This window comes from Bos taurus, chromosome 8 (assembly GCF_002263795.3).
Source record: "Bos taurus isolate L1 Dominette 01449 registration number 42190680 breed Hereford chromosome 8, ARS-UCD2.0, whole genome shotgun sequence".
In the NCBI taxonomy this organism is placed as follows: domain Eukaryota; kingdom Metazoa; phylum Chordata; class Mammalia; order Artiodactyla; family Bovidae; genus Bos; species Bos taurus.
The window spans coordinates 13,595,669-13,739,847 of NC_037335.1; the positions used below are offsets into that span (position 1 = coordinate 13,595,669).

The 144,179-nt window shown below is 37.4% G+C and overlaps 1 long non-coding RNA gene across 1 annotated transcript; it reads left to right on the forward strand.

Moving 5' to 3' along the window:
* The first annotated feature begins 38,102 nt into the window (after window positions 1-38,102).
* LOC132346039 (uncharacterized) lies at window positions 38,103-85,993 on the forward strand. Its single transcript, XR_009495759.1, has 3 exons — window positions 38,103-38,210; window positions 50,219-50,411; window positions 85,622-85,993. It is a non-coding gene; the product is annotated as an uncharacterized lncRNA (long non-coding RNA).
* Window positions 85,994-144,179: the final 58,186 nt, after the last annotated feature.

The following is a 144,179-nucleotide window of genomic DNA, read 5'->3' on the forward strand; positions in this document are numbered from 1 at the left end:
ATGAGACTGAACTAAGAATCAATAACTGAAATATAGCTGGAAAATGCTAAACTATTTGGAAATTATGCAGTAGACTTAAAATTGACACAGGGTCAATGGAGTCTTACATGGAGTTTAAAGATAGACTAAATGAAAATAGATTAAATGAAAATAGACTAAATGAAAATAGAACTTAAAACTTTTGAGATGCAGTGGAAACAGTTCTTAGGTAAATATGTATAATGTGAAACACATAAATTGGAAAATTAGGAAAATTTGAAATCACTAAACTAAGCTAATTGTCTACTTCTGCCTATATTCCTAGAGCCTAGAAGACAGTCTATCATACAAATGACTAAAGTAATCACAGTGGCAGTGAGATACTGTTTTTTTGTTTTTAAATTTTTTTTTTTAATTTGTGTAAGAAAATTTTATGTATGTTATTGAAGTGTAGTTGATTTACAGTGTTGTTTTAATTTCTACATGGAAAAATGATTCAGTTATAATATGTATGTATTCTTTTTCTTATTCCTTTCCATTATTATTTATCACAGGGTATTGTATTTATGATTTCATTTACATTTGGAATCTAAAATATGACACAATTTAACTTGAAACAGAACCGCAGACGTGGAGAACAGACTTGTGGTTTCCAAAGGTAGAGGGGAAGGATGGACTGGGAGCTCGAGGCTAGCAAATGCCAACTATTATACGTAGAATAGATAAACAATAAAGTCCAATTGTATAGGACAAGATACTATTTTAATCACCTGTAATAACCTTATGGCAGATAACATTGAGTCTTAAAGGAAATATACTTACTTGGAAGTGCTTTGGTTTGCCTCAAAGTTTAAATGAAGTGCATGACACTTACATAATCTACGAGTGAACCTCTCTATTGAAGGATATAATTTTATTCAACCCTTTTCAGTATTCACTGTTTTAATAATACTGAGTTAATATTGTAAATGACACAATTTGGTCTATTTAGCATTATTTTATTTTATATTTTATTTATAGATAAATTTCTTCCTTACTTTCATAAGAGCTTTGTTACTGTTTTACTTTTTCCCTTTCCCAGCTTCAATTTGCATTTAGAATGCTTGTTGCAAAAATACACAGGTTGAAATTTTGCAAGATACATCAAGTGCTTCAATAGATTGAAAATATGAGGCCTATAGGGAAGCAGCAGAAGCTCCTCCTAATATAAAGCTCTAGTTATGATCCTGTTGTGAAATCCAATCTATTATATATGAGGGGTGCAAAAAGATATTAACTGATCAACAAAGTCCTGTTGAATATTGTCCTTGATTTTTAACTTTGGTGCATGATCTAGTGATCTATAAGATTGGTGCAGTTCAAGATCCTAGGTCCCCACCCTTGGCCGACCAGGCTTTAATTATAAAGAGATAAAATAATGATGTATACTGCTGCTGCTGCTAAGTCGCTTCAGTCGTGTCCGACTCTGTGCGACCCCATAGATGGCAGCCCACCAGGCTCCCCCGTCCCTGGAATTCTCCAGGCAAGAACACTGGAGTGGGTTGCCATTTCCTTCTCCAATGCACAAAAGTGAAAAGTGAAAGTGAAGTCGCTCAGTTGTGTCCGACTCTTTGCGACCCCATGGACTGCAGCCTACCAGGCTCCTCCGCCCATGGGATTTTCTAGGCAAGAGTACTGGAGTAGGGTGCCATTGCCTTCTCCGAATGATGTATACTACCCTAGGCTTTATTTTTCTATCTTCCATAACCTTCCTCAAATAAGTTCCATAGATCAAAGAAGTATATCTAATTCTATTTGTTGTCATAAAAATACTATCCTAAGTGGTTAATCCGTCATGGCTTCTTATCCACAGTATTAGTTTGGAAGAATCCAAACTAAAAAGGAAAAACTCAGATAGCTGCACTAGAAGAGTTATAATATCTGTCTCCTTTCAGAATTTTTGTTTTTAAAATCAAGGATGATACATTCTTGTTTAAAAGATTTAAGCTATGTCAATTAAAAAAGTTAAATTTCTCCTCTCTCAGCCTATGCAATTTTACCCTTCATTCAGAGACAATGTAACACTTACCAGTCTGGTTTGTATAATTGATGATTTTTTGCTGTGCATTCTTCTTTATATTTATGCATGCTTGTTAGAAAGAAAGTAAAGTCGCTCAGCTGTGTCCAACTCTGTAGCCTGGCTGGCTCCTCTGTCCATGGGATCTTCCAGGCAAGAATACTGGAGAGCATTACCATTTCCTTCTCCAGGCAATCTTCCTGACCCAGGGATCGAACCTGGGTCTCTCACACTGCAGGCAGGCTCTTTACTGTCTGAGCCACAAGGAAGCCCAGATATTGTATCTATTTCATGTCTATTCAGTTATTTAAATAGATATAAGTTATTCAATGCAAAGGAAGTGATAGAATATGTTTCACCATTTCTATAACCCACTTAATAGATGTGTAAGCTTCTATCATAGCTTACACAGACACACACATACACATATGCAAATGCTTCCAAATTTTGTGTAAGGTTTCCATTTGCTGGAATTGCTAAACCATATTGTGATTTATATTAATGATTACAAGTGTAATCTTAGTTGCTCAGTTGTGTCCAACTCTTTGCGACCCTGTGGACTGTAGCCAGCCAGGCTCCTCTGTCCATAGAATTCTCCAGGCAAGAAAACTGGAGTGGGTGACCATTTCCTTCTCCAAATAATGACAAAGATTGCATTAAATTTATGCTTTAATTTAGATAAAATCTGTCTTTAGAATTATATTATCTCATCCAGACAAAGTTTTGTTTCTTCATGAATTCTCTTTCATGTCTTACAGAACATTTTTATTAATTTTCTTATAAATATCTTACACATTTATTTGTAGCTTAATACAAAATATTTTAAAAATATGTTGGCAAGAGAGGTTTCTCATGTGCTGATTTTATGGATGTTTTAGTATTATCATAAGTGAAGTTGATAATTGATATACTTTAAAAATTATTGCCAATATTATTTTAGCCAGAAAAATATTTTTCTTTCTGTTTTTTTTTATCTTTTGATAATATAAAATTGGTGAATATACATAGTTTAGGAATTTTCAGGAGAGGAAGAAAGGGAATATAGTTACTTGAAATCTCCATTTCTTTTAAAAAAGGATTTTGAGGAAGACACCTCAAGTGTTATTTATTTAAATAGTAAACTCTCTGAGGTGCCTGAAGCACAGTGGGTGGAAGATAATGTTTCATAATAAATTAAAAGAATGATTAAATAAATGATGATTAAATTAATTACTAATAACTGGATATTTCTACCAAACTATATTAATTGGTTTCTGTAGCTAAGATTATCTGTTTTCCCACAAACAATCTGCTCTGTCTTACTTCTAGGTACCATGGTTAAACTTTATTTCTGAGTTTTTCTGCTCGTTATATAGAGCTATGTAACTAATTTAGCCTAAGATGAAGTAGAGCATAGGCCCCTAGCCTATTGGTCTGACATCTTCATTCCTTCTCCCATTTTCATTTCCTAAACAAAGTAGAAATCCCGCCTGAAACATGCAGTACCTTTAGGTGCTGACATGGCTACAAGATGTTAGTTTATCCAAGACTACCATTATCTTCCCACTGGATTACTGCCTCCATAGCAACCTTTTGTGACTATGTATACTTCATACAGTCTACCATTCATACAATAATGGCTAGCACCATCTATTTATAGTTTTGTATTTGATTTGGTTTTAGTCAGGTTTATTGAGGTTTAATTTCCATATGATAGAATTCACTATTTTGGATGTAAATTTATATAGATTGTGATATATTATATAATCATATAACTACCATTACAGTCAAGATAGAAGGTATTTCTGTCATTCCCCAAATTCTCCCTTTTGCCCCCTTATTATCAATTTCCACATTCACAATTTCCCTCCGTGCTGGGCAAATATTGATCTATATTTTATCCCCATAGTTTTATCCTTTTCCAAACTATTACCTAAAAGGAATTATATACTATACATTCTTTTTGAGTTTGGCATTTTCACTTACCACAGTGTTTTTCAGATTCATTTATAATAGCTCCTTTCTTAATCACTGAATGAAATTCAAGCTTTTTGATACATCACAGCTTGATATTTTATGTATATATATTTACAGTTAGTATATAGGCATACCTTAGAGATATTGTGGATTCAGTTTCATACTACCGCAGATTCAGACTCACCACAATAAGGTGAGTATTGCAGTAAAGCAGGTCACTTGAGTTGTTTATTTCCCAGTGCATATAAAATTTATGCTTACAGTATACTGTAGTCTCTTAAATGTGCAATAGCGTATGTCTAAGAAATAATGTAAATGCCTTAAAGTACTTTATTGCTAAAAAAATGCTAACAAAACTTTAAAAAAGAAATATACAATACTTGCCAAGCACAATTAACTGAAGTGCAATCAAATGACTTATGCCTATGTAATTTTGGTGGCTTGATCATTGACATGAAATGTGTGTGTATACACACACACACATATATATACACATACATACATAGGGAGATATATATATATATATATATATATATGTAGGGATATATATGTACATATATATGTGTGTGTTTGTGAATATATATGTAGGGCTTCCCATGGCTCAGATGGTAAAGAATTTGCCTGCAATGCAGGAGACCAGGGTTCAATCCCTAGGTCAGCAAGATCCCCTGGAAAAGGGAATCGCTGCCCATTCCAGGATTCTTACCTGGAGAGTCCCATGGACAGAGGAACCTGGTGGGCTACAGTCTGTGTGATCTCATAAGAGTCCCTTATGACTGTGCAACTAACACTTTCACTTTACCTTCATATACATGTACACACATATACAATTTATTTATATTTTAGGAGCTTTAAAAATAGCAAAAATACAATTTTTATAGTTTGTTTTAATCAGAGACTCAAAAGTAGCTTAATTGAATGACTTTGCATCAGAATATATCCTGAGATTGCAGGCAAGGTGTCATCTGAAGACTCAGCTTGAGGGGGAATCTGCTTACAAACAAATTCATGTGCTGTTTGGCAATGTTCAGTTCCTTGCGGGTTGATAGACTCAATATTCAGTTTTTCACTGACTCTTGGCCAGAATCCTCCTTCAGTTCCTTGCCAAGGACAACTCTTTAGAGGGCAGATCAGAACACGGCAGCTGACTTCCTGAAGATGTGCAAGAGAGCAAAATAGAGAAAACATGCAAGATTGAAGCCACATTCCTCTTATAACTTTATTTCAGTGTGACATCCAATTACTCCTGCTAGCTACTATACATTAGAAATGAATCAATGAGTTCATCCCAAATTCAAGAGGAAGAGATTATACAAGAGCATGAATACAAATTGGGAAACATCAGGGAGCATTTTAAAGGCTGCCTATGTATTTTAATTATACCTTGGTATTTTAATTATTGTTTACATAGTATATCATTTTCTATCCTTCTACCATTAACTATACAGATCTTCATAATAAAAGTTAGCATCTTGAAGAACAGCATAGAGTTGGGTCTTACTTTTGCCCAGTTTGAGTAATGGAAATACAAATCTTTTTGAGTTATTTAAATTCATCCATTAAAAGGGTTCAGAAAAGTATACCTAATAAGATAGCTTAATAATAACACATACACAATTAATATGAATATGCAAACTCTGGCACTGCCTGAGATTGATCCCTCTCTCCAAAATAATATGGAATGATTGAGCACATGTGAAATCATACAGTGAAATACTTTGTTAGAGCTGATCATGATGGAATGCAGGTTGTTATGTGATGAGCAGTATTGAGATGGATGGAATTTTAATACTGGCAGTGCATGGAATACACGTATTTTTCCATGAGCATGGGCCCGTTGTCACCCTTTGTTTGCTGTGAAGTGAGTTTGTTGATCAGAAGCAGTGCTGTGTGGAATAATGTAATGGTGGTTAAGTCGTTGTGTAATTCCATGGATGGTATAGCTTTGGCAGAGGCAGTCTATGCAGGGAAGCCAAATCTTTGTCCAGAGTAAGTGTCTATTTCAGTAAGAACAAAACAGAACATTGCTTTCCAGGATAGAAATGATTCAGTGTTATCAACCTGCCACCACCCTGGAAAATGGTACCGTATTGGGGACTCAGTATAGGACACGCCTGTTGGCAGATTGGGCAAAAGCAGTGATTATAGCCAGGTAGACCTTGGTATGTGGAATTCCTTGTTGCTGAGCCCATACATAGCCTCCACACCCGCAGTGATTATAGCCAGGTAGACCTTGGTATGTGGAATTCCTTGTTGCTGAGCCCATACATAGCCTCCACACCTGCCATCGTGGTCTCTTTATTCATGAACCCATTAGGCACGGACAGAGGTGACTGGGAAAAGAGGCTGACTCATATCCACAAAATGGGGTATCTTGCCTGTTGATAATTAAAATCCACCACTGCTGAGGTCACCCTTTGATGAACATTCACATGGAATACTGCTATGACTTTGTTAAATTAGCATTGTTAAGTGGAGCACAGGCTGCCTAATGGTGAGCCATGGTTCAACAACAGAATACAAGAGAAACTGAAATAGAGAAGCTTATTACTTTCAGGTCCTGGAAGAAGTACACAGCACACCTCAGGGAGCCACAAGGGGAGGTCAAGGCAGTTTGCAGAGGCAGGATCTGGGGCACATGCGTTTATCAAGGCCCATGGGTGAAGTGCTTTGCGATTCCCAGGCTAGGGACAGATTTAAAACCAAAGAGTGGGTTTTATTTATTAATAAAATAATAAATAAAGTGGGATTATGTGTTAATACCCATAATAGCCTTATCTAATGGTTATATAAGGCATACAGATGCTGGGAAGCAGAGAAAACTGTTGGTCACAAGGCTATTAGGGAGGTCATATCAGAAACTTATATAATTCTGTAGACCAGTATCTAGGGTGTGCACTTGCATAAGGGAGCTAGTGTCAGGTTAAAGTCCCTGTAAGTCATTTGGCCAAACAAAATGTTTGTTGAGGCAGCAGTACAGTGGAGTAACATAGCTAAACTCTCGAAAGACACAGTACCTTCACAAGAAACTCTCTTCACAGTACCTACGGGTACTTCACAGTACCTTCACATATTAGCCTATTCAGAAAAGTCTCTCCACATACTTCTTCCCTCATTCCGTCTTCTTCCCTTCTTCATACCTCTTCCGTCATTTCATCAGTGTTCCAACTTTGTTCCTTCCAAGTCTCTAACCCTCCAGCCAAATCATTGGCCATGGCCCATTCATTGTTTTTTTTTTTTTTTTTTTTTAAATTTTATTTTATTTTTAAACTTTACATAATTGTATTAGTTTTGCCAAATATCAAAATGAATCTGGGGAGGAGCCAAGATGGCGGAGGAGTAGGACGGGGAGAACACTTTCTCCCCAACAAATTCATCAAAAGAGCATTTAAACGTCGAGTAAATTCCACAAAACAACTACTGAATGCCGGCAGAGGACATCAGGCACCCAGAAAAGCAACCCAAGTCTTCGAAAGGAGGTAGGAAAAAATATAAAAGACAAAAAAAGAGACAAAAGAGGGAAGGACGGAGCTCTGTCCCGGGAAGGGAGTCTTAAAAAGAGAGAAGTTTCCAAACACCAGGAAACCTACTCACTGCCGAATCTGTGCCGAGCTTTGGAAGCTCGGAGGAGGGTTCAGGATGGGGAACACATGTATACATGTGGTGGATTCATTTTGATATTTGGCAAAACTAATACAATTATGTAAAGTTTAAAAGTTAAATAAAATTAAAAAAACAAAAAACAAAAAACAAAATGAATCCGCCACAGGTATACATGTGTTCCCCATCCTGAACCCTCCTCCCTCCTCCCTCCCCATACCATCCCTCTGGGTCGTCCCAGTGCACCAGCCCCAAGCGTCCAGTATCGTGCATCGAACCTGGACTGGCATCTCGTTTCATACATGATATTTTACAGGTTTCAATGCCATTCTCCCAAATCTTCCCACCCTCTCCCTCTCCCACAGAGTCCATAAGACTGTTCTATACATCACTGTCTCTTTTGCTGTCTCGTACACAGGGTTATTGTTACCATCTTTCTAAATTCCATATATATGCGTTAGTATACTGTATTGGTGTTTTTCCTTCTGGCTTACTTCACTCTGTATAATAGGCTCCAGTTTCATCCACCTCTTTAGAACTGATTCAAATGTATTCTTTTTAATGGCTGAGTAATACTCCATTGTGTATACGTACCACTGCTTTCTTATCCATTCATCTGCTGATGGACATCTAGGTTGCTTCCATGTCCTGGCTATTATAAACAGTGCTGCGGTGAACATTGGGGTACACGTGTCTCTTTCCCTTCTGGTTTCCTCAGTGTGTATGCCCAGCAGTGGGATTGCTGGATCATAAGGCAGTTCTATTTCCAGTTTTTTAAGGAATCTCCACACTGTTCTCCATAGTGGCTGTACTAGTTTGCATTCCCACCAACAGTGTAAGAGAGTTCCCTTTTCTCCACACCCTCTCCAGCATTTATTATTTGTAGACTTTTGGATTGCAGCCATTCTGACTGGTGTGAAATGGTACCTCATAGTGGTTTTGATTTGCATTTCTCTGATAATGAGTGATGTTGAGCATCTTTTCATGTGTTTGTTAGCCATCTGTATGTCTTCTTTGGAGAAATGTCTGTTTAGTTCTTTGGCCCATTTTTTGATTGGGTCATTTATTTTTCTGGAGTTGAGCTGTAGGAGTTGCTTGTATATTTTTGAGATTAGTTGTTTGTCAGTTGCTTCATTTGCTATTATTTTCTCCCATTCTGAAGGCTGTCTTTTCACCTTGCTAATAGTTTCCTTTGATGTGCAGAAGCTTTTAAGGTTAATTAGGTCCCATTTGTTTATTTTTGCTTTTATTTCCAATATTCTGGGAGGTGGGTCATAGAGGATCTTGCTGTGATGTATGTCAGAGAGTGTTTTGCCTATGTTCTCCTCTAGGAGTTTTATAGTTTCTGGTCTTACGTTTAGATCTTTAATCCATTTTGAGTTTATTTTTGTGTATGGTGTTAGAAAGTGTTCTAGTTTCATTCTTTTACAAGTGGTTGACCAGATTTCCCAGCACTACTTGTTAAAGAGATTGTCTTTAATCCATTGTATATTCTTGCCTCCTTTGTCAAAGATAAGGTGTCCATATGTGTGTGGATTTATCTCTGGGCTTTCTATTTTGTTCCATTGATCTATATTTCTGTCTTTGTGCCAGTACCATACTGTCTTGATAACTGTGGCTTTGTAGTAGAGCCTGAAGTCAGGTAGGTTGATTCCTCCAGTTCCATTCTTCTTTCTCAGGATCGCTTTGGCTATTCGAGGTTTTTTGTATTTCCATACAAATTGTGAAATTATTTGTTCTAGCTCTGTGAAGAATACTGTTGGTAGCTTGATAGGGATTGCATTGAATCTATAAATTGCTTTGGGTAGTATACTCATTTTCACTATATTGATTCTTCCAATCCATGAACATGGTATATTTCTCCATCTATTAGTGTCCTCTTTGATTTCTTTCACCAGTGTTTTATAGTTTTCTATATACAGGTCTTTAGTTTCTTTAGGTAGATATATTCCTAAGTATTTTATTCTTTCCGTTGCAATGGTGAATGGAATTGTTTCCTTAATTTCTCTTTCTGTTTTCTCATTATTACTGTATAGGAATGCAAGGGATTTCTGTGTGTTGATTTTATATCCTGCAACTTTACTATAGTCATTGATTAGCTCTAGTAATTTTCCACCATTCATTGTTATCTACTTGCACATCTGACCATTTTTTCTTCCAAGCAAAATCAACAACCAAGTGCACTGCTGGAAGTTCTCACTGGAAGAATTTCCTCTACCAGTGTCCCTCAGGGATGCCCTGGAAAGGGACTGGAGTGATGCAGTTATTCTCTTTCAAGAGTTGCCTGAATATCACGCAGAACCATCTTTAAACCAGACCGCAGTCTTTTATTCTCTGTTAACTGATAGTGAGTGAATTCACATGAGACAGTAGGTACAGGATGGGAGGGAAGTTGCAGTTTAGCAAGATTGGAGACCCACAGACATTCAATATACTTTTCATGTAACTGACTTATGCCTTCAGGGCTGGCTTGGGCTCGATTATTTGAGGATAATAAAATGTTGTACACACCCAGCTTTAAGGTTTGCTGGGTCAAGTGACACCCAGTGTATGATGGGATTCTCAGGTTGCATGGTACCTAGGTGGCACATGGTGAAGTGTTAGTTTCCACTGAGGCCCAGGAGTAAGCCAAGAATTGTTTCTCAAAATGAAAATAGTTATCTGCAGAGGGCAACAGGGCCTTGCTCCAAAATTCTAAGGGCCTTAGCTGTGATTCACCAATAGGGTTTTTCAGAAGACTCCAGATAGCATCTCTCTGCCCCTGACACTTGAGCATTGTTTAATCTGCTGGATCATGTAGCCTAAGCATCAGAGTAGCTTGCACAGCTACCAAGACCTGTTGCAGAGGCCTCTTGTCTTGGGCCTCATTTAAAACTAACAACTTTTCAGTTCACTCAAAATATATTACCTCCAATCCAGAGTCACTAGGCCTCTGTTTCGGTGGTGGAAGTGGCCGGATGCAAAAATTGACCCTTTTCCTTAGAAAGCATGTCTCAACATGCCTCAAACTCTTGAAGTAAAAACTTCCAACCCCCAGCTTTTTGTGAAATCTATTTCCCACCAACTGACATGAAAATGTCTTGCCAATGAGTCTAGAATATTGCTGCTGCTTGCTCACTAGGTCCAGTCTGCATAATGCCATCAACGTAATAGACTAGTGTGATTTCTTGTGAAAGGAAAAGATGATGATCATGATTCCTGCAAACGAAATGATGACTAGAGAGTTGATATAACTCTGAGGTAGGACAAAGAAGGTATATACCTGCTCTTGCCAGCTGAAAGCAAACTGTTTCCGGTGGTCTTTATTGACAGATATAGAGTGAACTGCACATGTAATCAGTATTTGCATCAGCTGGTGGTGGTGTTCAGATGCTAAGTGATGTCTGACTCTTTGTGACCACATGGACTGCAGCATCCTAGGGTCCCTTGTCCTTCACTGTCTCCTAGAGTTTCCTCAAATTCATGTCCATTGAGTCAGTGATGCTGTCTAACCATCTCTTCCTGTGCTGCCTCCTCCTTTGTTTGCCTTTGGTCTTTCCCAGCATAAAGGTCTTTTTCTTTTCACATCAGGTGGCCAAAGTATCAGAGTTTCAGCTTTAGCATAAGTCCTTACAATGAATATTCAGGGTTGATTTCCTTTAGGATTGACTGGTTTGATTTCCTTGAAGTCCAGGGAACTCTCAAGAGTCTTCTCCAGCCATGCAATTTGAAAGCATCAATTCTTCAGTCCTCAGCTTTCTTTATGATCCAACTCTCATTGGTACATGACTACTAGAAAAGCTGTAGCTTTGACTATATGGGCCTTTGTTGGTAAAGTGATGTCTCTGCTTTTTAAAGTACTGTCTAGTTTTGCCATAGCTTTCCTTCCAAGGAGCAGGCATCTTTTAATTTCATTGTTCCACCTCTCAGCTTGGTTGTAGCAGGTACCAGGTGTTAATCTGCTTGAAAGGGAAACATCTGATGATGCAGCTGCAGTTGTAGTTACCACCTGCCTAAGCTTCTGATAATCCACTATCATTCTTCAAGAGCCATCTATCTTCTGCAGAGGCCACATAAGTAGGTGGGATGGAGATGTGATGGGAATCACAACCCCTGTATCTTTCACATCACTGATTGTGGCATTAATCTCTGTAATCTCTCCAGGGGGGAAAAATTATCCCTTTTGGTTTTCTATACTCCTAGATAGATGCAGTTTTTGTGGCTTCCACTTGGCCTTTCTTACAGTGGTAGTTCTCACTCCACAGATCAGGGAACCTATATGGGAATTTTGCCAACCATAATGTATGTATATTCCAATTATGCATTCACAACTGGGTAAATAATGAAAGGGTCAGTTTGATGATCTACTGGCTCCACTATGAGATAGACCTAAGCTAAAATTCCATTGATCACTGACCTCCATGAGCACCCACTCTGACTGGTGAACCAGAGTAATATGTTGGATCTCCTGGAATCAGTGTCAGGTCAGAGTCAGTGTCTGGTAGTCCCTGAAGGTTTGATTATTTCCTTTCTCCAGTGCATGGTGAAAGGCTATAGGTATCTTTGGGAAAAGCTGAAATATTAACAGTGTGCATTTCTGTCAGTATACTGGGATTCTTTCTCAAAGGGATTCAGCCTCCCTTTCATTCAGGGTGTTCTGGGTCTGCACACTGGTTCAATACTGGGAATTCGATTAAGGTATTCTGCCTCTCTCTTTTTTTTTTTTATAATTCAAGTTAGCCTTAATATAGGACTTTTATGCTTATACATATCAAGTGAGAATGGAATAGGCTTCCTCTCTGTTTCAGTTCTAGGAACACCTTGATCTACTAACCAACACCATGGTTCTGTATAAATCAGACAATTCGAATTGCTCCTTTGGCTCTGCTGTCCATTATGGTAGACATACCCACCTTTCCTTTGGTGACTGAATCCTGAGACTTGACCCCTGCCACCCCAGAACACATTACTCCCACTGCCTTTCAGTTTCTCAGTTGAGTGGCTGCAAATACTGCTGTAAGGTCTGGCCTACAGAGAAGAGAAATCATAGAACTCCTGCAGGATGATGTAGCTTCCCTCACAAATATGTTTTTCATGGTGTTGATGAAATATATCTTCTGACCCTTTCAGTCTAGGTGAGCAAGTCTTTTCTTTTTTTTTCTGTCAATTATATCTCAGTTTTTTTTAAATTTTATTTTATTTTTAAACTTTACATAATTGTATTAGTTTTGCCAAATATCAAAATGAATCCGCCACAGGTATACATGTGTTCCCCATCCTGAACCCTCCTCCCTCCTCCCTCCCCATACCATTGCTCTGGGTCGTCCCAGTGCACTAGCCCCAAACATCCAGTATCGTGCATCGAACCTGGACTGGCAACTCATTTCTTACATGATATTTTACATGTTTCAATGTCATTCTCCCAAATCTTCCCACCCTCTCCCTCTCCCACAGAGTCCATAAGACTGTTCTATACATCAGTGTCTCTTTTGCTGTCTCGTACACTGGGTTATTGTTACCATCTTTCTAAATTCCATGTATATGCGTTAGTATACTGTATTGATGTTTTTCCTTCTGGCTTACTTCACTCTGTATAATAGGCTCCAGTTTCATCCACCTCATTAGAACTGATTCAAATGTATTCTTTTTAATGGCTGAGTAATACTCCATTGTGTATATGTACCACTGCTTTCTTATCCATTCATCTGCTGATGGACATCTAGGTTGCTTCCATGTCCTGGCTATTATAAACAGTGCTGCGATGAACATTGGGGTACACGTGTCTCTTTCCCTTCTGGTTTCCTCAGTGTGTATGCCCAACAGTGGGATTGCTGGATCATAAGGCAAGTCTTAAATGACAAGTGCACTCTAAAACATTCCATCTTCCTAAGTCTTGAATCCTCTCATATACAATAAAACAAGGTAGCTCCAGTATTTACAACTCACTCACTGTGAACCAGCTTTTAGTCCATGTTTCAATCAAATAAACATACTGTCAGAGCCCCTTTTAACCCCCAAAGCTACAATTTTAAATGCAGAACCTATGGTTCAGTGATTCCCTATCTGTCTGATTATGTACCTAACTGTCCATTTACTGCAGATGGTGACTGCAGCCATGAAAGAAGCTTGCTCCTTGGAAGAAAAGTTATGACCACCCTAGATATCATTTTAAAAAGCAGAGACATTACTTTGCCAACAAAGGTCCATCTAGTCAAGGCTATGGTTTTTCCAGTGGTCATGTATGGATGTGAGAGTTGGACTGTGAAGAAAGCTGAGCACCAAAGAATTGATGCTTTTGAACTGTGGTGTTGGAGAAGACTCTTGAGAGTCCTTTGGACTGCAAGGAGATCCAACCAGCCCATCCTAAAGGAGATCAGTCCTGAATATTCATTGGAAGGACTGATGTTGAAGCTGAAACTCCAATACTTTTGCCACCTGATACGAAGAACTGACTCATTTGCCAAGACTGTGATGCTGGGCAAGATTGACGGCGGGAAGAGAAGGGGACAAAAGAGGATGAGATGGTTGGAAGGCATCATGGACTCAATGGACATGAGTTTGAGTAAACTCCAGGAGTTGGTGATGGACAGGGAAGGCTGGCGTACTGCAGTCCATGGGGTTGCAAAACATTAGACACGATTAAGCAACTGAAATGAACTGAGCCATTTACCCATCCCTCTGTCTATATTATATAAGCAATTTATGTATATGCAATATATATAAAATGAATATTTAAATGTGTGTGGGGGTGTATGTGTGTATAAAATCAGATAATGGATTATAGGGTCTGAGAAGTCCCATGATCTGACATCTGAAAGTTGGAGGCCCAAGGAAGTTACTGTACTTCCAGCTCAAGACCGAAGTCCAAAGAGCTAAGGAAACTGCCGTAATTAATATAAATCTCAGTCCAAATGCAGGAGAAGGCCAGTGTCCTAGCTCATCCAATCAGATACAGTGTGGATTATTCTTTCCTCTGCTTTTTTATTCTGTTTAGTCCTTGGCAGATTGTGTGGTGCCCACCCACATCCAGGAAAGTAATCTGCTTTATTCAGTCTACAGACTCAAATGTTAATCTCAATCAGAAACAAGCACACCCGAAGAACTGGTTAGCCAGATATCTGGGTACTCAGTGACCTGATCAAGTGGACAAATACTGCTAACTCTTATATTCTTCTAAGAATTCAAACTAATTTAGTAATCTGGTATAGTCAGCTCTCTGATGGTCTCAAGAAAACTATAATTGTGTGTTCACACTTTTTTATTGTTATTTCAGGGCCATTGAACTTTCTAGCAGTCTACATAATAGATGGAAGAGGAAATACTAAATTTGTCTTTTAAAAGTTTATATGATATTATGGTATCCTCTTGTTTAAAATTATCTAGTAAACTGTAATTGGATTTAGTTTCAATACAAAATTCAAACTTGTTACCATGACCCTGAATTATTTTTATCCTGCCTTCTTCTCCTAGCTCTTTTTTTTTTTTTTTTAACCATTCTTTTTTCCCCTTACTCATCTCTGCTGCTGCTAAGTTGCTTCAGTCGTGTCCAACTCTGTGTGACCCCATAGACAGCATCCCACCAGGCTCCCCTGTCCCTGGGATTCTCAAGGCAGGAACACAGGAGTGGGTTGCCATTTCCTTCTCCAATGCATGAAAGTGAAAAGTGAAAGTGAAGTCGCTCAGTCATGTCTGACTCTTAGCAACCTCATGGACTGTAGCCCACCAGGCTCCTCCATCCATGGGATTTTCCAGGCTAGAGTACTGGAGTGGGGTGCCATTGCCTTCTCTGAGTATAGTGTAATCACTACAACCCACTATCAGTTCTTCAAATACTCTGATATGTTTATCACCTGATGGCCTTGGTATATAATGTTCTCTCTCAAATTCTTCCTCTGAATTTTAAACTGAATCAACTAGATAAAATCAATCAACTTGATTCTGAATACTTACAATTAGTTCCTGGTTGAAATAGCATCCTAAAAGATGTAAGAGACTTTATGCCCATGACATTCTATTTCCTTTAGAGGATAATTTTTTTTTTAATAATTGCATTTCTATGTGAGCACTTAATTCCTTTATTTTCCCAAAGTAAGCATCTTGGGCATGGATACAGTTTTCATTTTGTATGATGTTAAGACTTCAAGCACTTAAAGAGTTTTCCAAGTGTAATAGGACACCTACAAATATTTATTGTTTTCTTTGGTAAGCATGAACTCATCATTTTCATTCTAATTGTATACTCACTGGTTTCATGGGAGTCAAGGCTGATGTTGAAGGAAATCTTTCCTAGAGGATAATTCAGCATAAAGATTAATTTAAAAGGCCAAACAACATGTGGTATACCTTTTGGTTTCTTTTGCCCTTGACATATTTTTTTGTAATCCCATATGCTCAGTTCAGTTCAGTCACTCAGTCATGTCTGAGTCTTTGCAACCCCATGGACTGCAGCAAGCCAGCCTTCCCTGTCCATCACCAACTCCTGGAACTTACTCAAACTCATGTCCATACAGTCAGTGATGCCATCCAGCCATCTCATCCTCTGTTGTCCCTTTCTCCTCCTGTCTTCAATCTTTCCCAGCATCAGAATCTTTTCAGATGAGTCAGTTCTTCATATCAGGTGCCCAGAGTATTGGAGTTTCAGCTTCAGCATCAGTTCTTCCAATGAGTATTCAGGACTGATTCCTTTAGGATGGACTAGTTGGATCTCCTTGCAGTCCAAGAGACTTACAAGAGTCTTCACCTCCACAGTTCAAAAGTGTCGATTCTTAAGTGCTCAGCTTTCTTTATAGTTCAACTCTCACATCACATCCTACATGCTGCTGCTGCTGCTAAGTTGCTTCAGTGGTGTCCGACTCTGTGCGACCACATAGACAGCAGCTCACCAGGCTCCCCTGTCCCTGGGATTCTCCAGGCAAGAACATTGGAGTGGGTTGCCATTTCCTTCTCCAATGCAGGAAAGTGAAAGTGAAGTCACTCAGTCATGTCTGACATTTCTCGACCCCATGGACTGCAGCCTACCAGGCTCCTCTGTCCATGGGATTTTCCAGGCAAGAGTACTGGAGTAGGGTGCTATTGCCTTCTCCAGTGCATGAAGGTGAAAATTGAAAGTGAGGTCGCTCAGTCGTGTCTGAAAGAGTTGTTAATTCTTCCTTGTATTATTTTACTGTGTCTGTTGTGTCTCATTATATCATATGGATTCCCAGAGGAAAGCACAAAAAGGCCAGGCTGACAAAATCAACGCCATATGAAAGTGTGTTAGGTATGGTACAGATTACATTGAATTTTATCCCAATGATAATATCATATACTCATCAAACTCATCTTTGAAAACAAGACCACTAAATTACTTTTACATTTACTTAAGCCATATTTCCCATTTGCATGTTGATTTTTAGTAACATTTAAGTGAGGTACAATTTCTGTAACTGTTATCTGTTGTATAATTTGATTTTGCTAACTTTATACTAATAGATTCCTAATGATTTCGAAGCAATTGTTCATATAGGCAGTGTTTCTGAAACGCTTTGCTTTAACTTAAATTTCTTTATCATAGATTAGAACTTTTCCAATTAGTGGTTAAAGGAGTGTATATCTTTTGTTCAGGCAACATTCAAAATTATGTTTAAATTCCTGAGATTTATCATTAAGTTCCAGGTTCTGCAACTTGACCCAAAGTTGAATATTGGAAGACATGAAGACCTAGACTAAAATTTTATTTTCCTTCCATCGTTCTTGTAATTCATTTCCTATAAGACTACTTTATTATCCCATACTTTTCCACCCTCCACAACACAAGAATTTTGGGATATATTCAGAATTCACTCACCCTTGTGAGTTAACCTTCATTTAGTCACTCAATCCCATCCGAATCTTTGTGACTCCATGGACTTGTAGCCTGCCAGGCTTCTCTGTTCATGGGATTGTTCAGGCAAGAATATTGAAGTGGGCAGCCATTCCCTTCTCCAGGGAGTCTTCCCCACCCAGGGATTGAACCTGAGGCTTGGGCACTGCAGGCAGACTCTTTACTGACTCAGCCACCAGGGAAGTCTCCATCCTCATGATGAGAATGTTGTGAATAAATCATATGGCAGGAAGGTGTTGGTTTCTTTTTCTCTTAATTATCGTGCCTGACATTTAGATTATAAACCTTGATTTTTCCTGAATTTCAAAATTTTACTGTCATAATTCACTTGAGATCTTTTCATGTTCACAGTGATATTTATATTTCATTAAGACAGTGAAAATTCCACAACAGAAAAATATTTTAAAAACACTCAAGGAGAAGCCTTATCTATTGGGTTTGGGGGAGAATGGTACTTTATATTCAGGTTCTTACATCAAATCTCATAAAATAAATAAAGTGGATTTCTCAGCTCACATATGTATGTATGTGTTTACTCAAGTTTTTGGTTCTCAATCTGGCATCCTTTTGGCACAATATAGAGGGTTGTAAGATGAGTAAGATAGTTTAGAGAGGAGTTAAAACTAAAGCGTGTAGAAAAATGGAGTTTAAATGGTTAATTTTTGGAAACATAGCCTACATTTTTTAAAATATATGAGACAGGTATAATTGCAGAAAACAAGAAGATAGAATTAGGTAAAATAGGAGACTAAAGAGGAAAAGAGGAATTAATAAATGATAGGAAAAAATTATATAAATTGTCTTATTGGAGAGCAATGATGTGACATTATGAAATGGATTGAGACAAATCTGCAAGAGGTTCATAAAAGTAGGATCACATTTTTGATCCTCATACATAGGATCACATTTATGAGAAATATAAAACTTTCTCATACATGGCATTTTAAAAGGACATGTATATTTAGCTCTTTTGGTGTGAAAACTCTGCTAATGAAATTAAGATCTTGATGTACAGACTTTACATATAGCACCATCCATTCAGGTGTGTGGCAGTGGTCACAAATACTTTTAAATGAGAGTATGGGTTGAGTAAACCAAAGATGCCATCACTCCTCAAAAAATAATGGGAGCTACATGAATTACCATTTCAAAAATACCTACTTCATTTTACAAATGACTATTTTGATAGTTTAATTTTTATTTCATTTCATATTGCTTATTTTAATAATCCATATGAAACATATGAAACAATGCAATATCATTTGTAATCAAGAAAAAGTTGATTATTATAAAAATATATGAGCTAATACTGGTACAGTTAGGACAAAATTAGCATATTCCTTTATGCATAGCTTGTCTATCAAGAATCATTAAGCTTATTCTTTTACATTCCCTACATTTGTGAATTTATCTTAGTAAAAGAATTCAAAGGAAAGAAATTGTACAAGCATGAATAATCATACTATAATTTCTAACTGGAAATCTGTGGGTCATTAGATGGAATAGTATTTTAAGCTGGACCAGGACAAACTAAATGTCATGTTTCAATTTTTGGCCGGGACAGGGTAACTATGATTTATAATGATTTTTAATCACTATTTACAATCTTGCATGCTTCTGGTGGGTGGTACCCAAGGACAATTTATTAATTACTTTCCCTTGGCATAACCAATTTGCCAGTTTGGCTTTGCTAGCTGACCAGAGAATTGTAAAGGACCTCATAATTATAAACTATAAACTCTCTGAAATCAATATTGGGGAGATGAAGTTGGTTCTTGTGTGAGTAAGAATGAACTTCAGGAGCTAGTACCTGTATATCTCTTAGATTTCCAGTGGTGTACTGTATCCTTTCAAAGGCCAGATATGAGTATACACCAGGAAATTCTGCAATTCCATTCAGTTATACAAACCTGTGAATTCTTAGCAATATATATGGAATACAGAGAAAGTAAGTTAAAAACTGGTTATAAGTGCCCCAGTAAAAAACTGATAAATCCTTTATAAACAATTATGTAAAGTTTTTAATTATAAATTTCATTTTAAAACCTAGGAAAAGTTTTTAATATACTGCTAAAAAAAACTGTGAAACTATCACTAAATTATGATCTTAAATACATTTAAACTACATGTAGCCACGATGTAACACATACAGGTTCTCTAATAAATATTGCTCATAAATGTCCTAAAATATATTTAATTTCTATTTCTGGTCCTGATCGTTACACTGCGTGAAAAAATTTAAATTTTGGTGTACCATGAAGATTCGTTAATATATTTTGAAAGTGAAAGTTGTTCAGTTGTGTCTAACTCTTTGCAACCCTATAGACTACACAGCCCATGGAATTGTCCAGGCCAGAATACTGGGGTGGATAGCTGTTCCCTTCTCCAGGGGATCTTCCCAACCCAGGGATCGAATCCAGGCCTCCCTCACTGCAGGCGGATTCTTTACTACCTTAGCCACAAGGGAAGCCCAAGAATACTGGAGTGGGTAGTCTATCCCTTCTCCAGCAGATCTTCCCAACGCAGGAATTGAACTGGGATCTCCTGCATTGCAGGTGGATTCTTTACCAGCTGAGCTATGAGGAAAATATACTTGAAAGGGAACATATTTAACTTGTTAATAGCTAATATAGTGCTAGCAAGGAAATGCATTTGATACCTAAAAATTTTGTAGAACGAAGTAATGAAAGGTGTTTTGAGAAAACTAATTCTGCTCAGGTTTTTAAAATGATGAATTATTCTCAACTTTTTAAGTGATCAGTTTCTAAGTTATCCCACTAAAGAAATCCATGTCACACTAGCAGAATAAAATAGCATTCCTTCTAATTTTTCTTATTCATTAACTACAGAATACTCTCAACTCTCTTGTCCAAAAGGAAAGCCTTTCTTAACTGTATGTATGTACTATGAGCTCTGAGACATGCCATCCATATAGGGCCACCCAAGATGGACGGGTCATGGTGGAGAATTCTGACAAAATATGGTCCACTGGAGAATGGAATGACAAACCACTTCAGTATTCCTGCCTTGAAAACCCTATGAACAGTATGAAAGGCAAAAGATAGGACACTGAAAGATGAACTCCCCAGGTCAGTAGGTGCCCAATATGCTACTGGGGATCAGTGGAGAAACAAATCCAGAAAGAATGAAGAGATGGAGCCAAAGCAAAAACAACACCCAGTTGTGGATGTGACTGGTGATAGAGGCAAAGTCTGATTCTGTAAAGAGCAATATTGCATAGGGCCTGGAATAGTAGGTCCATGAATCAAGGCAAATTGGAAGTGGTCCTACAGGAAATGGCAAGAGTGAAAGTCGACATTTTAGGAATCAGCCAACTAAAATGGAATGGAATGGGTGAATTTAACTCAGACCATTATATCTACTACTGTGGGCAAGAATTCCATAGAAGAAATGGAGTAGCCATCATAGGCAACAAAAGAGTCCAAAATGCAGTACTTGGATGCAATCTCAAATGACAGGAATGATCTCTGTTCGGATTCAAGGCAAACCATTTAATATCATGGTAATCCAAGTCTATGCCCCAACCAGTAATGATGAAGAAGCTGAAGTTGAATGGTTCTATGAAGACCTATAAGACCTTCTAGAATTAACACCCACCCCCCCCCAAAAAAAAAATGCCCTTTTCATTTTAGGGAACTGAAATGCAAAAGTAGGAAGTTAAGAAAAACCTGGAGTAACAGGTAAATTAGGCCTTGGAGTACAGAATGAAGCAGGAAAAGGCTAATAGAGTTCTGCCAAGAGAATGCACTGGTCATAGCAAATAACTTCTTCCAACAAACAAGAGAAGACTCTACATAGGACATCACCAGATGGTCAAAACCAAAATAAGATTGATTACATTATTTGCAGCCAAAGGTGGAAAAGCTCTATACAGTCAGCAAAAACAAGACGGGGAGCTGACTGTGGCTCATATCATGAACTCCTTATTGCCAAATTCAGACTTAAATTGAAGAAAGTAGGGAAAACCACTGGAGAAGGCAATGGCATCCCACTCCAGTACTCTTGCCTGGAAAATCCCAGGGACGGGGGAGCCTGGTGGGCTGCCATCTATGGGGTCGCACAGAGTCGAACACGACTGAAGTGACTTAACAGCAGCAGCAGCAGGGAAAACCACTAGACAATTCAGGTATGACCTAAATCAAATCCCTAACGATTATATAGTGGAAGTGAGAAATAGATTTAAGGCACTAGATCTGATAGACAGAGTGCTGATGAACTATGGACAGAGGTTCATGACATTGTACAGGAGACAGGGAGCAAGATCATCCCCAAGAAAACGAAATGCAAAAAAGCAAATGGCTGTCTGAGGAGGCCTTACAAATAGCTGTGAAAAGAAGAGAAGCAAAAAACAAAGGAGAAAATGAAAGATATACTCATTTGAATGCAGAGTTCCCAAGAATAGCAAGAAGAGGTTAGAAAGCCTTCCTCAGTGATCAGTGCAAAGAAATAAAGGAAAACAATAGAATGGGAAAGACTAGAGATCTCTTCAAGAAAATTAGAGATACCAAGGGAACATTTCATGCAAAAATGAGCTCGATAAAGGACAGAAATGGTATGGACCTAACAGAAGCAGAAGATATTAAGAAGAGGTGGTGAGAATACACAGAAGACTGTACAAAAAGATCTTCACAACAAAGATAATCACCATGGTGTGATCACTCACCTAGAGCCAGATGTCCTGAAATGTGAAGTCAAGTGGGCCTTAGAAAGCATCACTACAAACAAAGCTAGTGGAGGTGATGGAATTCCAGTTGAGCTATTTCAAATCCTGAAAGATGATGCTGTGAAAGTGCTGCACTCAAGATGCCAGCAAATTTGGAAAACTCAGCAGTGGCCACAGGACTGGAAAAGGTCGGTTTTCATTCCAATTCCAAAGAAAGGCAATGCCAAAGAATGCTCAAACTACTGCACAATTGCACTCATCTCACTTGCTAGCAAAGTAATGCTCAAAATTCCCCAAGCCAGGCTTCAAAAATATGTGAACCATGAACTTCTAGATGTTCAAACTGGATTTAGAAAAGGCAGAGGAACCAGAGATCTAATTGCCAACATCAGTTGGATCATCGGAAAAGCAAGAGAGTTCCAAAAAAACAACTATTTGTGCTTCATTGACTATGCCAAAGCCTTTGACTGTGTGGATCACAATAAACTGTGGAAAATTCTGAAAGAGATGGGAATACCAGACCACCTGAACTGCCTCTTGAGAAACCTATATACAGGTCAGGAACCAACAGTTAGAACTGGACGTGGAGCAACAGGCTGGTTCCAAATAGGGAAAGGAGTATGTCAAGGCTGTATATTGTCATCCTGCTTATTTAACTTCTATGCAGAGTACATCATGAGAAACGCTGGGCTGGAAGAAGCACAAGCTGGAATCAAGATTGCTGGGAGAAATATCAATAACCTCAGATATGCAGATGACACCACCCTTATGGCCGAAAGTGAGGAAGAACTAAAAAGCCTCTTGATGAAAGTGAAAGAAGAGAGTGAAAAGTTGGCTTAAAACTCAACTTTCAGAAAATGAAGATCATGGCATCTGGTCCCATCACTTCATGGCAAATAGATGGGGAAACAGTGGAAACAGTTGCTGACTTTATTTTTTTTGGCTCCAACATCACTGCAGATGGTGACGGCAGCCATGAAATTAAAAGACACTTACTCCACGGAAGAAAAGTTATGACCAGCCTACACAGCATATTAAAAAGCAGAGACATTACTTTGCCAACAAAAGTCTGTCTAGTCAAGGCTATGGTTTTTCCAGTAGTCATGTATGGATATGAAAGTTTTACTATAAAGAAAGCTAAGCACCAAAGAATTGATGCTTTTGAACTGTGGTTTTGGAGAAGACTCTTGAGAGTCCTTTTGATTGCAAGGAGATCCAACCAGTCCATCCGAAAGGAAATCAGTCCTTGATGTTCATTGGAAGAACTGATGTTGAAGCTGAAACTTCAGTACTTTGGCCACCTGATGCGAAGAGCTGACTCTTTTGAAAAGACCCTGATGCTGGGAAAGATTGAATGAAGGAGAAGAAGGGGACGACAGAGGATGAAATGGTTGGATGGTATCAACCACTCAATGGACATGAGTTTGGGTAAACTCTGGAAGTTGATCATGGACAGGGAGGCCTGGTGTGCTGCAGTCCATGGGGTCACAAAGGGTCAGACATGACTGAGCAACTGAACTGAACGGATGTACCCCTAATTCTTCTTATCTGTGTTACAGATGGCTTCAGAATATCCCACACTATTGCATGATTGTTTGAACATTATTGTAAAAAAAAAAGTGTTATAAAATAATCTGTAAATAACATTGATTACTTTTTTTAAGAGTTTTATAAACTACTTTAATTAGGGATTCAGTAATAACTATTGTATAATGTTAGCATACATGTATATTTCTGATCAATTTAAACTCATTTATTATTTTTAAATTTTAATATGGAATCTGTCTCCCTAGCTCTTCTATAATCCCCCTCAAAAACTGAGTAAATGAGCATACATTTAGGAAAGTCATAGCAAGTGGTAATGAAAGCTTCAATTTTCTACCTGGTTTGAAGTTTAATCTTTTCATAACAATTTTTATGAACATTACATATGTAAATAGATAAGAATTAGAAAGGAACATAGAAAAATAGTCTCAGTTGCTATTTTACCACAGTAGAATTGTGAAAAAATGTTTTTGTTAAAATAATGTATGATAATACTGTTAATTATAATAACCAGTATTTTGAGTGCTTATTTTGTCCTAGTCACCATTTTAAGTACTTTCCATGAGCTGAATCCATGTGTATTCTCAAGTAACAAATGAGGAAGCTGAGACATAGAAGACAAACACATATGCAAAAGGGCAAAGGCAATATGGAGGAATGGAGAAGGAAATGGCAACCCACTCCAGTATTCTCGCCTAGAGAATCCTGTGGGCAGAGGAGCCTGGTGGGCTGCTGTCCATAGGGTCGCACAGATTCGGACGTGACTGAAGCAGCTTTGCCTGCATGCACGCAATATGGAGGAAGTACAGAAAAGAAAGAAAAATATAAATGTGAATGCAAAGAGGTTCTTGGTAATTTTAAAATGTTTCAGCTTTATCAAAGGTACAATTGACAAATAATATTGGAAGACATTTATAATGTGCATCATGATGAATTAATATATGTACACATTGTGAATAGCTTTCCCTTAAATAGTTAATTAACACATTCATCACCTCACATATTTAGCTTCTTGTGTGTTTGAAAACACTGAAGTACTATTCTCTTCGCAATTTTAGTTACACAATGCAGTGTGTCAACTGTCATAGAGATATTACACAGTAGATCCTCAGAAGTTAGCATTCTTATTACTGAAAGTTTATACTTTGTTACCAACCTCTCCCTAACCACACTACAGCCCCTAGCATTATTCTACTCTGTTTATATGACTTGGCTTTTTTCCCCCCAAAATTCCACATATACGTGTCACCATGCCATATTTCTCATTCTCCGTCTGACTTGCTGCATTTAGCATAGTGACTTCAAATTCCATCCATGTTCGTGTTACTGTAAATGTCAAGATATCCTTTTTTTTCAAGGCTGAATAATATCTATCTATCTATCTATCTATATATGTGTGTGTGTGTGTGTCTGTGAGTGTGTGTGTTTATATAGAGAGTGTATTTATAAATATGTAAAATCAGCCCTGGGTTTTCTTTGGAAGGACTGATGCTAAAGCTGAAACTCCAGTACTTTGGCCACCTTATGTGAAGAGTTGACTCGTTGGAAAAGACTCTGATGCTGGGAGGGATTGGGGGCAGGAGGAGAAGGGGACGACAGAGGATGAGATGGCTGGATGGCATCACTGACTCGATGGACGTGAGTCTCAGTGAACTCCAGGAGTTGGTAATGGACAGGGAGGCCTGGCGTGCTGCGATTCATGGGGTCACAAAGAGTCGGACACGACTGAGTGACTGAACTGAACTGAACTGAAATGATAGAGTAAAAAAAAATCCTTTACATTTACTCTCATATTTACAGTTTATTTTGCTTTCCAGGTTTCTTTGCATAGATATATTTTCCCCACTGACATAATTTTCCTTTTGCCTAAAGGACTGACTTTAACATTTCTTATAGTAATAATTCATCAACTTTTATATGTCAGAGGAAGTCTTTATTTCTCCTATTTCTGAAATAGCTATTGACTGGGTTTAGAATTGTAAGTCACAGTATTTTCTTTATATTTATTATTTAGGTTGGTTGACATTGCTTTTCCTATGGTTTATACTTTTCATGAAGTTTGAAAAGTTTTCAGTGATTATTTTTCCAAATACCTCTTTCCCCATGCTTCCAGCCCTACTCCTTTAGTGTCTCCTTCAGTGTCTTCAGGCCTATGGGTACATTAGGCCAATTGTAGTAATTTACTTCTTTTTTCTCTGTTTCATTTTTTAAAATTTTATTTTGAAATAATTGTAGGGTGATAGGAAATGACAAACATTCAGGGAAATTTAATGATCCCTCCATTCTGCTTCCTCCAGTGCTGCTATCTTTCATAACTCTGTATTGATAATCCAGTATCATAACCAAGACACTGACATAGTATAACTAAGAAAGCTTACTCAGATTGTAAATTATGTATTTATTCTTTTGTGTATTGTGTGTGTCTGTATGTATTTATACTGAATATTAGTGCATAGCTTCATGTAACTACCAGTACAGTGAAGATACAGAACTGACCACTCCTTTACAACCTCATTCCTCACTCTGGTCTAAATCTCTAACCCCTGACAACCACTACTCTGTTATTCTCTATCTTTGTAATTATTTTTCATTTCATAAATATTCTATAAATGATAGCATACAGAATGTATTTTTTGAGATTTCTCATTTTCACTAGAATAATTCCATTAATGTCCATCTAAGTTGTTACATGCTGGAGAAGGAAATGGCAACCCACTCCAGTGTTCTTGCCTTGAGAATCCCAGGGATGGGGAAGCCTGGTGGGCTGCCGTCTATGGGGTCGCACAGAGTCAGACACGACTGAAGTGACTTAGCAGCAGCAAGTTGTTACATGCAGCAGTAGATTCTTATTTTTAGTGCTGAGTGTAGTCCGTGGTGAAGGAAATCACAACCCACTGCAGTACTCTTGCCTGGCAAATTCCATGGATGAAAGAGCCTGGTAGGCTAGCAACTTCACTTTCTTTCTCTCTATAGTTCCTTTTGGAGAAGGAACTGGCAATCCACTCCAGTGTTCTTGCCTGAGGAATCCCATGGACAGAGGGGCCTGGTGGGTTACAGTCTATGGGGTTGCAAAGAATCGGACATGACTAAGCAACTAACACACACACACACACACAGAGTAGTCCATGGTATGGATATAACAGTTTGCAAACCATTCAGCCATTGAAAGTATTTGGACTATTTCCAGTTTGGGGCAATTACAAATGAAGTTCTATCAACATTTGTGTACAGTCTTTCTCTTTCACACACATTTTCATTTCTGTATCATAAATGTTTGAGTCAGTGTTTCATTGCATATAGTTTCTACAGATTTATTTCAAGCTCACTAATCTTTTCTCCTGCAGTATGCAATCTTCTATTAGTCCCATCCAGTGTGTTTCTCATTTTAGACATATTTTCCACCCCCAGAAGGTTGATTAGGTCTTTTAAAATATCTTTCTTATTCCTGCTTAATATTCCCGATATCTTTCCTATCTTCTTGTCTATATGGTATTTAGTAATAGTAACTATTTCAATGTCTTTAACAATTAATTCTGTCATCTGTTATTCTTGCTCTGTTCCTATTGATTGTTTTTTCCTTCATCTTGTGTCTGGTAGTTTTTTTATTGAATGACAAAAATTATGCAATTGATCTTTTTGGGTGATAGATACTTCCATATTCCTGTAAATACACTTGAGGCTTGTTCTCTGGTGCAGTCAAATTTCTTGGTAACAGCTTGTTTGTTTGTTTGTTTTTCATTTTTAAATTTATTTATTTATTTAAATTGAGTGATAATTGCTTTTCAGTATTGTATGGCTTCCTGCCAAACATCGACATTAATCAGCCATAGATATACATATATCCCCTTCCTCTTAAACCTTCCTTCCATCTCCCTCTTCATCCCACCCCTCTAGGTTGTTGCAGAGTGCTGGTTTGAGTTCCCTGGGTCATATAGCAAAATCCCATTGGCTGTCTGTTTTACATATGGTAATGTAAGTTTCCATGTTACTCTCTCCATACATTCCACCCTCTCCTTCCTGCCTCCCACCCTGTTTCCACAAGTCTGTTCAGGTATGTGTCATTTAGGGTCCAGCCAGATAAATAGCAAAACCATTAGAATGAAGGATGAATACATAAGTAGGAAATGAATGAATTGGCTTACTCATTTACAGGGGTTGGGTAAGTAGTTTCTACAAGGCTATTTCTGTATCTAATGCTGGAGCTCATATGTCTACAAGGTAGACAGTCTGACAGAAGCTTGGGAGCAGCCTGGAACCCCATGAACTGGAAACACAATGATTAGCTAAAACTCATGTCCTTTTCCTTTTCTCTGACCTAATTGAGAAAGGTATCCTGCTAAGTCAGTGCCCTTCATGTAACTAAGGCCTGGGAGTCAGAGAAACTGAACGAAGATCCAGAAAGAAGAGTTAGCAACCACGGGCCTACTTGCTACTCTGGGTCAAGGAAGTGAGTCAGCAGATTAACAACAGTGTATGTGTCTGCATCAGAATGGCTACTCCCTTGCCTGAGTCCTCCAACTCCCACAAGAGAATTATTCTTAGAACCTCCCCAAACAAGAAATGTGTTGTTCTCGTTTAGTTGCTCAGTAATGTCCAACTCTAGCAAGGCAATTCTGGGAAATGTTAGAATTTTCAGAACAACCTCGAGTCAAGTATTTTACTATTGAAGTAGTTTCTTTCTGAGTATTCTTCCCAGTGTGCCATAAATTCTAAGTTTTTCTGCTCTGCTGATATGAATTCACATTATTCTTAAACCTGTAGAGCCTCAGGGATAGGTCCCTCTCTTCCTTTGTTTAAGACCATGTTGGGTAGTTTCCTCACACACATGTATGCTTACTACTCAGCATCTTCTGCTGATATCTGGAACTCCATTCCCCACCCTCTGTTTTTCTCTGCAGTTCTGTCTTCTCCAGTAGTCTACTCTGAGAATTTTAGCTCCTTGGACTCCCTGAAATCCTCACTCAGTCTTTGCTGCTCCACTAGATTCTCCCTGGCTTTCCCCTTCCTGTTCTCTGTCCTGGTATCACTCTCTTCAGTAAGTGGTGTTGATTGTAGGACTTAACCTCATCTGCTACATCTCTGCTAGGACCATTGACTTGGTTGGCTGATGTCCAATGTCTGAGAATGTTTGTTTCCTCTACTTTGTCACTTTTTAAAAGTTGTTTTTGAGGAGAAAAGGAAATCCAGTCCTTATTTATTTCCAGCTTGGCTGAAAGTATTCCCTATTAGATTTTTTTTTTTTCTAATTTTATTTTATTTTTAAACTTTACATAATTGTATTAGTTTTGCCAAATATCAAAATGAATCCGCCACAGGTATACATGTGTTCCCCATACTGAACCCTCCTCCCTCCTCCCTCCCCATACCATCCCTCTGGGTCGTCCCAGTGCACTAGCCCCAAGCATCCAGTATCGTGCATCGAACCTGGACTGGCAACTCGTTTCTTACATGATATTTTACATGCTTCTGAGTCACCCTTCCTGGAAGGCGTGATCTTCCAGAGCTTTTTTTTTAGTCAAGAGATTATTTTATTTCATTCTGTCCCTTCCTATTGATGGATCCCAAGCTCTAAACCTTTTTTCCACAGCCCAGTAAAGCATGAGAAAACACCACTCTGCTTTTCAGGGTTTTGTATTTTTGCTTCTATCCTGCAGTGCTGTAGAATTTATGTTTCTTGAGGGAAATTTTGGTGAAATTTGATGTTGTAGAAATCTCCAATGTATGTCTTCTCCATGAAATTATCATTCACAACTGCTTTCCTATGCAATGATAGTCATCCTCTTTCTTTGTAGAGCATGTCAGTATCTTGTATTTTCCCTTAATCTACAGATTGCCCTGGTGAAAAAATACCTGATAATCATAAATCACATCATGAAAACTTTGTCCTCTAAATAATTACAGCTCCTTTTCTCTTCGTCGCCCCATCAGCTTTCAAAAACATTGATATTTGTAATATCTTAGAATACAAACTTGTTTTCTGCAACAACTGCTGCATCTATCCCAAAGTAAAAGGGCGATTGTTACTTTTTAAATTGTTTTTCTGATACTCAAATATATACACACATGTTTATATATAAATATACATATGTATATAAATATATGTACATATATTCGAATATATACATTCATACGTATACATATGCATAAACATGTGCATATACAGATATATACTCAAATATATATATATATATCCATAGTGCCATTTTCATTATATTTATATTTTTATACTGTATAAAATATACAGTTATTTCCCCTTCAATGTTACTTTTTCAGTCCATCTCTCCCTTTCCTTCCCTCACTGTGTCCACAAGTCTGTTCTTTGTGTCTCCATATAGTGTTTTATAACTGTAGTTTAAGCAACATCCAAAAGTGCATATCTTGTGATGCCTTTATATTGAAATTCTTATATAAACTTTTAAACTTTATATTTATTCAGTTCAGAGCATATTTTAAAAATATTGAGGTTCTCCTTTCTTAGTATATGGAAAATAAGACAAGGATTTATTAAGTACTAAGTTCTAAAAGCTAAGTAAAGTGTATACATTTATACACTTATACATTTATATATCTCTGAGGTTTCAAAATAGTTGTTTATGCCCACTGGGTACAGCATAAATAGATTAAGTTTTTAATATATAAAGCCTAATTTGTGCCCATATCATAGAACAGATCAGCCAATTACACCTCTCACTCTGATAGTTAATGCACATTCTTTTTCAAGTTTGAAAGGAGCTAAAAAATATTGCTTTGACTCTTAACTATGCAAAAAATTATGAGATGGCTAGACTTAAGACATACATTTTGATATCCCAAAGTAATAAGTGTTGCATATTCATTATACAAGGAACTTGTTCTTTAGGCTGGTATTGGAAAATAGATGAATAAATGCATTGAAGTAATGAAGAGGTGAGAAAATTGGAGTCTGGATCCTAGTATTTGTATTCATGCATGGCAGGGAGATCCCTTCACTCCTCTGAGCATTTGTAATTGCTGTAAAATGATTTTGACTTATGCCTTGTCTGGCTGACAAGCTGTTGTGAAAAGTAAATAAGGTAAAAGATATGAAATCAATTTATAAACATGAAACTAGGAAAATGCATATAATTGTATTTATTTAGGAAGCTAAGTTTCCCAGATTTACATTTCATTTATGTGTAGTGCTTTTTAAGTTCTCATTAAGGAAAAAAAGCATTGGGAACAGCATGTTGTTGTGTAATATTTTACACAACATTTGGGGATAAGGCTGATTTCCTGGTGGCTCAGGTGGTAAAGAATCTGCCTGTAATGCAGGAGACCTGGGTTAGATCCCTGGGTTGGGAGGACCCCCTGCAGGAGGGCATGGCTTCCAGTATTCTTGCCTGGAGAATTTGCATGGACAGACGAGTCTGGTGAGTTACAGTCCATAGGGTCACAAAGACTCAGACATGACTGAGCAACTAAGAACAGCAACAGAACAAGGATGATAGAAATCCATTTTTTCCTGAATGAACAATTGAGAAAAATTAGACATTCATATTTATACATAAAAATTAGCAATGCTCTTTGCTTATTGTAAACCTCCAATAATAATACCACAGTTCTTGAAGTGTGCTGTGTTGTCAAATTTTCCTTCAAACCATTTAGAGCCAGAGGTTGACTATGAGAAAAACCTAGGCATACACCTATAACCTTGAGTGATAATCAGTAGGGAAAACTGTATTTTGATGCTTTTCTTCAAAGACAGAGTTTTCTGTCTGTTAATGATGCATAGGAAAAAAAAAAGAAAACAAACTCAAAACTCTACCTTCTTATTTGTTTTGGATTTGTGTGGCATATAGCCCCAAAGATGTTGATACAGAATGAATATACTTTTATCATGCTGGATACTACGAGTTGAATCTCATAAGGCAAGTCATAAAAACACGACATGTTTCTCAATAACTTTTGATCCCATTTGATAAAGAACAAATCTTCAATTTCCCGTATTTCTAATAAAAATACAGCTGACTCTTCACCAGAGATTCAGAAATCCCAAAGATCAAGGAACCAGGGAAAAGTTCTCCGGCAGACTCAACTGGTATATGAGTCCTCTAAGAAAAAGTATGTATGAAAATAGCAGAGATTACCATGGTTACTTCTGTTGAATAATTTAGATAAATATCATAATATGAAATAAATAAAACTGTAGCTGAGACTGCAGTTTTAAAAGACATTATTTTTCTTATTTGACATCCTGTTTTATCGTCTAGACCTACATTCCCAACTAGCTGTATTTATAAACAGTATCTAGAACTGGTTAAGGGTTGCAGTGCCAGTGTCAACAATTATGGCTCACAGCTAGGCTCTGCCAAGTATTAGATTATATATCCTAACCTAAGGCTAAGTTTCTTTATGTGCCAAAGGGTAGAAAACTGTGATAACTACCTTACAGAGTTAATAAAATTGAGATTGTGTGTATAAATTGCTTAATACAGTTTAACGTGTGGCATGGCCTGAAGTACATTATTGGTAACTGTTATTAATGGTAACTATATACATTATTGGAGAAGGCAATGGCACCCCACTCCAGTACTCTTGCCTGGAAAATCCCATGGACGGAGGAGCCTGGTAGGCTGCAGTCCATGGGGTCTTGAAGAGTCAGACACGACTGAGCGACTTCACTTTCACTTTGCACTTTCATGCATTGGAGAAGGAAATGGCAACCCACTCCAGTGTTCTTGCCTGGAGAATCCCAGGGACAGTGGAGCCTGGTGGGCTGCCGTCTATGGGGTTGCACAGAGTCGGACACGATTGAAGTCACTTAGCAGCATATATACTATACATGTGATGGTGGTAATTATGAGAAAGACACAAAGTCTATTATGGTCTCACTGTTGGATGAAACTAATAAATTCACTCTACTCATTTTCAGATTTATGATGGATTATAATGAATCGTTTGGGAGAAGGCAATGGCACCCCACTCCAGTACTCTTGCCTGGAGAATCCCATGGATGGAGGAGCCTGGTAGGCTGCAGTCCATGGGGTCGCTAGAGTCGGACACGACTGAGCGACTTCACTTTCACTTTTCACTTTCCTGTGTTGGAGAAGGAAATGGCACCCCACTCCAGTGTTCTTGCCTGGAGAATCCCAGGGACGGGGGAGCCTGGTGGGCTGCCATCTATGGGGTCGCACAGAGTCAGACACGACTGAAGTGATGCAGCAGCAGCATAATGAATCGTTTAGACAGTACTGATTGTCTAGGCTGTGCCAGTCGGTAGTGCTGAGGACTTTTAACATTTTGAGGCTCATTCAGAGAGACTGCAAATGGTGCATTATTGAAAAGAAGGCCCCATTGGACAGGAATCTCCCTGGCTGACCCACACATTCTCTAAAATGTGTGGAAAATTAACTGATAATCTCAGCATTTAAAAGTCTTAAGTACTAGCTTCAAATACAAGCTTTTGAGTTAAAATGCTGTAAGTGGACAATACTCATTGTTTAAGTCAATCTTACCTTTTACCTCCCTGTTAAATTTCTTCAAATAACACCTACTGTTTTCAGAGCAAACTAAATGAACCTCTGTATGATTGAACCGTATAGTCGGGTTAAAGTCTAAGAGGAAAAAATAAAGCAGCCACACTCTTAATATTCATATTTTCATTCTTTGCCTCTTGGTTGAAAAATGAAATGACAGACCAAGAAATTTTAAGTTCACTTTGTATGAGCATAATATGGTCCTTATCCAACCACACTCTTACTTTTTAATAATGCAGTGAGAGAAAAATCATTTGTCAAGTTTATTTACTGGAAAAATACAGATCCTAGAATGAAGATGATGAGTTTAAATTCTAGATTTATTACATACTACTTCAATGACCATAAAGTTAAATAATTTTATATAATTATACCTATGCCCATTCTCCTTATCTCAAAAGATAGAAATGCCTTCCTACCTTATAGGAATATTGAATGGAATAACTAAACTAGCACTGATGATAGTTAAAATTTAAGTTTTGTAAACAGACCTTCTTGGATTATTTATGGACTATGTTTATTAATTTAATGTGTTATTTATCTAAAAATGACTTAGTGCCTGGAAATAAGGACTCTAATAATTGTTTGTTACTCCCTGTATAGAGTGATTAATTACCTCATATATGCATTGCTCTGTGACAAGGAAGTATAATGCAGTGTGATTATCTGTTTTTTTCTTATCTCTACTCTTAGACTGTGAGCTCTCAGAAAGTAGGAAAGAGATTGTTTTATCTTTGAATTTTCAAGAGACATTTTGGAAAAGTTATATTACATTCCTGATGATGTTTGTTTTAATAAATGAATACAAATAAGTAAACTCTGGATTGATAAACTCCTAGAAGTAGATTTATTTAAAGATAAGTGCTTTAAAATGCAAGAAACGCTGTAAAGAAATAGTCACATAGATAGAGCAAGCAAAGCCTATTTAAAGGCCAACTACTTGGCATAGAAAAATGTACTATAAATTCAGAGAAAGAAGACATGAGTCAGAGTTATGAGTCAGAGTTAGATTTGAATAAAGCTGTGCATGGAGAATATGGATATGTGAAGTAGGAGACTACTGCAAGGCAGGAGAAGGCAAATATTAAGACCTAAAAAACTAAATAGCTATGATGTCTTCAGAGCATAATGAACGGCCTGCCATCTATTCATAGGTTTCTGTGTAGGCATGAATGGGGAGACGAGCTTGAATGGAAACTTTGGTCTGTTTTGACTTTGTTGAGAGTTATCTATTGAGGAATGAGCACTGTTTTCTATAAAAATTGCATTTACACACTGTTCAGTCATGTGTTATGCAAATGGAGAGGGAAACAATTTGGGAAACTAGGATCCTTTAGGCTCATGTTAAAATTCTACACTTACGATAAAAGAAATCTGGGCTTATATGAAAATGTTGAGAACACATAGCAAAGCAGAGATGCAGGAGGTAATAAGGTGAAGACATAGGAAAAGTTAATGAAATAAGTCAAGAAGATTACAAATAAACTTCTAACTGGAATCCACTAATAGATTTTCTAACAATTTTGATGATTTTTTAAAAAATTTGATTGCTTAGCTTTTGTCAAATATTTCTGTCAAATGCAATTATAGAGGGGTAAGAAGAGTCAGACATGACTGAGCGACTTCACTTTCCCTTTTCACTTTCATGCACTGGAGAAGGAAATGGCAACCCACTCCAGTGTTCTTGCCTGGAGAACCCCAGGGACGGCGGGGCCTGGTGGGCTGCCGTCTATGGGGTCGCACAGAGTCGGACAGGACTGAGGCGACTTAGCAGCAGCAGCAATAGGAGTTGTTACATGAACAAAAGATAGATGTATGGTCAACAAGTTTTAAAACTTGGCTTAAAAAATAAAACAAATTTATCAATTCAATGATTACTGTTATGTCTAAGATATTAATATAGTAATTAGCATTATTTTAAGTATAGTTGTTGTATAATGTTAGTTTCAGTTTTAGACCATAGTAATTCAATATTTTATAGATTATACTCCATTTATAACTATTACAAAAAAAAGGCTATATTTCCCAGTGCTGTATGATATGTATATGTGCCTTAGTGCCTCATCTATCTTATACATAGTATTTACACCTCTTAATCCCTTACCCTTATTTTGCCCCTTCCCTCTACTGTCTCCCTGCTGGCAACCACTAGTTTTTATCTGTGAGTCTGTTTCTGTTTTGTTATATACATTCTTGGTTTTATTTTTTATTTGCTTCAGAGTTCATCTCTAGGTGAGGTTTTACTTCATCTCACCAAAGTCTGAGCCCTGACTCCTAGGGAGCACTTTACAAACACTAACTAATGGAAACTTTTGTCAGTACTTTGAAGTGTTCAGCTACTCTCAAGACATAGAAACAATTATCACAAGTTGGGCTACTTACACATCAGTTTTAGTCATTTTAATTAGCTAAATATTAATTAGTTACTGCGAATAACCACTCTGGTAATTCAGCCCAGTCTCCAGATAATAGAAATTTCTACTTTTATTTCAAATTTTTTTAAATTTATTTTTGGTGGATAATTGCTTTACAATGTTGTATTGGTTTGATAATAATTGATTTGAAATGAAAATAGTCTTATCATTCTTATTAAGAGAATTGTTCTAATTTTTGTTTTTAGACTTGAATATAGAGACTTCAAAGTCATCTTTATAACACGATTCCTTAGGATCATACTTTTCTTTTCTTTTACTATTTCTTACTTTTGGCTAAATTCCTCCATAAGCTGTAAGCATTACATTTTAACACAGAGAAATAGAAGAATATATTTCCTCTCAAATGGTGTTTATTTTGAATACTTGTTTAAGCCTTTAAGAGCTAGAGCTTCCTGTACATTTTATTGTGTCAGTACTTGTTAACATCACTTTTAAATTGATTCTTTGCCTAAAAAAGATCAAACAGCATTTTTTCCATAACTGTATATTCCCTGTCATTCTCATCCCTAATTGCCCAGTAACAGCATAAAATTTATTTGTAGTATTTCACAACTTGTGATGAAAGGTGTGAGGAAGTGAGAAAGTGGCAGAGACTGTGTGCTGTCATTTTCAAAAGACCGAATAAGTAGTTCATACTTTGTTATAAATGAGCAGTAAGAATTTTGTATCATATATATTAAACTGGAAATATATTATTTGACTCACACTTTGTAAGAATTATCTAGTTGTGTGGAAAAGGACTGAATGGGTTTTTGGAGAACATATAGGGAGATGGTTAATAAGTATGTGATATAAATAAGTTAACATGATTCTGTAAAAGTTGTATAATCATTTACTAAATCAACTCAGCAAATATTTAGATAGAATTTACTGTATAATATGAGATGAAAAGGAATCCTGCTCTCAGGATTACTAGAGACTGCAATAGAGATCTGCATAGATCTCAGTATGAATGAGACAGGCAATAAAAAAAAACACTCTTTTGAGAAGGTGTTTAAATTCAATTGTGAATGTTTGATGTAAGTAGAACTACAGTAATGTCTTATCAGGAGGAACACATGAACAATCATATGATTGTTAAAAAAAAAGATATTCAAAGAACCACAAATCAGTGTACATACAGTGATGTACAACTAAGAACTCTAAATTACCTACATTCAATTCTGAGTTCTCCAATTGCTTGCTGTGTAGTCCCTCACTAAATTGATGCACTTCGGTTTCAGCTATGAAATTAGGGTAACTCTATGCACTAGATTATAAACTCCTTTTGAGTAGGAAATGTTGGTAAAATACTTATTAGAGTGCCTGACAGAAGGCAATCAATAAATAGTAGGTATTTCAGATTATTATTATTGCTGTTGCATTAGGGAGTGTTTGTAGCAGAAGATGATTTAAAGAAGTGGAGCGGGCCAAAGTGACCCAAAGAAATTTTGGAAGGCCATGGATATTTGTCTATAGTGATGGTATTACAAGCATATGTCCAAATTAATCAAATTATATATAATGATTAGGTGCAGTTTTGTGTATATTAATTATACCTAGATAAAGCTACAAAAAGCTTAATATATAATAAGTAAGATTGCTCATAAACCACAGTAACAAAAACTGAATCTTTAAGAGAAGCAACAAAAACAGCTAGGAAGAATCAAAATAGAATCTTTATTTTGCTAAGTTAATAAGTGTTGACTACATCATGAAAACAACTGGCAGTTAGTCAGTTTCTGGGCAAAAATTATAGAATCAGACAGAAATCATGTGAATCACATGTTGGGGAATGAGCTATGTGGCAGGACAACTTTTATCGAACTGCCCAGTTGGAAATTTGTGCTCACTTAAGTGTGAAATGCTGAAAGTCTGCACCAAGCCACAAGGGATGGAGCAAAAAGAGGGTATGCAGAGAAATATTTAGAACATACTTAGTAGTGCATGGAGTTTTATTAAATTTCTAGAATATGTGAATGGAACCAGTAAATGGAGATACATTTCATCAGGTTTGGGTTACATCAAGAGGTACATACTTTCACAGAAAATGTAATAGGTTTTAGAAATATTCATTTTGAACAGATTTTGGACACATGCATTTGAGTTGCTTCTAGGACATAAAAATGAAGAAGGGGGGTATTTGTTAGAAGTATAAGATGACTGAGATGTCATGTAGGTCAAAAGTCACTGGTAAAAATAGAAGAGTAAGGGTTTTATTTTTGGAGCAAATTTAAGCCACCTTGTTTTAACCAATTTTGAAATAAAACATTCCAGAAGTGCAGGAAAAGCAAGAGCAGAAGATTTTAAAAGTTAGTTTATAACCAGGATATCTCAAGGAGCATTTAGAAGTGCTTTACTAGTATAGAGTATCTAAAAATGGTCACTTTTCCCCTGTCTTCCAGAAGCATTTACTGCAGTGCTTTTCCAGTTTTCTTCAAGTCTGCCTGCCCACTGCCTTCTAGCCTCTGCTTGTTGCCAAAGTGCAAAGGTCAAGTCAGTGTTCCAGAATGCAAGGGCTTTATTTGGATCTGGGTTCCGTTCCATATTCATTGTCTTCTTCTTTTCCCCCAGCTATCATCTTGGTGTTTATTCTCCCCAGGAGGAGTGCTTGCTTTTACCCCTTGATCTAGTCAGATAGGTATGTTTTCATTTATCTCAGTAATTTACACAAGCTACATTTAAAGCTAAATATTTGTGTCTAGAATTTGTGGGGAAATAATATCTTAATATATACATGGCAGCCTCCTAGTATCTATTTATAGAATGAATTGATTGATGAAAGAGTTAAAAATATAGTGGTCAGAAACCAGGAAAGTGGGCTATATTATAGAATCCTTTAAAAAATTGTACCATTATGTCTTCCTGTTCAAAGGACAGGTTGAGCTGTCTGAATTCACAGTTCTGCCCACATTATGTTTGCCCTGTAGAAAGAAAATAGGCCTTTAGAAGGCTGTGTTGAAGTTCAGCCTATGCCATTCCACATCACAGCAGGAATATCACAGCCCATCACTTCTAAAAGTTAATGTACCATCCTTCACAAGATCCTCTCTAGACTAATATTGCCAGAGGTTAAATGACATTAATACAGAAGTTCATGACTGCATAATGTAGTTTATAATCCTGAGGACACACTTTAACAGCAACAGCCATTCTTCTCATATTTCCGTTGTCTTTTTGACATAAAAATTGCTCTTGTGGAAAATTGTCATTTCCCAGAGGTCCAACTCTTTATGCTGGGGCTACATGGGATACAGAACAGCTGAAATCTGAGTATAGAACAAAACAGTAGATAAAGAAAGCAACTGCAATCTAAGGAGAGTTCAACTCTAACAGTTGGCTTTCTCATGTCCTGTTTTCTCTACAAAACAAATATGAAGCTCTGTGTTTTATTTTCTCTGTGTTCCCAGAAGTGCATCCTGTGTGTAAGCATACTTATGTTTCTGTATCTTATCTCTTGCTGTTTTTCTGGTTATTATCTTGCAATTTACTGACGATGGCAGATATTAAGTATATCTTAAAAGATCCTGGATCTCAAGTAACTTTGACTTTGTTGATATTTAAACCTTAGAGAGACATATATGAGGTACTCAAGCTGCCTGAAGCCCATTATTCATGACTAGGGCATTTGTTTAAGTTCCTATGTACTTGCCTACTCAAAGGAACTAGGCTAGATATATTAAATCTTTGAGAGACCTTTATAGGTTTGCTTATAAATCCTTTATTACAGTCAGGGTTGAGGAACTCTTTGGGGTTCCATTCCTCTGAGTGTCATTCAGGCTTTTAGTAAGGAGCGTATTTATTAAAAAATATCCCATTTTGCCAATATAATAGCTAATGAGGAAACAGACAAATTTCACTTAAAAACAAATTACTTCACTCCTCCTTAGAATAGTACCACATTCCAGAATAAAGGTCTTAACCATTTAAAACCTAAAAAAATTAACAGTATATGCCAATTTGCATTTAGAAAATGTCTCCAAAATCTATAGTTATGTCCATTTGTATCATTCAAAAATCTTAGTTGCCAATTCAGATCACAATCAGTGGTTAGAAATTATTAGAAGCAAGTGAATACTACAAATATCATTCAAGAAAGTCTTTAAAAACAAGCTGTCAAGCTGGTTAAATATTTAAGAAATACTAAAACTCTTTACTTTTGCATGACAAAATTTTCACATTTATTTATTCAAATTAAGCCACATAGAATTCTATCGTGTCAAGAGTACTCACAGAGAATTCTTATAACCATTCTTACTTTAGAATTCTAAGTCAAGTGACTTGTAGAAAATCTAGATTAAATAAAGCCATACAGATCCTTTAGTGGTTTAACAGTATGTTTGTGATCTTTTGCTATTTTTCCTTTTGAGAGATAGGACTTAGATACCCCTTATCAGAGGTTTAAGGTGGACTAGGGGGATGAGAATCCCAGGGACGGGGGAGCCTGGTGGGCTGCCGTCTATGGGGTCGCACGGAGTTGGATATGACTGAAGCAACTTAGCAGCAGCAGCAGGGGGATGGTTGTAGTGAATAGCCTAAGACAGAAATGTGTAAATTCCTCGATTAGGTTGTAAAAGGCACTGCATCTTCATGCTTGCTTCACTCTTTTAGATTTCTTGCCTTGTTGTTGTTGTTCAATCGCTAAGTTTTGTCTGACTCTTTGTGACCCCATGGACTGCAGCACAACAGTCTTCCCTATCCTTCACCATCTCCCAGAGTTTGCTCAAACTCATGTCTGTTGAGTTGATGATGCCATCTAACCATCTCATCCTCTGCCTTCTCCTTCTGCCTTCATCTTTCTCGGCATCAGGGTCTTTTCCAATGAGTCTGCTCTTCACATGAGATGGGCAAAAGTATTAGAGCTTCAGCTTTGGCATCAGTCTTTCCAATGAATATTCAGGGTTTCTTCAGTGCTCAGCGATCGGGTTTCCTTTAGAATTGACCTCCTTGCAGTCCAAGGGACTCTCTAGAGTCTTCTCAAATACCACAGTTCAAAGGCATCAATTCTTCAATGCTCAGCCTTCTTTATGGTCCAACTCCTGCTTTGGGGGAATCCAAGTACTATGTCATGAGAACATGTAAGCATCTCTGTAGAGAGGTCCAGTGACTAGTCTCTGTGCCCCTCATGACCCTGATCTGCACTGATTGCCAGTGAGTGAGCCTCCTTGAATCAGATCCTCCAGGTTTAGTCAAGTCTCCAGATGACTGCAAGCCCTAGTCCACACACACCCCATCTACAGTATGAGTAGCTGAGCCAGACCATGAGCCAGAACCAGCCAGTTAACCTGCTCCCAGATTCCTGGTCCAGAGAACCTGGGGAGGATATTACTTGTTTACTGTTTTCTGATGCTGCATATTCTCTGATTGTACTATATGAACTAAAAATCAGAAAAAAAAAAAAAAAAAACTATTTTCAGTAACCATTTCATTTCAATAGACTTAAATGTTAAATTTGTAAGTTTGTAAATATTTCAGATTTTGCAATGGCAAGAAGCCAGTAATTTGAATCACAGGTCATGGTTTTAAATTACTTTATTAACATTTACCAGCTAGATTACATATTTCCTTTGGCAAGTAAAAGGAATCCAGGTAATGTTAAGGATGTTTATTATCTCAAATAACCGCAAGTCCAGAGGTAAGCTGTTATAAAACAAGTTAATACAGTGACTCAATAATGCAAAAGTCTGATAAACTTCTGTGTGTCTTGAAATGTATCTTATTTGCTACTTGAGTACAGTAACTCCCAGCATCGTGTCCTACAAAAATGTATGGAAAGCCTACAAGATGATATTTATTGTGTGTCATTTGTTAAAAGCAGGAAAAACAGTCATAAGAGTCTTCATTCTGTCTTATTAATTTAGATTATGTCACTAGAATTGTCAAGATTGATTTATAGTATTAGCATTTAAATCTTTAGTCTTGGGATAAACCCATGAAATATATATCTTCCAATAATGGGACAAACTTAAAATTGTATTTTTTAGGCAATAAATTTGGTAACAAGGATAGGCAACCAATATATACCAAAATATTGATGTGATGTTGAACATTGCAAAATTTAAATATTATTTTCCCTTCAGTTCTTTTCATGTTAAATTAGAATAATGCCTTCATTAAAGGGCTATTATTATTACAAAGCTCCTTGGGAGAACAGCCATGATGAACCTAGATAGAGTATTAAAAAGCAGAGACATACTTTGTGAACAAAGGTCCATATAGTCAAAGCTATAGTTTTTCCAGGAGTCATATATGGATGTGAGAGTTGAACCATAAAGAAGGTTGAGAGTGGAAAAGTTTATGCTTTTGAACTGTGATACTGGAGAAGACTCTTGAGAGTCCCTTGGACAGCAAGGAAATCAAACCAACCATTCCTAAAGGACAACAACACTGAATATTCATTGGAAGGACTGATGCTGAAGCTGAAACTCCAATACTTTGGCCAACTGATCTGAAGAGCCAACTCCTTGGAAAAGACTCTGTTACTGGGAAAGACTGAGGGCAGGAGGAGAAAGGGGTGACAGAGGATGAGATGGTTGGATGGCATCATCGACTCAATGGATGTCAGTTTGAGCAAACTCCAGGAGATAGTGAAGGACAGGGAAGCCTGGCATGCTGCAGTCCATGGGGTCGCAAAGATTAAGACAGGACTGAGCGACTGAACAACAACAACAAATTATTATATGGTGTAATATGTATTCCATATGCTTCAGAAGGATCTATATTCATAGAATAAACTCACATATTTGTATACATGAATAAATGGATTGTACTTTTTCCTAACGAATAACAGCTTTCCCTTCAATTTCCTAAACAGGTAAAAATTGACTCTATTGGAGATATTAGGGCATTACAAACTATATGCTGTTAGAAACACAATTATGCACTCCTGCCTTGAATAACAGAACTGCAATTTTAAAACTAGTACATCTCATGAGAAGTCATACGTTGTGCTAAGTCGTTTTAGTCACGTCTGATTCTTTGCAACCCCATGGACTGTAGCCCACTAGGCTCCTCTGTCCATGGAATTCTTCAGGCAAGAATACTGGAGTAGGTTGCCATTTCCTTTTCCAAAGTCATACATTGTATGTATTTAATTTAGGGAAGAAGGAAAATTCATGACCTTGATAGTAGTAAATCTTAAGGGATTCAGTGAAGGATTGCTGCAGTTATAGTGTGAAATTATTAAATATCATTTCATCAGACATTTTATTAGCTGTCTTCCTAGTTGAGGAACTAAGAGACTACTTTCAATCTGGTTGTTTCTGTTTTGCTTAGATACCATTATTTAGGAAGACCTAAAAGTATTATTTAAATTCAGGAATTTAGGGGCATAAATATAATTGATTTAGAGTAATTAAATAAGGACATTAGACATGAGTCATTAGACATAAGTCATTAGATATGACTTGGCATGCCAATTTAAGAACATCTAAGTAAATAGCCACTAAGTCATGTTCAGCTATTTGGACTGTAGCCCACTAGGCTCCTCTCTCCATGGGGTTTCCCAATAAGAATACTGGATTGGGTTGCCATTTCCTTCTCCAGGGAATCTTCCCAACCCAGGGATCAAACCCATATCTCTTGCATTGGCAGGTGGATTCTTTACCACTGAGTCACTTTGGAAGTCCATAAGTACAAAGTCAGTTAAGCAAAATTATAAAACCCTGAGTACTTAAATTAGTTTTACACTATCAATCCTTTTTAGTGTAATTTTCTTAAAATCCAGAGGCATGAGTAACTATATTATAGTTTCAAAATATATAGGACACTAAGTCTACAAATATTTTATAAAATAAAAGGCTTCTATCATTCTTTGGCCAGAACTGCTTACTCTAAGCCCTTGAGAAATCCGTAACATTTGTATATTAGAATGTCATTTTCAGTTCAGTTCAGTCGCTCAGTCGTGTCCAACTCTTTGAGACCTTGTGAATTGTAGCATCCTAGGCCTCCCTGTCCATCACCAACTCCCAGAGTCCATTCAGACTCACGTCCATCGAGTCAGTGATGCCATCCAGCCATCTCATCCTTTGTTGTCCCCTTCTCCTCCTGCCCCCAATCCCTCCCAGCATCAGAGTCTTTTCCAATGAGTCAACTCTTCGCATGAGGTGGCCAAAGTACTGGAGTTTCTGCTTTAGCATCATTCCTTCCAAAGAAAACCCAGGGCTGATCTCCTTCAGAATGGACTGGTTGGATCTCCTTGCAGTCCAAGGGACTCTCAAGAGTCTTCTCCAACACCACAGTTCAAAAGCATCAATTCTTTGGCACTCAGCTTTCTTCACAGTCCAACTCTCACATCCATACATGACCACTGAAAAACCATAACCTTGACTAGACGGACCTTTGTTGGCAAAGTAATGGCTCTGCTTTTCAATATGCTATCTAGGTTGGACATAACTTTTCTTCCAAGGAGTAAGCGTCTTTTAATTTCATGGCTGCAGTCACCATCTGCAGTGATTTTGGAGCCCCCCCAAAAAATAAAGTCTGACATTGTTTTCACTGTTCCCCATCTATTTCCCATGAAGTGATGGGACCACATGCCATGATCTTCATTTCCTGAATGTTGAGCTTTAAGCCAGCTTTTTCACTGTCCTCTTTCACCTTCAACAAGAGGCTTTTTAGTTCCTCTTCACTTTCTGCCTTAGGGTGGTGTCATCTGCATATCTGAGGTTATTGATATTTCTCCCGGCAATCTTGATTCCAGCTTGTGCTTCTTCCAGTCCAGCGTTTCTCATGATGTACTCTGCATATAAGTTAAATAAGCAGGGTGACAATATACAGCCTTGACGTACTCCTTTTCCTATTTGGAACCAGTCTGTTGTTCCATGTCCTGTTCTAACTGTTGCTTCCTGACCTGCATACAGATTTCTCAAGAGGCAGGTCAGGTGGTCTGGTATTCCCATCTCTTTCAGAATTTTCCACAGTTTATTGGGATCCACACAGTCAAAGGCTTTGGCATAGTCAATAAAGCAGAAATACATGTTTTTCTGGAACTCTTTTGCTTTTTCCATGATCCAGCAGATGTTGGCAATTTGGTCTCTGGTTCCTCTGCCTTTTCTAAAAGCAGCTTGAACATCTGGAAGTTCAGGGTTCACCTATAGCTACCCCATGCCTGAGGCTAGGGGCAGCAGCCGGGAGGACCTACCCCACCTCCAAGAATGTCAGTTTAGGTTTATTCAAAAAAGACATGTTCAATATTAAGATGACATTGATCAAATTCACTTGAGAAATGTATACTTTTCACTGATATCGCTTTTAACTCCCTGAAAGAGCCTTTAATACTCCTGCTCATACTCTGAGACCATCAGATCTGTTTTTATCAAAATTTTCAATGACCTTCAAGTTATTAGATTTAATGGATATTTCAGGAGTACCATCTTCTGTGATATCTAAGCCATATCTGGTACACTCCCTCTCTTCTTCATACATGGGTGGGAAAGTCCTTCTCTTGGCTTCTGGGACCCACTCTCCTGGTTTTCTTCTTGCCAGATCAGTAGCTTCTTCTCAGTCTCTTTAGAAGGCTCCAGATTTTAGGAATCTCTTGAAGTTGGAGTGCCTCAGATCTCAGTAGTTGGTCTTTATCTCTTTTTTATGATCACTAAAAGTTCCATTTATATATTGATTCTTTATAGATTTTCTATTTTCTCCAGACTAAAATCAAGACATGTTTGTTGAGGCATAATCTACTCTTGTTTAACTAATTATGTTAACTCAGCATGTCTAGTTGAGCTCCACATCTTATCCCCATAAACTTGCTCCACCTGTGAATTCTTTCATCTCAGTTGTTAGTAAATCCATCAAGGTTATCTTTGTTTTCTCTGTCTCTCTCTCTCTCTTCAGAATCTGACATTAACAGTAAAGAATATTTAGTTACATTTTCATTGAAGAATAAAGAAGTAGAGAGACCTTCATTCACTGCCTGAAAGAAAGATTGCATTCTTTTGTTTTAGCAATCAGTCTTTTCCTAGAAAGAGAGAAAGAATAGTGATCTGATCTTGTAAAGAGTTAAAGAAAGTAGAATTCTCACGGATTGGAGGACTTTGAAAAGTGGTCCTGTTTAGGGATTGGCTGAACTACTTCTGTGAGAGCATGTTATTAAATGTAGCTCTTTCTGATTGGTTGATGCTTAGAAGTCTGGGCAGCAGAATAAGATTGTTGCTGCTTGACTAATTCAAAGAAGTATGCTGTTGGAGGAACAAACATGGGTCAAATCTGATGCCTTAAACCTGACTCAGATTGTTTCTGGCCATAGCAATAAGTAACTATCAATATTTTCCTAGGAAGACAGGAACTTATTATTCTCAAGAGAGATAGAAAATATATTTCCTTCCACTCAACTATGTGTTCAAGTCATGTTTCCTTGCACTTTCTCTTTTTATTAAAACCCTGAACTAAAAAACTTGTAGAATTATGGCCAAAAGTAAGAGTACATTCAATGTATGAATTGGGAAGAGGAGTTAGTATGCTAATGGGCAGCAGATTATTTTTTTCTTCAAATATGGAGATATAAATGTAGTAAGTATTTAAGTGAAAGTTACTCAGTTGTGTCTGACTCATTGCGACCCCATGAACTATACAGTCCATGGAATTCTCCAGGCCACAACACTGCAGTGGGTATCCTTTCCCTTCTCCAGGGGATCTTCCCAACCCAGGGATTGAACCCACGTCTCCCGCATTGCAGGTGGATTCTTTACCAGCTGAGCCACCAGGGAAGCCCATAAATGTAGTAGTCCAAAGAGAAAACTATGTCATACCAATAGCAATGATCATATTTTCAAAAAATTACCAATCTGCAAACATAATATACCTTTGGTGCTTATCATAGTATAAAGCTTTGGGTGTGAATGTCAGAAATGTTCAAAGAAAGGAAAATGATGTGAAAAGGATAACAAAATTGAGATATTATTCTGGATATTGCTCTCAGAATTTTAACAATGGACAAACATTATAAGAATTATATTGCATCAGGATAACCCCAAGATGATTTTAGGACACAGATAAAAAATGTAAACACATATAGCATCCATTAGCAATTCATTAAGGAGTGGAAATACCTTTGGAGAACATATTCATATTTTATTCCATCATGTAGGGCCAGTTAATCAAATGTGACTAGTATCACTTTTGATTCCAATGTAGAGGATTACATAGTCTTGATTTAGAGACCAACAAATTCCTGTTACAGGTGGTTTCTGTAGCAAAGTAGATAATTTGTTTAAGACCAGCCCATAAGAAATATTTTCAGGCTGTGTCTTTTGTTTGGCTTGTTTCACTTTAGTGTTTTTAAAAACATTCTTCACTATTTGTGTTATTATATAACTTTTTAAAAATTATTTTTAATTAATAAAAAATTAATATGCTTCAGCACTTCCACTTAATATTGATATAAAATATTTTTATTTGTTCATTTGACTTATAATTGTCATATTTTTCCAATAAGAAAACAAAAAGGTGAATCTTATTTTATAATCATAATGAAGACAATAAAAATGAATTATTACTATAGAACCTATATAACTATAGAACTTATATAGAGTTATAGAATTTATATAACTGTAAGTGTTACTGTTGGTAAGTGTTAAATGAGAAAAAAAGTGAAAGTGAAGTCGCTCAGTCATGTCTGACTCTTTTCGACCCCATGGAGTGTAGCCTACCAGGCTCCTCTGTCCATGGGATTCTCCAGACAGGAATACTGGAGTGGGTTGCCATTCCCTTCTCCAGAGCATCTTCCCAACCCAGGGATCGAGTCTGGGTGTCCTGCATTGTAGGCAGAAGCTTTACTATCTGAGCCACCAGGGAAGTCCAAGTGTTAAATTGGAAGATTAATATAAAAGACTTCACAAACTAGTGGCACATACCAAGCAATCGATACATTATGGTTGTTTTTTAAAAATACAAAATTATGATTGTGTTTACTCATATTTCAATTAAATAAAATGTAAAATAATAATGAAATATACTTTTCACTTATTCAGTGGACAGCAACCTGAAAGTATGATGAGTGCTGGGATACACTTGTAAACATCATTGGTGACAGTATAAATTGGTTGAATGCAATATAATTCATTCTGCACAAACAGCAGACAATAATTTGAGACTTTACTAGATATCTCACTAAATTGCTGAAAATATTGAGAAGTTTAAAGGCTACTCATCATCAGGACCATGCGAAAAACATTTCATAGGATCAGCCTTGCAAAAACAGAACTGCTCAGGTCTCTGAGCACTTGATTCAGCTGCCTCAGTACTAGGGACGCTAGACACATCATCTGTGTGGGAATCACGGCAGTGCTGCCAAAGATGATGGACATAATGGGACCCTGTAGCCTGGCTGTTGCTGTGACTTCTACTCCTTCTGTATCCTCTACCTTTTTGCATTGCTTATTTCTGCTTCAAAGCCCAGGATAGCTCACTAACCCTTTTACTAGTCTCATGGAAAATTCAAATTTATTTATTGATTGATTTTCTTCAATGGAAGATTTAGTAAGTTGCAATAAGCCTTGACTGTCACCCCCCCCCCTTTGTTTATCTATAGGCAACAGAGAGCAGTCCAAGAAGAGAGTAGCAGCCCAGTGCTTTTACTGGTGTCCTAGGGTTAGAACACAAGAATCTCTGAAGTTCAGAGATTCAAAGGTAGAGCAAAAGCTGAGGGATGCCTGTTCTGAAGAAGAAAAACAAACAAACAAAAAAAGCAAAGAGATTAGCTTAATAGTCTATGCCATGTATCCTCTGAAAGCATTTTCATATTTATTGCATGGATTAAGAGGCCAGGAAGGCAAACAGAAACCTGAAGCCAAGAGTCCTGAAAGCTAATCAGAATTTGTGATTATCTTGCAGTATTTGGGTTTTAAAATGTGGAGTGTAGGTCATACCCAATATGAGTAGCTCTAGTGAATATTTTGGAGAAGGCAATGGCACCCCACTCCAGTGCTCTTGCCTGGAGGGTCCCATGGACAGGGGAGCCTGGTGGGCTGCAGTCCATGGAGTCACTGAGAGTCAGACACAACTGAGCGACTTCACTTTCACTTTTCACTTTTCTGTGTTGGAGAAGGAAATGGCAACCCACTCCAGCGTTCTTGCCTGGAGAATCCCAGGGACAGGGGAGCCTGGTGGGCTGCCGTCTATGGGGTCGCACAGAGTAGGACATGACTGAAGCGACTTAGCAGCAGCAGCAGCAGCAGTGAATATATTAGATTTGTAGCTGAGTCCCCTAAAAAACTGCTACTGCTACTGCTAAGTCGCTTCAGTCGTGTCCAACTCTGTGGGATCCCATAGATGGCAGCCCACCAGGCTCCCCTGTCCCTGGGATTCTCCAGGCAAGCATGCTGGAGTGGGTTGCCATTTCCTTCTCCAATGCATGAAAGTGAAAAATGGAAGTGAAGTCGCTCAGTCGTGTCCAACTCTCAGCGATCCCATGGACTGCAGCCTACCAGGCTCCTCTGTCCATGGGATTTTCCAGGCAAGAGTACTGGAGTGGGGTGCCATTGCCTTCTCCGAGTGGGGTACTCGAGTGGGGTGCCATTGCCTTCTCCTAAAAATCTATGTTATACTAATAAAAGTAAACCATAAATAGGCAAGTCCCTATGAAATCTGAATCCTAGTACACATAATTGTCAGCAGAACATTAAATCCTTTTTTGGGGGAAGATAAAAGCTACACTTCTAAAACTTTTTTTTTTTTTTTTTAACACACAGTGACTACTATTACATCTAAAATTACCAGACACATCTAAATACAGTACTAAATTATTTAAAACCAACACAAAAAAGTCAACAAAAATAGATACACATACAATCAAGATGTGTTATTAAAAACATTAAAACAACCATAACTAACTGTACCTAACAAGATGAAATTTTCATAGGAGAGTTCATACATAGGAGATAATAGTTGGATTAGAAAAAAGAAAATACAATATAGTGATTGCTATCTCCGTAAATGGTTTTAACAGCAGATTGGATGAACAAAAAGAGAATCAGTAAAGTATAATATAGGTCAGTACAATCTGAAGAGAAAAATGCATGAAAAATGGAGAAAAGAGCCTAAGAAACATTTGAGACAAAAATGAAAGTCAATTATCCTAATTAAAGTACTGGGAGATTGGCCTGAGTGGAGTGAGGCAGGGCAAAGGGAAGAAAAACACCAAGGATTTAAGAATAGTTCCACGCCCCCAAATATAATGAACACAGAGAAAACCAAGTCTAGAAAAGTCATTGAAAATTGCTAAAAAAACAAAAGTCTGAAAAGCAGCCAAGGGGGGGTGGGGGAAATAGGACCTCATATGCACAATAATAAGATTGACAGATGCATTTTCAAAATAAAAATTGTATGTGAAGTTATTGTGTTTTTATGCTTTATTTCAGTCTGCTTATAATTAGTTTATTAAGTATTAATTTAGATACCATACTATTTAAGATAATATTTTTTTTCATAGGGTGATGGTCTTGAGATATGATCCATTTATCCCAGCTGATGTGACTGGTGCTGGCATCCAGCACTCAGCTGTCAGCTCTTATAAGAGATTACTACCATCATGCTTCATGATTGCCTCAACTAAACATGATTATCACAAAGGTCATGACCCCACCTCTGATTGGTCCATATTCAGTGATTGCTTACAGGAGTAAAACTGCCCTGCTTTCTCATCCATAGTCCGGGAACCACTTGGATAGGTCATCCCATTCTCAGTACTCGGTGCAGAGATGACTGGAACCTTCCATTGAAACTGCCTTGCAGCTTGATGTCTTCCTCTTGTTCAACTTCCTTTGTTCTCATCCACGGCTGATGACCCCAAAAGAACACAGCCTCCCGCTTTCTGCTTCAGAAAGAAGTCAACCTGTGACAAGTAAGTTCCGTATTTTCTCCCTCTTCTTGGGGCAGACCTCTATTCTAGGTTCTATTGAAATAACCTTTTATTGTGCTTACTCTCTCAAGATATTTATGATGTTTCATTATATTATATACACATACACACTAGAATAAAGTGATGTATTAGCTTAAATAGGAATAAAAGAAAGAGTATTAGAGGCACAAAGATAAAACAGCTACAAATTGGAATGTCTCTCTTCACCTAAGTATATTAGCTTGGTATAAGTGTGTATCATTTAGTAAAAGAGGAACAGAAATTGATTTCCAAGCAAGCACCTACATGAGAGCTTTAAGGAGCTTTTGACTATCAGTAAGGGACACTATAGTTGTGCTGTCAAAAGTTCAGAAATAACAGGGGTAAAACCAATGAATCACCAAAGCAGTTCTTAGTAAAGTTTATTGCGCACACAGCAAAAAGATTGTTTGTGAACCAGAAGCACTCAATCCAAATATGAATGAGGCTCAGGGGTGTATCGTTATTAAGCTTTTCTTTTTTTTTTTTATAGTGAGGAGACAGTGAGTGTCCTTCTCAGAGATTGGTTGTAATACTAGAATTTTATTAAATGATACGAAATGGTGGTTGTCTCTTATAGATTTTGAGAAACAGTTTTGTTTATGATTTCAAGATGTGTAAATAAAAAGTGACCCAGGTCATGTTAATCTAGCAAAATGAGCTAAATTAAGCTTTGCTTATAGCACTAAACTGGTTTCATCTGCTCAGGGAATTTTCCAAACTGGTCTCCATTTTGGTCTGAAGATACTGGTGATGTCACAGGCACTGAGCAAATTAAGCAACACCTAAGTGCTTTAGAAAAATATATTTACCTTAAATAGTGGGATTGTCATGTATTTTTCTCCTTTATTCTTTAGAATTTGAGAGATAAAATGTTAAAAACCTTTTTACATTTATTATACAATGAAATTTGTATTAGTTGACTATTTTTCAACAATTTTATTGAGATGTGACTCACATGCCATGCAATTCACCGATTCAAAGCTTGCAATTCATTTTGTGTGTGTGTGTTTTAGTATATTCACAGATAAGTGCAGTAATCTGCAGTCAATTATAAAACATTTTATCACCTCAAAAGGAAACCCCATATCTTGTGACTATCATCTTTTTAATCCTTTGTCTCTATACCTATCCCTAAGCAATTGTTTTTCAGTCTCTATATTTTTATTTTCTAATCATTTTATGTGAGTGCAGTCATAAAAGTTGTGATATTTTTGACTACTTTATTTACCATATAGTCTCAAGATTCATTTGTCTTGTATGTATCAGTACTTCATTGCTTTTATAGTTGGATATTCTCTTGTATGGGCATACCATATGTTGTTTATTCATCCTGCAGTTGATGGATGTTGTTTCCACCTTTTGTTTATATGAATAATGCTGTTTAAATATTCATATACAGTTTTTGGTGTGGACATATATATTTATTCCTCTTGGGTGTATACTTAGGAGTAGAATTGCTGGGCCATAGGAAAACTCTACCTTTAATCATGAGAGGACTATCAGTCTGTTTTCCAAAGTGGCTTTAATATTTTATATTCCCACCAGCAGTGTATCAGTGTTCCAATTTCTCTATTTCTCACCATCGTACATTGTTATTTTCCTGTAATACTTTATCCTAGCAGATACGAAGTAATATCACACTGTGTTCTGGATTTGCATTTTTATGATGACTAATGATGTCAAGCATCTTTTCATGTGCTTAGTGGCCAAATATTTGTATATCTGCCTGGAAGAAATATTAATAATATTCAAAGCATTTATTCATCTTTTAATTTTTTGTGTTTTTATTATAGTTGTAAAATTTTTTTAATATATTATTGATACAAGTCCTTTATCAGACAAATGACTTGCAAATATTTCCCCTATTCTGTATGTTTTCACTTCCTTGATGGTGCCTTTGAAGCAATAAGTTGTTAATATTGATTAATCCAGTTTTTCTGTTTTGTTTATTGCTCATGTTTTTGTGTCATTTATAAGAATCCTTTGCCAAATCTGAGGTAAAAGAGATTTACTCTTGTGTTTTCTTCAAAGAGTTTTGTAGCTTTAGCTCATATATTTAGGACCTGGATCAATTTTTATTTAATTTTTAAATAAGCTATAGGGCAAGGGCACATCTTGATGTTTTGCATGTGGCTATTTAGTATCAGTCGTTGTAAAGACTCTTCTTTTCTCTTTGGATGGTCATGGCACCTTTGTAGAAAATCATTTGGCTATATGTGTGTGGATTTTTTGTTTTCGTCCATTTAACTGGCATCCCAGATGGCATTAGTGGTAAAGAATCTGCCAGCCAATGCAGGAGGCCCAGGAGATGAAAGTTCTATCCTAGGTCAGGTAGATCCCCTAGAGTAGAAAATGGCCATCCACTACAGTGTTCTTGCTTGGGAAATTTCATGGAAAGAGGAGCCTGGCAGGGTCAGGGGACTGCAAAGAGTTGGACATGACTGAGTACACACTCTCACACTCTCTTTCTCTCTCTCTCTGATGGCCTGTGGGAGATCTCGTTCTCTCCATTGAACTTTATCTCTGTTCCAGTTTGAGTTTCATACTGTCTTGATTACCATCTTTGAAGTAGGAAAATGTGAGGTCATATATTGTGTTTATTTTTCAGTTGTTTTGGCTCTTCTGGTTACTTATAATTTTATGTGAATTTTACAATCAGCTTGTCCATTTCAGTAATGAAGTCATCTGGCATTGTTATGGGGAATGTGTTGAATTTATAGATAAAATTGGGGAATGTTGCTATTTTAACAGGATAAATCTTTCAGTCACGAGCATGGATTGTACTTCCAGTATTTAGATATCATTTAATTTCTCGAGATATTTTGTGGTTTTCATATTATGCAAGATTTTTACTTCGTTTGTTAAGTGTATGCCTAGTTTTTATTCCTTTCCTTTTTCATCTTACTATGAAACATGTCTTATTTTCAAGGTTGTTCATTGCAAGTATACAGAAAGACTGTATGAGTGTATGAAAGATTGTATAGGAAGATTGTTTTTCCTAATTAAGTATTTGTTTTTTAATGAAGCAGATGTACAAAATCATCAGTGTTTTGGGTAATGCATACCTTTTCTAGAGAAAGAGAATGAAAACAGTGTAGACAAGACTTGAAGCCTGGATGAGATTTTGTTTAAGATGGTAACAATAACCCGGTGTACGAGACAGCAAAAGAGACACTGATGTATAGAACAGTCTTATGGACTCTGTGGGAGAGGGAGAGGGTGGGAAGATTTGGGAGAATGGCAATGAAACATGTAAAATATCATGTAGGAAACGAGTTGCCAGTCCAGATTCGATGCATGATGCTGGATGCTTGGGGCTGGTGCACTGGGACGGCCCAGAGGGATGGTATGGGGAGGGAGGAGGGAGGAGGGTTCGGGATGGGGAACACATGTATACCTGTGGCGGATTCATTTTGATATTTGGCAAAACTAATACAATTATGTAAAGTTTAAAAATAAAATAAAATTAGAGGGAAAAAAAAAAAAAAACAAAAAAAAAAAAAAAAAAAAAACAAAAAAAAAAAAAAAAAAAAAAAATCTTTACAAATACACATAAAATTAATGATCAGAATATGTTTTGTGAGGCATATTAAATATATTTAAGTAGAAAATATATTTTCTACTTACTTATTCACTCATTCACTCAAAATATTTAAATATCTAGGATACTTAAACATACCTGTTGGAATAAATTTTGATGGTCCCTGGGAATACAGTAGTGACCCAAATTCCTGACATTGTATGCATACTTATTTAATCTTCCTTATAATTCAGTAGATTATAAATTACATAGGGTCAGTGATTGTCTTGTTTACTTTTGCCTGGTGAAAACACTAAGAAGTTATGCTAACATATAGGAATGGCATGTAACTCTAACATGGAGCTTTGGGGGAGAATTTACCTTTAATCTGGAAACTCAAGAATCAATACTGAAGGCAAAATAATGACCCCTAAGGATGTTCCATCCTAATCTTGTGAATCTATGAACATGTTACCTTACTTGGAAAGAAGGGAATTTGCAAATATGATTAAGCAGTTTGAGATTGGAAGATTACCCTGGATTATCTGGGTGGACCTATGTAATTACAAAAGCTCTAGTAAGTAAAAGATGGAGGCAGGATCCTCAGTGTCAGAAGGAAATGATGTGAACAACACTGTACCAGCCATATTGGCTTGGGGATAGAAAGAGTAACAAGCTAAGGACCTGCAGGCAGGCCCTGGAAGTTTCAAGGAGGCAAGGACATTCTGTACTATAACTTTCTAAAGCAGTGCAGCCCTGCCAACAGCATGACTGTAGCCCATTCGGACCCATTTCAGAGTTCTGTCATGCAGTGTCACCAAAAAAAAAGTGTAAACCATCAATTAAAAAAAAAACAAAAATAAAAATTTGGTAGTAGCTGTGAGAAAGCAGCACAATAAATAAGAGGCAAGAAGGTCTCACACTGGTAGAAAAACTGTCATATGTCAAAGAATGCAGGGAAGAGAGAACATGGGATTTCCAATTTTAAAAGTAGTAAAATATAGTTTGTGGAGAAGGGCATTCTTGCCTGGAAAATCCCCATGGAGAGAGAAGTCTGACGGGCTACAGTCCATGGGGTCACAAAGAGTCGGACACAACTGAGCGACTATCACAAAATACAGTTTCAGCATGTAATTTAGGTCAGAATAAAAAGTAAGTTGAAAGTTGAAAAAAAAAGAAAGTTGAGCCAGATGATGAATCTTGCAAATCTTGTAAGGAACAGAGCTTTTATTAAGGTAATGGAGAGATTCTGAAAACATTTAAAGCTGGAGGTAACTTGATCTAATTTTTGTTGTAGAAAGGTCATTCTGAGTTCATTGTGGATTCCCAGTAAGCAGAATTACATTCAACTGTTTTAATTCAGACTTTAGGTATTAATGACCTACAGGGTAGTGCTATTGTCATAAAAAGGATGAAAAGGATTAATAAGATACATAGGAGTTAGAAGTAACAGTGAAAACAGTGGACAATTAAGACAATGTTGATATCATGGCTTCCTCTGGATAATGTATGAGGTGTAGAATTACTGAATGATATATCAATACCAAAGGAGCAAGTTTGGGGAAATAGAAGTTCAAAGATTCAGTGATAGATATATCAAGTAATAGATTTCTCCAAGTTGAGATCAGTTTGCTTTATGGATTTGAATTAAAAAAAAAATTCAGAGTTGAATGTATAAAATTAATTGAAGCCATGAGGAAATTGTTTGTATACTTTGCCAAAAAGACAGCAAAGAAGAAATGGCTCTAGAACATAATCTGGTAACATTTAAGATTTTTTATTTTTTAAACATTAAACTTTAATCTGAACACATTACTTTAGCTCTGCTGTATGACAGGCTTTGGAGTCCAACAAAACAGTATAAATCATGCTTTCATATTAATAGGTCAAGTTTTTAAAATACTTGAAACTGTTTCCCAATTTTTCCTTTGTATATAATAATTTCAAATTTGATACTTGTATGAGGAAAAATAGGATATAGTATGTGTGATGCCTAGAAAAATAGCTGGTTTATAAAACTGATTTATAAAAGTGATTTAGTGATCATTTTGTAATGGTCACTAAACAATGTCTATTATTTGATCACTTATTAACTATAATTTCTAATGTGATTTAATATATTTCATTTGATACATTAAATATTATTTTCTTACTCTTAGATAATGAAATGGCAAAATACTACATATAAAATTGGACTTAACAATTCTATAAAAACTAATCTATGGAATTATGGAAAAACCCAGGGATCAAACCCAGGTCTCCTGCCTTGCAGGTGGATTCTTTACCAGCTGAACCACAAGGGAAGCCCTTAAAAAATAGAACTATGAGGCATAACTCAAAATATTTCCATTAGAATAAATTAATACTGTATATTGGTTTTAGCTAAAGATATGCATATTCAAATTAATGCAATGCTTGAGATTTACCAAAGTATTGCTAAGTTTGTTATTACAAATTCTGTTAATTGATGCAGGAACTAAAGAAACAGCCTATCACAGCAAGATTCCTCCTCTGCTCTTTGTTTGTGTATGATTGTTAAATATCTAATTATCGCACTTTGCCTGAAGATTATCGGGGCTTCCTAGGTGGTGCTAGTGGTAAAGAACTCGACAGCCCTTGCAGGAGACAAAAGGGACACAGGTTAGACCCCTGGGTTGGGAAGATCCCCTGGAGAAGGTAGTAGCAACCCACTCCAATATTCTTGCCTGGAGAATCCCACGGACAGAGGAGCCTGGCGGGCTGCAGTCTGAGGGGTCGCAAGGAGTAAGACAGGACTGAAGAGACGTAGCACTGAAGATTACCAAAGGTTACAAAACATAAACATTAGCATTTCTTCCCTCTAAATAACAAAATTTCAAACCTTTCAAATAACTATTTACCAATGATTTTAATCCAGAAATGTAATAACTCTCCATTCCCTGTGTTGCTATTATACTTTGTCATAGTTTAGAATTATTATATATAGAGTTCAGAGCTTAGAATTGAATTATTATGTATCCTTGTTTTTTGAGTTAAATTGTAAGACCTTTCATGGTAGCAGTTATGCTTTAAAATTGTGTAATAGCTTTTAGAGTAGTGAGTATAATGGTTGTTACATAATAGATACATTTTGATTTATTAAGGAGTAAGTGTAATCCTCATTATTTAATTTCATCCATTATATAGAAATTTTAACCTACTTTTTTCTCATTTGATTTATTTTTGTAATAGTTGTATAAATCAGAGATCATAACAGCAGTTAAAACAATCAGGAACGCTTGAAAAGAAAAGTAGCACTCCTAAAAAATAACTTAAAAATAGCTGTGGAATAATTGCATCAGTGACCCAAACAAATTAGTCGGTAACAACTGAAGAGTTGTGTGGAACTAAAATTATAGTGAGTATATTCCTGCATACCCCACACATATAAACATATGCATTTACACACTCAAAACATTTTTACACACACAATCACAAAACATGATTTTTTTTAATCCTACTGAGCATACAAACGTAGATAAAGAATTGAAACTGATCAACATTTGTATATATATAAATTTTAACACATGTAGTCCATCAGCATGTGTTGATGTCTACACATGGACATCACCAGATGGTCAACCCTGAAAACAGGTTGATTATATTATTTACAGCCAAAGGTGGAGAGGCTCTATAAAGTCAGCATAAACAAGACCAGGAGCTGACTGCGGGTCAGATCACGAACTCCTTATTGCCAAATTCAAACTTAAATTGAAGAAACTGGGGGAAACCACTAGACCGTTCAGATATGACCTAAATCAAATCCCTTATGATTATACAGTGGAAGTGATAAATAGATTTAAGGGACTAAATCTGATAGACAGAGTGCCTGGTGAACTATGGATGGAGATTCATGACATTGTAGACGAGATGGGGGTCAAGACCATGCCCAAGAAAAAGAAATGCAAAAAAGCAAATTGGCTGTCTGAAGAGGTCTTACAAATAGCTGTGAAAAGAGAAGAGCGAAAAGCAAAGGAGAAAGGGAAAGATGTCCCTATTTTAATGCAGAGTTCTAAAGAATAGCAAGGAGAGATAAGAAAGCCTTCCTCAGAGATCAATGCAAAGAAACAGAGGAAAACAATAGAATGGGAAAGACTAGAGATCTCTTCAAGAAAATGAGAGATACCAAGGGAACATTTCATGCAAAGATGGGCTCGATAAAGGACAGAAATGGTATGGACCTAACAGAAGCAGAAGATATTAAGACGAGGAGGCAAGAATACACAGAAGAACTATATAAAAAAGAACTTCACGACCCAGATAATCACAATGGTGTGATCACTCACCTAGAGCTAGACATCCTGGAATGTGAAGTCAAGTGGGCCTTAGGAAGCATCACGGTGAACGAAGCTAGTGGAGGTGATGGAATTCCAGTTGAGCTATTCCAAATCCTAAAAGATGATGCTGTGAAAGTGCTGCACTCAAAATGCCAGCAAATTTGGAAAACTCAGCAGTGGCCACAGGACTGGAAAAGATCAGTTTTCATTCCAATCCCAAAGAAAGGCAATGCCAAAGAATGCTCAAACTACCGCACAACTGCACTCATCTCACACGCTAGTAAAGTAATGCTCAAGATTCTCTAAGCCAGGCTTCAGCAATACATGAACTGTGAACTTCCAGATGTTCAAGCTGGTTTTAGAAAAGGCAGAGGAACCAGAGATCAAATTGCCCACATCTGCTGGATCATGGGAAAAGCAAGAGAGGTCCAGAAAAACATGTATTTCTGCTTCATTGACTATGCCAAAGCCTTTGTCTGTGTGGATCACAATAAACTGTGGAAAATTCTGAAAGAGATGGGAATACCAGACCGCCTGACTTGCTGCTTGAGAAATGTGTATGCAGGTCAGTAAGCAACAGTTAGAACTGGACATGAAACAACAGACTGGTTCCAAATTTGGAAAGGAGTACATCAAGGCTGTATATTGTCACCCTGCTTATTTAACTTATATGCAGAGTACATCAGGAGAAAAACTGGGCTGGATGAAGCACAAGCTGGAATCAAAATTGCCGGGGAAAATATCAATAACCTCAGATATGGCAGATGACACCACTCTTATGGCAGAAAGTGAAGGAAAACCAAACAGCTTCTTGATGAAAGTCAGAGAGGAGAGTGAAAAAGTTGGCTTAAAGCTGAACATTCAGAAAATTAAGATCATGGCATCTGGTCCCATCACTTCATGGTAAATAGATGGGGAAACTGTTGGGAAACTGTGGAAACAGTGGCAGACTTCATTTTGGGGGTTCCAAAATCACTGCAGATGATGACTGCAGCCATGAAATTAAAAGACGCTTACTCCTTGGAAGAAAAGTTATGACCAACCTAGATAGCATATTCAAAAGCAGAGACATTACTTTGCCAACAAAGGTCCATCTAGTCAAGGGTATGGTTTTTCCAGTGGTCATGTATGGATGTGAGAGTTGGCAATATAGAAAGCTGAGTGCCGAAGAATTGATGCTTTTGAACTGTGGTGTTGGAGAATATTCTTGAGAGTCCCTTGGACTGCAATGAGGTCCAACCAGTCTGTCCTAAAATCCAACCAGTCCTTCCGAAAGGAGGTCTGTCCTGAATGTTCTTTGGAAAGACTGATGCTCAAGCTGAAGCTCCAATCCGATAAGCTGACTCATTTGAAAAGACCCTGATGTTGGGAAAGTTTGAAGGCAGGAGGAGAAGGAGATGCCAGAGGATGAGATTATTGGATGGCATCACCAACTCAATGGACATTAATTTGAGTGGACTCTGGGAGCTGGTGATGGACAGGGATGCCTGGCGTGCTTCAGTCCTTTGGATCACAAAGAGTCAGACATAATGAGCACCTGAACTGAATTTAAACTGTGGTGGAGTTAATGAAGATAATGGTGACCTCCTTCAAAAGGTCCCATGCGTGTACTGTTATACTCAGTGTCCCCAACCCTGCAGCAGGCCACCCCCAACCCACACCTCTGCTGGAGACTCCTGGACACTCACTGGCAAGTCTGGTCCAGTCTCTTGTGGGTTCACTGCTCCTTTCTCCTGGGTCCTGGTGCACTCAAGGTTCTGTTTGTGCCCTCCAAGAGTCTATTTTCTGGTCCTGTGTAAGTTCTGGTAGCTCTGTGGTGGGGTTACTGGTGACCTTCTCGAAGAGGTCTAATGCCATACCCAAGTCTGCTGTGCCCAGAGCCCCTGTCCCTGTGGCAGTCCACTGCTGACCCCTACCTCCCCAGGAGATGCTCAAGCACAGTTCTGTCTCAGTCTCTGTGGGGTCTCTGGGTCCTGGTGCGCACAAGGTTTGTTTGAGCCCTCTGAGAATCTGGCGGGAATGGGGTTGGATTCTGAATGCAAATTGCCCCTCCTACCATCTTGCTAGGGCTTCTCCTTTGCCCCTGGATGTGTGGTGTCTCCTCATAGCTGCTCCAGCACCTACCATCTTACCGGGGTTTCTCTGAACTTGGACTTGGGGTATCTCCTCAGTGCCGCTTGCTCCAGTGCTGAGCACTGCTGCTCCTTACCTTGGACACTGGGTATCTTACCGCTGCTGCTCCAGTGCCACGCAATTCAATCCATAGCACATATGTGTTTCAAAAGCTGTTTAACACCTTCAGATCTTGAGTGTTTTCCAAGTTAGAATAATAAACTGGTGGTTAAGTGAGTTTCCTGATCACAAAATCTACATTGTGATAATTTTGAGATGTTGATTAGGGAAGTGGCAGTTTATTATCACCAGAATCAATTTCACAAAATATTAGGCAGTTTCCATGCCTCTTTCTGTTTCTGTTTATTCAGTGGTCTAGCCAAAACTCTGACCCAATTTAGTTATTTGCCAAAATGATTATTTTTTAGTGCAAAAATTTTCTATATACTTGTCTAGATTTGATGATTATGCATACATTTTTAGATACAAATTTCATATAAAATTAAATTCATAAGACAGAACATTGAACAAGTCTTGACTAATTCAAGTTGGAATGTATATTTTTTAAGATTTCTTTTAATTTTATTTATTTATTCTCGGCTGTGCTGGGTCTTCATTGGTGTGCAGACTTTTCTCTGGTTGTGGAGAGTGGGAGGCTACTCTCTGGTTGCAGTGCTGGCTTCTCCTTGTGGTGGGGCGGCTTCTCTTGTTGCAGAGCCCCTGCCCTAGGGTGTACGTGCTTCAGTAGTTACAGGACAAGAGCTCAGTAGTAGTGGTGTGCAGACTTAGGTACTCTACAGCATGTGGGATTTTCCTGGATCAGGGTTCACACCCTTGTCTCCTGCATTGGCAAGCAGATACTTTACCACTGAGCCACCAGGGAAGCCCCATTAGAATGTATTTTATATATCCTAAAAAAAAATAGTGACAAATAAGGGCTTTTCAGTGGAGAAGGCAATGGCACCCCACTCCAGTACTCTTGCCTGGAAAATCCCATGGATGGAGGAGCCTGGAAGGCTGCAGTCCACGGGGTCACTAAGAGTCGGACACGACTGAGTGACTTCACTTTCACTTTTCACTTTCATGAATTGGAGAAGGAAATGGCAACCCACTCCAGTGTTCTTGCCTGCAGAATCCCAGGGACAGGGAGCCTAGTGGGCTGCTGTCTATGAGGTCGCACAGAGTTGGACACGACTGAAGCGACTTAACAGCAGCAGCAGCAGCAAGGGGTTTTCAGAGATATTAGATTTTCCTCCACAACAGTTGTAAAATGTGTACAGAACTAAAGTAAATTGTAGACATTAGATGTAAAAATAGTCTACAAATACACAAAGTAAATGAACAATACATAAAATAACAGATAAAATACTATGTTGGATAATAAAATACCAATACTTGTTTGGAAATATTTGTCAGAAAATTAAAAAAAGAATAAATCCTTGATGTTTTCCTCTGAAGTGTAGAAACTAACGGTTTAGCATACTTTTATCCCAGCATGACTCTATTAGTAGTAATTTTTCCCCCTGAACATTAAAGAAAAAGAACCAAAAAACAAGAATTTACTACAGCTATCTTGAGTTCCATTTAGTGATTAAATGTGCTCTTTTCTGTAAGGCTGGGTCTTATTTTTAACTTTGTCATTTCATTTTAAAAGAAAGACGTTTTAATATTTGTTTCCATGTTTGCAATTTGATGTCTCATGTATTAGAACGTACTTTTAAATTGCAGTTTTCCCATCCACATCATTCTTGTTTCTTCTCTTTACTGCCATTTATTAATTTCTACTGCTTTTTTAACATGCTAATTTTGGTTTATATGTATTCCTTCTTCCTCTAGATGGAAAAAAAGTTGTCATTAGCAAGTACTAAGTGTTATTTTTGTCATTTTTGTTGTGTCACCATGTACTATGGAAATCACTCATTCAGTGAGGGCTAGCTAGGACATACAGAGAGTGCATTCTACGAAATTCATAAAGGATTACTTCTATTTATTTCCTGATTGTAAAACAATATAATTATACATCATATTTTGTTACATTGTAGTCACTAAATTCTTCCGCGCTCAGCTTTCTTCACAGTCCAACTCTCACATCCATACATGACCACTGCAAAAACCATAGCCTTGAATAAACAGACCTTTGTTGGCAAAGTAATGTCTCTGCTTTTGAATATGCTGTCTAGGTTGGTCATAACTTTGATTCCAAGGAGTAAGCGTCTTTTAATTTCACAGCTGCAGTCACCATCTGCAGTGATTTTGGAGCCCAGAAAAATAAAGTCTGATACTGTTTCCACTGTTTCCCCATCTATTTCCCATGAAGTGATGGGACCAGATGCCATGATCTTCGTTTTCTGAATGTTGAGCTTTAAGCCAACTTTTTCACTCTCCACTTTCACTTTCATCAAGAAGCTTTTTAGTTCCTCTTCACTTTTTCTCATAAGGGTGGTGTCATCTGCATATCTGAGGTTATTGATATTTCTCCTGGCAATCTTGATTCCAGCTTGTGCTTCATCCAGCCCAGCGTTTCTCATGATGTACTCTGCATATAAGTTAAATAAGCAGGGTGACAATATACAGCCTTGACGTACTACTTTTGCTCTTTGGAACCAGTCTGTTGTTCCATGTCCTGTTCTAACTGTTGCTTCCTGACCTGCATACAGATTTCTCAAGAGGCAGGTCAGGTGGTCTTGTATTCCCATCTTTTTCAGAATTTTCCAGTTTATTGGGATCCACACAGTCAAAGGCTCTGGCATAGTCAATGAAGCAAAAATAGATGTTTTATGGAACTCTCTTGCTTTTTCGATGATCCAGTGGATGTTGGCAATTTGATCTCTGGTTCCTCTGCCTTTTCTAAAACCATCTTGTGCCTTTGAACTGTGGTGTTGGAGAAGACTCTTGAGAGTCCCTTGGACTGCAAGGAGATCCAACCAGTCCATTCTGAAGGAGGTCAGCCCTGGGATTTCTTTGGAAGGAATGATGCTAAAGCTGAAACTCCAGTACTTTGGCCACCTCATGCAAAGAGTTGACTCATTGGAAAAGACTCTGATGCTGGGAGGGTTTGGGGGCAGGAGGAGAAGGGGACGACAGTGGATGAGATGGGTGGATGGCATCACTGACTCAAATGACGTGAGTCTGAGTGAACTCTGGGAGTTGGTGATGGACACAGAGGCCTGGCGTGCTGTGATTCATAGGGTCACAAAGAGTTGGACATGACTGAGCGACTGGACTGAACTGAGTCACTAAATTGTGTCCAACTCTTTTGTGGCCCCTTGGACTATAGCCCATCAGGCTCCTCTGTCCATGGGATTTCCAGGCAAGTATACTGAAATTGGTGCCATTTTCTCCTCTAGGGGATCTTGGTGACCCAGGGATCAAACCATATCTCCTGCCTTGGCAGGGGAATTCTTTACCACTGAGCCACCAGTGAAGCCCATACATCATGTTAGAATTATAGTAATACTTCAAACAGCTCAATACAAGTTTGAAGCATTTTCATTACTCCTTAGTCTTATGTTAAAAAGTAATTGCCCACCACTATGAAGATAGTCGGAAAAGGCAATGGCACCCCGCTCCAGTACTTTTGCCTGGAAAATCCCATGGGTGGAGGAGCCTGGTGGGCTACAGTGCATGGTGTCGCTAAGAGTCGGACACGACTGAACGACTTCACTTTCATTTTTCACTCTCACGCATTGGAGAAGGAAATGGCAACCTACTCCAGTGTTCTTGCCTTGAGAATCCCAGGGACGGGGAGCCTGGTGGGCTTCCGTCTCTGGGGTCGCACAGAGTCGGACACGACTGAAGTGACTTAGCAGCAGCAGCAGCAGCAGCATGAAAATAGTGTCCGGGGTTCAAGCTTAAGATGTAAATTAGTATATTAGCACGTGTGTGATCTTTCTTATGCCAGAAGTATCTGGAAGTGTATATGTCTCCAAAACCATCATCTTTTAAAATCCCATACTTACATAAATTTGAATTAATTGCCTTCTTGAATTAGGAGTTTGGGTGGAGGATAAAGAAAGTGTGTCTCTGAATGAAAATAATTATATTTAAAGCTAATTTTAATCTGACCTAATGATAGGCTATCGTTGGACTGCCTTCTCTCAGACTTGAGAGAAATACAAGGATAATCAAATGCCATGGTGATAAACCTTTCTCAAATTAATTTTTACATTTTGTGAGGCATAGTTGTCTATACACCTATTATCCTTCAGTCTGTTTACCCTAATAGCATTTTAAAATTACATACAATATAGTTTTAAAGATCCATCACATTCATGGTTTTTAAAGTCCATGCTATTTGCAAGAAAGTGTCAGATGAAATAGTGATGTTTTGTTGAAAAAGCTTGCAAAAGTATTGTTGTCATCATCATCAAACAATTTGAATCAAACTATCATAACCAAAATCTAAATATTATACCAATAGATGGAGTTTGGGGTTTTATGTTGGAAAGAAAGAGAAGTCACTCAGTCATGCCCAATTTTTTGCAACCTCAGGGACTGTAGCCTACCAAGCTCCTCCATCCATGGGATTTTCCAGGCAAAAGTACTGGAGTGGATTGCCATTTCCTTCTCCAGGGGATCTTCCCGACCCAGGGATCGAACCTGGGTCTCCCGCATTGTAGACAGACACTTTACCGTCTGAGCCACCATAGCACTCATAAAATAGAGCATAGCATTAGTCTCAGAAAAATGACATTAGATAAAATGTACAACAGTGTGGAAACCTGGTGAAGTTACAGGAAAGCTAAAGCTAACACTCTGGGATAACAGTTGCCTTTACTTTACAGTTTTAGTGACTGCCACACTCAAGATTTAAAAAAAAGAGTTTCATGTGATTAGTCACTATTTTATCAGCAGCCAACGCACGAGCCCCGTGTGTGCTGGTGACAAGTGCCAATAACTCATACTATTTCCCTTTTAACTAGAAATTGATTTAACCACACTCTAATATCATAAAACTTCAGGAAAGTAGTAGTCAGTCATACTCTGTATATGTCAAGGATTCTTACTGGATGAACATACATACATATATATATATATATATATATATATATATATATATATATATATGCCATTATAAACAAAAAGTCAATACTGGCTAAAGTAACAGGCAAGAAAACCTCTATCAGGAGCACAGCATTAACAAGAAAATGTGGCTAAGACTTGAGTTTTAAAAAACTGTACCTGTAATTCAACCTCATCTTGAGAAAATTAAAGACTCATAAACTTCTAAAATTATTCTTGTTGGTTTTGTTCATTCGCTGAGTTGTGTCCAATTCTTTGTGACCCATGGACTGAAACATATCAGGCTTCCCTGTCCTTCATCATCTCTCAGAGCTTGCTCAAATTCATGTCCATTAAGTCAGTGATGACATCCAGTCATCTCATCCTCTGTAGACCCCTTACCCTCCTGCCTTCAATCTTTCCCAGCAACAGAGTTGAGCTGGGATGTTTGCATCAGGTGGCCAAAGTATTGGAATTTCAGCTTGAGCATCAGACCTTCCAGTTAATATTCAGGGTTGATTTCCTTTAGGATTAATTGGTTTGATCTTCTTGCAGTCCAAGGGACTCTCAAGAGTCTTTTCCAACACCACTATTCAAAAATATCAAGTCTTCAGTGTTCAGCCTTCTTTATAGTCCAACTCTCACATCCATACATGACTACTGGAAAAACAAAAAAACATAGCTTTGACTATACAGAAATTTGTTGGTGAAATAATACCTCTGCTTTTTAACATGCCGTCTAGGTTGGTCATAGCTTTTCTTCCAAGGAGCAAGCATCTTTTTAATTTCATGGCTGCATTCACCGTCCACAGTGATTTTGGAGCCCAAGGAAATAAAGTCTGTCACCGTTTCCATTGTTTCCCCATCTATTTGCCATGAAATGATGGGACTGGATGCCATGATCTTCATTTTTTGAATGTTGAGTTTTAAGCCAGCTTTTTCACTCTTCTCCTTCACCTTCAAGAGGCTAATTCCTCTTTGCTTTCTGCCATGATGGTGGTGTCATTTGGATACCTGAGGTTATTGATATTTCTCCCAGAAGTCTTGCTTCTGGCTTGTGTTTCATCCAGCCTGGCACTTTGCATGATGTACTCTGCATATAAGTTGAAGAAACAGGATGACAATATGTAGCCTTGATGTACTCTCTTCTCAATTTTGAACCAGTCTGTTGTTCCAGGTCCATTTCTAACTGTTGCTTTTTGACCTGCATATAGATTTTTCAGGAGGCAGGTTAGGCAGTCTGATATTCCTATCTCTTTAAGAATTTTCCACAGTTTGTTGTGATTCATGCAGTCAAAGGCTTTAGCGTAGTCAATGAATAAGAGGTAGATTTTTTTTTTTCTGAAATTCTCTTCCTTTTTCTATGATCCAGTGGATGTTGGCAATTTAATCTTTGGTTCCTCTGCCTTTTCTAAATCCACCTTGAACATCTGAAAGTTTTTGGTTCATGTACGGTTGAAGCCTGGATTTTGAGCATTACCTTGGTAGCATGTGAAATGATTGCAATTGTGTGGTAGTTTAAATAATCTTTGAAATTGCCCTTCTTTGGGATTGGAATGAAAACTGACCTTTTCCAGTCCTGTAGTTGAACATAATGACTAATTTTAAGAAGGCTTCTCAAATAATTCCCTAAGTTAGCAGAACCAGCCTACTTGTCAGAGGGTAGCTCAGTGAGGCACCTGGAGTCTATAGACATGAATATTTACTTGTAAGTCAACATCTTAGTGAAATAAGAAACATAAATCCATACATGTTAGCCATATTAATAAATCTTTAATTTTACACTTACACAGTAAATGCTTATATAGGCTTTCTAGGATTGTTGTAGGGCAATTTAGGGACTGAATATTTAAATCTTTACAATTAGAATACAGATTCTGAGAAGAAAATGTTAAAAGCTAGCTAATCTGTTTCCTGTCAGGACAGGGCAGAGCAGATTATAACCACCTGTGGTAAATGCCTTGGAGTTCAGCTACACTTGAAATGAACTACCTTACAAGAGTGTTGCTTTCCTCTCACAGAGAAAGTTAATGACAGCCTGAAGTCTGAGATTCTGCCATACAGAGAGTATCATCCTAGACTCGACAAAACAACCTATCACTTTGTATGTTAAAGCTGAAACTCCAGTACTTTGGCCACCTCATGCAAAGAGTTGACTCATTGGAAAAGACTCTGATGCTGGGAGGGATTGGGGGCAGGAGGAGAAGGGGACGACAGAGGATGAGATGGCTGGATGGCATCACTGACTCCATGGACGTGAGTCTGAGTGAACTCCAGGAGTTGGTGATGGACAGGGAGGTCTGGTGTGCTGCGATTCATGGGGTCACAGAGTCGGACACGACTGAGTGACTGAACTGAACTGAATACAAATGAAAGGCACATCAATTCTGGGCTTCCATTTATCTGTGCATTCCTCTTTGTTAATTCTTACTTGTCCTACATATCTCATGAGTCAAGCTATGGACTCAATTCAATCTACTACATTTAACCAATAATTTAAAAAAAAAGTCAAAATATCACATTAAATATCACTCAATTTCTAAAGGAATAAAATAAAAAGATGTAAATATAAAGTTTAAAATAATGGAAACCTTCCTAAATATTTATTATAGTGCCACTATTTTTACATTTTGCTTTGGCATAGAGATTCTAAATGAAGCAGCAAAATAGAAAAGAAATATATATATATTGATTTGTCTATGCAGAATATACCGGATCATGTAACTCTGTACTATTATATTCAAACCATGAATTTCTGGGCATTTCTCATATATAGTTTCAAGAAAAGTATCAGTCCCTGAAATTTATTTCCTTCATACAATTTGACTTCTTAAGATACAAGGAAATGAATAATGCCACTTTCGTTTGAAGAGAATGACTTTAAAATGCTCTAGGTAGAATGCAAATAAGGATTTGCTTAGAAAAAATATGAAGAGAATATGCGTATTAAAAGTCCATAAAGTTCTGTCACTTTGATTTCAAAATCAACATGAAATAGGTATCAGAGTTAATACTGAGACTTTAGATGGAAATAATTATTATGGAAGCATCTCAACTTAATGTACATAGAAACAGCATACTTTCATGTTAACTAGATGGATACTTAGATACATAACTTTCCAAAACTAAAAATATAACAAAAGCAACGAAGCCAATCATATAAATCAATAATATTTTTAAAAGCATTAATAAATCTCCATTACAAACTTTGTTTCAAAATGCACTGGTAACAGCTCAACATTCACCAGATACATGTATTTTCAAGCAGGAAAATTTCTCCTCTTTTTGTAGGATTCTCCAGGCAAGAATACTGGAGTGGTTGCCATTTCCCTCTCCAGGGCATCTTCCCAACCCAGGGATAGAACCTAAGTCTTTTGTATTGCAGGCAGATTCTTTACCACCTGAGCTACCAGGGAAATTATCTATACTATCTTTTGAAATCAGAAAGCATTAATAATACATTTATAAGCTTCTTGCAATGAGAAGATATCAAAACCAGACGTACTATTAATATTGGTATAAAATTATTGCTAAAAATTCAGCATACAAATTTAATTCAAGAATGTAACATGATTCACTATTATGAAATATATTAATACAGTTCATCATATTAATAGGCCAGCATAAAATTTATAGAATAATTTCCTTGAAAACTTATGAAGTTCAAAACATTATTTAAAAACTGCTTCAGGTGGTACAGTTGTAAAGAATCTGCAGGAGACGCAAGAGATGCAGATTCAATCTTTGAGTCTGGAAGATAAAGTGGAATAGGACATGGCAACTCACTCCAGTACTGTTACCTGGAAAATTCCATGAATAGAGGAACGTGGCAGGCTGCAGTGTGGAGTCACAGAGAGTCAGACACAATTGAGCACACATACACACAAATAAAAACGATGAATATGTAAACATAAAATTAATTCATAAACGAAAATCATGTATAGCACTGTAATAGGCATTACTGCTAAACTCAGGAAGATTATGTAGAGTGAGTATTATTAACAGTCTTTGAGTTTTCTACTTGAAAGTATAGTAAATGAAATTAAAATAAGCAATATAAGGATTTTAAATTTATGTACAAAAGACTTTCAAATGTACAAAATGGTTTAAAAAGAAAGAAATGACAGATCCTGTTTATAACATTATATAAATGAAAGCACTTCTTGAAATGTTTACAGTGGGCACATATAACCCATTTAAAAATTAAACACTTTTTTCAAGTCAGTAGGTGACAGGGATTTAGCGGCACAAACTTCTAGTGATAAAGAAAATAAGTCATGGAAACATGATACACAGAATAGGGAATATAGTCAATCAGACTGCAATAACTTTAAATAGTGACAGATGATAATTAAACTTATTGTGATGAGGTCAACATACATAGAAGTCTAATCACTGTGTTGTAGACTGAAAACTAATAAAATGTATGTCAATTATTGCATCAATAGTAAAAAAAAAAAAAAGAAGAAAGACAAGAGCTTTGGAGGCTAATAAAAAGACATGACTGATGGCAATAGAATATAAATACTCACTGAATTTTTTAACAAAAAAAACTGAAGGATCGCTGTAATTAAAAATCTGTAAACCTATAAAAACTTTCAAAACATATGTAAGTCTAGACATGCCTCAGTAAATGGAATGGCATGTCAGGCGTCTGGAAAAGAATACTCATCTTGGTAAAGATAGTCAAAGTGTCTTAATCAATCTGTAAATAATAATCAGAACTCTAAGAACTTAAAAAAAGTGAAACCTAGAAGCTTGATTCTAAAATTTATTATGCCCTTTCAAATACATACATGTATTAGAAAACAATGCACAATCATGCACAAGAAGACGATTGCTTCTTGGAAGGAAAGCTATAAAAAAAAAAAAAAAAAAAACATAGACAGCATATTAAAGACATCGCTTTGCCGACAAGGGCCCATACAGTCAAGGCTATGGTATTTTCATTAATCATATATGGATATGAGAGTTGGACCACAAAGAAGGCATAGGACCAGAGAATTGATGTTTTTGAAATGTGGGGCTGGAGAAGACTCCTGAGACTCACTTGGACAGCAAGGAGATCACACTAGTCAGTCCTAAAGGAAATCAGTCCTGAATATTCATTGGAAGAACTGATGCTGAACCTGAAACTCCAATACTTTGGCCACCTGATGAGAAAAGCCAACTCATGGAAAGGACCCTGATGCTGGGAAAGATTGAATGCAGAAGGAGAAGAGGGCAACAGAGGATAAAATGGTTGGATGACATCACCAATTCAATGGACATGAACTTGGGCAAACTCCAAGAAATGGTGAGGGACAGGGAGGCCTGGTGCACTGCAGTCTGTGGGGTCGCAAAAAGTCAAACAGGACTTAATGACTGAACAACAACAACAATAGGAAAGAAAGTCACTAAATAAAAAATTACTCATCTCGTACTTGACAAAAAAAGAATGGCGGTGGTCGGGGGGAGCTTCCTGTAAACAGGAATGGTGAAGAGGGTTTCTCAGTTAATTTTATTTCCAAACCAGTAAAAACAAATTTGGAGTACACGTTCAAGGATAAGTGTACATGTAAGAAGATGGGTCACATTTCTCGTCTTTTATTTCACATTGGGATGCCTCTGAATACAGCTTAGATATGGCCAGGATCTTCTAGTTTCTCATATCACCCATCCAAGGTTGTGAAGGGAAATAAAATTCAGAGCTGAGAAGCATGTGGCAGGAGAATGGGTGGATAAGTAGACAGTCCTTCCCTGACTGTAGAATCTCTGGGTCTTTTCCCAGTAATAGTAAAGCCCTAGCCTCATAAGCCTGGAGTCAGGTAAGTGCTGCCAGAGCACCCTAAACTCTTATTGGGGAAGGCAATTTTGCTCCTTTCAGAGCCAGTTTGCAAACCTGGAAATGTGGACAGATCTCTCTTAGTTATGGATGTTCTTGGAGAATCATTTAGATCCAACAGATATTAAGAGCTGTCCCCACAGAAGGTTGTCAAATTCTATCCACCTGTTCACCTAACAGGAGGCTTCCATTCTTGCCTGCATGCAGGTTCCTGCAGACCCTGGATATCAGGCTTAGACACCCTGGGCAGGTCTGGCTTAGAAACACCAGTGTGGGAATTCCCCTGAATCCAGATGACCTGGTAGGTGAACCCAATGGAGCCTGAGAACATACAAATTTCAGTCCCACCAATCGCACCTCCAGCTGATTGACTGCCACCTCTGTAGTTCTTTGCTTGTGTTCCTTCTGGGGTGTCAGGCTTGTTCTAGTTTGAAATGGGTTACTCCTGGATAAATTCCTAGACCCAAGAGGCACTGAAGAAGACGCCACAGACCCTATGTACAGATTAGTACTCCAAATTCCAAGACCCTCACAGGCACTCTGTTTATTTCTAAGGCCTGGATGTAGTCGATCTTTGAAAATGACACTGGTGGTGTTCTTAGTCTCTGGCTTGGGGACCTTCTCTTTGCCGATACTGACCAAAATCAATAGCGGGCAACTCCTGTTGGAGATGAAGCAGGTGGTTAGGCAGTGGAAGTAGCATTGGTGTTAGAGATACATTCTGCATCTGGGAATCTATTCTCAATATAATTAATAAAATACATATTTTAAAGCTATTATTGGTGAATGACAATGATCTATCAAAGTTTAAAATATCCTAAGTTGTAGCATTTAGATAGAGGAGAGAGAATCATCATAGCACATTATTGAACCTAACTCATTTAAGACATCTATCCAGATAAATAACATAAAATAAAATTTGCTATTAAGATGAAACTTTTTTTTGATGTAAAGGTGATGTATTCTTACTATGGAGAAGTTATCAGACAAGAAAACAGTAGTGAAAGCAATTACCACTCCTAGTTCTTCTAGAGAATTTCATTTTACATGAAATGGTTTCATATTTTAGATGAGATAGTTTCTTATCTTAGTATCCTTTTTTATTTTAGAGTATTTGGTATATATAAAATTGTTTTCTCTAACCTGTGGCTTAAAAAAAAAATCTGCCTGCCAATGCAGGAGATGCAAGAGATGTGGGTTTAATCCCTGGATTGGGAAATTCTCCCAAAAAAGGGGATAGCAACCCATTCCAGTATCCTTGCCTGGAAGAATCTCATGGACAGAAGTACCTGGTGGGCCAAAGTACATGGAGTTGCAAAAAGTCAATATAACTGAGCACAGTGGAGAACAGACTTTTTAAAAATCTAATATTTATTTTTTAAAAAAATATAGGACAGTATTAATAAAAATAAAAATCATGCACAATACCAATGACTTAAGGATTTTTTCCCTCCACATACATTTTTAGATATGATGATCCTATATGTTGTGACTTTCAATCACATAAAACATGAATATATTTACAGGAACAAGTAAGAAGAAAATGTGGAGATGTTTTTAATGATGATAAATATGTGTCTGGTGATTTACTAGTCTGTTAATTCAATAAAAAAGCCAAAACATACAAAATTTAAAGTCAGGTCATCAAAAATCCATAACAATGAGAAACACTGTATTGAAATTTTATGTGTTCTTACAGCAATGATTTTTTGTAAAGGGGTGCAAGTAACAATGAGTTAGCCATTTCATAGAGGGTTTTAGAAGGAAAGACACCAGTTTCATGTTAAGCAGGATGTACTTACTAAGTCACACTTCTTGGGAACAGCAAAGAAACTGAAGCAGGTGAAGAATTGCAGACAGGGTCAAGCTTTCTTCTTGAAAATCCTCTTAGGTTACAAAAAAACATCATAGCACATGCTAGACCTAGCATATTTAGTCACAGGAATTTGACAGTTTTTCCTGCCTTCAGTAACATTTCTTGTGTGATCAGCATCCCTTCATGTGTATTTTAATAATTAAACAGAACACATTTGAATCTAGAAATTTTATGTCTTCCTTTCTGGTGTCATAAGACACCTGATTCCTGTTTTGCAGGAAATATGAAATTGGAGCTGTTTTTCCAACATTAAATGTTTATTTGACCAATAAATAATAGCTGACTGTTCTGTTCCCAGATGTTACATATAATGCTGTGCTGTGCTTAATCGCTCAGTCGTTTTTGACTCTCTGTCACCCCATGGACTATAGTCCACCAGGCTCATCTGTCCATGTAGATTCTCCAGGCAAGAATACTGGAGTGGATTACCACGCCCTGCTCCAGGGGATCTTTCCAAACTAGGGACTGAACCCAGGTCTCCTGCAGTGCAGGCAGATTCTTTACCAACTGATCCACCAGGGAAGCTATATACATGCAAACTATATTTTATATATATATATATATATATAATCTCCAAACTGTATGTGTAAACACTGCTTGATTAAACAACTGGGGAAAGGCATGTGTACACACACACAGTATATACACATATCCCCTGACCCACTTTCACATCATTTCTCTCTTACTTCTTAATATTTATAATTATCTAACACATTTCATTTTCTCATTCATTGTCTCACTAGAATTTAAGGCCCATGTGGGTAGAAATTTGGTTTGTTGTCTAATCTTTCATCCTTTGCTGGTTATGACTAGCTCATTATGTATATACAGTAAATATGTATTGCTTGAATTAATAAATGAGGGTAATATAATTCCCTCTCAGTTTATGAATGAGGAAATTGAAGATTATTTAGTAACTTTCCCAGTGTCACATAAATAATAAAGAGTAACAGCTAGAAATTGAATCCAAGTCAATTTAATCTAAAGTTTATATTTTGTCTCTAAACCAAATTAGTGCCAGCACACCTCAAATTTCCCTGTACTTCAATTCCATAAGAATATATATTGAATCTACAAATCGAAGTGCACATATGTGTAAGTTACCTACTAGTTCTACAATATCAATTGGTAACTCAGTTGACTATTGAGTATATCAGAGGACCACTGCTCCTGAATTCCACCAGAATCTTATTTATATTTATCCATGAGAGAACATTAACCAGACCTATTTCTTATATCTACATCCATTAACAGGAAATGAAATATGTAATGACATTAATTATGCCACCCAGTCAAAAACCCTCTTCCATTGCTATACTTTTTATTTTGTGCTTACAGTGTACTTAAGATGGTGAAAGAACACAGAGGCAGAAATTTAATATGACTGAAGGCTCCCACCACAGACTCTTAAATTGTGTGCTGACTTTTCTTTGGAAAAGTGGATACAAGATTGCAGCCATTAAGAGGCCATGAAAAGGAGGACAGGAACTTAACAAACATTAAGATTCCTCCACAAAGCATTTCATCTTTGTTGGAATTTAATTTAAAACATTTCTGACATTCAATTATTCACTGTAGATGGACTCTGAATCAGATCATCTGCAGCCAAAGCTAAATTATCAAATTGAGAGACATAAACCTGAGTGTTTTCTGCATAATGATAGCCGGTAATGATAAAAAAAATTCTTCCTAAAGACATTATGTATTGTAGATATGAAGGTAGACTCTAAGGAGGAAATGGAGAGCTAAACAAATGGGCTTGCATCCTCCTGAACACAGAAATGCCTTGAGAAATAACATCGAAAATCTTAGAAAGATTTTAATTGGATCTAAGCTTGTTTAATAAATTTTATGTTGTTATTTTATCAGTGTCACACATTTATCAACACCCTTGCAAATTGTCTTCTTATTTATTTGCATTTTATCTTGCTGACATGTTTAATGAATATTCAAATTGATGGACTGAAATAGATTAACAACTAAATATAGCAGTACTGCCACTTTCTCAGGGCAATGTTATCAGGCACCAGAATGGTTCTCCGTTAACCACATGTGGCTAATTCATATCAGAGTGGACTCTAATATCACACAGGACATTGTGTTTCCCAAATCACAGTCAGATATTTTACTAATCCAGAGTAAAAAGAAGTAAACTTCCCTTTATTCATGTTTAATTTCCACGGTCTAGCTGCCTTTAATATTGAGGTTTATCGCTTCGCAGACAAAGGAATATATAGTCAAAGCTATGACTTTTCCAGTAGTCATGTACAGATGTGAGAGTTGATCCATAAAGAAGGCTGAGTGCTAAAGAACTGATGCTTTTGAATTGTGTTGAAGAAGACTATTGAGAGTCTCTTGGACTGCATGGAGATCAAATGGAAATCAACCCTGAATATTCATTAGAAGTACTGGTGCTAAAGCTCAAGCTCCAACACTTTGGCCACCTGATGTGAAGAGCTGACTCACTGGGAAGAAACCCTGATGCTGGGGAAGATTGAAGGCAAAAGAAGGGGAGGCAGCAGAGGATACGATGGTTAGATAGCATCTCTGATGCAATGGACATGAGTTTGAGCAAACTTTAGGAGATAGTGAAGGACAGAGGAGCCTTGCATACTGCAGTCCATGGGGTCACAAAGAGTTGGACACAGCTTAGTGACTGAACAATAACATAAAATGGTACAGTCCCAATCTTTGAACACTTGAATTATCTTAGACACTTGACTTCATTTTAAATATCTTGGTTAGAGTTATATGTTTGTTGATCAAATAATTGGGGTCTGTTATGCAACTTGTTATACGTGAGGGGAACCCTTATGGAACTATCAGAAAAAAATTTGGTGGAAACTTAGTGGCCAAATTTGGTGGAAACTTACTGGCCAAATTACCACATATTTGCGTCTTAAACCATACCAATATCTTACCTTATGCCTCCATTTTTCAGTGGTCCTCACTGTCTAAAATCACCATGTTAGCAGGCTGTGTTTCCTTATGACTGCTCTAAGACAGTTTCCATGTCTTTGATCATTCAGGGTGTTGGCTGAATTTTGTTCCTTTTGGTCCTAGAACTGAAAACATATGAGAAACCATTGAGTCTTATACTTTAAAAAGTTAGTAGCATTGCATGTGATTTACCCTTCAATAGATATGTTAAAAGAAAGTTGCTGAGCTACTTATTTATGTATATATAGTAATTGATATTGGCAAATACTTACAGTGCTTCAAGGAATCTTTGATAACTGAGTTATTACTCGTGGTCTTTGCCCTCTACATTAGGATCATCACTTCATCATTCATGTAATCACGTAAAGAGCAATGTCATAACTTTAGCCACAACTAAAACATTGCCCGTTATATAGCAAAGTTCACATGAGACTGACTAACCATAGGAGCTCAAAGATAGTATCTTTTCCTGATCAGATGTTCAGTGAAGGCCCTCTTAATGGATGTGATGGCTTCCAGCCAGAAGGAAAAATAAAATCAGAGGAAAACAGAGGCAGAATGCTCCCTGACATAAATTACAGGAATATTTTTTTTTACATCTATCTCCTAAAGCAAATAGAATCCAAAATAAATAAATAGTACCTAATATAGTAAAACTTAAAACCTTTTGCACAGCAAAGGAAACTATTGACAAAATGAAAATAAAACCTACTGAATGGGAGAAAATACTTGGAAATGATATGACCGAGAAGGGGTTACTATCTGAAATATGCAAATAGCTCATGTAACTCAACATCAGAAAAATGAACAACCCAACTTAAAAATGAGCTAAAGAATAGATTTGAATAGATGCAGATGACACCACCCTTATGGCAGAAAGTGAAGAGGAGCTAAAAAGCCTCTTGATGAAGGTAAAAGAGGAGAGTGAAAAAGTTGGCTTAAAACTCAACATTCAGAAAACAAAGATCATGGCATCTGGCCCCATCACTTCATGGGAAATAGATGGGGAAACAGTGGAAACAGTGTCAGACTTTATTTTTCTGGACTCCAAAATCACTGCAGATGGTGACTGCAGCCATGAAATTAAAAGTTGCTTACTCCTTGGAATCAAAGTTATGACCAACCTGGATAGCATACTGAAAAGCAGAGACATTACTTTGCCAATAAAGGTCCATCTAGTCAAGGCTATGGTTTTTCCAGTGGTCATGTATGGATGTGAGAGTTGGACTGTGAAGAAAGCTGAGCACCGAAGAATTGATGCTTTTGAACTGTGGTGTTGGAGAAGACTCTTGAGAGTCCCTTGGACTGCAAGGAGATCCAACCAGTCCATTCTGGAGGAGATCAGCCCTGGGATTTCTTTGGAAGGAATGATGCTAAAGCTGAAACTCCAGTACTTTGGCCACCTCATGCAAAGAGTTGGCTCATTGGAAAAGACTCTGATGCTGGGAGGGATTGGGGACAGGAGGAGAAGGGGACAACAGAGGATGAGATGGCTGGATGGCATCACTGACTCGATGGACGTGAGTCTGAGTGAACTCCGGGAGTTGGTGATGGACAAGGAGGCCTGGTGTGCTGTGATTCATGGGGTTGCAAAGGGTCGAACATCACTGAGCAACTGAACTAAACTGAACTGAAGGAAGACATGTAGGTGGCCAACAGACATATGAAAAGATGCTCAACCTTATTAATCATGAGAGAAATGCAAGTTAAAACCACAGTGAGCTATGGCCTCACACCTGTCAGAAGGGCTAGCTTTTTAAATGTTAGTAAAGATATGGAGGAAAAGAGTACTCTCTTACCCTGTTGGTAGAATGCAGATGGATGCAGCCATTATGGAAAACAGTATGAGGATTTCTCTAAAAACAGAGCTACCATTGACCCAGCAATTCCACTCCTGGGTATATATCAAAAGAAGCAAAAACATGAATTTGAAAAGATACATGCATCCCAGGGTTCATTGAAGCATTATTTCAATTGTTAAGATATGGAAGCAGCTTAAGTGTCCATCAACACAAGAATGGATGACAAAGATGGGGTATATATTTATAGTGAAATAGTACTCAGCCATAAAAATAACATTTTGCTATTTGCAGTAACATGGACTTGGAGGATGTTATGCTATGTGGAATGTATCAGAGAAGAACAATTATTATATGATGTCACTTGTATGGAGAATATAAAAAATAAACTAGTGAATATAACAAAAAGGAAACAGACTCACAGAACAAGCTAGTGGTTACCAGTAGGAAGGGGGAAGGAGTAGGGGCAAGATACAGTTAGATTAAGAGGTACAAATTTTTATTTATAAAATAAGCTATAAGGGTATGTCAGACTTTATTTTTCTGGGCTCCAAAATCACTGCATATGGTGACTGCAGCCATGAAATTAAAAGACGCTTATTCCTTGGAAGGAAAGTTATGACCAACTTAGATAGCATATTCAAAAGCAGAGACATTACTTTGCCAACAAAGGTTTGTCTAGTCAAGGCTATGGTTTTTCCTGTGGTCATGTATGGATGTGAGAGTTGGACTGTGAAGAAGGCTGAGTGCCGAAGAATTGATGCTTTTGAACTGTGGTGTTGGAGAAGACTCTTGAGAGTCCCTTGGACTGCAAGGAGATCCAACCACTCCATTCTGAAGGAGATCGGCCCTGGGATTTCTTTGGAAGGAATGATGCTAAAGCTCAAACTCCAGTACTTTGGCCACCTCATGAGAAGAGTTGACTCATTGGAAAAGACTCTGATGCTGGGAGGGATTGGGGGCAGGAGGAGAAGGGGACGACAGAGGATGAGATGGCTGGATGGCATCACTGACTTGATGGACGTGAGTCTGGGTGAACTCCGGGAGTTGGTGATGGACAGGGAGTCCTGGCGTGCACGGTTCATGGGGTCGCAAAGATTCGGACACGACTGAGCGACTGATCTGATCTGATCTGATAAGGGTATATTGTACAATGCAGGAATATTGCCAGTATGTTGTAGTAATTATATGGAACATGGGCTTCCCTGGTAGCTCTGCTGGTAGAGAATCCACCTGCAATGCAGGAGACCCAAGTTCAATTCCTGGGTCAGGAAGATCCCCTCGAGGAGGGCATGGCAACCTTCTGCAGTATTCTTGCCTGGAGAATCCCCATGGACAGAGAAGCCTGGCGGGCTGCCATCCATGAGGTCACAAAGAGTTGGACACAACTGAGTGACTAAGCATAGCACAGCATGTCTATGAAATATAACCTTTAAAAATTGATTCACTATGTTGTATGCCTGCATCTTATACAATATTGCACACCAGCTGGGCCTCATAAAAAAATGTAGAGAGAAACTGACATGATATTTTTCAACCTGTGAAGCACTATAATTTATATAGGTATTATGCTAGTGAGAATGACAACAGTGGTAATAATGAAAATAGTATATTGAGAGCAGAATAAACTGCAAAAGTTACCCTTGGGTTTCTATGCTAATCTCTACATGGGGATAAAAAAATGTAGTTAGGTTCGCAGTTTAAAAATGGAAATGAGTGATGGATGCCTTATAGAGATGTCATGAAGAAATTATTGGCAACTTGTTCTAATCTCAACAATCAATTTCTCTTCTTCCATTAAAGATTTAAGGAATAAATTGTACAACTGGCATAAAATCTTGCATCATACCTGATAAATTACACATTATGAAAGCATGCACTGTTATAAATCATACAGAAAAAAAATCAAACCTTGAACATTTGAATGTTATGGCCTAGTTATGTGACTTAAATTTTTCCCTCAAGCAAAATAAGAATTTTGAAATATGACATAATGACTTTCAGAAGGTTAAAAGGAAAAAGGCCAAGGTTTGAGAAAAAACAGTTATACCTGTTTTTCTTTAATTGTGCATAAATGGCCCTTCCTGAACCCCTCATATAATAATATACATCATTCTACCCTATAACTCATAAATCATTTGCAAAATTTAACATGCATTTCTAACCTTACAGTTTAGACACAAAGCTTTGAAATGTCATCTGTATAGGTGATTATAACAAGTACTAGATTTAAAAGGAATGGAATAAAGAGTATAAAGAAATCTGAGCATGTATTAAAATTATGTAGTGAAATTGCATGTGGTTATGTTATAGGGAAATCACTATTGACTTGAAGATGAGGGGCAGGAATATATATATTTTTAAGACAAATGTGTCTTTTAGGTTAAAACTCACATTTGAAATGGTATTTAAAATGGAGGAGAAGTTTCATACTTTTGACTAGCCAGTTCCCACTGGCCATGAACAGTCACAACAGGTCAGTTTGACAGCTCGACTTTCCAGGGATCAGTGAAAGAAATAGATGGAAATGTAACTGGTGATAATTGACCCAGAGTAGCAATTGACTATAACCATGAGTTTTGAAATGTATAAAAGGAATGCCTGTGGAATGCTGTAAAAATGTCAGAATTGATAAAAAAATAATTCTATCCTTGAGAACCTCTCCAGTTCCCTACTATGTTCTTGCTTTTCCTAAATCTTCACTCTCCCACCAAAAGCATCACAATTACCTTTCTTTAATCTTCCTTTTAAAGCAATATTTTGAGTAAAGTGACGTGCTTAGCATGTTAGCTTATAACCTCTGACCAGTTAGTGGTTCTGTATTTTTAATTTATAATTTGTTTTTTAAACTAACTGACGATATGTGGTGCTAGTGGTAAAGAATTCACCTGCCAATGAATAGACTAGGGACAGAATGTGTCAAAATTAAAGAAGAATGTAAGCAACCTGACTGTATAACAAAATCAAAGTAACCTCTGTAATGTGTGAGACTTTCAAATGAATAAATTGTTTATCCTATTAAATAATGAGATCAGAACATGATTTAATGAAGTACATGCTGGAACTATGTGAGAGGTATCTAAGACCAAGAAAATTAGTGTGTCAAAGGATGAAAGTGAGAATAAAGTAGGCCTGAATTTCACTTCAAATGCCGATTTGACTGATTGGTATTGTTTACCTGGGGAAATACTCTACTGAAGCACATCAGTGATATACTCCTATTATTGATTATTTCACTAAGATCAAGGAATGAGTTATGGCAATTTTCTTCCTATACCATTAACAGAGAATATATAGAATCCAGCAGGTGTCCCATTTAACTAGTTTAGAACAAAAGAGGTAAGACTAGTGGTAGTGAAGCTGGAAAAGTTGGGTATTGTTTAAAAGAAAACAGAATTACTAATGATTCCAAAGGTAGTTAGCTCTTCCAACTCTGCAGCTCTGCTCCCAAAGACATGTCCCATGTTTTATCAGTTCTGTTCAGTTGCTCAGTCATGTCTGACTCTTTGTGACCCCATAGACTGCAGCATGCCAGGCTTCCCTGTCCATCACCAACTCCCGGGGAGCTTGCTTAAACTCATGTCCATCAAGTCAGTGATGCCATCCAACCATCTCATTCTCTGTTGTCCCCTTCTCCTCCTCCCACTTTCAACCTTTCTCAGCATCAGGGTCTTTTCCAATGAGTCAGTTTTTCGCATCAGGTAGCCAAAGTATTGGAGCTTCAGCTTTATCATAAGTCCTTCCAATGAATATTTGGGACTGATTTGCTTTAGGATTGACTGGTTTGATCTCCTCATAGTCCAAGGGACTCTCAAGAGTCTTTTCCAACACCACAGTTCAAAAGCATCAATTCTTTGTTCAGCCTTGTTTACAGTCCAACTCTCACATCCATACTGGAAAAACCATAGCTTTGACTAGATGGACCTTTGTCAGCAAAGTAATGTCTCTGCTTTTTAACATGCTGTCTAGTTTGTTATAGCTTTCTTCCAAGCAGCAAGTGTCTTTTAATTTCATGACTGCAGTCACCATCTACAGTGATTTTGGAGCACAAGAAAATAAAGTCTGTCACTGTTTCCATTGTTTACCCATCTATTTACCATGAAGTGATGGGACCGTATGCCATGATCTTAGTTTTTTTGTTTTTTTAACTTTACAGTATTGTATTGGTTTTGCCATAAATCAACATGAATCTGCCACAGGTATACACATGTTCCCCATCCTGAATCCTCCTCCCTCCTCCCTCCCCGTACCAGCACTCTGAGTCGTCCCAGTGCACCAGCCCCAAGCATCCAGTATCGTTCATCGAACATGGACTGGCGACTCGTTTCATATATGATATTACATGTTTCAGTGCCATTCTCCCAAATCATCCCACCCTCTCCCTCTCCCACAGAGCCCACAAGACTGTTCTATACATCAGTGTCTCTTTTGCTGTCTCGTGTACAGGGTTATTGTTACCATCTTTCTAAATTCCATATATATGCATTAGTATACTATATTGGTGTTTTTCTTTCTGGCTTACTTCACTCTGTATAATAGGCTCCAGTTTCATCCACCTCATTTGAATGTTGAGTTTTAGGCCAACTTTTTGACTCTCCTCTTTCACTTTCATCAAGAGGATCTTTAGTTTTTCTTCACTCTCTTCATAAGGATGGTGTCATCTGCATATCTGAGGTTATTGATATTTCTCCCAGCAATCTTGAGCTTGTGCTTGTGCTTCATCCAGCCTGGAATTTTGCATGATATACAAGTTAAATAAGTTAAATAAGCATACAAGTTAAATAAACAGGGTGACAACATACAGCCTTGACATACTCCTTTCCAAATTTTCAAACAGTCTCTTGTTCCCTGTCAGGTTCTAACTGTTGCTTCTTGACCTGCATACAGATTTCTCTGGAGGCAGGTAAGGTGATCTGTTATTTCTGTCTCTAAGAATTTTCCAGTTTGATGTGATCCACACAAAGGGTTTAACATAGTCAATGAACCAGAAATAGATGTCTGGAATTTTTCTGGACTTGCCTTTTTTATGATTCAGTGGATGTTGGCAATTTGCTCTCTGGTTCCTCTGCCTTTTCTGAAACCAGCTTGAACATCTGAAAGTTCCTGGTTCACATACTGTTGAAGCCTGGCTTGTAGAATTTTGAGCATTACTTTACTAGCGTGTGAGATGAATGCAATTGTGCAGTAGTTTGAACATTCTTTGGCATTGCCTTTCTTTGGGATTGGAATCAAAACTGACCTTTTCCCACCCTGTGGCCACCACTGAATTTTCCAAACTTGCTGGCATATTGAGTATAGCACTTTCAGAGCATCATCTTTTAGGATGTTGTAACCTCTGAATTCACAGTAACTGATGAGGTCTAGTTTGCTGAACTGCTTCTGTCTGGAATGCACCCCCTCTTTCCGAGTCTTCCCTATGGCCTTATGCTAAGTATATATCCCTTGAAATTTCATATGAGGAAACAATTGAAAAATGATAAAATATTGTGAAGGGGCTGTTTTGATTCAGAATTACCTCACTAGTTAGCAGTTTACTTTATGACTATTCTGAGACTATTAATGTCCCGAGAATAGCAGTCATTGTTTTGTGGACCCATTGGCTCTACAGAATGACTCATATTTAGTCCTAGTCACACTACAGATTTCCATAAACACTGCAAGAACCTAAAATGTATTATGAGTATTCAGTGGGAATACAATATCTCTGCTAAAACTAAGTTAAACTCTCTAACAATGAGGTCACTATCGGAGCTATTGCACAAAAGTATCTCTTTGGGAAACCAGCCTCTTTGCCTCCACTTCCTTCATGCTTAGGTGTCTCTTCAAAGTAAAAACTCAGAGCACTGTATTGAGAAGTGAAGAACTGAGGCCTATTAGAAACAATAGCAAAATAACATGATACTTTCTTTTTTTTTAACTAATTTATTTTAATTGGAGGATAACTACTTCACAATATTGTTAACGGTTTTTGCCATACACTGACATGAATCAGCCATGGGTGTACATGTGTCCCTGATCCTGAACCCACCTCCCACCTCCCTCCCCATCGCATCCCTCAGGGTTGTCCCAGTGCACTGGCTTTGAGTGCCCTGTTTCATGCATCAAACTTGGACTGGTGATCTGTTTCACATATGGTAATATACATGTTTCAATGGTTTTCTCTCAAATCATCCCACCCTCACCTTCTCCCACAGAGCCCAAAAGTCTGTTCTTTATATCTGTGGCTCTTTTGCTGTCTCTCATATAGGGTCATTGTTACCATCTTTCTAAATTCTCTATATATATGTTTTAATATAATATTCCATTGTGTATATGTAACACAGCTTTCTTATCCATTCATCTGCCAATGGACATCTAGGTTGCTTCCATGTCCTGGCTATTGTAAACAGTGCTGCAATGAACATTGGGGTGCACATGTCTCTTTCACTTCTGGTTCCTCAGTGTGTATGCCCAGCAGTGGGATTGCTGGCTCGTATGACAGTTCTATTTCCAGTTTTTTAAGGAATCTCCACACTGTTCTCCATAGTGGCTGTACTAGTTTGCATTCCCACCAACAGTGTAAGAGGGTTCCCTTTTCTCCACACCCTCTCCAGCATTTATTATTTGTAGACTTTTGGATCGCAGCCATTCTGATTGGTGTGAGATGGTACCTCATTGTGGTTTTGATTTGCATTTCTCTGATAATGAGTGATGTTGAGCATCTTTTCATGTGTTTATTACCCATCTGTATGTCATCTTTGGAAAAATGTCTGTTTAGTTCTTTCCCATTTTTTGATTGGGCCATTTATTTTTTGGAATTGAGCTCCAGGAGCTACTTATATATTTTTGAGATTCTTTATCAGTTGCTTCGTTTGCTATTCTTTTCTCCCATTCTGAAGGCTGTCTTTTCACCTTGCTTATAGTTTCCTTCATTGTGCAAAAGCTTTTAAGATTAATTAGGTCCCTTTCTTTTAAATGAGATATCTCCAACATTTACTTCACTTAAAGTGCATACGATACATTTTGGTCTAATTACAGGTTTTTCTAAGTAAGCACATTATTATGCCAAAAGAGGTGAAGAAAATTAAAGGTAAATATATTTTACAAACAATAAGAAACTTTTAGGGAATGTTATAGATATCTAAGCTAAAGATTCACAATTAAGAAAAATGCAAGTCCCTCTGTAGACCATCTGCTATATATGGATATCTGGAATACAATCAGTCTCTGATGGAGATGCTCCTGATAATACAGTGGGGTAGATTATGTGGAGGTGCCATATGAATTGAGAAGCATTGATTCTTCACATTGTGACAAAATAACCTCAGAGACCCTGTGCCTGCTTTCTTGCCTTTCACTTTACAAAGGGATTTTTAAAGTCCATCATATTTATAAAAGAAATACAAGTGCTAGCTGAACAGTTCTTGTTCAGAACAAATTTATTTTAAAATAGCCGGGATAGAATATTCCTTTTTTGTTTTGTTTTTTAAATATCAGCTCAGTATTCTTAAGAAAGCTTAAATTATTTGAGTTTTATAAAACTGTTTAAGATACCTGAGTGTCAGTAAGCTGGTTTGGCTTTAATTAAAGCACTTATTAACTCCATTGTAATTACCATCTCTCTATCATAACATATTAATTATTGCTGTAGCCAAATAGCCAGTTATGTAAGGGAGAGACGGATGTCAAGCTAGAATCTATAAAATTCCCATTGAACGCTATTGTTCCTTTAATATTTCATAGGTCTATATGTAGCTGTTAAATTATTCAAGCCACCTCCTCTACTTGAGCATCATATCTTTTTTTTATATGGCTTTTGTCAAAGGGCCTGAAATGTGGTCGTCTACAAGAAACCTGATGCTGCATTAAGATGCAGGAGCTGAGCTCAGGAGGAACTGACAGCCTTTTCCAGAGCACTAAACTGCCATTCTCTTTGTGTCCCTTGGCTAAGCAAGAGGAAATCTGCACAGGGAAAAAGATCATGTCCAATAAAGTGCAGCTGTTCCCAGAGCAAATTAGTGATGCCTTCTCCAACAAAAACCATACAGATATTTGTGTCTTAAATAATTCCTCTAAAATCTTTTCATTTACTTTAGTCTAAATTTAAATAAAAAAGAGATGTCTCCTGTGGCTTTCTCTGTGTGTCTCCTGCAGTTGGCTTAAGGCTCATAAACAAGAAACATAGAACTATGTTGCCCTTTGTAAGAATACATTTTTTAAACTAAAGCTAAACTAAAATCAATTGGAAATTTGAATCCTGAGGGTGATCAATGTGAAGGTAGAATCAGAACCCAAATTGAATGAGTGCCTAGTAAGAGACCCAAGGGTATGCTTCTCATGCCGTTGAATTTTATGGCAATTTATTTCTCAAAAAAGTCTTTAAAAAGAGGATTGTCCAAAATAATAATCTTTCTAGATGAAGAAACTGAGGCTCAAAGTGACAAATTTCTATTTTTATATTTTGTTAGTTTCAGGTATATGGCAAAGTGCTTCAGTTACATGTATTTTTTATTTCAGATTCTTTACTATTTTCAGTTATTAAAATATATTGAATATAGTTCCCTGTGTTATACAGTAAATCCTTGTGTTTTATCTATTTTATATGTAGTAGTTTGTATCTGGATTTGAAAAATTAATATTTTTAAAATGTCTCTCACCCCAGCTTTCCCCTTTCATAACCAAAGTTTGTTTTCCATGTCTGTTAGCCTGTTTATATTTTGTAAATAAGTTCATTTGCATTATTTTTTAGATTCCACATATAAATGATATCTTGCTCTGAATTTCTTCAGATAGTATGATATTCTCTAGATCCATCCATGTTGCTGCAAATGGCAGTATCTCATTATCTTTAATGGTAAAGTAATATTTGATTGTATACATAAACCATATCTTATTTCTCCATTATCTGTTGGTGGACACTTAGGTTGCTTTTATGTGTTGGCTATTATAAAGAGTGCTGCTATGAACATTGGGGTGCATGAAGTGAAGTGAAAGTCACTTAGTTTGTCCAACTCTTTGCCATCCCATGGACTGTAGAGTCCATGGAATTTTCCAGGCCAGAATACTGGAGTGGGTTGCTGTGCCCTCCTCCAGGGGATCTTCCCAACCCAGGGGTCGAACCCAGGTTTCCCTCATGGCAGGCGGATTCTTTACCAGCTGAGCCACAAGGGAAGCCCATTGGGTTGCATGTATCCTTTCAAATTAGAGCTTTCATCTTTTCAGAATATATTCCCAAGGGTGAATTGCTGGCTCATATGGTAAATCTATTTTTAGATTTTTAAGGAACTTCCATAATGTTTTCTACAGTGTCTGTATCAATTTACATTCCCACCAACAGTGTAGGAGGGTTCCCTTTTCTCTACACCCTCGCTAGCATTTATAATTTATAGCCTTCTTGATGATGGCCACTCTGACCAGTGTGAAGTGGTGTATCTCTTTGTAGTTTAGACTTGCCTTTCTCTAATAATTAGGGATGTTGAGCATCTTTTCATGTGCCTCTTGGCCACTTGCATGTCATCTTGGGAGAAATACCTTTTTAGGTCTCCTGCCTAATTTTTTATTGGACTGTTTATTTTTTATTCATTTTTTGGTACTGAGTTCTATGAACTATTTGTGTGTTTTAGAAATTAAGCCCTTGTTGGTCATATTATTTACTAATATCTTCTCCCAGTCCATCATGTATTTTTTAAAGTCTTTATTTATTGAATTTGTTCCAAAGTTGTTTCTGTTTTATTATTATTATTATTTTTTTTTTTTTTCTGGCCATGAGGCATGTGGGTTCTTAGCTGCTTAACCAGCTATCAAGCCCACCCTCCCTGCATGAGAAGGAAAAGTCTTAACCACTAGACTGTCAGGGAAGTCCATTAGATTTGTTTGTTTGTTTAGTTTGTGGTTTTGTTTGCTATGCAAAAGCTTTTAAGTTTGATTAGGCCCCACTTGTTTATTTGTACTTTTATTTCTTGTGCCTTATCTAAGAAAGCATTGCTACAATTTATGTCAGAGAATGTTTTGCCTGTGCTCTAGGAATTTTATAATTTCATTTCTTGTATTTCCAGGTGATTCCAGTGGTAAAGAAGCTGCCTGCCAATGCAGGAGACATAAAGAGTTGTCGGTTTGATCCCTGGGTCAGGAAGATCCCCTTGGAGGAGGGCGCGGTAACCCACTCCAGTATTCTTCCCTGGGGAATCTCCTGGACAGAGGAGCCTAGCGAGCTACAGTCCATAGGGTTCAAAGAGTCAGACATGATGGAAGCGACTTAGCATGCATGCCTGAAGTTAAGTTTTTAAATCATTTTGAGTTTATTTTTGTATACAGTATGAGGGATTTATGTGAGGCTGACCAGCTTTCCCAACACTGCTTGCCGAAGAGACTGTCTTTTCTCCATGGTTATTCCTGTCTGCTTTGTTGATGACTAATGACAGTAGGCGTGTGGGTATATTTCTGGGCTCTGTGTTCTGTTCACTGACCTCTATTTTTGTGCCAGTACCACGTTGTTTCATTATTGTAGCTTTGTGTTGTTGTCTGAAATCTGGGCTGGAGATGCCTCCAGCTTTGCTCTTTTTCCTCAGCATTGCTTGGGAAATTCTGGGTCTTTTGGAGTTTCATACACACTTTAAGGATTGTTGTTTGAGTTCTGTGAAAATGTCATGGTTAATTTGATTGGGATCACATTAAATCATTAGATAGCTTTTGGTAGTATGGGCATTTTAACAATATTACTTTTTCAAATCTAAGAGTATTCAGATATTTTTTCCATTTCTTTGCATCATCTTCAGTTTCCTTTTTCAGTGTGTTATAGTTCTCAGTGTTTAGGTCCTTCACCTCCTTGTTTAGCTTTATTCCTATATATTATATTTTTTGATGTGATATGATTTTATTTTTTTATAAAAAAAGTTGTACTAAGTTTAATTTCACATGTAGAAGAATATCCAGTATTACACTGTGATTGGCTATTTGGAATATACAATTTCCTGTTAAAATACACAAGTTATATAAACATTAGGAATTCAGTCCCCAAAATATTCAAAAATGATGTTTGGGTAACATTTACAGAACTGACCTAGAAATTTTTTTTATTCTCTTTGGCAGAGAATTTGGAATCATCGTAAGTACTTTTTAAGGTAAATTTAATAGGTTGTCCTTGGTTATCTTCCTTGTATGATCAGAATAATCTGTCCCAGTGATTGCTATAAGATGGAAGCAGAGCATGGTGGGATGTATAGGCAGAACAGATGATTTTTAGGGCAGTGAAAATGCTGTGTGTGTGCTCAGTTGTCAAGTTGTGTCTGACTCTTATGACCCCATGGACTGTAGCCTGCTAGGTATCTCTGTCCCTGGAATTCTCCAGGCAAGAATATTAGAGTGGGTTGCCATTTCCTTCTCCAGGGATTCTTCCCAACCCAGGGATCACACCCACATTTTCTGCTTGGCAGGCAGATTCTTTACCACTGAGCCACCAGGCAAGCCCCACATGTCATTATAAATTTGTCCAAAGCCAAAAAAATGCACATTACCATGAGTGAATAGTAATGTGAACTATGGACTGTGGTGCTTGTGATATGTAGCTGCAGATTTGTCAATTGTAACGCTATATTGTTCTAGTGGGGAACTTTCATAAATAGAGGGGTATGCACGCCCGGGGTCAAGAGGTTTATGGAAAATCTGTGCCTTTGCTGCGGTTTTGCAGTGAATCTAAACCTGCTTTAAAAACAATGGAGTATCACTCAGCCATTAAAAAGAATACATTTGAATCAACTCTAATGAGGTGGATGAAAGTGGAGCCTATTATACAGAGTGAAGTAAGCCAGAAAGAAAAACACCAATACAGTATACTAACACATATATATGGAATTTAGAAAGATGGTAATAATAACCCTGTATACGAGACAGCAAAAGAGACACTGATGGAGAGGGTGGGATGATTTGGGAGAATGGCATTAAAATATGTATAATATCATATATGAAACGAGCTGCCAGTCCAGGTTTGATGCATGATACTGGATGCTTGGGGCTGGTGCACTGGGACGACCCAAAGGGATGGTATGGGGAGGGAGGACGGTTCAGGATGGGGAACACAAGTATACCTGTGGCAGACTCATTTTGATATATGGCAAAACCAATACAATATTGTAAAGTTAAATAAAATAAAATTAAAAAAAAATAAATAAAAATTGTCTTTATATTTTTTTCAATTAAAAAAGAAAAAACAGGTTGTTTCCTATATATCTTTGAATAAAGAGTCCTTCATTTGTTTTCCAACATTGTAACTTTAAAAAGTTACTTTCTTAGAAATTCTAATACAAGTATCCTGAAAATTTGTTCATTAATTAATTCATTTATTCATTCAATCATTTATTCATAGTAACTCTCACTTATTGTCTAACAGTTATGATGTTATTATCTGGGAAGATGAAAGTCAATTAGACATCTTGTCCCCAGGGAAAACAGATTCATTTGTCAAAAGGTGTTTGATATTATCACCTATAAGTTTGGGACACTAAACCCCATTACTGTAGGGGTCAATTATAAAATGATAAATTTATGCAATTTCAGTTCTGTGACCTCAGTATTATAAAAAATGTAAATAAAAATATAAAGTTCCTAGTACAAGGAAACTATGTTTAAGGTATTTAATCAATGAGAGTTTGTTGAAAGAATTAATGAACATATAATAACATGCTGCTAAGTCACTTCAGTCGTGTCCGACTCTGTGTGACCCCATAGACGGCAGCCCACCAGGCTCCCCCGTCCCTGGAATTCTCCAGGCAAGAACACTGGAGTGGGTTGCCATTTCCTTCTCTAATGCATGAAAGTAAAAAGTGAAAGTGAAGTTGCTCAGTCGTGTCCGACCCTCAGCGACCCCATGGACTGCAGCCCACCAGGCTCCTCCATCCATGGGATTTTCCAGGTAAGAGGGCTGGAGTTGGGGTGCCATTGCCTTCTCCGTATAATAACATACTATACTCTAAATTATTACATAATTTTACCAATTAGTGAAAAATTTAAACGTTTTCTCGATTAAAAAAGCATGTATTGAAAGTGTTAGCAATGCTTTTACACATAAAAACACATAGAAATGTATTTTTTACATAAAAGTTTTGTATACATATAACCTAAATTTGTTTATGAGCAAAACAACTCTTCAATGTGACGTTTATAATAGCTAGTCTATTTATGTAATACTTATATCTAGTAATGTGGATAAAAAGTCATAATAAAGGAATATCTAAAGAAAACATATAGATGATATTGTGAAATAAAAAACAAATTATATGTGTTATTAAAGTACCAATTTTTAGTAATATACATACTTCTGAACTATTTTTATAAACGTAATTTGTATTTTTAAAATACTACTCACAGTTTTATTCTCATTATTGTTATTCATTCAACATATATCTTGAGTGTCACTTATGTGACTCATTTTTTATACCTCAGAGATAGAAATTTAAGAAAAATTGCTGGTAAGTCTGTTGGAGATTGCATTGTTTTAGTGATAGTTCAGTTCAGTCGCTCAGTCATATCTGACTCTTTGGGACCCCATGGACTGCAACATGCCAGCCTTCCCTGTCCATCACGAATTCACGGAGCTTGCTCTAACTCATGTCCATTGAGTCAGTGATGCCATCCAACCATCTCATCCTCTGTCATCCCCTTCTCCTTCTGCCTTCAATCTTTCCCAGCATCAGAGTCTTTTCCAATGAGTCAGTTCTTCTCATAGGTGGTCAAAGTATTGAAGTTTCAGCTTCAGCATTAGTGCTTCCAGTGAATATTCAGGACTGATTTCCTTTAGGATTGACTGGTTTGATCTTGCAGTCCAAGGGACTCCCAAGAGTCTTCTCCAACACCACAGTTCAAAAGCATCAATTCTTCTGCACTCAGCTTTCTTTATAGTCCAACTCTCACATCCATACATGACTACTGGAAAAACCATAGCTTTGACTAGATGGACCTTTGTTGGCAAAGTAATCTCTCTGCTTTTTAATATGCTGTCTAGGTTGATGATAAATAAGTAGTAATGAATGGCAAGTCAATAAGGAGTACATCATATTGTGTTACCTGCTGTTGATTAAAATAAAGCTTATATTGTTTGGAGAGGGGATTACTGAAGGCTTGTACACCGGAAAATTATTTCACATAGGGTACAGGAGAAGCTTCACTGATGCCTTTTTAGCAGAACTGAAGGTAGTAAGGAACACATTAACAGTTATCTGGACAAATTCTATTCCATGCAGAGGAAACAGCAAGTGTAGAAGTCTTGCTTTTGGAGCCTACTTTCCTAAGAAATGGCTTCCCTTGTGGCTCAGCTGGTAAAGAATTGGCCTGCAATGCAGGAGACCTGGGTTTGATCCCTGGGTCGGGAAGATCCCCTGGAAATGGGAAGGGCTACCCATTCCAGTATTCTGGCATGGAGAATTCCAGGGACTGTATAGTCCATCGGGTCACAAAGAGTTGGACATGACTGAACAACTTTCACTTCCTAATAAAAGCAGCAAAAACTGTAATTGAAGCTGAAATGAAGAGGCGACCTCTATATTTCCATTTAAAGTTTATGAATATGGAATGTTCCATATTCCTACAAGACTTTAGAACAATAAGGTGCTAGTAATTATATAGCAAAGGGCTCCCTTGGTTTCCCTGGTCGTTCAGATAATAAATAGTCTGCTGTAATTCAGGAGATCCGTGTTCAATTCCTGGGTCACGAAAATCCCCTGGAGAAGGAAATGACCTCCCACAAGTTTTCTTGCCTGGAGAATTCCATGGATGGAGGAGCCTGGTGGTCTATAGTCTATGGGGTTACAAAGAGTCCAACATAACTGAGCAACCAACACTTTAACTTTCACTTTCCCTGGGCAGGGGGTTCAGGGGTAGGGGCTGGTCGATACCATTTACTGCCTCCTACATTGTCAATATGCTCACCGTGGTGATTTTAGCTGTCAGTATGAGATATCTGCTATGGTTGGGAAGAGTTATACCCAGTCAGGTCTTGACAGCCACTATAAGCCAGCTCCAACACACCCTTAAATTCACTTGCCTGTATCTGTAATAAGCATCTATAAATGCAGTGGTAAGTATTACACAATTTTGTGTACAAAACTGAGTAGCTATTGACAGTTTGAAGAAATGAAACTGTTGGACAAGCCCTGTAATTGTTAGTTACAAACAACTGACATTGTAAATATTTATTAAGTGTAGAGCAGTGTATCAGGAAGAAAAATGCAGTATTCAAGATGCATATTTAGTCATGTCACTTTAGTCATAACTGACAAGAAAAGCTATTAGGACTCTAAAGTCATTATCTTCACTGAATGATATCAAGTATACTTAACTTTAATGGTCACAATATGACATGGATCAACCTTAATGAGTAAATTTTATAGCAAAAAGTGGTTGGAGACATAAATAGTAATTCAGTTGATAAATAGATGAAAATTGTGACAGAAGTGGTGGTTTTTCTAGCCTCAATCACTCATTTTACTTGAACTCATCAAATATGTTCTGTTGTAAAGAAAAATAACAAAAATCTGAGAAACTACAGGAAATGCTTCATCACAGAACAGACTAAAAGAGGCAAAATATTTTGAAGGAAAGAAAAGGGGGGTTTATGTTTCACTTTTGCTTAAGAATCTGCATAGAAAGGGAAAAAGAATTTGGAGAATATTTTAAAATAATATGAGTTGAGTAGGATATTGAAAAGCTTTTCATTTAAAATGTTTTCAAGCTTGGAAAAATTAAAAAATATAATTTTCAGACACTCTTTATCCATTCTTTATTCATATATCCATTTATTGTTGTTTAGTCACCAAGTTGTGTTTGACTCTCTTTTTGTGATCCCATGGACTTCAGCCCACCAGGCTTCTCTGTCCAGGCAAGAATACTAGAGTGAGTTGCTATTTCCTTCTACAGGGCACCTTCTCATCCCAGGGAGCAAACCTGCATCTTCTGCATTGGCAGGTAGATTCTATACTACTGAGCCCCCAGGGACAAGGGATATCCATGTATAGTCATAATCAAATGTGTGTGTGTGTGTGTGTATACACACACACATGTGTACATTTAATACATTGAAACATATAAATAGGTATATGTGATTTATGCATATAAACAGTTCTATATAGATTTGTCTACATACATTTATATTAAACTAATAAATTCATAATTATATTTCCTCTGTAGTCCCCTTCTCTTCCTGCCCTCAATCTTTCCCAGCTTCAGGATCTTTTCGAATGAGTTGGCTCTTCATGTCAGGTGGCCAAATTATAGGAGCTTCAGCTTCAGCATCAGTCCTTCTGATAGCTTATGGTGAATGGTGTCCAATTCATGATCTCTGAAGAAGATTTAGCTTCAGGACCAGGGACCAGCCTTGATCACTCAAGAGCTTTTGTGTAGCAGAATTTTATTAAAGTATAAAAGGGACAAAGAAAGCTTCTGACATAGACATCAGAAGGGGGATGGAGAGTGCTAGTCTTATGAAGGCCTTCTATACTTTTACCAGGCCCACTCCCACAACATACATCGTAAATTAACAAGATTAGAATTAACAATAGAAAGGTCTTACCAGACCCACTCCCACAACATATGTCTTAATATAACAAGATGAGTCAGAAGGTTCTTGTTAAGAAGGAGAAACATCCTTGAGCAAGATAGATTATTGTTGTATAATCATTAGTACAGAGCTTAAGGAAAAATATACCCTTGAGCAAGATGAGTTTTGTTGTGTAATCATTAGCTCTGGGCTTAAAGAAAATATATGACTAAATCTTATGTGACAAACTCTAAGGAATGTAGGAAAAAAAAAAGTTTGTCCCTTTCTCCTTTTGAGGGTCCCAGACCCCTTTCACCTCCTTGAGAACCCTGGACTCCTTATCAACCTACCTAACAATTAGCTCTCTAATTTCCAATGAATATTCAGGGTTGATTTCCTTTAGGACTGACTGGTTTAATCTCCTTGCAGTCCAAAGAACTCTGAACAGCCTTCTCCAGCACCACAATTCGAAACATCAATTCTTCAACCCTCAGCCTTCTTTATGGTCCAATTCTCACATCTGTACATGACTACTGGAAAAACCATAGCTTTGACTATATGAACCTTTGTCAGAAAAGTAATGTCTCATGTCTCTTGGTTTTTAGTATGCTGTCTAGGTTTGTCATAGTTTTCATTCCGAGGAGCGAGCAGCTTTTAATTTTGTAGCTACAGTTACTGTTTGCAGTGATTTTGGAGCCCAAGTTAAAAACTGTCCCTGTTTCCACTTTTTCCCTTTCTATTTGCCATAAAGTAATGGGACCAGATGCTGTGCTCTTAGTTTACACACGCATGCACACACACACAAACACACACACACACAAAATATATTTAATATACACTTATATATTCCCTCCCAGTTGAGCCTTTCCCCACTCCCATGCCACCCCTCTAGGTCATCACAGAGCACCAGTCTGAGCTCCCTGTGTTATATAGTTTATATATATATATATATATATATATATATATATATATATTCTCTCTAGTTATCTATTTTACATGTGATAGTGTATATATGACATTGTTACATTCTCAGTTCCTCCTAGACTCTTCTTCGCCCATTGTGTTCACAAGTCTATTCTTTATCTCTATATCTCCATTTCTTCTCTCTAAATAGGTTCATCAATACCATTTTTCTAGATCCCATATGTATGCATTAATTTACAACATTACTTGTCTCTTTTTTGCTTCACAATGTATAACAGGCTGTAGATTCCTCCACCTCAATGCAACTGATTCAAATTCATTCATTTTTAAGGCTGAGTAAAAATCCATTATTAAAGTGCTGCACTCAATATGCCAACAAATTTGGAAAACTCAGCAGTGGTCACAGGACTGGAAAAGGTCAGTTTGCATTCCAATCCCAAAGAAAGGCAATGCCAAAGAATGCTCAAAGTACTGCACAATTGCATTTATCTCACACACTAGCAAAGTAATGCTCAAAATCCTCCAAGCCAGGCTTCAACACTGCATTAACCAGGAACTTCCAGAAGTTCAACCTGGTTTTAGAAAAAGCAGAAGAACCAGAGATCAAATTGCCAACATCCACTGGATCATAGGAAAAAAACAAGAGAATTCCAGAAAAACATCTATTTCTGTTTTATTGATTACACCAAAGCCTTTGACTGTATAGATCACAACAAACTGTGGAAAATTCTTCAAGAGATGGGAATGCCAGGCCAGCGTACCTGCCTCATGAGGAAGCTGTATGCAGGTCAAGAAGCAAAAGTTAGAACCAGACATGGAACAGACTAGTTCCAAATTGGGAAAGGAGTATGTCAAGGCAGTATATTATCACCCTGCTTATTTAACTTTTATGAAGAGTATATTATGCAAAATTCAGGGCTGGATGAAGCACAAGCTGAAATCAAGATTGCTGGGAGAAATGTCAATAACCTTAGATACACAGATGATACTACCCTTATGGCAGAAAGTGAAGAGGAACTAAAAAGCCTCGATGAAAGTAAAGAAGAGAGTGAAAAAGTTGGCTTAAATCTCAACACTCAGAAAATTAAGATCATGGCATCCAGTCCTATCACTTCATAGGAAATAGATGGGGAAACAGTGGAAACAGTGACAGACTTTATTTTCTTGAGCTCCAAAACCACTGCAGATGGTGACTGCAGGCATGAAATTAAAAGACACTTGCTCCTTGGAAGAAAAGCCATGACCAACCTAGACAGCATATTCAAAAGCAGAAACATTACTTTGCTGACAAAAGCCCATTTGGTCAAAGCTATGGTTTTTCCAGTAGTCATGTATGGATGTGAGAGTTGGACCATAAAAAAGGCTGAGCACCAAAGAATTGGTGCTTTTGAACTGTGGTTTTGGAAAGACTCTTGAGAGTCCCTTGGACTGCAAGGAGATCCAACCAGTCCATCCTAAAGGAAATCAGTCCTGAATATTCATTGGAAGGACTGATGCTGAAGCTGAAACTCCAGTGCTTTGACAACCTGTATGAAGAACCAATTCATTGAAAAATACCCTGATCCTGGAAAGAATGAAGGCAGAAGGAGAAGGGGACAACAGAGGATGAAATGGTTGGATGGCATCACTGACTCAACAGACATAAGTTTGAGCAAGCATTGGGAGTTGGTGATGGACAAGGAAGCCTGGCGTGCTGAAGTCCATGGGGTTGCAAAGAGTCGGATGCGACTGAGCGACTGAACTGAACTGAATATTCCATTGTATATATGCACGACAATTTGTTTTTTCATTCATCCATCAATGGACATCAAAGTTGCTTTCATTTCCTGGCTATTGTAAATAGTGCTGCAGTAAACACTGGAATACTTGAGTCTTTTGAATTGTGGTTTTCTCAGGGTGTATGCCCAGTCGCGGGATTGCTGGGTAACATGGTAGAATTATTGGTAGTTCATTAAGGAATCTTCATACTGTTCTCCATAGTGACTGTACCAATTTACATTTCCATCAAGAGTGAAGTAGGGTTTGCTTTTCTCCACATCCTCTCCATGTTGTCCTCTCCATGTTGTCCATATTGATTTTCATTCTATGTTCATTATATGGAAGATTATCATGATTCTAAAAGTCAGAACTAGAGAAAGCTATATTCCAAATATTATTCTTGCATTTTTTTCCTGATATACTTTTAATGCTGCATCTTTTCACTTCTTTCTTGTAGCCTACTTCATTATGTTTTTATTGTCTTCCTGATTTGCACAAATGAGCAAATACTGTTTATTTTTCTTTTGTTTTTATACTTAGAAGAAAAAAACAGCAAACTATAAATATACTTTGACTTTTATTTAGCAAGGCCATTACAGTGACAGTTATTAATATCTAAATATAAATCATATGTCAGAGAAGGCAATGGCATCCCACTCCAGTACTCTTGTCTGGAAAATCCCACGGGTGGAGGAGCCTGGTAGGCTGCAGTCCATGGGGTCAGTAGGAGTCCAACACGACTGAGCAACTTCACTTTCACTTTTCATTTTCATGCGTTGGAGAAGGAAATGGCAGCCCACTCCAGTGTTCTTGCCTGGAGAATCCCAGGGACGGGGGAGCCTGGTTGGCTGCCATCTATGGGGTTGCACAGAGTCGGACACGACTGAAGCGACTTAGCAGCAGCAGCAGCATAAATCATATGTTAGTAACAGTATTTTTTCAATGTTAGTTTTTTCAATTGTGGAGCTTTAACTAACATAAAAAAGAAAATACTAATTTTTAACTGGAAATATATACTAGATGATCAGTGGTAAATGAACTTATATCTGTAATTTAATTCAGAAAAATTATACTTACTTATAAGATGTATATTTGGATGAATACATATACATACACAAAGTGCAAAACTAAAATATATCTTGCATGAAAAAATATATGCCAAAAGAAAGGAAAATAAAGTATGTTGCGAAAGACTATATATAGTAAAAATAAAATATAAAAGTGTAGAATTGTGATCAAACAAGTCAGCATGTGTCCTTAACCAAGAAACAAATGAGTTCTAAGTAGCTAAATATTAAACATATTTTGAGTATGGCTGTTGTTGTTCAGTTACTCAGTTGTATCCAACTTTTTCAACCCCATGCACTGCAGCACACCAGGCTTCCATGTCCTTCACCATCTCCTGGAGTTTGCTCAGACTCATGTCCATTGAGTCGGTGATGCCATCCAACCATCTCATCCTCTGTCGTTCCCTTCTCCTCCTCTCCTCTATCTTTCCCAAATTCAGAGTCTTTCTAATCATCTTATCCTCTATAATTCCCTTCTCCTCCAACCTTCTACTTTTTCTGGTGTCAGAGTCTTTTCTAATGAATCTGCTTTTCCCATCAGGTGGCTTAAGTATGTGAACTTCAGCTTCAGCATCAGTCCTTCCAGTGAATATTCAGAGTTGATTTCGTTTAGGATTGACTGGTTTAATCTCCCTGCAGTTGAATGGACTCTCAAGAGTCTTCTTGAACACCACAGTTCAAAAGCATCAATTCTTTGGCACCCAGCCTTCTTTATGGTCCAGCTCTCACATACATACAGGAGTGCTGGCTAAATCATAGCTTTGACTATATAGTCCTTTGTTGGCAAAGTAATGTCTGTGCTTTTTAATACACTGTTTAAGTTTATCATAGCTTTTCCTCCAAGGAGCAAGAGTCTTTTAATTTCATGGTTGTAGTCACTGCCTGCAGTGATTTTGGAGCCCAAGAAAATAAAGTCTGTCACTGCTTCCATTGTTGCCCCATCTATATGCCATGAAATGATGGGACCAGATGCCATGACCTCAGTTTTTTGAATGTTGAGTTTTGAGCCAACTTTTTCCCTCTCTTTCACCTTTATCAAGACACTCTTTAGTTCCTCTTCACTTTCTGCCATAGGGTGGTATCATCTGCATATCTGAAGTGATAAGTGAAAGTCCCTCAGTCATGTCTGATTCTTTGCGACCCCATGAAATATAGAATCTATGGAATTCTCCAGGCCAGAATACTGGAGTAGGTAGCCTTTCCCTTCTCCAGGGGATCTTCCCAACCCAAGGATCAAACCCAGATCTCCTGCATTGCAGGCAGATTCTTCACCAGCTGAGCCACAAGGGAAGAAGACCTGTATATATGAGGTTATTGATATTTCTCCTGGCAATCTTGATTCCAGGTTGTAATTCATCCAGCCCAGCATTTCTCATGATGTGCTTTGCATGTAAGTTAAATAAGCAGGGTGACAATATACAGCCTTGATGTGGTCCTTTCCCAATTTTGAACCAGTCTGTTGATCTGTTTGGTTCTAACTGTTGTTTATTTTGAGTATGCTGCTTCTTCTGCTAACTCACTTCAGTCGTGTCCAACTCTATGTGACCCCATAGACAGCAGCCCACCAGGCTCCTCTGTCCCTGGGTTTCTCCAGGCAAGAATAGTGGAGTTGTTGCCATTTCCTTCTCCCATATTTTGAGTATAGGAAGGTATATATCATAATTAATATATTTATTGAAAGATTTTTAGTATAGTATTTAAAATAATTACATTTAAAACAGAGTTTTACCCTCAAAAAAAGTAAGTTGAGTAAAGATGGCAGATGAAAAAGTGTGCATATTACATAATATAATTTTTAGAAATTTCTAGAGAGGACATAACTACAATTTATCATAGTATAAAGCAGATCACTGATAGACTAGAGTTGATTGATTACGAAGGGACTAAGGGGATAGTCAACAGAGAAGTTGCAGCAGTAGTAAACAGCTAAAGCTAAATGTGTTTTTTTTAATGTATTGCTCTGTGTATTTAAAATGGGCATACTATAATAAGTTATGCTTGAAGAAATTTTATTTAAAAATATATCCAAGCAATTTACCTTGAAGATGAGTGGCTATAATAAAATAAATATTTAGTAATTAATAGTTACCTTTAAAGCAGATCTTTAAGAAGAAGATATCCAATGTATCTCACCTCAAATTACATGAAATATGTATAAAACTTACAGTTTATGTCTTAAGGCAGAAAAAGTTTAGGTTGATATCTAAGATATCTAAATTTATTAAAGATGAAAAATGTTTTTAAATGGTATAAAATATTGCAAAAATAACTTTCTTTTAAAGAAAGTTATAAAATTAACATTGTTGAGTCACTCTTAAACATTTAATTTATATAATACTATATCTTTTGTGGGATAATTTTAATAGTTTTAGAATATCATACTGACATACATGTTACTTAGTTGAAAGGTAGTAGAAGCTAGTTGTCCTTAGAACAGTAGTTATCAATTCTAATTTTGTTATGTTCATATTCTTCAGATTATTTAAGAATTGGATCGATTTTTTTCGATAATAAAACCCAGTAGGTATAAAGTTTCAGGTGATTGCATCATGCACTGCCTGGAATCTTAAAGTGGAATAATTTTTCCTCTCAGGAAACAAAACTGCTGCTGCTGCTAAGTTGCTTCAGTCGTGTCCGACTCTGTGCGACCCCATAGACGGCAGCCCACCAGGCTCCCCCGTCCCTGGGATTCTCCAGGCAAGAACACTGGAGTGGGTTGCCATCTCCTTCTCCAATGCATGAAAGTGAAAAGTGAAAGTGAAGTGGCTCAATCGTGTCCGACTCTTCTCGACCCCATGGACTGCAGCCCACCAGGCTCCTCCGTCCATGGGATTTTCCAGGCAAGAGTACTGGAGTGGGTTGCCATTGCCTCCTAGGAAGTGCAATTTAAGGGCTACTGTTTTGTTTCCTCCGAGAAGGCAATGGCAACCCACTCCAGTACTCTTGCCTGGAGAATTCCAGGGACGGGGGAGCCTGGTGGGCTGCAGTCTATGGGGTCGTACAGAGTCGGACATGACTGAAGCGACTTAGCAGCAGCAGCAGCAGCAGGGTGGATTAGGCTATTATTAATGGAATATTTCGTATAAGAAAAACAATTTGCAAGTGAGTCAAATGTGGTAGATATCATTGTAGGCTGTTATTAGCAAATGCTGAAGCCATCTAAAAATATTTTATAATTTGATAAATAACATGTGATTCTATGACTGCAAATCAGGAAGTGAAAAGTGATGAGTAAAATGAAAATAAATCCTTTTTATTACCAAGAAAAATCTAGCTAAATTGGAACAGATCCAATTTTAGCATTAGCTTAAGAGGATCAAGGGAACAAAGACCAATACACAAAAGCAACAAAAATATAGTTTTTATCAATATACTAATAGTATTGAGAGTTTATCATACAGGATTATTTATTAAGATGTGAAGGAAAAACTACCAGTCTCTAAATATCTTCAATAAAAGCAAGGGCATATATAAATATATTACATGTTCATGGGATTCTCAAGGCAAGAATACCTTGAGCAGATATTTCTGCACTCTTATACAGATAGGGCTTCCCTGGTGGGTCAGTGGTTAAAGTGTCTGCCTGGATTGCGGGAGACCCAGGTTCGATCCCTGGGTCGGGAAGATCCCCTGGAGAAGGAAATGGCAACCCACTCCAGTAGTCTTGCCTGGAGAATTCCATGGATGGAGGAGCCTGGTAGGCCACAGTCCATGGGGTCGCAAAGAGTCAGACAGGACTGAGCGACTTCACTTTCACTTTCATACAGATAGGTAACAAATAGAGAAGTGCAGGATCTGTGAAGAAGCTGGCAAATCATGTTATGTTTCTAGCAAGGATCTAGAAGAGGAATGTTCTACTTGTATCTGTAAAATAGACCATTTCTCACAAGAATTGAAATCAGGCTCACCATCATTTCAGTTTTTGATTGGCTTAATATGCTTGTCACCTAGTCTAACATTCTTAACAAAATACAAAAGGATATTCTTGTCTGAACTAAAATGATGTATGAAAGTATTCATATACCTTTTGAAACCATTAATCCAAAACCCATGAAATATGCAAGAGAACTTTAACAATTCAAGAAAACCACAGTAATTTGACACACAAATGGAATAAAACTAATGAGAATTTGGGATACAGATTTTGAAATAGTGTAATCAAGGAAATAAAACATAGGTGGAGAACTTCAGGAGTAAAACAAGGACTACAAAGATAAATCAAATGGAAATTTAAGAACTAGAAAACAACTTTATGTAAGATGTGTTTGAGTGACTGAACTGAAGATGTGTTTAGTAGTTTTTCGGTACAGCTAAAGAGAAAATTAGTTTTTTGAACAATATTTTGTAGTTAAATACTCATGTTCAAGTAAATAGAGACAAAAATGTGGGAAGCACAGAAAAGAATATGAGAAAAAAGTTAACACATGGCATTCTCTTCCTTCACAGCTTCTGGAGAAGTTAACAAAAGCCAGCCAGCCTGTTTACTCTCTACCTTAAATCTGTTATTGCCAGAACTTTTGCATAACAAATACTCACTTGTCCACTTACTATTCATCCCTGTCCACCAAAACTGAAGGTCTTAATGACAGTATTGTGACAGAATGCCAGATATTGCTGTCAACCTAACTTCTATCAGCAGTGTGTTTTTTGCTCCCACTTGATCATTAACATTCCAGAATCAAATATTAATGTCCTTTTTCTAAGGAAAGTTCCATAACTAGCTGCTCTAGTCTTAGATTCCCCCCACCCCTAGCCCTACCCACTCCAGCACCAAACCAGACACACTGTGAAGCACATGGATGAGGCAGATTACTTATGAAACACAAACAAGAATGTGCTTGGTGAAAGTGAGCGAAGGAAGAAAGGGAAGCTAATAGAATTTAGAATAGTAAACACTAGAGACCAGCCGTCCGGGGACCCTCTGTGACATGTGGGTGATAGCTCAGAATTATTCCTCAGAAAGATAAGAAAACTGGAGCATTTTCTACTAGTTTCCACTCCCCATGGTTTGAGAGTTGCTCCAGTGGCGTATATTTCCCTCCATTCCTAGATGGGGCCTGCGCATAGCTGTGCAAGTTCCCTCAGTGTCACAGAGGCCCTCCAGTAGAGAAGAAATACAAATTTGAGGAGCTCAAGCTGAGAAATCTTTAGCAAGCCAGAGAGAGTTTACAGGCAGTAAACTCCAGTAGAGAAGAAATACAAATTTGAGGAGCTCAAGCTGAGAAATCTTTAGCAAGCCAGAGAGAGTTTACAGGCACAGGGAAACTTAGATGATCTGAGGGGAAATAGAGTAGGTATATGCTGTTAAATAACTTAAATATCCACCAGTGGTACAATGAAAAACAAATTTCAAGGCATTCATAGAGTGGAAAACTATACAGGTATGAAAAATAAACAGTCTTCCCCACCCAGGGATCAAACCTGGGTCTCCAGCATTGCAAGCAGATTCTTTATCATCTCAGCTACTAGGAATGCCCCAAACAATCTATGTTACCTGCAAAAATACTGATGAATCTCATAATACTGGGCAACAGAAGCCAAACATCAAATAATATACGTAGTCCTTTTCATTTTATATGAAATTTCAAAATGAACAAAACAAATCTTAGTATTAAAAGTCAAAGTAGTAAGAAGTTAAATTTTGATTAAAAAGAATGGTAATGATTTGAAGAGGATACAAGGGGAGTTTTCTGATTGTATACTTATAATTTCTGCAGTTTTCTGTATGTAAGTTATGCTTCTGTAAAAAAGTTTTCATATATATGTATAAACTTATATATGTCTAACTTTTAAATTTGCTTTTAATCTCTTTAGGTCTAGTATCTAGCTTGCCAGAAAAGAGATATTACCCCTTACCTTAATGAACAGCCTAAAAATTGCTGAATTCAGTACAATTTTCTCAATCTATGTCTTGTCCACTTGTCTCTTCCACTGCATTGTCAAATGCACTTTACTGCTTTTAATTTTCTCCTCTCTCGGCTTCTATCATATTATGTTTTACTGATTTATTTCTTATCACATCTTTATTTCTGATAATATATCTATTTTAAAGCCTTTAACAAAGACAAACATACAGTTTCTACAAAAGCCTTCCTTGATTTATTTTTCCTTAATTCTTTAAATTTTATTCATTTATTAACCTCTTATTTTATATTGGAGTAGAGTTGATTAACAATGTTGTGATAGTTTTAGGTGTCCTGCAGTGACTCAGCCATACATATACATAAGTTGGGAAGGGTACTTATGTACCCTTCATATAGTGGAAGGGTACTTAGTGTGGGAAGGGTACCCCCTCATGTACTATTAATAGGAATGTAAATGGTTTAAGCCATTTTGTGGAATTTTTTCCAATCTATCTGAATTTAAGTACATTTACTTTTCTTACTAAACTTCATATCTTCTAGGTGTCTATTACTAATTTCTATGAGCCCATTCTTTCCAAATGTCACACATGTGGAAAAGAGGAAAAAGACCTTAATCCTCTTCTGGCTTACCAAATAAACATGCAATTAATGATACTTTTCAGTAAACATAGATGCTGTTTTAAATATTATTACTATGGTAACAAATTAGTGGTAATTATAGACTTAGGGTGCTTAAAGGTTATTTTTACCAATGGTGATAATTTCTCCAAGCTGATGTATTATACTAATCAGTTTTTTTCCTAAAATCAATTCTATCCTGAAAAATCTGTTTCACAGCAGTGTCAGGAAATAGTGGAAAAGTGAAATGGGTGCAAGTGGAACATAGATCATGGATACTGTCCTATTGTATGTAAGTACAGACATGGATCATTGTAAATATAGCCTTAGTCGTAGACATTGACGTATGTACATATGTCAGTGTCATATATGTACAGTAGTTATTGTAACATGAATTTAGATGAACCCCATCTAGATGTCCAGCAATAGAGGATCGCTTATATAAATTATAGGTTTCCAGTACTCAGTCAAAGCAACAAAAAGGTTTTTTATATGTGCACGATAAATTTTTGAAAAAAGTAAAGTACATTGCAGAGCACTATGAGAATTTTTTATTCAACCCATTATGCCTCTAACTGCCATCCTATTTCTCTATTGTAATCCCCAAATTTGGTTCTATCACAACATACTTCTTTTTTCCTGTGTAAGAATTCTCACATCTGCTAGAATACTGGCTTAAAGCTATGCTTCAACAATCCTTAACTGATTGATCTTCTTGCTTTCAAATTTCCCAGTTGACATCTCTATCATGATTTATTATATATGATTTAAGACATGGTAAGAGAAAGATTATAAAACTATACACATTTATCTCATAATCTTGCTTTGAACAGGGAATAAGATCTTATGACATATAAACCATATCTATCTATTGAAAAAGAAACCTGAAAGGAAATTTTAAAAATTGAGAAACTAGTGTCCCTAAAATAAGGAGCACAGTTCCAGATGAATTGACAACATCTTTGTGGGACAGACCAAACTGATATGTTAGTTACAGGTCATTAATGGAAAAGGCTTGAAAATGTAAGTACATAGAGTTATAATAGATATATCTCTGTGCAGATATTCTTTTCAAACTATTCATGATCCATCTATGTATCCATCCATTTATACACACACACACACACACACACACATGCACACACACACACACACATACATATGTGTGTATGTGCCAGCTTATATGTAATGTATACCAGCTTATATGTAGTAGTTTTGTGTCTCAACTATCACATATGTATTTTATAAATGTGTTCTATAAGAAGAATATTTAATATTAACTTTAAAAGAAATCAAAAAGTATTTGAACTCTACTTAATGGATTAAAGATTCTAACACTTTCTAGTTTTAATTTTTTATGAGGCAAATAGTTTTAAGTTATGCATTATTTTAGATAAATGATAATAACATTATTCAGTTTTCTACTTAGGCATTTTAATTACAAGAAATTGCAAACACTCCTGCCTGGCTCATTAAGGATCCTGACTCTTCCACTTCAGCTCTTTACTAACCAGCACAAATTGATTCCCTTGAAATTTGGTTGGACTGCCCTTGGGAAATATGCCCATTCCTAGATGACTTAGCTGTCATGGAAGATTCATATCAAACAAAAAATGGCTATTAGCTATAAAATACTGAAGGCTGGGTGATTCACTTTGAGATGAACTTAGGACAAATCATTTACATATCCCTTCTGCTTTTGATTTATCTATATTCTTAGCAGTTATATTGTCAATTGGAATAAGATTTTAAATCAAGAAGAATGAATGAAATATTCTTGTGACTATCTTTTTCATTATTGTTCATGAAAGAGAAGAAACAGTGAAAGTTGAAGAAAAATGTTTTGTACTTCAAGTGTTAAATCATAATGTAATTTATAAAACAATGTAGTGTATGTATTTGAAGTTTCATATTTTTATCTGTAAGGATATAGTTTTGCATTTTCCAAAGAGGTGTTACAGAACTTAAGGAAATAAAGCAAGACAATGCAGTCCTTTTAGAAGTGAAGAACATATACAAACAGATTAGCATTAAGTAATATTAACTTCAGAATGGACCAGAATAGGTATTCAGTTAATGTCCGTGATTAAAAGATTATGTTGTACTGCTATAATTATCAACTGGTATAATAGAAAATATGTTACCAAGAAAATTGATCAAATAGAAAATGGGCTGGAAAGCTTTTTAAATAGCTAAGAGCTTTAGCTATCTTGAAAGCTGATGGTTTAAAAAGTCTGCTTAGTTACTTTATTTTTTTTTAAAGCATTGTTGATGTTAGTGAGATGGAGTTTCTATTTCTAATAAAATGTGAAAATTATAAACCAAATTCTGTGAAATGTTAGTGTATTGATTTTAATAGGAATGCCTTGAGTCCAGTATGCACACATTATAAGAAAAGTAAGAGGTTATAAGAGAATTATTTTCTAAAACCAGAAGGTCAAAAACGTGACTGCCTATGGGGTGGGTTGGGGGAAGTGGGGATGAATTTAAGAAGAAACAGTATTTGAAAATGTTGAAAATAAAGGTTTTAGGTGAGAAAAAATCCTGAAAGATGGCATAGCATTTATTCTGTTGCACTGGGTATTATTTTTACCCCACTTCTGAGCATTAAGAATCACTTCAAAGTCTTGTAAATATCTTCACACATGACTGGGTCCTGTCCTCTCCCATTTAGTTCTTGCAGGGAGAAGAAAATGGTATATGGCAGAAGTTGGGGAGGAAAACTTCATTCTAAAATATCCATTCTCTCTTGATCCAACATTGAATTGCATGAGAGTGTAAGAGTGTAAAATTTTGGTATTGGTGAGGTGTGCACTGGATTGAAAAACTAGTCACCAGAAACATGTGTCATATATTCAGTCATGTCCAAATCTTTGCCACCCTGTGAACTATAGCCTACCAGGCTCCTCTGTCCATGGAGTTCTCAGGCAAGAATAGTGGAGTAGGTTACCATTTCGTCCTCTAGGAAATCTTCCCAACACAAGGATCAAACCCGCGTCTCCTTTGCCTCCTGCATTACAGGTGGATTCCTTATCCACTGAGCCATCTGCAAAACCCATTGAGAACCACAGCCATATTGAAAAAGATTAAAAATAAGAAAACTAACAGAAATATTTGAGGAGTAAAGAAATTTTCATTTTTTTCTGATTCCAGTCTATGCCAGCAAGGCTAAACAAAACATGAACCTTACACTTTAAGAATGAAATGACCCTCACTGAACTTGAGAATAAAATGGCTTTCTGAAGTTAGCAGTGGCCACAGACTGGAAAAGGTCAGTTTACCATCCAATCCCAAACCAAGGCAACACTAAAGAATGCTCAAACTACTGCACAATTGCACTCCTCTCACACGCGAGTAAAGTAATGCTCAAAACTCTCCAACCCAGGCTTCAACAATACATGAGCCATGAATTTCCAGACATTCAAGCTGGATTTAGAAAAGGCAGAGGAACCAGAGATCAAATTGACAACATCTGCTCAGTTCACTTCATTTCAGTCGCTCAGTCATGTCTGACTCTTTGTGACCCCATGAATTGCAGCATGCAGGCCTCCCTATCTATCACCAACTCCCGGAGTTCACCCAAACTCATGTCTATTGAGTCAGTGATGTCATCCAGCCATCTCATTCTCTATCATCTCCTTCTCCTCATGCCCCCAATCCCTCCCAGCATCAGGGTCTTTTCCAATGAGTGGGCTCTTTGCATCAGATGACCAAAGTATTGGTGCTTAAACTTAGACATCAGTCCTTTAATGAATATTCAGGAATGATTTCCTTTAGGATTGACTTGTTTGATCTCCATGCAGTCCAAGGCACTCTCAAGAGTCTTCTCCATCACCACAGTTCAAAACCATCAATTCTTTGGCACCCAGCTTTCTTCACAGTCCAACTCTCACATCCATACATGATGACTGGAAAAACCATAGTCTTGACTAGAAGGACCTTTGTTGGCAAAGTAATGTCTCTGCTTTTGAATATGCTATCTAGGTTGATCATAACTTTTCTTCCAAGGAGTAAGTGTCTTTTAATTTCATGACTGCAATCACCATCTGCAGTTATTTTGGAGCCCAAAAAAATAGTCTGTCATGGTTTCCCTTGTTTCCCCATGTATTTCCCATGAAGTGATGGGCCCAGAAGCCATGATCTTAGTTTTCTGAATGTTGAGCTTTAAGCCAGCATTTTCACTCTCCTCTTTCACTTTCATCAGGAGACTTTTGAGTGCCTCTTCACTTTCTGCCATAAGGGTGGTGTCATCTGCATATCTGAGGTTATTGATATTTCTCCAGGCAATCTTGATTCCAGCTTGTGCTTCTTCCAGCCCAGCGTTTCTCATGATGTACTCTGCATAGAAGTTAAATAAGCAGGGTGACAATATACAGCCTTGATGTACTCCTTTTCCTATTTGGAACCTGTCTGTTGTTCCATGTCCAGTTCTAACTGTTGCTTCCTGACCTGCATACACATTTTTCAAGAGGCAGGTCAGGTGGTCTGGTTTTCCCATCTCTTTCAGAATATTCCAGAGTTTGTTGTGGTCCACACAGTCAAAGGCTTTGGCACAGTCAATAAAGGAGAAGTAGATATTTTTCTGGAACTCTCTTGCTTTTTCCATGATCCAGCACATGTTGGCAATTTGATCTCTGGTTTCTCTGCCTTTTCTAAAACCAGCTTGAACATCTGTATTACTGAAGCCTGGCTTAGAGAATTTTGAGGATTACTTTAATAGCGTGTGAGATGAGCGCAATTGTGCGGTAGTTTGAGCATTCTTTGGCATTGCCTTTCTTTGGGATTGGAATGAAAATTGACCTTTTCCAGTCCTGTGGCCACTGCTGAGTTTTCCAACTTTGCTGGCATTTTGAGTGCAGCACTTTTACAGCATCATCTTTCAGGATTTGAAATAGCTCAACTGGAATTCCGTCACCTCCACTTGCTTTGTCCATACAGATGTTTTCTAAGGCCCGCTTGACTTCACATTCCAGGATGTCTGGCTCTAGGTGAGTGATCACACCATTGTGATTATCTGGGTGGTGAGGATCTTTTTTGTACAGTTCTTCTGTGTATTCTTGCCACCTCTTCTTAATATCTTCTGCTTCTGATAGGTCCATACCATTTCTGTCCTTTATCAAGCCCATCTTTGCATGAAATGTTCCCTTGGTATCTCTAATTTTCTTGAAGAGATCTCTAGTCTTTCCCATGCTGTTGTTTTCCTCTCTTTCTTTGCTTTGGTTGCTGAGGAAGGCTTTCTTATCTCTTCTTGCTATTCTTTGGAAATCTGCATTCAGATGCTTATATCTTTTGTTTTTTCCTTTGCTTTTCACTTCTTTTCTTTTCACAGCTATTTGTAAGGCCTCCCCAGACAGCCATTTTGCTTTTTTGCATTTCTTTTCCATGGGGATGGTCTTGATCCCTGTCTCCTGTACAATGTCACGAAGCTCTGTCCATAGTTCATCAGGCAGTCTATCAGATCCCATCGAAAAAGCAAAAGAGTTCCAGAGAAACATCTACTTCTGCTTTATTGACTATACCAAAGCCTTTGACTGTGTGGACCACAACAAACTCTGGAAAATTCTGAAAGAGATGGGAATATCAGACCACCTGACTTGCCTCTTGAGAAATCTGTATGCAGGTTAAAAAGCAGCAGTTAGAACTGGACATGGAACAACAGACTGGTTCCAAATAGGGAAAGGAGTACATCAAGGCTGTATATTGTCACCCTGCTTATTTAACTTCTATGCAGAGTACATCATGAGAAACGCTGGGCTGGAAAAAGCACAAGCTGTAATCAAGATTGCTGGGAGAAATATCAATCACCTCAGATATACAGATGACACCACCCTTACGGCCAAAAGTGAAGAAGAACTAAAGAGCCTCTTGATTGAAAGAGGAGAGTGAAAAAGTTGACTTAAAGCTCAACATTCAGAAAACTAAGATCTTGGCATCTGGCCCATCACTTCATGGGTAATAGATGGGGAAACAGTGGAAACAGCGAGGGACTTTATTTTTGGGGGCTCCAAAATCACTGCAGATTTTGACTGCAGCCATGAAATTAAAAAACACTTTCTCCTTGGAAGAAAACTTATGACCAAACTAGACAGCATATTAAAAAGAAGAGACATTACTTTGCCAACAAAGGTCCATCTAGTCAAAGTACTGATGTTCCCAGTACTATGTATGGATGTGAGAGTTGGACTATAAAAAAGCTAAGCACCATAGAATTGATGCTTTTGAACTGTGGTGTTGGAGAAGACTCTTGAGTATCCCTTGGATTGCAAGGAGATCCTATCAGTCCAATCTAAAGGAAATCAGTCCTGAATATTCATTGGAAGGACTGATGCTGAAGCTCCAATACTTTGACCATCTGATGTGAAGAACTGACTCATTGGAAAAGACCCTGATGCCGAGAAAGACTGAAGGCAGGAGTAGAAGGGAATGACAGAGGATGAGATGGTTGGATGACATCACTGACTCGATGGACAAATTTTAAGTAAATCTGGGATTCGTGATGGACAGGGAGGCCTGGTGTGCTGCAGTCCATGGGGTTGCAAAGAGTCAGACACGACTGAGTGACTGAACTAAAGTCTAAAAAGTGTGACATATTAAAGTGTAGATTTCATAGTTTGTGAATTAAATCACATACCAATGAGGGCTTGAGGCAAGCCTATCATATTCCTTGGAATACTCTGTTTTTCCCTAATTCCTTTGCCAATAGGTAGAAATGAATTTCATACCAACCAGTAATCTATTACTAAATTTAGTATCTAGAACTAATTTAGAATCTAGTGCTGAAAAGCAAAATCTGGTTGATCTTGAAACAGATTCTTCTCAGTGATACTGTACAGATTTTGTTTTTTAATCTTATAGCTTTGATTTCTTTTGTCAGTACTTGGTTAAAGTCAGTTCTACTAACAGAGTTCCTAATTAGTCAAATTAATAATGAACAAATTACTAGTTTCAAAAATGTAATAATCATAATCATCATTATCTTCTCCCTCTCTTCTTACTTTTCAACCAGTTATCTGATATCTCAAAGTTAAGTTCTGTTTGCATGTTGGCATGTATCATCCTGTACCCCATTCTGTTTATAATCTAAAATATCATAATAAGTGAAGTAAGTCAGAGAAAGACAAATATCATATGATATCACTTGTATGTGGAATCTAAAAAGAAATGATACAAATGAACTTATTTTACAAAATAGACTCACAGACTTAAAGAAGGTTGTGGGGGAGGGCTATTTTGGAAGTTTGGGACTGACATGTGCAAACTACTATATTTAAAATAAAATACCTTTCCATGAAAAATAGATAAAATATATATCTGATATAATCATGAAGTATATTGTATGAAGCAAGCATCAACTTTTTACCCAAATACCCAGTACCCCCTTTCCCATACTAAATCTATTCTGTACGTAAATAAGCTCCTGCGCTCTGAACATGAATCTGCAGGCTTATCATGTGCTGAAAACAGGACTTTTCCTGGTAAGAAAGTGAAGTCACTCAGTCGTCTCCGAGTCTGTGACCCCATGGACTATAGCTCACCAGACTTCTCCATCCATGGAATTTTCTAGGCAAGAGTACTGGAGTGGGTTGCCATTCCCTTCTCCAGGGGATCTTCCTGACACAGGGATCAAACCCAGGTCTCCTGCATTGTGGGCAGATGCTTTACCATCTGGTAAAGTATATATATCCTGGTAAAGTATATTCATTTTGATGTAAAATATGTTTTCAAAAATGTATGACCTTTCATATGGTATGTACTTGTTGAACATATGCTTTCTCTTTATTAGTTTACTTTTTGCTTTGTTTTAACAAGTTCCCACAGTTTAGCAGCTTAAAACAACACAGATGTATTATCTCACATTTTCCATGTGTCAGGAGCTTAGGTGCAGGTTAGCTGGGTGTTCTGCACATTATCCAGCCAGGCTGAAATCAAGGTGTGTGTTGAGGCTCATATCTCAAAGTTTCAGGATTTTATCACGATATTCTTTGTTGGAAGAATTCAGTTTCTTGCAGTTAAAACACTAAGGTCTTGAGTGCTCGAGTCTGCTCACCATTCACTGTCATTTGACCCTCTCCCACAACATGGCAATTTGCTTTTCCAAGGTAAACTAAAGTATTCTTTAAAGAGCATCTCTGCCTCTGATCTTTAGATGCTCTTTTAAAATACTAAGCTAATTAGGTCAGACTCTCATGGAATTATTTCTGTTTTGATTAAGATAAATTCAGTCAACTAGAAACCTCAAGGAGATCTGAAAAGTTCCTTTTTTTTTTTTTTTTTGCCATATAATATTACCTAACAAAGGGAGTGGCTATCCCATGCTACTCATGTTACAGTCAGAGCATGGGTTAGTGCAGAACACATGTACTGGGGACTGGGATCTTGTATGTTATCAGTTGAATTGTGTCATATCAAAATTCCTATGTTTTGAACTCTACTCCAGTACTTCAGGATGTGACCTTATTTGGAGATATTAATAGAATCTTTGTAATGAAGATAAAATGAGTTCATTAGGGTTCTAATGAGTTCTAATCCAATATGTTAGGTGTCCTTACAAGTAGGGGATATTTGGACACAGACCCAAGGAGAATGCTTTATTTATATGAAGACAGTCATCTGTACACTGACAAGAAAGGCTTGGAATAGATTTTTCTTTTGCAGTCTTCAGCTGGAACCTACCCTACCAACACCTTGATTTTAGACTAATAGCCTCCAGAACTGAGAAAATAAATGTCTCTTAAGCCGTCCCGTTTGTGGTAGCTTCTTAGAGTAGCCCTAGAAAGTAATACAGGGACAATCTTAGAAATCTGCCTATCGTACTCCTTTATCCTCACTTTTCCCCCATTATTAGCAATATTTACTTCCTCATAAAATTCTGCACTCTGGATGAGATGCTATCAATTCTGCTTATTATGGGAACTATATTTAAATGCTTGGACTTTTTATTTAAAATACTTATTTTTTTAACTGAAGTATGCATGTAGTTTGCAGTGTTGTGTTAGTTTCAAGTGTATAGCAAAGTAATTCAGTAAAAATATTTAAATCCTTTAAAATAATTACATTTCAGTAAAAATATTTTAATTCTTTAGAATACCTTACCTCAGGGTAGAATATTTGAAGAGCCACATTTTTCTTCACTTCTTGGAATCAATATAATTTAGAATTGTGTGAACTGTGGTGGAACATCCGTTGCTTGCTCAGAATGGTCAAGAATTCACTTGAGTCAGCATCATTTGGCTTTTCTCCCAAGTCTTAAAATAGCAACATCTAACATGTATCAGTGGAGAAGGAAATGGCAACTCACTCCAGTATTCTTGCCTAGAAAATCCTGTGGACGGAGGAGCCTGGTGGGCTGTGTCCATAGGGTGCACAGAGTCAGACATGACTGAAGTGACTTAGCATGCATGCATGCATTGGAGAAGGAAATGGCAACCCACTCTAGTGTTCTTGCCTGGAGAATCCCAGGGACAGAGGAGCCTGGTGGGCTGCCGTCTGTGGGGTTGCACAGAGTTGGACACAACTGAAGTGACTTAGTGGCAGCAGCAATATATATCAAAGGATTTCTGTTTGTACACAGGAGTTGCTTGCATGCATTGTTGGCGATACAATGAGGAAACAAATCCCAATGAAGTTCAGTATCCTCCCAAGGTCACACAGCTGAAAGATGGAGATTAGTTTCGGAGCATGGATACTAATAGAGTTCCGTGGTTGGACAGATTCACATAATCAAATGTACAGGACACTCATGAATAAATAGTAATAGAAGTATATATAGAACATTTTAATCCTATTTTTTAAAATAACCACAAATAATAATCAATTTTTGTTGTTGTTCAGTGTAAGCTATGAACAGTTTTGACTTTCCATACATAAACTCAAAACTAAAAAGTAGAAATTTATTTCCCTCTCGTGTGAAAAATCATCAGCATCTAATCAGTTATGAATATCTGGTGACAACACAACTGCTTTGTCCTTTCCCATAGGTTTCATAAAGTAAAACACGTGTCCTCAAGGCTGTAGCTTTATATCTACATATCAGAAAAAGCAGAAGGGAGAAAGGATAAGAATTCCTTTCTTTAAAATGTTCTTACCTTCTGCTCCAATAATGTATTTCTGCTGGTATCACATTGGCCAGGACCTAGATATATGTCCATGCTTAACTGCAAGATAGAGAAGAAAATGCAACTTTAGTCAACATTTTGATACAGGAAAGAGGAAGGAGACAATTGTATACTGTTGTGGACAGTCAAAATTTCTGCCCAAGTGAATGTACTCATTGAGAAGTAATTACCTCACTCTCAGCTTTAGTTCATACTGGATTACATAAATGGGGAATTTGATAGCTCTTTGTATTTGGAGTTCAAAGGAAAAATGGTTAGAATAATAGGAGAGTCTGAGAGTTATATATGCCAATGAGAATGCATATTCTCTCAGATTTTCAGTCTCTTGTTTTCAATCATTTCTTCATCCCTAGGAAGTATCCCTTTATGTACATGGAAGTTGCCATTGGATTTGCATATATCCTCTTCATATTCAACAGCAAAAGAAAGGATCTCCCCCTGAAAAGTGGAACCATGATAATTCCAATAGGATTATCAAGCACTTTTAGTTTAATACAAAGTTCAAAAATTATTTGAATTTTATAAACTGATTAGCTTAAATTAAAAACATAAGTGAGTATTAGGCAAAGTTGTCAGTAAGCAAGACATCAAAACAATCAGAGAACCAAATCATCTTGACTAACGTTTCATTCAAGTGACAACAAGGCATGCTGAACTTTTTCTGACTTAGGGAAGACTGCAATACTTACACATATTAGTGTCTCATTTAAAATTATGACTGAAAATAAAATCATACAGCACCCCGCCTTATCTAAGCCTTTTGCTTAAAAGTATTATCATGTTGGAATTCTTTCTAAAATCTGCTGATGCAATTTATTAGGTAGATGTTTCTTTTACCTAAACCCCTTTTCAAGTATGAGTTGATTACTGTCTCAAATAATGTTTAATATTCTTTTTCTAATTTGTGAAATATCACCTTTCATTTCTATGAATTTTAACTAGAATAACTTTCTTAGATTTTCACACACTGATTTGATTAATCTGGCTCACAAAATTATTTTATCTTCAAATTAGAAAATTCCTTTTTGTGCCACTTCTTAATTATTCATCATATGTGGTTGTATTTTTTTCTTTTGTGTGAGTTGTATTATTTAGAAATACACTTTAAAAAAGCACTTTAGCGTTTAGGGATAAGACTGACATCCTCAGGGTTGAGATTTAGGGATAAGAATACAGGAAATGCAGATCTCATTTTGGATTCTGTTCTAATACTGATGCCTTTGAAACATTTTAATTGCAAAATACAACCTCACAAAGTAGAAAAAAGTAGATAGTCATCAGTTTAAAACCATTATTTTTGTTATCACAGTCTTACGTGGTTTCCCTGGTGGCTCAGTGATAAAGAATACACCTGTCAACGCAGGAGACACAGGAAACATGGATTTGATTCCTGGGTCAGGAAAACCCCTGAAGTAGGAAATGGCAACCTGTTCCCATGTTCTTGCCAAATTCTGGAAAATCCCGTGGGCAGAGGAGGCTGGCAGGCTACAGTCCTTGGAGTCCCAAAGAGTTGGGCACAACTGAGCACACGCACAAGCACACAATCTTATCAATAAAGGGCAAAAATAGTAAGTTATTAGATAAGTAAACAAGTAAATAGGAGAGATAACACAAAACTTTCCAAACTTCTTTGACAATATAGGCTGGTTACCGCTTCTTCATAGCTGAGGTAGTGTCACAAATAATGCTAGCCATATTTTTATAAATACAGAGCAAGTATTTCTTGCTTATCTTCTGAGACATTTTCTTTTGTATTTATCTGGAAGTTGCATATCAGTTATCTATTTACACTTTTACCTTAAAGTAGTTTATTTGTATATTTTAAAATGCAAGTGGCCAATAGGTAGAGTTCTGCAATGACAGGAATATTAGAAAGCACTTTATAGTTAAGCCATCAAAGAGTGAATTCTCATTTTCTTATTGCCTGGTTGGTACAAAAATAAGACTGGAAAAAAAAGAAGAAATAATTTATCCCACGATGTCATTGACAACAAGGACATCTACTACGGTTTACCAGATATAAATCAAAAGTGCTTTTTCTCTACTTATATGCACACACACACACACACACACACACACACACAAAGACGTTTAGAATAAGCATGTTCTTGTATCGACTTTATTATCCCTATTGCAGTTTTTGTCAGCGTAAGAATTTACTTTTTCAAAAAGTATGTTTAAATTCCAGTGAACATTGTGTCTTGTTTTTTGTTTGCTTTTTAAAAAATAAAACACTGCGCTAAATGATAGAAACCAGACACAGAATGTATGTTTCCATTTATATGGAATTACCAGAATATGCAAATCCTTAGAGATGGGGAGCTGATTAGTGGTTTCTGAGTGCTGAGGGGAGGAGGAAATAGGGGTGTGTGTTTAATAGGTATGGTTTATTAGGGGGATAATGCAGATGTTCTAGAACTAGGTAATGGTGATGGCTGCAAAAAATTGTGAATGTACTAAATGCTGCTCATTATGTACTTTAAAATGATTTAAATGGTAAATCTTACATTTGTGTGTTTTACATAGATATATATAGATTCTGTTAGTTGGTAGAAGTATAACATACTCTTTATAAGTATGCTGAAATGTTCAGGAGAATGAAAAATAACAGCATTTAATAGTGTCTTAATTAACAATAAGGAAGGGGCTTTTAAAATATGAGGTACCATTTCACACCAGTCAGAATGGCTGCGATCCAAAAGTCTACAAATAATAAATGCTGGAGAGGGTGTGGAGAAAACGGAACCCTCTTACACTGTTGGTGGGGATGCAAACTAGTACAGCCACTATGGAGAACAGTGTGGAGATTCCTTAAAAAACTGGAAATAGAACTGCCTTATGATCCAGCAATCCCACTGCTGGGCATACACACTGAGGAAACCAGAAGGGAAAGAGACACGTGTACCCCAATGTTCATCGCAGCACTGTTTATAATAGCCAGGACATGGAAGCAACCTAGATGTCCATCAGCAGATGAATGGATAAGAAAGCAGTGGTACATATACACAATGGAGTATTACTCAGCCATTAAAAAGAATACATTTGAATCAGTTCTAATGAGGTGGATGAAAGTGGAGCCTATTATACAGAGTGAAGTAAGCCAGAAGGAAAAACATAAATACAGTATACTAACGCATATATATGGAATTTAGAAAGATGGTAACAATAACCCTGTGTACGAGACAGCAAAAGAGACACTGATGTATAGAACAGTCTTATGGACTCTGTGGGAGAGGGAGAGGGTGGGAAGATTTGAGAGAATGACATTGAAACATGTAAAATATCATGTAAGAAACGAGTTGCCAGTCCAGGTTTGATACACGATACTGGATGCTTGGGGCTGGTGCACTGGGACGACCCAGAGGGATGGTGTGGGGAGGGAGGAGGGAGGAGGGTTCAGGATGGGGAACACATGTATACCTGTGGCAGATTCATTTTGATATTTGGCAAAACTAATACAATTATGTAAAGTTTAAAAATTAAATTAAATTAAAAAAAATATAAAAGATTTATGTAATAGCTTCTATTTAAAAGGACTGATAAATATGACTATTCAATAATTAAAATATTTTACATAACAATTTTTAATTGCATTTTAAAAAGAAAAAACATATGCCAAAGTTGAGACAACAAACTCAAATGGCAACAATTTGCAAAATTTGTAAACGAAGAATTAGTAAATATTTTTAAATGAACTTGCAGTCTTGTAATCATTGTAATACAGCAGAATTATATGATTCATAGCTCTAATCACAGTCTATTTCAACAAACTTATCCCTGGCATAAAGTATCAATTTGAATAGTAAACATGTACATATATTATAAATGAGAATAATGCTTTGATCTTTAAAAATCATTCAAATAGGTCATATTTTTATCCCAATCATTTTTTATATACCATGTATTGGAATATAAAATTTATGAAAGGACATACTAGCATATTAACCAAGTCATTCAGGGAACACAATTATACAACCTATCCAAGTGTTCTACATAATTGTACTAATGTTTTAACATTGAAAAATGCTTGCCATCATACATAGAATTCTTAATGTACAGTACTAGATTAAAATGCTTCATGCAGAGTAGTCCAATGAATGGGTCAGTACTGCATAATATGCTTTTTTCCCTACATACTTAGAAAATTGGAAGAGCTAAGGAAGTTTATCTCTTATATGTGTGCAATCCCTAGACCTAGAGAATTAAGTGAAGTTTTTTTCTGCTCTTCTCCTACCCCTTTTGTCTTGGGATTCTATAATAGCCAGATACCAAAATTTAGGTTTTGTTTTGCTAATTTTGGATTTCCCTCTCTCACCATTGAAGTGGTTTCCAGAATCAGTCGTTTTATTATTTGTTCTGGGAGTAAACACCTGAATCCATGCTGGACCAATAATACTTTTTGGAATGTATAAATTTAGACTAACCCAGACATTTTGAAATTCAGGAATACCTGCTGCTGAAGTCTCCAACAGTAAACCAGTTCTTCAGTTCAGTTCAGTCGCTCAGTCGTGTCCGACTCTTTGAGACCCCAAGGACTACAGCACACCAGTCGTCCCTGTCATCACCAACTCCCGGAGCTTGCTCAAACTCATATCCATTGAATCAGTGATGCCATCCAACCATCTCATCCTCTGTCATGCCCTTCTTCTCCAGCCCTCAATCTTTCCCAGCATCAATGAGTCAGTTCTTCACATCAAATGGCCAGAGTATTGGAGTTTCAGCTTCAGCATCAGTCCTTCCAGTGAATATTCAGGACTGATTTCCTTTAGGATTGACTGGTTGGATCTCCTTGCAGTCCAAGGGACTCTCAAGAGCCTTCTCCAACACCACAGTTCAAAAGCATCAATTCTTTGGCACTCAGCTTTCTTTATGGTCCAACTCTCACACCCACACTTGACTACTGGTAACACTGTAGCCTTGACTAGACAGACCTTTGCTGGCAAAGTAATGTCTCTGCTTTTTAATATGCTGTCTAGGTTGGTCATAACTTTTCTTCCAAGGAACAAGCATCTTTTAATTTCCTGGCTGCAGTCACCATCTACAATGATTTTGTTCTAATTGTATCTAAAATACAGCTGTTCACTTATTTGTGTTTTATGAAATAATCTAATATTCTTAAAATAGATTTTGGTTTTCATTTATAATTTCTTATTCCCATTTTCCTATACTTTCTTTGTTCTTCCTTTGAGTGGACACTGTATGTAGAGATGGCTTATTTTTATAAATGAGTAATAAGCAAAGTAATTACATTCTAGTGCACTAAAATTGACAATCCTATTTACTTTGAGCTTTGAACAAGGAGATAACTATATAAAATCAAATTATTTAACATTTAGAAAATTTTCATCAATTCTCTAATATTGAATTAATAAAATTCCAAATGTTTTTATGTTTACCACTTTGTATGTGTCTGCTGCTGCTGCTGCTAAGTCACTTCAGTCGTGTCCGACTCTGTGCGACCCCATAGACGGCAGCCCACTAGGCTCCTCTGTCCCTGGGATTCTCCAGGCAAGAATACTAAAATGGGTTGCCATTTCCTTCTCCAATGCATGAAAGTGAAAAGTGCAAGTGAAGTTGCTCAGTCATGTCTGACTCCTAGCGACCCCATGGACTGCAGCCCACCAGGCCCCTCCATCCATGGGATTTTCCAGGCAAGAGTACTGGAGTGGGTTGCCATTGCCTTCTCCTTGTACGTATCTAGTAGTCATAAAATTAAATATACTTTGGTGGGTGCACACACACAACTTGAAACTATCCAAAAGTATTCCAAATTACAATTTTTAATGTAATAATGTGTTTCCTATTAAAATTATTATAGGGTCAAAGAACAGACTCTTCAATGACACAGACACATTTGAACAAACATGTAAAAAATCTCTCTATTAGCTTGTAACAAGGTAATAATAAAAACTGAAATAGTAAGTTAGAGGTTTGTATGAATTCTGAATGTTTGTTTTATGTAATTATATATTATTATATATTATATTTTGGGTAGTCTCCTGGCAAGAATACTGGAGTGGGTTGCCAATTCCTTTTCCAGGGGATCTTCCCAACCCTGGGATCAAACCCAGGTCTCTTGAATTGCATGTGGATTCTCTACCATCTGAGCCACAAGGGAAACCCATATATTAATTTTGGGAAGTCAGTTTTTTAGAAGATGACCTCCCCAAAATATACCTTCACATTTACTCTCATTGGCTTATCTTGGGTGTGACATTGTTGTTTGAAGTTCATTAGTTACCCATTGATATATTTAAGCAGGATTGGTACATCAGTATCCTTAAAACAGTTCTTCTGTGTATTCCTGCCATCTCTTCTCAATATCTTCTGCTTCTGTTAGGTCCATACCATTTCTGTCCTTATCAAGCCCATCTTTGCATGAAATGTTCCTTTGGTATCTCTGATTTTCTTGAAGAGATCTCTAGTCTTTCCCATTCTGTTGTTTTCCTCTATTTCTTTGCATTGATCGCTGAAGAAGGCTTTCTTATCTCTTCTTGCTATTCTTTGGAACTCTGCATTCAGATGTTTATATCTTTCCTTTTCTCCTTTGCTTTTTGCTTCTTTTCTTTTCACAGCTATTTGTAAGGCCTCCCCAGACAGCCCTTTTGCTTTTTTGCATTTCTTTTCCATGGGGATGGTCTTGATCACTGTCTCCTGTACAATGTCACGAACCTCATTCCATAGTTCATCAGGCACTCTATCTATCAGATCTAGTCCCTTAAATCTATTTCTCACTTCCACTGTATAATCATAAGTGATTTGATTTAGGTCATACCTGAATGGTCTAGTTGTTTTCCCTACTTTCTTCAATTTAAGTCTGAATTTGGCCATAAGGAATGGTCTGAGCCACAGTCAGCTCCTGGTCTTGTTTTTGCTGACTGTATAGAGCTTCTCCATCTTTGGCTGCAAAGAATATAATCAATCTGATTTTGGTGTTGACCATCTGGTGATGTCCATGTATAGAGTCTTCTCTTGTGTTGTTGGAAGAGATGGCAAGAATACACAGTAGAACTGTACAAAAAAGATCTTCAGAACCCAGATGATCATGATGGTGTGATCACTGACCTAAAGCCAGACATCCTGGAATGTGAAGTCAAGTGGACCTTAGAAAGCATCACTACAAACAAAGCTAGTGGAGGTGATGGAGTTCCAGTTAAGCTATTCCAAATTCTGAAAGATGATGCTGTGAAAATGCTACACTCAATATGCCAGCAAATTTGGAAAACTCAGCAGTGGCCACAGGACTGGAAAAGGTCAGTTTTCATTCCAATCCCAAAGAAAGGTAATGCCAAAGAATGCTCAAACTACCTCACAATTGCACTCATCTCACACGCTAGTAAAGTAATGCTCAAAATTCTCCAAGCCAGGCTTCAACAATATGTGAACTGTGAACTTCCTGATGTTCAAGCTGGTTTTAGAAAAGGCAGAGGAACCAGAGATCAAATTGCCAACATCTGTGGATCATGGAAAAAGCAAGAGAGTTCCAGAAAAACATCTATTTCTGCTTTATTGACTATGCCAAAGCCTTTGACTGTGTGGATCACAATAAACTGTGGAAAATTCTGAAAGAGATGGGAATACCAGTCCATCTGATCTGCCTCTTGAGAAATTTGTATGCAGGTCAGGAAGCAACAGTTAGAACTGGACATGGAACAACAGACTGGTTCCAAATAGGGAAAGGAGTACGTCAAGGCTATATATTGTCACCCTGCTTATTTAACTTACATGCAGAGTACATCATGAGAAACGCTGGACTGGAAGAAACACAAGCTGGAATCAAGATTGCTGGGAGAAATATCAATAACGTCAGATATGCAGATGACACCACCCTTATGGCAGAAAGTGAAGAGGAACTCAAAAGCCTCTTGATGAAAGTGAAAGTGGAGAGTGAAAAAGTTGGCTTAAAGCTCAACATTCAGAAAATGAAGATCATGGCATCCGGTCCCATGACTTCATGGGAAATAGATGGGGAAACAGTGGAAACAGTGTCAGACTTTATTTTTCTGGGCTCCAAAATCACTGCAGATGGTGACTGCAGCCATGAAATTAAAAGATGCTTACTCTTTGGAAGGAAAGTTATGACCAACATAGATAGCATATTAAAAAGCAGAGACATTACTTTGCCAACAAAGGTTCGTCTAGTCAAGGCTATGGTTTTTCCTGTGGTCATGTATGGATGTGAGAGTTGGACTGTGAAGAAGGCTGGGCACTGAAGAATTGATGCTTTTGAACTGTGGTGTTGGAGAAGACTCTTGAGAGTCCCTTGGACTGCAAGGAGATCCAACCAGTCCATTTGGAAGGAGATCAGCCCTGGGATTTCTTTGGAAGGACTGATGCTGAAGCTGAAACTCCAGTACATTGGCCACCTCATGCGAAGAGTTGACTCATTGGAAAAGACTCTGATGCTGGGAGGGATTGGGGGCAGAAAGAGAAGGGGACGACAGAGATGAGATGGCTGGATGACATCACTGACTCGATGGACGTGAGTCTGAGTGAACTCTGGGAGTTAGTGATGGACAGGGAGGCCTGGCGTGCTGCAATTCATGGGGTCGCAAAGATTCGGACATGACTGAGGACTGATCTTATCTGATCCTTAAAACTACCAAAAAAATTTTAGAAAACATTGTTTTCTCTGAATTTTAATTAGTTTCTGTAGATGGAGAATAAGTGGGAAATAAAAATGTTATTTTTTTGTTTATGTGCCTTAATAGTTAATTGTGTCTAATGTCTCAGATTTAAAGAACAAAGCAACTCTGAATATTAATGCTAAAGAGGAGGAACAAGGTTGGAGGATAAGGCTGGTACCATTTTCAGCAGAAGCTGAAAAATAATAACCCAGCTTGTGATCACATTAGGAAAGGGACTGATGTTTCTGATATCACTTATCTTGTTAACCCCACAGACCAGAGTTAAGGGATCATGGCACAGAATCTGACATTTAGTTCTGCTCATTATTAATATCATGGTACTGCCCCATGCAGAGTACAATGGTGATAATTCACCTACTACTGTTTACACCTCTGAAAATTTCTCTCTATAAACAATATTTTCAAGCTTTTATGTCGTCTTTTCAGAGTTTTCTAACCATGATGAATTCAAATTCCTAGACTCTACAAGTGTATTCTTATATTGGCTTTAATTCTAGTAATTCTCCTGAGCGCCTCTATTTATTTTACCACCCTGTCAAGTGGCTAAAAATAACCTGTGAACATTAAAACTTTTTAAATGTTAATTAATTTCATTTATTATTTATATCTGTGCTGGGTCTTCATTGCTGTGCATGCTTTTTTCTAGTTGTGGCAAGCCCAGGCTACTCTTGTGGTGCACAGAGCTTCTCATTGCAGTGGCTTTTCTTATTGCAGAGCACAGGCAGGTGAGCTCTGGAAGGCAGGCTCAATAGTTGTGGTGCCTAAGCTTAGTTGCTCTGCGACAAGTGGGATCTTCCTGCACCAGTGATCAAACCTTTGTCTCCTGCATTAGCAAGCAAATTCTTTACCACTGAGCCAACAGAGAAGCCTCTAAAACTTCATTCTAGCTATTTTGCCAGACATTATTGGATTTACCATCTTGAGGCTTGTTTCCTAAGTTCTTCACAGACAATTTTTCTAAATATTCTTCTAAACATCTGAAAGACATGTATCATCAACTTTATAACTTCTAATCTATTTCTTGCTGCCCAGTAGTGTAAAGCCAAATATTTAATTTTTGTCAAACCAGAATTCCAATTACTTGCAGTAATTGCTATATTAAGGTCCATAATGTTAGTTGCCAGAACAGATAAACTCTAAAATTTCAGCTGTAAAACCAAAGCACATGCTCAGTCACTGCATCATGTCCAACTCTTTGCAACCCCATGGACTGAGCATGGTAGTTTCCCTGTCCTTCACTGTCTCCCGGAGTTTGCTCCGTTTTCTTTCCATTAAGTCAGTGAGATGCTATCATGATGATATCATGCTATCAGTGATGCTAATCATCTCGTCTTCTATGGCCCTCTTCCTCTTTTGCCTTCAATCTTTCCCAGCATCAGGGTCTTTTCCAATGAGTGGGCTCTTTGCATCAGATGACCAAAGTATTGGTGCTTAAACTTCAACATCAGTCCTTTAATGAATATTCAGGAATGATTTCCTTTTGGATTGACTTGTTTGATCTCCGTGCAGTCCAAGGGACTTTCAAGAGTCTTCTCCAGCACCACAATTTGAAAGCATCAATTCTTCAATGCTCAGCCTCTTTATAGTCCAGCTCTCACATCCATGCACGATTACTGGAAAAAACATGGCTTTAACTGTACTGACTTTTGTTGGTAAAGTGATGTCTCTGCTTTTTAATACACTGTCTAGGTTTGTCATAGCTTTCCTTTCAAAGAGTAAGCATCTTTTAATTTCATGGTTGCAGTCACCATCTGCAGTGTACAGCTTTCCTTTCAAAGAGCAAGTGTCTTTTATTTCATTTCTGCAGTCACTGTCTACAGTGATTTTGGAATATAAAAAAAAGTAAAATAAAATCTCTGTTACTGCTTCTACTTTTTACCTTTTTATTTGCCATGAAGTGATGGGACTGGATGCCATGATCTTAGTTTTTTGAATGTTGAAATTTAAGCCAGCTTTTTTGGTCTCCCCTTTCACCCTCATCAAAAGACTCTTTTGTTCCTCATCACTTTCTGCCATTATTCAGCATAGGACGGTGTATCTGTGTTGTAGGTATGAAGGAAGTCTTCCACAAACATTGATTCAGGGCCCTAAGCTCTCAAACTTCAATGTGCAATTTCAAGATTTACCTAGAATAATACTATCAGGGAATGAGGAATAAGACAATGGAAAAGATATGTTCACTTTTGTTCAATTTATCCTGGAAGTTACAGATCATTTACATTCTTATTCCATGGCAACATTTTGTCATGCAGATGAACATAGAAGCAAAGAAGCTGGAGGAAATGATCCAGCTGTTGACCAAGAAGAAAGGAATCAGCTTTGTCAGTACCTAGCATTGTCTTTCCTTTCCAAGTTTACTAAAGTAGTTGAGTTGCTAGTAATTAGATGCCTTGCAGCACTGATCTGTTAGAGAATAGAAACAATATCAGCTCCAGATTAATTTCTCTGCTTCATGTGATATGTAGATATGATTCTAAGTGACAGGAGCAGGGAGTAATAATGGGAGGTCACACTCTCTGCCTCCAACACAGACACTCCAACACTGTCAAAGTCTTGTAGCCATGCTATTCTTGAAGATACTTCAGTGACCCTGAATCTATAAATTATATCCATCACAAAGGAAAGTGTTCCCCCTAATGAGTTAGTTTCTTATCTTGTGTCTAAGAGAATAAATGAGGAGAAGGTTCAAAATAGTTTGGATTTTGTACACATGCATTTTTCTCAACTGCCAAGTGTGTCTTGGTCATATTAACAATAAAGCTACAAAATATAACAGGCTTTCATCCAGAATTGATGTTACTTACTGTGAGAATGAATACAGAACACAGCAATATGACAAAGTAATAGGAAAGTTAAAATCTCATAACTTGTAGTCAGTATCCCAATATGCAGCTCCTCCTTACTTGGGACACATATGGTAATGAGAAATGAAACTGGGTGAGCAAAGACTAATCAGTTCGGGGAAGTCATCAACTCCAGAGTATTGTCAGCTCTTATAACTTTTTGTCTACGAAGCCCCCTCCATAGTGCATGGCCAGCTTCTATTCCTGAATAGAATGGAATCTTGTTAATTCAGGATAGTTGTTACTAAACAAATAAATTTGACATTGAAGTATAGATGCTTGTTTCCATATGTAGTTCTCTATACTAAATTCTCATGAATCTTGGATCTGCTCAGTTCAGTTCAGTCACTCAGTCGTGTCTGACTCTTTGCAACCCCATGATTCGCAGCACGCCAGGCCTCCCTGTCCATCACCAGTTCCTGGAGTTCACTCAGACTCACGTCCATCGAGTCAGTGATGAGATGCCATCCAGCCATCTCATCCTCTGTCGTCCCCTTCTCCTCCTGCCCTCAATCCCTCCCAGCATCAGAGTCTTTTCCAATGAGTCAACTCTTCACATGAGTTGGCCAAAGTATTGGAGTTTCTGCTATGGTCCTATAAATAACTTGAGTTAATGTTTCAAGAATTATTTTGTTTTCTTTCTTAAAGTTTTATTGGAGTACAGTTGATTTGCAGTGCTGTGTTAGCTTCAGGTGTACAGCAAAGTGAATCATTGACAAATATGCATATACATCCACTCTTTTTTAGATACTTTTCACATACAAATCATTACAGAGTATTGAGTAAACTTCCCTGTGTTATACAGTAGGTCCTTATTAATTACCTATTTTACATGTAGTGCATTGCTGAGTAGCTTCAGTTATGTCTGACTCTTTTGCAACACCATGGACTGTAGCCCACCAGGCTTCTCTGTCCATGGGATTCTCCAAGCAACAATACTGGAGTGGGTTGCCATGGCCTCCTCCAGGGTACATTCCTGACCCAGGGATGGAACCCGCATCTCTTATGTCTCCTTATTAGCAGGAGGGCTCTTTATCACTAGCACCACCTGGAAGCCCCTTACATATAGTAGTGTATATGTCAATCCCAATCTCCAAATTTACCCCACCTCATTCCCCCACTGGTAACCATGTTTGTTTTCTACATTTGTGACTTTATTCTGTTTTGTAAGTAAGTCCATTTGTATTTTTTCCTTTTTCTTTTTTTATATTCCACATATAAACTTAAGTTAAAAAAAAAGGAAAAAATAACTCCTCAGGTGTTGCAGAGACGAGAGGAAATGTCAGAAACCATCCATTAAGCTTTTCCTTTCATAGTCATTTCCATCTCTATCATGCAATAGGCAAGTGCCTGAGCGCCCCCACACATTATTATTATTTGGATAAAGAATGCCTTAAGTTCTCATTTTAAATCTAAAGTGGGTATAGTAGTTAATCTTTAAATATGACCTTATGACGTCTCATATCTTCATTAGTCAGGTTCCTGTATTTTCTTTCACATACTGAATCTAGGTTTGTTGCTAAAAACTTGGCCTCTGTGTGCCGGTGCCAAATCAAATCTTAGAGACAGTTTTGTGTCAAGTAGAAAAGAATAGCTTCGTTGCCTTGCCAGAAAAACGGGGACACAGTGAACTTGTGCCCTTCAAAAACTTCATGTTACAGTCCGATATGTTAAGTTTTATTGCAGTGGTTCAAGGACAAGGTTGCTAAAATGGATTAAGGTGTATATAGGGCCTGCACTCCTTTCATCTAGCCTCAGGAAATGTCTTGATAGGGCTTCCCAGGTGACTCAGTGGTAAAGAACCCACTTGCCAATGCAGGAGACTCAGGTTCGATTCCTGAGTAAGTCTCCTGGAAGAAGATATAGCAACCCACTCTCGTATTCTTGTCTGGGAAATCCCATGGACAGAAGAGGCTGGTGGGCTACAGTCCATGGAACCCCAATGAGTTGGACACACAATCTCCTGATGAACTTCTCGGGTTCCTTTAAACTGACCTCAGATGGTTTCTCTGGAGTGAAGAATGCTAACATCTTCCCTTTATTGGGAGTTTTAGTTCTATAAAGAGCTCAAAAATATTATCTGTATCCTTTGAGACAGAACCAGGACCTCGAATTGTTGTTCCTGACTGCTCCTCCCTTGTCTCTGTGTCCCCTCCCATCCCTGATTAGCGACTGTTAGAATCTGCCCTTTGGAACTCAGGGAAGGTCATAGATACCTGGAAGAGACCATAGAGACATGGAAGTATTTCCCCTATAAATAAGGAACAGGGAACACAGAAAAACTTCTGTGCCCAGGAGCCCCCTAGGGTCCTACTGGTTTCAGGCTGACCTTGTTGAAGTGAGAAAAGCTTTATCAAATGTCCAAGCTCTTGTTTGATTCATCCAAAAGAATTTGGATGAGGAACACAAAGCATAAAGGAAAAATAAACACACAGACACACACACACTGAGGCTGAGGAGCAAAGAGAACAAAGAAGCAGTTTATTTTAGAGTAGAGGTGAAATTTACTTAGAGACGAGCACCAGACTCCTCATGAATGAGGGGCTCCATTCAGGATGGTTGATCCCACTTTTCATCTTATTTTTAGCCTTTTGAATAAGTGGTGTCTTTTTTATTAGATGTGGAATATTCCTTAACGGGAGGCTTGATGTGGGTCTGGATTGCACCGGGTTGCATCAGCTCCCAGTCCTATGTATCTGTCTCCTGAAGACACTAAACATGCACTCTAAGAGCTGTTTTCTCTTAAAATTCCCCTTACTAATTGAACCCCATACATGGAAGGTCATAAGCAATCTGTGCATATCTATCATGTGCTCCACGGTTTTCATGGTCAGAGTTTCTTGCTCAGATGCTACAGAGTTTCTATTTTAGATACCGTTCTTCCATGCATCATGGTTTCATTAAGTGCAAGACAAGGAGGTGGCTTTGCTTCTACCAAATGCCCAGTCCTTGGGTCTGGCTCTGTCTTTCCTGATTCATTGTGATTGTAGAATGTATCTGAAGGGATGTTGAATCCATTCCAAACTAGCTGTTGTGAAAGTTGTCAGCTTCTGCCCACTGAGATCACACTGGAGGTACCTGTTTGCTAGTATGAGAAATCTCTGTATTACTGAGATGGTGATAGGCAGACACTGCACATAAGGTCCTTCAGAGAGAGAGAGAGGTCTTTTATTTGCATGAAGAGAGAACAAGAGAGATTGAGGCACAAACATTGGACCTTCTGTACTAGCTTCCAGGTGAGTCATGCCCCAGAAGCCATCTGGCTGCAACCAATAAAGAGACCCCCAGCAAAATAGCGGGCTTACCCTAGCCCAGTCAGTACGCAGAGCCTTGTAGTTGTTGTTGAGTCACTCAGTCATGTCCGACTCTTTGCAACCCCATGGACTGCAGCACCCAAGGCTTCCCTGTCCTTCACTATCTCCTGGAGCATGTTCAAACTCATGTCCATTGAGTCAGTGATGCCATCCAACCATCTCATCCTCTGCCACCCCCTTCTCCTCCTGCCTTCAATCTTTCACAGCATCAGGATCTTTTCTAATGAGTTGGCTTTTTGCATCAGATGGTCAAAGTATTGAAGTTTCAGCTTCAGCATTAGTCCTTCCAGTGAATATTCAGGACTGATTGCTTTTAGGATGGACTGGTTTGGTCTCCTTGCAGTCCAAGGGACTCTCAAGAGCCTTCTCCAACACCACAGTTCAAAAGCATCAATTCTTTGGCACTCAGCTTTCTTTGTAGTCCAATTCTCACATCCATACATGACTACTGGAAAAACCATAGCTTTGACTAGACAGACCTTTGTTGGCAAAGTAATGTCTCTGCTTTTTAATACTCTGTCTAGGTTTGTCATAACTTTTCTTCCAAGGGGCAAGAGTCTTTTAATTTTGTGGCTGCAGTCACCAGTAAGAGATAAAAATATTTGCTGTTGCAATCCACAGCTTTGGTTGTGGTTTGTTATGCACCAGTAGATAACCAAAGCAACAGGATGTAAAAATAAGATATTACTATGTGAATTGAGAAGACATGCTATTTTGAGCTAAAGAAATAGCCAATGTTATTCTAGCTGCAGAGCTAGCTGGCCAGAAATTCAGAGATCTGAATGCCAATCATTAATCATATATATGAATATTAACTGTTATAAAATTTTACTCTTCTTAATATTGAAACAAATTAAAGTACTAGGGAATGTTGAAATAGGAGTTATTCAGTCTCTCAGAGTAGCATAGAAGCTATTTTGCTATAGTTATGCATCTTGAGCCTAGAATAGTAACTTCTAACTCAATATCTTCCAACTCAGGGTCCACCGCTTCTCCATTATGTCTTGCCAATGTTTAAACTCCTAACATCTCATAGCACATTGTTTTATTTAGTTGAAAAGAAGAGTTATACACTTTGACCCTTAATGAGTAATGATTTAATTAAAATCACCCACAATGTTTGAATATTTTCAAGGGAATAAGATTTGGGAATGAGGATTGTATAGGGGGTTAGTTTCATAGTTCATATGAATACAGCAAGAACCCATCATTCTCACACTGTCATCTCTCATCACCATTGTCAGATACATGTTTATTTACATCACTAATGATTGATAGATCTGTGACAAAACCCAACTTGATCCTCATCTTATATCCTTGTTATCATTATATAAGAAACAGCCAGCTTAGGCTTGATCACTGCATCCTCTCGTCCTATTCTAGAATTCTTTGATTCTATGATTTATAAAATATTTGCTAGATCTTTGGAGTTCATCCAGCTAAGTATGTGACATTTGTTTTGAACTGAAGAAACCTTGATTCTTCAGATCCTAATCTTTTCTTTGGTAAATATCAGAGCAGAAGCTAGTCTCTAATAATTATTAGGTGCAATTATCACCTTCCCAGCATAACAACTTGCTGTTCTGAGACAAACATCAAAGCATAAGGACAGAGCGTCCATCTCTTCAACTTCAGGCTTTATTACTCGATATAATCAGTTTTATATTACTGATCTCTGAAGATCTTCCATTTTGTTTAAAGTTTAGATTAAATTAACCTGCACTTGATTTCTTATTTTCTCTTCTTACAAATTGTGTCAGTAAAGGTTCTCTTGTCATTAAACCTGAGAACTAACACAGAATTGATGCTTCACCTAGACATCAACACTGGCACAGGATTTTATCCATGTATGCCACAGCAACCCCTGTATTGCTGTCGCTTAACCATTCCCATGACGGTTGTATTGATGGGTGGAGATCAGAAAAAGAGACTTTACCTTTTGTGCACATGTCTAACAAATCTTCACAGCAAAGATGTAGATCTGAATTTTGAAACTTTATGGTTTCCATTCTGAAAAGTTGTGATGGAAAATAGAATTGATCAGTTTGAAACATGTCTCTTCTATGTTATGTATACCATCTGTTTGAGAACTATTTAATAGCTGGATTTAAATTAATATTTATCTTTTCTGATCAAATTTTTCAGGGTAAATATGTGAAAATTGTCTGAGACTATAAACCTGTGCAGATTATTTAAATACTAATCTTATATACTAGAAATTTTGTGAAATGACAAAGCAATCTTTAGTGGTTTTAAAATTTTTATTTCATGTTCTTGTATGTTAAAATGGACCTGTCCCCTATTTAAAAACTCTATAGATTATCTATTCAATCACTGGTATTTCTTCATGAAGAGTAGATATATTTCCAAATAATGGCATATAATATTCTTTCATGTGTTGACAGTATTGTATCTACTGGCACACACACAGTTCTCTTTTTAAATTACTATTTTGTGTTTCTTTATGAAGTGTGGTGGAATTAACCAAATAATTTAGGCATTTGCAATGACTTTTCTTTTTAATTTTCCAGTGGTTTTTTTTTAAAAATAATTTCCACTTTTAAAGACATTTATCTTCCATTTTTTATATCTTTTAAATATATATATATATATATATATTTTAGTACAACAGTATTTCTCGTCCTTTCTTTGTGGAAGACCATAAATGTAAGCATATTTTCTTTTCAATAATGCTTTAGTCATTAGGATGTAAGGTTTTGTATTGTATTCCCTACTTACTGATGAGCTAGTGCTTATATACAAGACCATTTTTAAATTTTCTTACTGCACTAACCGTTGTTGCACTGAAATTAGAAATAAAATGTTTTGTCTCTACAGAGTAAGACAGTGACGATGAATATAGCTTGGAGTTGCTTAAACTAGGTGCTCCTCTGTTGCTGCCTCTGGCTAGCTCCAAGGCTTGCTCATATTACTATAAAATACGGAAAATGGTATTCTCTCATTTGCTGTAATGATTAAAAGACATGTATAAAGTATACCTCTGTGCCTGGCAAAGACTCAGTATTAAATAATGGGAGTTATTATTATTTTGAAGTTACTGTAAAGGTTACAAAGATGAAGTACATTGAAAGCAGTGTTTTTAAGAACATTCTTAGTTGTCTTAATTTATCCTACTTCAAAAACTGTTAATATTATCTCATGAATAGCATAATTTAAACATTATATTTTTTCATTGATTGATAGAAATGAGACTTTAATTGTGTTTATATCAAATACTGTATATCTCTTGGGTTTTGTGGTGCTTTTTTTAAACTTTCATTAAAGTATAGTTGATTTACAATGTTGCGTTAGTTCAAGTGTACAGAAAAGTGATTCAGTTATGCATATATATACACATATATTATCTATTCAGATTATTTTTACTTGTAGGTTATTATAAAATATTGAGTATAGTCTCAGTGCTATACAGCAGAGCCTTGTTGTTCACCTATTTTATATATAGTAGTGTGTTTATGCGGGGTTTTTTATTGACTTTTTTGAAGTTTATTATTAATCTTTGTAATTTTATTTATTCATTTTAGCTGTGTTGGTCTTCACTGCGGTGTGCTGGTTTTTCCTTGCAATGCACAGGTCTCTTGTTGCAGAGCACAGTCTCTGGAGCTTGCGGGCTTCAGAAGTTGTGGCCAGTGGGCTCTAGAGCGCGGGCTTTGTAGTTGAGGTGCACAGTTCTGGTTGCCCTGTGGCATGTAGGATGTTAGTTCCCCGACCAGGGATCGAACCTGTGTCCCCTGCGTCAGAACACAGTTCCTTAACCACTGGGAAGTCCTTAACTCACCTGATTTTTTTGAAGCAGTTTTAGCTTTACAGGAAAATAGAGCTGAAGGTACAGAAATTTCCTATATACCCCTGCATCTGCTAGCTTCCCCATTATTAATGTCTTCCACCAGAGTGGTACATTTTTTTTTTTTTTAAAACCGTTGATGAACTTACACTGTCAGAGCGTAATCACCCACTCTTTGTGTACATTGTATGAATTTGGTAAAATGCATAACAACATATGTCCATCATTATGTTATTATACAGGAGTTCTTTCCATAGGATTATTTTCACTGCCCCCCCAAACCCCACCAATCCTGTGCACTCTGCCTGTTCATCCTGCTCTTTTCCCTCTAACCACCGGCAACCACTGATCTTTTTACTGTCTCCATAGTTTTGCAGGATGCCTATCTTTCATGCAGTAGGTGACCTTTTCAGGTTGACTTCTTTCACTTAGTAATATGCATTTACGATCTCCCTAGGGACTTCACTGGTGGTTCAGTGGTAGGGAGTCCACCTTGCCTTGCAGAAGGGCGTGAGTTTGGTCCCTGGTTGGGGAACTACCGTGGGGCAACTCAGCCCACACACCACAAATGCTGAGTCTGTGCACCACAGCTAGAGAGTCCATGCGCTGCATCCAAAGATCCTGTGTGATGCAGTGAGTATCCCACCTGCCACAACTGGGACCCGATGCAGCCAAATGAATGAGTACTTTTTAAAAAGATCTCCCTATATCTTTTCATGAGTTGATAGTTTTACATTTTCATAGATGAATAAATTTATTTTCCTGGAGACATCACAGTTTACATATCCATTAACCTACTGAAGGACATCTTTGTTGCTTCCAAGTTTGGACAGTTACAAGTGAAGCTACTATTAACACCCATGTATAGGTTTTGTGAGGCCCACTCACAGTGTGTAGGGTATATGCTTTACTCAGATTCTACAAATTTACATGTGAATTTTATCTAAAAAATACCTTAACACCACCTAGGCTGGCATTAGACTAAATGATTGAGTACTGTAGCCTAGACAAGTTGACACATTAACCATTACATATTACTCCCTTGTTTACCTGTCTTATGAAACCCCAGGTTTCCTTCCATTCTTTGAGATTTTTAAATTGATGAACATCTTCTTTTTGCAATAGTCAGAATAAAATCATCTCCTTAATTTGCCAGTGAATTTTATCTTTTAAACTTTATTATATGTTTTTTGAATTAGCATTTTTATGAATTGAATTTTCAGAAAAGAAACAAAGGGAAATGGCTTCTTTAACTACCTGAGAAATGTCCTTTTAATTATAATCTCTTTTACCCTTACATTTTTCAAAAAATTGAAAGAAAACACATTCTAGTCTTGTAGCATGATAAATAATGTGTTATTTGTAGCATATTTAAATCTTGAGCATGCTTAGATTTATTATTTTTATATCTGCACTTTATTCTTGTGTAAAAAAGTGAGTTCTCTGTTTATTATCTGTTCTCAATTTCTTGATTCATGTTCTATTCACTAACTTTCTATTATTTATAGTTTTTTTTTAATAAATCATACTATATTATAATTGTTTTCCTTTTCTCTTTCCATTGTTACCTTTGGTAAAACTGTAAGTCTAATATTTATTTCAATGATATTATCAACATTTATGCATTATTAAGTATTTATTACTATTTTTATGGTTAGTTGTATTAATCCTTTTATTCTGATACTGAACTTATATCATTGAATGCATTTTTTGTATAGTTTCATTTAAGATGGATTTCTGATGTTCTATTAATTATGAATAAAATCTCCTGTTCTCTCTCTCTGCTCCCCAAAAGATATGTTGTGATGCTTGTTTCTCCATCTGTTGGAGAGGAGCTAGTTGAGAGTAAATATTTTGCAAGTATGTTTTCTGAATTCTTTAAGCACTTTATTTGTATCCCAAGCCTACATATTAGTTCTAATTCCTCTCCTTACAGCATTAATTCATTTTAGAACTTAAGCTTATTATTTTATACTTTTCTGAATATCATATAGGTTTTCAGTGTTTTACATAAGAGGCTTACGTATATTTTCAGAAATCCTTGCACCTGTCTTACTCATCTCAGTGAAATTGTGAGAGTGTCCACTTAACTTTTAACAAAATCAATGAAAAAGAGCTGAAAGTCTCTTGACCATTCACCAAACTGATTTATCTAAAAGCCACACAAATGAACACATTTCCTGGAGAAATCAAGTTTCTTATAAGAGATACCTGGCAATGATATATTATTCAATAAAGCTAAACACCTCCCAAGGCAACCTAACAGGAGCAATTCCTCAAAAGGAGTACATTACCAACTGGTGAGAGAGGCTTTCTCAAAGTAAAGAAATTCAACAAATTCAAGAATAGCAGTGGGACCATACCTACTGACACTTTGTTTTAATGTTAGGATTAAATTTTAAACCTTATTTTAAAAATTACACATATGTAACTATGCATTTACCGCATATTATATTACACATTAGTTCCAGTTCTGGTGACTAATTTACGAATGTAAAAGTAGTCCTTGTATCTACTTTTTAACATTTGTGCCCACCTGAAATGTATTTGTTTAGATGACCATCCATTTTAGTGTCAAATAATAAAGATATAATTAATGATAGAGAATATCATGGTCAGAGGAGCTTGCTGGGTGACAGTCCATGGGGTTGCAGACAGTGGGACATGAATGAACTACTAACAACACACACACACACAGAGCACCTAATAAATGCTTACAAATATTATCCACTAGAAGAATGAAAATTGGTTTTTATTTTACCTTTTGTAGAAAACATAGTGTGCAGTACTTGAGTCTGGAAGTACTGAAAATGGAACAGTAGTCAAGTTGTATTTGCAGTCAAGAAAATACAGTAAATACAAAACAATGTTCCAAGTTTAATCGAGAACATGAGTGTGCTTATAGGTAATATAAGCAAAAAATGGAGACAGAAAGGAAGAAAAAAATTGCTTGCAGAAATTAACAAAAACCTGGTTGTGTACAGTTCAGTTCAGTTGTTCAATCATGTCTGACTTTTTGTGACACCATGGACTACAGCACACCAGGCCTCCTTGTCCATCACCAACTCCTGGAGTTTACTCAAACTCATGTCCATTGAGTCGGTCATGCCATCCAACCATCTCATCCTCTGATGTCCCCTTCTTCTCCCATCTTCAATCATTCTGAGCATCATGGTCTTTTCAAATGAGACATTTCTTTGCAGCAGGTGGCAAAGTATTGGACTTTCAGCTTCAGCATCAGTCTTTCCAATGAATATTCAGGACTGATTTCCTTTAGGATGGACTGGTTGGATCTCCATACAGTCCAAGGGACTTTCAAGCATCTTCTCCAACACCACAGTTCAAAAGCATCAATTTTTTGGCACTCAGCTTTCTTTATAGTCCAACTCTCACATCCATATGTGACTACTGGAAAAACCATACTTTTGATACCTTTGGGTAGACGGACCATTGTCAGAAAACTAATGTCTCTGCTTTTTAATAAACTTTCTAAGTCACTTATTTCAATTATATCCAGAGTACATAATGAAAAATTCTGGACTGGATGAAGCACAAACTGGAATCAAGATTGTTGGGAGAAATATCAATAACCTCAGATAAGCAGATGACACCACCCTTATGGGAGAAAACCAAGAAGAACTAAAGAAGCTCTTGATGAAAATGAAAGAGGAGAGAGAAGAAGTTGGCTTAAAACTCAACATACAGAAAGCTAAGATCATGGATCTGGTCCCATCTCTTCATGGCAAATAGATTGCAAAAAGTGGAAACAGTGACAGACTTTATTTTCTTGGGCTCAAAACCCCCTGCAGATGGTGACTACAGCCATGAAATTGAAAGATGTTTGCTCCTTGGAAGAAAAGTTATGACCAACCTAGACAGCTTAATAAAAAGCAAACACATTACTTTGCCAACAAAGGTCCGTCTAGTCAAGGCTATGGTTTTTCCAGTAGTCATGTATGGATGTGAGAGTTGAACTGTAAAGAAAGGTGAGTGCCAAAGACTTTATGCTTTTAAACTGTCGGAGAAGACACTTGTGAGTCCCTTGGACAGCAAGAAGATCCAACAAGTCCATCCTAAAGAAAATTCCGAAGAAATCCGTTCTTTGGAAGAACGGATGCTGAAGCTGAAATTCTAATACTTTGGCCACCTGATGCAAAGAACTGACTCACTTGAAAAGATCCTGATGCTAGGGAAGTTTGAAGGCAGGAGGAGAAGGGGATGACAAAGGATGAGATGTTTGGATGGCATCACTGACTCAATGGATGTGAGTTTGAGTAAACTCTGGGAGTTGGTGGTAGACAGGGAGGCCTGATGTGCTGCAGTCCATGGGGTCACAAAGAGTTGGACACGACTGAGTAACTGAACAGAACTTAACTAGATTGGTCATAACTTTTCTTCCAAGGAGCAAGCGTCTTTTAATTTCATTGCTGCAGTCACCATCTGCACTGATTTTGGAGCGCCCCCAAAATAAGGTCTGTCACTGTTTCCACAGTTTCCCCATCTATTTGCCATGAAATGATGGGACCAGATGCCATGATCTTAGTTTTCTGAATGTTGGTTTCAAGGGTTTCAAGCCAACCTTTTCACTCTCCTTTTTCACTTTCAGCAAGAGGCTCTTTAGTTCTTTTTTGCTTTCTGCCATAAGGGCGGTGTCATCTGCATATCTGAGGTTATTGATTTTTTCCCCTTGCAGTCTTGATTATAGCTTGTGGTTCATCCAGCCCAGCATTTCACATGATGTACTCTGCATATAAGTTAAATAAGCAAGGTGACAAAATACAGCCTTGACGTACTCCTTTCACGATTTGGAACCAGTCTTATTCCAAGTCCAGTTCTAACTGTTGCTTCTTGATCTGCATACAGATTTCTCAGGAGACAGGTCAGGTGGTCTGGTACTCCCATCTCTTGAAGAATTCTCCACAGAATTCTTTTTTTGATGGTGATCCACACAGTCAAAGGCTTTGGCATAGTCAATAAAGCAAAAAAAAATATCCAAAATATTTTTGGAACTCTCTTGTTTTCTCGATGATCCAGCGGATGTTGGCAAGTTGATCTCTGGTTCCTCTACCTTTTCTAAATCCAGCTTGAACATCTGGAAGTTCACAGTTCATGTACTGTTGAAGCCTGGCTTGGAGAATTTTGGGCATTACTTTGCTAGCATGTGAGATGAATGCAATTGTGTGGTAGTTTGAGCATTCTTTGGCATTGCCTTTCTTTGGGACTGGAATGAAAACTGACCTTTTCCAGTCCTGTGGCCACTGCTGAGTTTTCCAAATTTGCTGGCATATTGAGTGCAGCACTTTCACAGCATCATGTTTCAGAATTTGAAATAGATTAACTGGATTGCTATCACCTCTACTGGCTTTGTTCATAGTGATGCTTCCTAAGGCACACTGGACTTCACATTCCAGGATGTCTGGCTCTAAGTGAGTGATCAAACCATCGTGATTATCTGCGTCATGAAGATCTTTTTTGTATAGTTCTCCTATGTGTTCTTACCACCTCTTCTTAGTATCTTCTTGCTTCTGTTAGGTCCCTACCATTTCTGTCCTTTATTGTACCCATCTTTGCATGTAAAATTCCCTTGGTATCTCTGATTTTCTGGAAGAGATCTCTATCTTTCCCATTCTATTGTTTTCCTCTATTTATTTGCATTGATCACTGAGGAAGGCATTCTTATCTCTCCTTGCTCTTCTCTGAAACTCTATATTCAAATGAGTATATCTTTCCTTTTCTTCTTTGCCTTTCCCTTCTCTTCTTTTCATAGCCATTTGTAAGTCCTCCCCAGACAACCATTTTGCCTTTTTGCATTTCTTTTTCTTGGGAATGGTCTTGATCCCTGTCTCTTGTACAGTACCACAAATTTCTGTCCATAGTTAATCTGGCACTCTGTCTATCAGATCTAGTCCCTTAAATCTATTTCTCACTTCCACTGTATAATCAATCGTAAGGGATTTGATTTAGGTCATACCTGAATGGTCGAGTGGTTTTCCCTATTTTCTTCAATTTAAGTCTGAATTTGGCAATAAGGAGTTCTTGATCTGAGCCACAGTCAGGTCCTGGTCTTGTTTTTGCTTACTATATAGAGCTTCTCCATCTTTGGCTGCAAAGAATATAATCAGTCTGGTTTTGGTACTGACCATCTGGTGATGTCCTTGTGTAGAGTCTTGTGTAGATGTTCTAAACTATGAAATGACTTCTAAATACTCTAATTGATGAAATATTTTTAAGTATTTATGAAATACTCTATGTTTTCCCAAGAATCTATAATTTTATATAATAGGAATTTGAATATTTATTTCTAATCTTTAATTTGAAATTAATAGGATTTACTTGTTTTTTCCATGCTTGCTTTTTATATAAAAATGATATAACAAGGACTCTTCTCCAGTTATTTCCTTGTGTATTATAGAACTGAGCAAATGAAGCTGTAAAGAATCAGCTTCTTCAGGGATTGTTGAGGTAGCATGTGCTGTGACTATGCAATCTAAGCTATCATGCCAAGAGTGCCCCCTTTCTACTAGTCAAATACAGACCTTGTCTATAAAAGCAGAGGAGTGAGGTCACAAATAATCAGTATGATGGGGAGAAAAGGGACTGAATTTCCCTAGTCTCTCCATTTTTCATAAGTTAGCTTAGGGGAATGGCTTACATTCTCCCAAACCAACTGAATTGGAGCCATTCCAAGGAAATTTTGTGGAGTAACTGTGGGAGGGGTTGCTTCAGGAGGGACAAGGCTGACCTGCTGAGCCAATGAATTTGCTGCTAACTGCTATGCAGATGTGAGCAGGCAGGACCCAGGATGGGCAAAGTAGGGGTATTGGTGTTTCTTTCTTTTATTTATTTTTAATTTTTATTTTATATTGGACTGTAGTTGATTTATAGTATTGTGCTAATTTCAAGAGTAGAGCAAAGTGATTCAGTTATAGATACATATACATTTTAAAAATCATTTTCCCATTTGTGTTATTATAGAATACTGAGCAGAGTTACCCTTTGGTAGCCATGAATTTATTTTTTACCTCTGTGAATCTGTTTCTGTTTTGTAAATAAGCTCATTTGCATCATCTTTTTTTTTTTTTTTTATTAAGATTCTGTACATAAGTGACATCATATGATGTTTGTCTTTCTCTGTCTCACTTACTTCACTAAGTATGATAATCTCCAGGTACATTCATGTTGCTACAAATGATATTGTTTTGTTCTTTTTATGACTAATATTCCATTGTATATATGGACTTTATGTTCTTTATCCATTCCTCTGATGGACATTTACCTTGCTTCCATGCCCTGGCTATCATAAATTGTGCTACAATGAACATTACAACACATGTACCTTTTTGAATTAAGTTTTTCTCTGGGTATATGCTCAGAAGTGCAATTGCTGAATCATATGGTAGTTCTATTTTTAGTTTTAGAAGAAACCTCCTACTATTCTCCATAGTGATTATACCAATTTATACTCCCACCAGCAGTGTAGGAGGGTTCCCTTTTTTTCCACAGCTTCTCTAGCATTTATTGTTTGTAGAATTTTTGAAGATGGCCATTTTAACTGGTATAAGATGAAATCTCAATACAGTTTTGTTTTTTTCTCTAATAATTAGTGATGTTGAGCATCTTTTCATGTGCCTGTTGGCCATCTATGTGTATTTTTTGGAGAAATGTTTATTTAGGTCTTCAGCCTATTTTTTGATTGGGTTGTTTATATCCCTGTCTTATTTCCAATTAACCTGTTCTTTCTTCCTACATATGTATGACCCTCATTAAAGCCCTGGAGTAAATTCACTTGTTTAGTAATACTGAAGTAGACTGGACCATCTCAAATTATGTAGAACAGATACAAATTAGTAAAGCTACTAGACTTTCTTTTCTCTGCTCATTTACTTGGTTCATACATACATACATACATATATATATTACATAGTCTTCAAAAATGTATTATCTGGAACAAATATACTTAGGTCAATCCTCAGTATTATTTGAATAGCAATATCATGTTAGAATTTCACTATTAAGTGGATTTGTCATCCAATTGTTTTGGAATGCTTACTATTATAGGACTGTAACTGTTTGACAAGGTATGTTATTTCCTAAAGTGCGTATTTTTGAAACAATAGCTTCTTAGCTTTCTGACCCTTTTGACATAAAAGGAACAAAATGGTATCTCCTTACATCCTATTTTTCATTCGTGATTTTTTTTCCTGTATGCAGTCAGCAGTTTTTCTCATCTTTTAAGGCATTAAATGAATGAAAATATTTTTCCTCTAGTGATGAGTTGAAATAAATTAATTTTGCACTGTAATATGTGAGTCTTGATCTTTTCCTTTTGAGAGTTCTTTCCTCTTTCTCTCAGTTGCAAGAACCTGTATTTTGATATCTGCATTCATTATTTAATATCCAACAACAGGATTAGTTTTCTAGGAATTTTGTCTCATATGCTTTGGCTGCAGTGAGTATGCTTAGCTCATGACTATTTGGTCATCTCACAATTAATATAAAAGAGATGACATGATTCTTGCAGTGTGTACTTTTATTTTTGTGGTGTTTTTCAGTGACATCTTGAATCATTCAGTTCAGTTCAATTCAGTTCAGTTGCTCAGTCGTGTCCAACTCTTTGTGACCCCGTGAATCGCAGCAGGCCGGGCCTCCCTGTCCCTCACTAACTCCCGGAGTTCACCCAGACTCACGTCCATCAAGTCAGTGATGCCATCCAGGCATCTTATCCTCTGTCGTCCCCTTCTCCTCCTGCCCACAATCCTTCCCAGCATCAGAGTCTTTTCCAATGAGTCAACTCTTTGCATGAGGTGGCCAATGTACTGGAGTTTCAGCTTCAGCATCATTCTCTTCAAAGAAATCCCAGGGCTGATCTCCTCCAGAATGGACTGGTTGGATCTCCTTGCAGTCCAAGGGACTCTCAAGAGTCTTCTCCAACACCACAGTTCAAAAGCATCAATTCTTCAGCACTCAGCCTTCTTTACAGTCCAGCTCTCACATCCATACATGACCACAGGAAAAACCATAGCCTTGACTAGATGAACCTTTGTTGGCAAAGTAATGTCTCTGCTTTTGAATATGCTATCTAGGTTGGTCATAACTTTTCTTCCAAGGAGTAAGCGTCTTTTAATTAAACCTTTCTAAATTTTTTTTAATACTGAATATTCTTTGAAAACCTAACAGATGATAAGTATTAGCTTCTGTAAGCTGGAATCCCTTACATGGAATAAGTGGGTATCAGGACTGTATGTTGTGTATTACTGCCCAAGTTGGTGAAGTGGTATGTGGTTTAGTTAATAGATATGATCAATCAGACTTCTAAATTTAAAAATTAACTAGAGTTAAAAAATATTGTGCTGTAAAAGATCATATATAGAATATTTCCTCCAGCCACCCATTTTACAAATGAGTAAAAGTAAGCCCAAAACTCTGAAGCTTTTGCTTATAATGTTGCAGTCAGTGTGTTAGAAAGCCTTGGGCTAGACTTCACTCACCTATATGTTGGCCTATTGGATTTTTTAATGTTTTTGTTGTCCCTAGTATATAGTGATATAAGCTAAAAGGAGAAACAAAAATAACTATAACCTAGAGTGTCTGATAAGTTGTGTTTGTATTTCAATAATAACATTCAGGTTATCATCTAAATACAAAGACTTCTTTCCTCTAGTTTTACAGAATAACAAAAACAGTGCATGGAAACTTGCTCAAATTTTTCTTCAATTTGCAAATGTATCTGCACTTCTATTCATTATTTTATGTTTCCTTTTGTTTATGGTAGATGTCCTTGAACCTATTTATTCAAAGCAGCTTCCTTGACTTGTGTTCTGTATCTAAACCACTGGATAAGACCACCCTCTGGACCTCACTCTTCCTCCTGTATAGTATGCCCTCTCTGGGAGATGTCTTCTGTGATCATCTAAACATACTCAACTCTCTCTACAGTGACAGACTTTATTTTTGGGGGCTCCAAAATCACTGAAGATGGTGACTGCAGCCATGAAATTAAAAGACGCTTACTTCTTGGAAGAAAAGTTACGACCAACATAGACAGCATATTAAAAAGTGGAGACATTACTTTGCCAACAAAGGTTCATCTAGTCAAAGCTATGGTTTTTCCAATAGTCATGTATGGATGTGAGAGTTGGACTATAAAGAAAGCTGAGTGCCAAATAATTGATGCTTTTGAACTGTGGTGTTGGAGAAGACTCTTAAGAGCCCTTTGGACTTCAAGATCAAACCAATCAATCCTCAAGGAAATCAGTCCTGAAAAATCATTGGAAGGACTGATGCTGAAGCTGAAACTCCAGTTCTTTGGCCACGTGATGCGAAGAGCTGACTCATTTGAAAAGACCCTGATGCTGGGAAAGATTGAGGGCAGGAGGAGAAGGGATGACAGAGGATGAGATGGTTGGATGGCACCACCGACTTGATGGATATGAGTTTGAGTAAACTCCGGGAGTTGGTGATGGACAGGGGGGCCTGGCGGATGGTCGCAAAAAGTCTGACACAACTGAGCAACTGAATTGAACTGACCTAACTCTACCTTAAGTGAATTCTTCTTTAAACACCCTGCTGTTCACAATGTCAATTAAAAAAGATGTACAACTTGAGGTTTGTGAGTTAAGTTTTATTTGGGGCAAAATGAGGACTGCAGACCAGGAGGCAGCATCTCAGCTCTGAGAGACTGCTCCAAAGTGGCAGTGGGGGAAGGTGAATATATAAAGTTTTGGTGAAGGGGGAGTTCAATACCATGAAGCACTCAATTTACAAAAGGTTTTTTGTTATGAGGATCTGACCTCACCATGAAGGGATTTAGTGCTTCTCTAGATAGAGGAGACGCAAGGATTGAGATCATAACATCTGTTCCTAGAAACATCCAACTATCTAAAGACCTGTCCCACCAGATTCCCT